The following is a 144,179-nucleotide window of genomic DNA, read 5'->3' as shown; positions in this document are numbered from 1 at the left end:
CCGTCGTCCACCTACTATTCAATAGTAGTTGCAAAACAAGCTGCCATCGGCCACATTCAAGGGGGGTGGTGGCAATAATATATCAACTTTGACCATTTTTTTTAGTTCGGTAGCAAAGCAAACTGCCATCGCCCACCTATTAGACAAAAGTAGTGGAAAATCAAGCTGTCATCGGCCCCGTTCAGGAGGGGTCGTGGCAAAAACCTATCAACTTTGACCATATTATTTTTTTTTGGCTCAGTAGTAAAGCAAACTGCCGTCGCCCACCTACTATTCAATTGAAGTGGCAAAGCAATCTGACATCGGACACGTTCAAGAGGAGGGGTGGCAAAAATATTTCAACTTTGACCATCTCTTTTGTTTGTTTCAGTATCAAAGCAAACTGCCATCGCCCACCTACTATGCAATAGTAGTGGCAAATTAAGCTGCCATCGGCCACGTCCAAGAGGTGTGGTGGCATAAACATTTCAACTTTGACCATATTTTTTTTGGTTCAGTAGCAAGGCAAACTGCCGTCGTCCACCTACTATACAACAGTAGTGCCAAATTAAGCTGCCATCAGCCACGTCCAAGAGGTGTGGTGGCAAAAACATTTCAACTTTGAACATCTTTTTTTTTTTGGTTCAGTAGAAAAGCAAACTGCCTTCTTCCACCTACTATACAACAGTAGCGGCAAATTAAGCTGCCATCGGCCACGTTTAGGAGGGGTGGTGGCAAAAACATTTCAACTTTGACCATATTTTTTTTGGTTCAGTAGCAAAGCAAACTGCCGTTGTCCACCTACTATAAAACAGTAGTGGCAAATTAAGCTGCCATCGGCCACGTTCTGGATGGTGGCAAAAACATATCAACTTTAACCATATTGTTTTTTTAGTTCGGTAGCAAAGCAAACAGCCGTCGTCCACCTACTATTCAATAGTAGTGGCAATTCAAGCTGCCATCGGCCACGTTCAGGAGGGGTGGTGGCAAAAACATTTCAACTTTGACGATATTTTTTTGGTTCAGTAGCAAAGCAAACTGCCGTCGTCCACCTACTATACAACAGTAGTGCCAAATTAAGCTGCCATCAGCCACGTCCAAGAGGTGTGGTGGCAAAAACATTTCAACTTTGAACATTTTTTTTTTGGTTCAGTAGAAAAGCAAACTGCCATCTTCCACCTACTATACAACAGTAGCGGCAAAGCAAGCTGACATCGGCCAGGTTCAAGAGGTTTGGTGGCAAAAACATTCCAAATTTAATTTTTTTTTGGCTCAGTAGCAAAGCAAACTGCCATCGCCCACCTACTATACAACAGTAGTGGAAAATCAAGCTGTCATCGGCTCCGTTCAGGAGTGATGGTGGCAAAAAACATATCAACTTTGACAATATTGTTTTTTTTTGGTTCAGTAGCAAAGCAAACTGCCGTCGCCCACCTACTATTCAATAGAAGTGGCAAAGCAAGCTGACATCGGACACGTTCAAGAGGAGGGGTGGCAAAAACATTTCAACTTTGACCTTTTTTTTCCGTTCAGTAGCAAAGCAAGCTGCCATCACCCACCTAATATACAACAGTAGTGGCAAATCAAGCTGCCATCAGCCGCTTTCAAGAGGGGTGGTGGCAAAACATTTCAAATTTGACCATATTTTTTTTGGTTCAGTAGCAAAGCAAACTGCCATCGCCCAACTATTATACAACGGTAGTAGCAAATTAAGCTGCCATCGGCCGCTTTCAAGAGGGGTGGTGGCAAAAACATTTCAACTTTGGCCATATTTATTTTGGTTCAGTAGCAAAGCAAACTGCCATCGACCGCGTACTATACAACAGTAGTGGCAAAGCAAGCTGTCATCGGCCACGTTCAATAGGAGTGGTGGCAAAAACATTTCAACTTTGACCATAATTTTTGTTTGTTTCAGTATCAAAGCAAGCTGCCGTGGTAAATCTACCATACAATAGTAGTGGCAGAGCAAGCTGTCATCGGCCACGTTCAAGAGGATTGGTGGCAAAAACATTTCAACTTTGACCATAATTTTTGTTTGTTTCAATATCAAAGCAAGCTGCCGTCGTAATTCTACTATACAATAGTACTAGCAAAGCAAGCTGCCACCGGAAACGTTCAAGAGGTGTGGTGGCAACAGCATTTCAAATTTAATCATTTTTTTGGCTCAGTAGCAATGCAAACTGTCGTCGCCCACCTAATATACAACAGTAGTGGCAATTCAAGCTGCCATCGGCCACGTTCAGGAGTGATGGTTTCAAAAATATATCAACTTTGACCATTTTTTTTTAGTTCAGTAGCAAAGCAAACTGCCGTCGTCCACCTACTATTCAATAGTAGTGGCAAAACAAGCTGCCATCGGCCACATTCAAGGGGGGTGGTGGCAAAAACATATCAACTTTGACCATTTTTTTTAGTTCGGTAGCAAAGCAAACTGCCGTCGTCCACCCACTATTCAATAGTAGTGGCATTTCAAGCTGCCATCGGCCACGTTCAAGAGGGGTGGTGGCAAAAATATATCAACTTTGACCATTTTTTTTTAGTTCGGTAGCAAAGCAAACTGCCATCGCCCACCTATTAGACAAAAGTAGTGGAAAATCAAGCTGTCATCGGCCCCGTTCAGGAAGGGTCGTGGCAAAAACCTATCAACTTTGACCATATTATTTTTTTTTTGGCTCAGTAGTAAAGCAAACTGCCGTCGCCCACCTACTATTCAATTGAAGTGGCAAAGCAATCTGATATCGGAAACGTTCAAGAGGAGGGGTGGCAAAAATATTTCAACTTTGACCATCTCTTTTGTTTGTTTCAGTATCAAAGCAAACTGCCGTCGCCCACCTACTATGCAATAGTAGTGGCAAATTAAGCTGCCATCGGCCACGTCCAAGAGGTGTGGTGGCATAAACATTTCAACTTTGACAACTTTGAAAGCAAACTGCCGTCGCCCACCTACTATACAATAGTAGTGGCAAATTAAGCTGCCATCGGCCTCGTTCAGGAGGGGTGGTGGCAAAAACATATCAACTTTGACCATATTTTTTTTTAGTTCAGTAGCAAAGCAAACTGCCGTCGTCCACCTACTATTCAATAGTAGTGGCAATTCAAGCTGCCATCGGCCACGTTCAGGAGGGGTGGTGGCAAAAACATTTCAACTTTGACCATATTTTTTTGGTTCAGTAGCAAAGCAAACTGCCGTCGTCCACCTACTATACAACAGTAGTGGCAAATTAAGCTGCCATCGGCCACGTTTAGGAGGGGTGGTGGCAAAAACATTTCAACTTTGACCATATTTTTTTTTGGTTCAGTAGCAAAGCAAACTGCCGTTGTCCACCTACTATAAAACAGTAGTGGCAAATTAAGCTGCCATCGGCCTCGTTCAGGAGGGGTGGTGGCAAAAACATATCAACTATGACCATATTTTTTTTTAGTTCAGTAGCAAAGCAAACTGCCGTCGTCCACCTACTATTCAATAGTAGTGGCAATTCAAGCTGCCATCGGCCACGTTCAGGAGGGGTGGTGGCAAAACATTTCAAATTTGACCATATTTTTTTTGGTTCAGTAGCAAAGCAAACTGCCATCGACCGCGTACTATACAACAGTAGTGGCAAAGCAAGCTGTCATCGGCCACGTTCAAGAGGAGTGGTGGCAAAAACATTTCAACTTTGACCATAATTTTTGTTTGTTTCAGTATCAAAGCAAGCTGCCGTGGTAAATCTACCATACAATAGTAGTGGCAGAGCAAGCTGTCATCGGCCACGTTCAAGAGGATTGGTGGCAAAAACATTTCAACTTTGACCATAATTTTTGTTTGTTTCAATATCAAAGCAAGCTGCCGTCGTAATTCTACTATACAATAGTACTAGCAAAGCAAGCTGCCACCGGAAACGTTCAAGAGGTGTGGTGGCAACAGCATTTCAAATTTAATCATTTCTTTGGCTCAGTAGCAATGCAAACTATCGTCGCCCACCTAATATACAACAGTAGTGGCAATTCAAGCTGCCATCGGCCACGTTCAGGAGGGATGGTTTCAAAAATATATCAACTTTGACCATTTTTTTTTAGTTCAGTAGTAAAGCAAACTGCCGTCGTCCACCTACTATTCAATAGTAGTTGCAAAACAAGCTGCCATCGGCCACATTCAAGGGGGGTGGTGGCAATAATATATCAACTTTGACCATTTTTTTTAGTTCGGTAGCAAAGCAAACTGCCATCGCCCACCTATTAGACAAAAGTAGTGGAAAATCAAGCTGTCATCGGCCCCGTTCAGGAGGGGTCGTGGCAAAAACCTATCAACTTTGACCATATTATTTTTTTTTGGCTCAGTAGTAAAGCAAACTGCCGTCGCCCACCTACTATTCAATTGAAGTGGCAAAGCAATCTGACATCGGACACGTTCAAGAGGAGGGGTGGCAAAAATATTTCAACTTTGACCATCTCTTTTGTTTGTTTCAGTATCAAAGCAAACTGCCATCGCCCACCTACTATGCAATAGTAGTGGCAAATTAAGCTGCCATCGGCCACGTCCAAGAGGTGTGGTGGCATAAACATTTCAACTTTGACCATATTTTTTTTGGTTCAGTAGCAAGGCAAACTGCCGTCGTCCACCTACTATACAACAGTAGTGCCAAATTAAGCTGCCATCAGCCACGTCCAAGAGGTGTGGTGGCAAAAACATTTCAACTTTGAACATCTTTTTTTTTTTGGTTCAGTAGAAAAGCAAACTGCCTTCTTCCACCTACTATACAACAGTAGCGGCAAATTAAGCTGCCATCGGCCACGTTTAGGAGGGGTGGTGGCAAAAACATTTCAACTTTGACCATATTTTTTTTGGTTCAGTAGCAAAGCAAACTGCCGTTGTCCACCTACTATAAAACAGTAGTGGCAAATTAAGCTGCCATCGGCCACGTTCTGGATGGTGGCAAAAACATATCAACTTTAACCATATTGTTTTTTTAGTTCGGTAGCAAAGCAAACAGCCGTCGTCCACCTACTATTCAATAGTAGTGGCAATTCAAGCTGCCATCGGCCACGTTCAGGAGGGGTGGTGGCAAAAACATTTCAAATTTGACGATATTTTTTTGGTTCAGTAGCAAAGCAAACTGCCGTCGTCCACCTACTATACAACAGTAGTGGCAAATTAAGCTGCCATCGGCCACGTTTAGGAGGGGTGGTGGCAAAAACATTTCAACTTTGACCATATTTTTTTTGGTTTAGTAGCAAAGCAAACTGCCGTTGTCCACCTATTATAAAACAGTAGTGGCAAATTAAGCTGCCATCGGCCTCGTTCAGGAGGGGTGGTGGCAAAAACATATCAACTTTGACCATATTTTTTTTTAGTTCAGTAGCAAAGCAAACTGCCGTCGTCCACCTACTATTCAATAGTAGTGGCAATTCAAGCTGCCATCGGCCACGTTCAGGAGGGGTGGTGGCAAAAACATTTCAAATTTGACCATATTTTTTTTGGTTCAGTAGCAAAGCAAACTGCCATCGACCGCGTACTATACAACAGTAGTGGCAAAGCAAGCTGTCATCGGCCAAGTTCATGAGGAGTGGTGGCAAAAACATTTCAACTTTGACCATAATTTTTGTTTGTTTCAGTATCAAAGCAAGCTGCCGTGGTAAATCTACCATACAATAGTAGTGGCAGAGCAAGCAGTCATCGGCCACGTTCAAGAGGATTGGTGGCAAAAACATTTCAACTTTGACCATAATTTTTGTTTGTTTCAATATCAAAGCAATCTGCCGTCGTAATTCTACTATACAATAGTACTAGCAAAGCAAGCTGCCACCGGAAACGTTCAAGAGGTGTGGTGGCAACAGCATTTCAAATTTAATCATTTTTTTGGCTCAGTAGCAATGCAAACTGTCGTCGCCCACCTAATATACAACAGTAGTGGCAATTCAAGCTGCCATCGGCCACGTTCAGGAGGGATGGTTTCAAAGATATATCAACTTTGACCATTTTTTTTTTAGTTCAGTAGCAAAGCAAACTGCCGTCGTCCACCTACTATTCAATAGTAGTGGCAAAACAAGCTGCCATCGGCCACATTCAAGGGGGGTGGTGGCAAAAATATATCAACTTTGACCATTTTTTTTTAGTTCGGTAGCAAAGCAAACTGCCGTCGTCCACCTACTATTCAATAGTAGTGGCATTTCAAGCTGCCATCGGCCACGTTCAGGAGGGGTGGTGGCAAAAATATATCAACTTTGACCATTTTTTTTAGTTCGGTAGCAAAGCAAACTGCCATCGCCCACCTATTAGACAAAAGTAGTGGAAAATCAAGCTGTCATCGGCCCCGTTCAGGAGGGGTCGTGGCAAAAACCTATCAACTTTGACCATATTATTTTTTTTTGGCTCAGTAGTAAAGCAAACTGCCGTCGCCCACCTACTATTAAATTGAAGTGGCAAAGCAATCTGATATCGGACACGTTCAAGAGGAGGGGTGGCAAAAATATTTCAACTTTGACCATCTCTTTTGTTTGTTTCAGTATCAAAGCAAACTGCCGTCGCCCACCTACTATGTAATAGTAGTGGCAAATTAAGCTGCCATCGGCCACGTCCAAGAGGTGTGGTGGCATAAACATTTCAACTTTGACCATATTTTTTTTGGTTCAGTAGCAAGGCAAACTGCCGTCGTCCACCTACTATACAACAGTAGCGGCAAATTAAGCTGCCATCGGCCACGTTTAGGAGGGGTGGTGGCAAAAACATTTCAACTTTGACCATATTTTTTTTGGTTCAGTAGCAAAGCAAACTGCCGTTGTCCACCTACTATAAAACAGTAGTGGCAAATTAAGCTGCCATCGGCCACGTTCTGGATGGTGGCAAAAACATATCAACTTTAACCATATTGTTTTTTTAGTTCGGTAGCAAAGCAAACAGCCGTCGTCCACCTACTATTCAATAGTAGTGGCAAAACAAGCTGCCATCTTCCACGTTCAAGGCGGGTGGTGGCAAAAGCATTTCAAGTTTGACCATATTTTTTTTGGTTCAGTAGCAAAGCAAACTGCCATCGCCCACCTATTAGACAAAAGTAGTGGAAAATCAAGCTGTCATCGGCCCCGTTCAGGAGGGGTCGTGGCAAAAACCTATCAACTTTGACCATATTATTTTTTTTGACTCAGTAGTAAAGCAAACTGCCGTCGCCCACCTACTATTCAATTGAAGTGGCAAAGCAATCTGATATCGGACACGTTCAAGAGGAGGGGTGGCAAAAATATTTCAACTTTGACCATCTCTTTTGTTTGTTTCAGTATCAAAGCAAACTGCCGTCGCCCACCTACTATACAACAGTAGTGGCAAATTAAGCTGCAATCGGCCTCGTTCAGGAGGGGTGGTGGCAAAAACATATCAACTTTGATCATATTTTTTTTTAGTTCAGTAGCAAAGCAAACTGCCGTCGTCTACCTACTATTCAATAGTAGTGGCAATTCAAGCTGCCATCGGCCACGTTCAGGAGGGGTGGTGGCAAAAACATTTCAACTTTGACCATATTTTTTTGGTTCAGTAGCAAAGCAAACTACCGTCGTCCACCTACTATACAACAGTAGTGGCAAATTAAGCTGCCATCGGCCACGTTTAGGAGGGGTGGTGGCAAAAACATATCAACTTTGACCATATTTTTTTTAGTTCAGTAGCAAAGCAAACTGCCGTCGTCCACCTACTATTCAATAGTAGTGGCAATTCAAGCTGCCATCGGCCACGTTCAGGAGGGGTGGTGGCAAAAACATTTCAAATTTGACCATATTTTTTTTGGTTCAGTAGCAAAGCAAACTGACGTCGTCCACCTACTATACAACAGTAGTGGCAAATTAAGCTGCCAAAGGCCTCGTTCAGGAGGGGTGGTGGCAAAAACATATCAACTTTGACAATATTTTTTTTTTAGTTCAGTAGTAAAGCAAACTGCCGTCGTCCGCCTATTATTCAATTGTAGTGGCAATTCATGCTGCCATCGGCCTCGTTCAAAAGGGGTAGTGGCAAAAACTTATCAACTTTGACCATATTTCTTTTTGGTTCAGTTGAAAAGCAAACTGATGTCGCCCACCTACAATTCAATAGAAGTGGCAAAGCAAGCTGACATCGGACACGTTCAAGAGGAGGGGTGGCAAAAACATTTCAACTTTGACCTTTTTTTTCCGTTCAGTATCAAAGCAAACTGCCATCACCCACCTACTAAACAACAGTAGTGGCAAATCAAGCTGCCATCGGCCGCTTTCAAGAGGGGTGGTGGCAAAAACATTTCAAATTTGACCATATTTTTTTTGGTTCATTTGCAAAGCAAACTGCCATCGCCCAACTACTATACAACGGTAGTAGCAAATTCAGCTGTCATCGGCCACGTTCAAGAGTATTGGGGGCAAAAACATTTCAACTTTGAGCATCTTTTATTTTTGGTTCAGTAGAAAAGCAAACTGCCATCTTCCACCTACTATACAACAGTAGTGGCAAATTAAGCTGCCATCGGCCTCGTTCAGGAGGGGTGCTGGCAAAAACATATCAACTTTGACAATATTTTTTTTTAGTTCAGTAGTAAAGCAAACTGCCGTCGTCCACCTACTATTCAATAGTAGTGGCAATTCATGCTGCCATCGGCCTCGTTCAAAAAGGGTAGTGGCAAAAACTTATCATCTTTGAGCATATTTCTTTTTGGTTCAGTTGAAAAGCAAACTGCCATCAGCCACCTACTATTCTATAGAAGTGGCAAAGCAAGCTGCCATCGGCCACGTTCAGGGGTGTGGTGGCAAAAACATATCAACTTTGACCATATTGTTTTTTTCTTTGGTTCAGTAGCAAAGCAAACTGCCGTCGCCCACCTACAATTCAATAAAATTTGCAAAGCAAGCTGGCATCGGACACGTTCAAGTGGAGTGGTGGCAAAAAAATTTCAACTTTGACCATCTGTTTTGTTTGTTTCAGTATCAAATCAAACTGCCGTCGCCCACCTACTATTCAATAGTAGTGTTAGAGCAAGTTGACATCGGCCTCGTTCAATATTGGTTGTGGCAAAAGCATTTCAAATTTGAGCATTTTTTTCGATTCAGAAGCAAAGCAAACTGACATGGACCACTTACTATACAACAGTAGTGACAAAGCAAGCAGTCATCGGCCACGTCCAAGGGGGGTGGTGGCAAAAACATTTCAACTTTTACCATAATTTTTTTGGTTCAGTAGCAAAGCAAACCGCCGTCGCCCAACTACTATTCAATAGTAGTGGCAAAACAAGCTGCCATCGGCCTCGTTCAAAATGGGTAGTGGCAAAATCATATCAAGTTTGACCATATTGTTTTTTCGGCTCCGTAGAAAAGCAAACTGCCATCGCCCACCTATTGTTCAATAGTAGTGGCAAAGCAAGCTGACATCGGCTACGTTCAATAGGGGTGGTGGCAAAAACATATCATGTTTGACCATATTGTTTTTTCGGCTCCGTAGAAAAGCAAACAGCCATCGCCCACCTACAAAACAATAGTAGTGGCAAATCAAGCTGCCATCGGACACGTTCTGGAGGGATGGTGGCAAAAACATATCAACTTTAACCATATTGTTTTTTAGTTCGGTAGCAAAGCAAACAGCCGTCGTCCACCTACTATTCAATAGTAGTGACAAAACAAGCTGCCATCTTTGACGTTCAAGGCGGGTGGTGGCAAAAACATTTCAACTTTGACCGTATTATTTTGTTTGACTCAGTAGTAAAGCAAACTGCCGTCGCCCACCTACTATTCAATTGAAGTGGCAAAGCAATCTGATATCGGACACGTTCAAGAGGAGGGGTGGCAAAAATATTTCAACTTTAACCATCTCTTTTGTTTATTTCAGTATCAAAGCAAACTGCCGTCGCCCACCTACTATTCAATAGTAGTGTCAGAGCAATTTGACATCGGCCTCCTTCAATAGGGGTTGTGGCAAAAGCATTTTCAATTTGAGCATTTTTTTTCGGTTCAAAGCAAACTGACATCGACCACGTACTATACAACAGTAGTGGCAAAACAAGCTGCCATCGGCCACATTCAAGGGGGGTGGTGGCAAAAACATTTCAACTTTGACCATATTTATTTTGTTCAGTAGCAAAGCAAACTGAGATCGACCACGTACTATACAACAGTAGAGGCAAAACAAGCTGCCATCGGCCACGTTCAAGGGAGGTGAAGGCAAAAACATTTCAACTTTAACCATATTTTTTTTGGTTCTGTAGCAAAGCAAACTGCCGTCGTCCACCTACAATACAACAGTAGTGGCAAATTAAGCTGCCATCGGCCTCGTTCAGGAGGGGTGGTGGAAAAAACATATCAACTTTGACCATATTTTTTTTTTTAGTTCAGTAGCAAAGCAAACTGCCGTCGTCCACCTACTATTCAATAGTAGTGGCAATTCAAGCTGCCATCGGCCACGTTCAGGAGGGCCGGTGGCAAAAACATTTCAACTTTGACCATATTTTTTTGGTTCAGTAGCAAAGCAAACTGCCGTCGTCCACCTACTATACAACAATAGTGGCAAATTAAGCTGCCATCGGCCACGTTTAGGAGGGGTGGTGGCAAAAACATTTCAACTTTGACCATATTTTTTCTGGTTCAGTAGCAAAGCAAACTGCCGTCGTCCACCTACTATAAAACAGTAGTGGCAAATTAAGCTGCCATCGGCCTCGTTCAGGAGGGGTGGTGGCAAAAACATATCAACTTTGACCATATTTTTTTTTAGTTCAGTAGCAAAGCAAACTGCCGTCGTCCACCTACTATTCAATAGTAGTGACAATTCAAGCTGCCATCGGCCACGTTCAGGAGGGGTGGTGGCAAAAACATTTCAAATTTGACCATATTTTTTTTGGTTCAGTAGCAAAGCAAACTGACGTCGTCCACCTACTATACAACAGTAGTGGCAAATTAAGCTGCCATCGGCCTCGTTCAGGAGGGGTGGTGGCAAAAACATATCAACTTTGACAATATTTTTTTTTAGTTCAGTAGTAAAGCAAACTGCCGTCGTCCACCTACTATTCAATAGTAGTGGCAACTCATGCTGCCATCGGCCTCGTTCAAAAGGGGTAGTGGCAAAATCTTATCATCTTTGACCATATTTCTTTTTGGTTCAGTTGAAAAGCAAACTGCTATCAGCCACCTACTATTCTATAGAAGTGGCAAAGCAAGCTGCCATCGGCCACGTTCAGGGGTGTGGTGGCAAAAACATATCAACTTTGACCATATTGTTTTTTTCTTTGGTTCAGTAGCAAAGCAAACTGCCGTCGCCCACCTACTATTCAATAAAATTGGCAAAGCAAACTGGCATCGGACACGTTCAAGAGGAGTGGTGGCAAAAACATTTCAACTTTGACCATCTGTTTTGTTTGTTTCAGTATCAAATCAAACTGCCGTCGCCCACCTACTATTCAATAGTAGTGTTAGAGCAAGTTGACATCGGCCTCGTTCAATATTGGTTGTGGCAAAAGCATTTCAAATTTGAGCATTTTTTTCGATTCGGAAGCAAAGCAAACTGACATGGACCACTTAATATACAACAGTAGTGACAAAGCAAGCAGTCATCGGCCACGTCCAAGGGGGGTGGTGGCAAAAACATTTCAACTTTTACCATATTTTTTTTGGTTCAGTAGCAAAGCAAACCGCCGTCGCCCAACTACTATTCAATAGTAGTGGCAAAACAAGCTGCCATCGGCCTCGTTCAAAAGGGGTAGTGGCAAAATCATATCAAGTTTGACCATATTGTTTTTTCGGCTCCGTAGAAAAGCAAACTGCCATCGCCCACCTATTGTTCAATAGTAGTGGCAAAGCAAGCTGACATCGGCTACGTTCAATAGGGGTGGTGGCAAAAACATATCATGTTTGACCATATTGTTTTTTCGGCTCCGTAGAAAAGCAAACTGCCATCGCCCACCTACAAAACAATAGTAGTGGCAAATCAAGCTGCCATCGGCCATGTTCTGGATGGTGGCAAAAACATATCAACTTTAACCATATTGTTTTTTTAGTTCGGTAGCAAAGCAAACAGCCGTCGTCCACCTACTATTCAATAGTAGTGGCAAAAAAAGCTGCCGTCTTCCACGTTCAAGGCGGGTGGTGGCAAAATCATTTCAACTTTGACCATATTTTTTTTTTTTCAGTAGCAAAGCAAACTGCCATCGCCCACCTATTAGACAAAAGTAGTGGAAAATCAAGCTGTCATCGGCCCCGTTCAGGAGGGGTCGTGGCAAAAACCTATCAACTTTGACCATATTATTTTTTTTTGGCTCAGTAGTAAAGAAAACTGCCGTCGCCCACCTACTATTCAATTGAAGTGGCAAAACAATCTGATATCGGACACGTTCAAGAGGAGGGGTGGCAAAAATATTTCAACTTTGACCATCTCTTTTGTTTGTTTCAGTATCAAAGCAAACTGCCGTCGCCCACCTACTATGCAATAGTAGTGGCAAATTAAGCTGCCATCGGCCACGTCCAAGAGGTGTGGTTTCATAAACATTTCAACTTTGACCATATTTTTTTTGGTTCAGTAGCAAGGCAAACTGCCGTCGTCCACCTACTATACAACAGTAGTGCCAAATTAAGCTGCCATCAGCCACGTCCAAGAGGTGTGGTGGCAAAAACATTTCAACTTTGAACATCTTTTTTTTTTGGTTCAGTAGAAAAGCAAACTGCCATCTTCCACCCACTATACAACAGTAGCGGCAAAGCAAGCTGACATCGGCCAGGTTCAAGAGGTTTGGTGGCAAAAACATTCCAAATTTAATATGTTTTTTTGGCTCAATAGCAAAGCAAACTGCCATCGCCCATCTACTATACAACAGTAGTGGAAAATCAAGCTGTCATCGGCCCCGTTCAGGAGTGATGGTGGCAAAAACATATCAACTTTGACTATATTGTTTTTTTTTTGGTTCAGTAGCAAAGCAAACTGCCGTCGCCCACCTACTATTCAATAGAAGTGGCAAAGCAAGCTGACATCGGACACGTTCAAGAGGTGGGGTGGCAAAAACATTTCAACTTTGACCTTTTTTTTTTCGTTCAGTAGCAAAGCAAGCTGCCATCACCCACCTACTATACAACAGTAGTGGCAAATCAAGCTGCCATCAGCCGCTTTCAAGAGGGGTGGTGGCAAAACATTTCATATTTGACCATATTTTTTTTGGTTCATTTGCAAAGCAAACTGCCATCGCCCAACTGCTATACAACGGTAGTAGCAAATTAAGCTGCCATCGGCCGCTTTCAAGAGGGGTGGTAGCAAAAACATTTCAACTTTGACCATATTTATTTTGGTTCAGTAGCAAAGCAAACTGCCATCGACCGCGTACTATACAACAGTAGTGGCAAAGCAAGCTGTCATCGGCCACGTTCAAGAGGAGTGGTGGCAAAAACATTTCAACTTTGACCATAATTTTTGTTTGTTTCAGTATCAAAGCAAGCTGCCGTGGTAAATCTACCATACAATAGTAGTGGCAGAGCAAGCTGTCATCGGCCACGTTCAGGAGGATTGGTGGCAAAAACATTTCAACTTTGACCATAATTTTTGTTTGTTTCAATATCAAAGCAAGCTGCCGTCGTAATTCTACTATACAATAGTACTAGCAAAGCAAGCTGCCACCGGAAACGTTCAAGAGGTGTGGTGGCAACAACATTTCAAATTTAATCATTTTTTTGGCTCAGTAGCAATGCAAATTGTCGTCGCCCACCTAATATACAACAGTAGTGGCAATTCAAGCTGCCATCGGCCACGTTCAGGAGGGATGGTTTCAAAAATATATTAACTTTGACCATTTTTTTTTAGTTCAGTAGCAAAGCAAACTGAGGTCGTCCACCTACTATTCAATAGTAGTGGCAAAACAAGCTGCCATCGGCCACATTCAAGGGGGGTGGTGGCAAAAATATATCAACTTTGACCATTTTTTTTTAGTTCGGTAGCAAAGCAAACTGCCGTCGTCCACCTACTATTCAATAGTAGTGGCATTTCAAGCTGCCATCGGCCACGTTCAGGAGGGGTGGTGGCAAAAATATATCAACTTTGACCATTTTTTTTAGTTCGGTAGCAAAGCAAACTGCCATCGCCCACCTACAATACAATAGTAGTGGCAAATCAAGCAGCCATCGGCCACGTTCTGGAGGGATGGTGGCAAAAACATATCAACTTTAACTATATTGTTTTTTTAGTTCGGTAGCAAAGCAAACAGCCGTCGTCCATCTACTATTCAATAGTAGTGGCAAAACAAGCTGCCATTTTCCACGTTCAAGGCGGGTGGTGGCAAAATCATTTCAACTTTGACCATATTTTCTTTTGGTTCAGTAGCAAAGCAAACTGCCGTCGCCCACCTACTAGACAAAAGTAGTGGAAAATCAAGCTGTCATCGGCCCCGTTCAGGAGGGATGGTGGCAAAAACATATCAACTTTGACCATATTATTTTTTTTTGGCTCAGTAGTAAAGCAAACTGCCGTCGCCCACCTACTATTCAATTGAAGTGGCAAAGCAATCTGATATCGGACACGTTCAAGAGGAGGGGTGGCAAAAATATTTCAACTTTGACCATCTCTTTTGTTTGTTTCAGTATCAAAGCAAACTGCCATCTTCCACCTACAATACAACAGTAGTGGCAAGGCAAGCTGACATCGCCCACGTTCAAGAGGTTTGGTGGCAAAACATTTCAAATTTAATATTTTTTTTGGCGCAGTAGCAAAGCAAACTGCCATCGCCCACCTACTATACAACAGTAATTAAAAATCAATCTGTCATCGGCCCCGTTCAGGAGGGATGGTGGCAAAAACATATCAACTTTGAACATATTGTTTTTTTTTGGTTCAGTAGCAAAGCAAACTGATGTCGCCCACCTACTATTCAATAGAAGTGGCAAAGCAAGCTGACATCGGACACGTTCAAGAGGAGGGGTGGCAAAAACATTTCAACTTTGACCTTTTTTTTTCGTTCAGTAGCAAAGCAAACTGCCATCACCCACCTACTATACAACAGTAGTGGCAAATCAAGCTGCCATCGGCCGCTTTCAAGAGGGGTGGTGGCAAAAATATTTCAAATTTGACCATATTTTTTTTGGTTCATTTGCAAAGCAAACTGCCATCGCCCAAATACTATACAACGGTAGTAGCAAATTCAGCTGTCATCGGCCACGTTCAACGGGATTAGTGGCAAAAAACATTTCAACTTTGAGCATCTTTTTTTTTTGGTTCAGTAGAAAAGCAATCTGCCATCTTCCACCTACTATACAACAGCAGTGGCAATTCAAGCTGCCATCGGCCACGTTCAGGAGGGGTGGTGGCAAAAACATTTCAACTTTGACCATATTTTTTTTTAGTTCATTAGCAAAGCAAACTGCCCTCGTCCACCTACTATACAACAGTAGTAGCAAATTAAGCTGCCATCGGCCTCGTTCAGGAGGGGTGGTGGCAAAAACATTTCAACTTTGATCATATTTTTTTTGGTTCAGTAACAAAGCAAACTGCCGTCGTACATCTACTATACAACAGTAGTGGCAAATTAAGCTGCCATCGGCCTCGTTCAGGAGGGGTGGTGGCAAAAACATATCAACTTTGACCATATTTTTTTTTAGTTCAGTAGCAAAGCAAACTGCCGTCGTCCACCTACTATTCAACAGTAGTGGCAAATTAAGCTGCCATCGCCCTCGTTCAGGAGGGGTGGTGGCAAAAACCTTTCAAATTTGACCATATTTTTTTGGTTCAGTAGCAAAGCAAACTGCCGTCATCCACCTACTATACAACAGTAGTGGCAAATTAAGCTGCCATCGGCCTCGTTCAGGAGGGGTGGTGGCAAAAACATATCAACTTTGACCATATTTTTTTTGGTTCAGTAGCAAAGCAAACTGCCGTCGTCCATCTACTATACAACAGTAGTGGCAAATTAAGCTGCCATCGGCCTCGTTCAGGAGGGGTGGTGGCAAAAACATATCAACTTTGACCATATTTTTTTTTAGTTCAGTAGAAAAGCAAACTGCCGTCGTCCACCTGCTATAAAACAGTAGTGGCAAATTAAGCTGCCATCGCCCTCGTTCAGGAGGGGTGGTGGCAAAAACCTTTCAAATTTGACCATATTTTTTTGGTTCAGTAGCAAAGCAAACTGCCGTCATCCACCTACTATACAACAGTAGTGGCAAATTAAGCTGCCATCGGCCTCGTTCAGGAGGGGTGGTGGCAAAAACATATCAACTTTGACCATATTTTTTTTGGTTCAGTAGCAAAGCAAACTGCCGTCGTCCACCTACTATACAACAGTAGTGGCAAATTAAGCTGCCATCGGCCTCGTTCAGGAGGGGTGGTGGCAAAAACATATCAACTTTGACCATATTTTTTTTAGTTCAGTAGCAAAGCAAACTGCCCTCGTCCACCTACTATACAACAGTAGTGGCAAATTAAGCTGCCATCGGCCTCGTTCAGGAGGGGTGTGGCAAAAACATTTCAACTTTGAGCATCTTTTTTTTTTGGTTCAGTAGAAAAGCAAACTGCCATCTACCACCTACTATACAACAGCAGTGGCAATTCAAGCTGCCATCGGCCACGTTCAGGAGGGGTGGTGGCAAAAACATTTCAACTTTGACCATATTTTTTTTTGGTTCATTAGCAAAGCAAACTGCCCTCGTCCACCTACTATACAACAGTAGTGGCAAATTAAGCTGCCATCGGCCTGGTTCAGGAGGGGTGGTGGCAAAAACATTTCAACTTTGACCATATTTTTTTGGTTCAGTAGCAAAGCAAACTGCCGTCGTCCACCTACTATACAACAGTAGTGGCAAATTAAGCTGCCATGGGCCTCGTTCAGGAGGGGTGGTGGCAAAAACATATCAACTTTGACCATATTTTTTTTAGTTCATTAGCAAAGCAAACTGCCGTCGTCCACATACTATTCAATAGTAGTGGCAATTCAAGCTGCCATCGCCCACGTTCAGGAGGTGTGGTGGCAAAAACATTTCAACTTTGACCATATTTTTTTTTAGTTCAGTAACAAAGCAAACTGCCGTCGTCCACCTACTATACAACAGTAGTGGCAAATTAAGCTGCCATGGGCCTCGTTCAGGAGGGGTGGTGGCAAAAACATATCAACTTTGACCATATTTTTTTTAGTTCATTAGCAAAGCAAACTGCCGTCGTCCACATACTATTCAATAGTAGTGGCAATTCAAGCTGCCATCGCCCACGTTCAGGAGGGGTGGTGGCAAAAACATTTCAACTTTGACCATATTTTTTTTTGGTTCATTAGCAAAGCAAACTGCCCTCGTCCACCTACTATACAACAGTAGTGGCAAATTAAGCTGCCATCGGCCTGGTTCAGGAGGAGTGGTGGCAAAAACATTTCAACTTTGACCATATTTTTTTTGGTTCAGTAGCAAAGCAAACTGCCGTCGTCCACCTACTATAAAACAGTAGTGGCAAATTAAGCTGCCATCGGCCTCGTTCATGAGGGGTGGTGGCAAAAACATATCAACTTTGACCATATTTTTTTTTAGTTCAGTAGCAAGGCAAACTGCCGTCGTCCACCTACTATTCAATAGCAGTGGCAATTCAAGCTGCCATCGGCCACGTTCAGGAGGGGTGGTGGCAAAATGATTTCAATTTTGCCCATATTTTTTTTGGTTCAGTAGCAAAACAAACTGCCGTCGCCCACCTACTATTCAATAGTAGTGTTAGAGCAAGTTGACTTCGGCCTCGTTCAATAGGGGTTGTGGCAAAAGCATTTCAAATTTGAGCATTTTTTTCGATTCAGAAGCAAAGCAAACTGACATGGACCACTTACTATACAACAGTAGTGACAAAGCAAGCAGTCGTCGGCCACGTCCAAGGGGGGTGGTGGCAAAAACATTTCAACTTTTACCATAATTTTTTTGGTTCAGTAGCAAAGCAAACCGCCGTCGCCCAACTACTATTCAATAGTAGTGGCAAAACAAGCTGCCATCGGCCACGTTCAGTAGGGGTATAGGCAAAAACCTATCAACTTTGACCATATTGATTTTTTTTTGGTTCAGTAGCAAAGCAAACTGCCGTCGCCCACCTACTATGCAATTGTAGTGGCAAAGCAAGCTAACATCGGCCACGTCCAAGAGGTGTGGTGGCAAAAACATTTCAACTTTGAACATCTTTTTTTTTTTGGTTCAGTAGAAAAGCAAACTGCCATCTTCCACCTACTATACAACAGTAGTGGCAAAGCAAGCTGACATCGGCCACGTTCAAGAGGCTTGGTGGCAAAAAGATTTAAACTTTGACCATAATTTTTGTTTGTTACAGTATCAAAGCAAGCTGCCGTCGTAAATCTACTATACAATAGTAGTAGCAAAGCAAGCTGCCACGGGCCACGTTCAAGAGGTATGGTGGCAAAAACATTTCAAATTTAATAATTTATTTTGGCTCAGTAGCAATTCAAACTGTCGTCGCCCACCTACTGTAAAACAGTAGTGGCAATTCAAGCTGCCATCGGCCACGTTCAGGAGGGGTGGTGGCAAAAACATTTCAACTTTGACCATATTTTTTTTGGTTCAGTAGCAAAACAAACCGCTGTCGTCCACCTACTATACAACAGTAGTGGCGAATTAAGTTGCCATCGGCCTCGTTCAGGAGGGGTGGTGGCAAAAACATATCAACTTTGACCATATTTTTTTTTTAGTTCAGTAGCAAAGGAAACTGCCGTCGTCCACCTACTATTCAATAGAAGTGGCAATTCAAGCTGCCATCGGCCACGTTCAAAAGGGGTAGTGGCAAAAACTTATCAACTTTGACATTATTTCTTTTGGTTCATTAGCAAAGCAAACTGCAATCGCCCACCTACTATACAAGGGTAGTAGTAAATTAAGCTGCCATCGACCACGTTCAAGAGAAGTGGTGGCAAAAACATTTCAACTTTGACCATAATTTTTGTTTATTTCAATATCAAAGCAAGCTGCCGTGGTAAATCTACTATACAATAGTATTGGCAAAGAAAGCTGCCATCGGCCTCGTTCAAAAGGGGTAGTGGCAAATTCATATCAAGTTTGACCATATTGTTTTTTCGGCTCCGTAGAATAGCAAACTGCAATCGCCCACCTACTATACAACAGTTGTAGCAAATTAAGCTGCCATCGGGCACGTTTAAGAGTGGTGGTGGCAAAAATATTTCAACTTTGACCACATTTATTTTGGTTCAGTAGCAAAGCAAACTGCCATCGACCGCGTTCAATAGGAGTGGTGGCAAAAACATTTCAACTTTGACCATAATTTTTGTTTATTTCAATATCAAAGCAAGCTGCCGTGGTAAATCTACTATACAATAGTAGTGGCAAAGAAAGCTACCATCGGCCTCGTTCAAAAGGGGTAGTGGCAAAATCATATCAAGTTTGACCATATTGTTTTTTCGGCTCCGTAGAAAAGCAAACTGCCATCGCCCACCTATTATTCAATAGTAGTGGCAAAGCAAGCTGACATCGGCCACGTTCATTAGGGGTGGTGGCAAAAACATATCAAGTTTGACCATATTGTTTTTTCGGCTCCGTAGAAAAGCAAACTGCCATCGCCCACCTACACTACAATAGAAGTGGCAAATCAAGCTGCCATCGGCCACGTTCTGGAGGGATGGTGGCAAAAACATATCAACTTTAACCATAATGTTTTTTAGTTCGGTAGCAAAGCAAACAGCCGTCGTCCACCTACTATTCAATAGTAGTGGCAAAGCAATCTGATATCGGACACGTTCAAGAGGAGGGGTGGCAAAAATATTTCAACTTTAACCATCTCTTTTGTTTGTTTCAGTATCAAAGCAAACTGCCGTCGCCCACCTACTATTCAATAGTAGTGTCAGAGCAAGTTGACATCGGCCTCCTTCAATAGGGGTTGTGACAAAAGCATTTTCAATTTGAGCATTTTTTTTTCGGTTCAAAGCAAACTGACATCGACCACGTACTATACAACAGTAGTGGCAAAACAAGCTGCCATCGGCCACATTCAAGGGGGGTGGTGGCAAAAACATTTCAACTTTGACCATATTTATTTTGGTTCAGTAGCAAAGCAAACTGACATCGACCACGTACTATACAACAGTAGTGGCAAAGCAAGCTGCCATCGGTCACGTTCAAGAGGAGTGGTGGCAAAAACATTTCAACTTTGACCATAATTTTTGTTTATTTCAATATCAAAGCAAGCTGCCTTGGTAAATCTACTATACAATAGTAGTGGCAAAGAAAGCTACCATCGGCCTCGTTCAAATGGGGTAGTGGCAAAATCATATCAAGTTTGACCATATTGTTTTTTCGGCTCCGTAGAAAAGCAAACTGCCATCGCCCACCTACACTACAATAGTAGTGGCAAATCAAGCTGCCATCGGCCACGTTCTGGAGGGATGGTGGCAAAAACATATCAACTTTAACCATAATGTTTTTAGTTCGGTAGCAAAGCAAACAGCCGTCGTCCACCTACTATTCAATAGTAGTGGCAAAGCAATCTGATATCGGACACGTTCAAGAGGAGGGGTGGCAAAAATATTTCAACTTTAACCATCTCTTTTGTTTGTTTCAGTATCAAAGCAAACTGCCGTCGCCCACCTACTATTCAATAGTAGTGTCAGAGCAAGTTGACATCGGCCTCCTTCAATAGGGGTTGTGACAAAAGCATTTTCAATTTGAGCAATTTTTTTTCGGTTCAAAGCAAACTGCCATCGCCCACCTATTAGACAAAAGTAGTGGAAAATCAAGCTGTCATCGGCCCCGTTCAGGAGGGGTCGTGGCAAAAACCTATCAACTTTGACCATATTATTTTTTTTTGGCTCAGTAGTAAAGCAAACTGCCGTCGCCCACCTACTATTCAATTGAAGTGGCAAAGCAATCTGATATCGGACACGTTCAAGGGAGGTGAAGGCAAAAACATTTCAACTTTAACCATATTTTTTTTGGTTCAGTAGCAAAGCAAACTGCCGTCGTCCACCTACAATACAACAGCAGTGGCAAATTAAGCTGCCATCGGCCTCGTTCAGGAGGGGTGGTGGCAAAAACATTTCAACTTTAACCATATTGTTTTTTAGTTCGGTAGCAAAGCAAACAGCCGTCGTCCACCTACTATTCAATAGTAGTGGCAAAACAAGCTGCCATCTTTGACGTTCAAGGCGGGTGGTGGCAAAAACATTTCAACTTTGACCATATTATTTTGTTTGACTCAGTAGTAAAGCAAACTGCCGTCGCCCACCTACTATTCAATTGAAGTGGCAAAGCAATCTGATATCGGACACGTTCAAGAGGAGGGGTGGCAAAAATAATTCAACTTTAACCATCTCTTTTGTTTGTTTCAGTATCAAAGCAAACTGCCGTCGCCCACCTACTATGCAATGGTAGTGGCAAATCAAGCTGCCATCGGCCACGTTCTGGAGGGATGGTGGCAAAAACATATCAACTTTAACCATATTGTTTTTTAGTTCGGTAGCAAAGCAAACAGCCGTCGTCCACCTACTATTCAATAGTAGTGGCAAAACAAGCTGCCATCTTTGACGTTCAAGGCGGGTGGTGGCAAAAACATTTCAACTTTGACCATATTATTTTGTTTGACTCAGTAGTAAAGCAAACTGCCGTCGCCCACCTACTATTCAATTGAAGTGGCAAAGCAATCTGATATCGGACACGTTCAAGAGGAGGGGTGGCAAAAATAATTCAACTTTAACCATCTCTTTTGTTTGTTTCAGTATCAAAGCAAACTGCCGTCGCCCACCTACTATTCAATAGTAGTGTCAGAGCAAGTTGACATCGGCCTCCTTCAATAGGGGTTGTGGCAAAAGCATTTTAAATTTGAGCATTATTTTTCGGTTCAAAGCAAACTGACATCGACCACGTACTATACAACAGTAGTGGCAAAACAAGCTGCCATCGGCCACATTCAAGGGGGGTGGTGGCAAAAACATTTCAACTTTGACCATATTTATTTTGTTCAGTAGCAAAGCAAACTGACATCGACCACGTACTATACAACAGTAGAGGCAAAACAAGCTGCCATCGGCCACGTTCAAGGGAGGTGAAGGCAAAAACATTTCAACTTTAACCATATTTTTTTTGGTTCAGTAGCAAAGCAAACTGCCGTCGTCCACCTACAATACAACAGTAGTGGCAAATTAAGCTGCCATCGGCCTCGTTCAGGAGGGGTGGTGGCAAAAACATTTCAACTTTAACCATATTTTTTTTGGTTCAGTAGCAAAGCAAACTGCCGTCGTCCACCTACTATACAACAATAGTGGCAAATTAAGCTGCCATCGGCCACGTTTAGGAGGGGTGGTGGCAAAAACTTATCAACTTTGACCATATTTTTTTTGGTTCAGTAGCAAAGCAAACTGCCGTCGTCCACCTACTATAAAAGAGTAGTGGCAAATTAAGCTGCCATCGGCCTCGTTCAGGAGGGGTGGTGGCAAAAACATATCAACTTTGACCATATTTTTTTTTAGTTCAGTAGCAAAGCAAACTGCCGTCGTCCACCTACTATTCAATAGTAGTGGCAATTCAAGCCGCCATCGGCCACGTTCAGGAGGGGTGGTGGCAAAAACATTTCAAATTTGACCATATATTTTTTGGTTCAGTAGCAAAGCAAACTGCCGTCGTCCACCTACAATACAACAGTAGTGGCAAATTAAGCTGCCATCGGCCTCGTTCAGGAGGGGTGGTGGCAAAAACATTTCAACTTTAACCATATTGTTTTTTAGTTCGGTAGCAAAGCAAACAGCCGTCGTCCACCTACTATTCAATAGTAGTGGCAATTCAAGCCGCCATCGGCCACGTTCAGGAGGGGTGGTGGCAAAAACATTTCAAATTTGACCATATTTTTTTTGGTTCAGTAGCAAAGCAAACTGCCGTCGTCCACCTACAATACAACAGTAGTGGCAAATTAAGCTGCCATCGGCCTCGTTCAGGAGGGGTGGTGGCAAAAACATTTCAACTTTGACCATATTTTTTTGGTTCAGTAGCAAAGCAAACTGCCGTCGTCCACCTACTATACAACAATAGTGGCAAATTAAGCTGCCATCGGCCACGTTTAGGAGGGGTGGTGGCAAAAACTTATCAACTTTGACCATATTTTTTTTGGTTCAGTAGCAAAGCAAACTGCCGTCGTCCACCTACTATAAAAGAGTAGTGGCAAATTAAGCTGCCATCGGCCTCGTTCAGGAGGGGTGGTGGCAAAAACATATCAACTTTGACCATATTTTTTTTTAGTTCAGTAGCAAAGCAAACTGCCGTCGTCCACCTACTATTCAATAGTAGTGGCAATTCAAGCCGCCATCGGCCACGTTCAGGAGGGGTGGTGGCAAAAACATTTCAAATTTGACCATATTTTTTTTGGTTCAGTAGCAAAGCAAACTGACGTCGTCCACCCACTATACAACAGTAGTGGCAAATTAAGCTGCTATCGGCCTCGTTCAGGAGGGGTGGTGGCAAAAACATATCAACTTTGACAATATTTTTTTTTAGTTCAGTAGTAAAGCAAACTGCCGTCGTCCACCTACTATTCAATAGTAGTGGCAATTCATGCTGCCATCGGCCTCGTTCAAAAGGGGTAGTGGCAAAAACTTATCATTTTTGACCATATTTCTTTTTGGTTCAGTTGAAAAGCAAACTGCCATCAGCCACCTACTATTCTATAGAAGTGGCAAAGCAAGCTGCCATCGGCCACGTTCAGGGGTGTGGTGGCAAAAACATATCAACTTTGACCATATTGTTTTTTTCTTTGGTTCAGTAGCAAAGCAAGCTGGCATCGGACACGTTCAAGAGGAGTGGTGGCAAAAACATTTCAACTTTGACCATCTGTTTTGTTTGTTTCAGTATCAAATCAAACTGCCGTCGCCCACCTACTATTCAATAGTAGTGTTAGAGCAAGTTGACATCGGCCTCGTTCAATATTGGTTGTGGCAAAAGCATTTCAAATTTGAGCATTTTTTTCGATTCAGAAGCAAAACAAACTGACATGGACCACTTAATATACAACAGTAGTGACAAAGCAAGCAGTCATCGGCCACGTCCAAGGGGGGTGGTGGCAAAAACATTTCAACTTTTACCATATTTTTTTTGGTTCAGTAGCAAAGGAAACCGCCGTCGCCCAACTACTATTCAATAGTAGTGGCAAAACAAGCTGCCATCGGCCTCGTTCAAGGCGGGTGGTGGCAAAATCATTTCAACTTTGACCATATTTTTTTTGGTTCAGTAGCAAAGCAAACTGCCATCGCCCACCTATTAGACAAAAGTAGTGGAAAATCAAGCTGTCATCGGCCCCGTTCAGGAGGGGTCGTGGCAAAAACCTATCAACTTTGACCATATTATTTTTTTTTGGCTCAGTAATAAAGCAAACTGCCGTCGCCCACCTACTATTCAATTGAAGTGGCAAAGCAATCTGATATCGGACACGTTCAAGAGGAGGGGTGGCAAAAATATTTCAACTTTGACCATCTCTTTTGATTGTTTCAGTATCAAAGCAAACTGCTGTCGTCCAAATACTATACAACAGTAGTGCCAAATTAAGCTGCCATCAGCCACGTCCAAGAGGTGTGGTGGCAAAAACATTTCAACTTTGAACATCTTTTTTTTTTTGGTTCAGTAGAAAAGCAAACTGCCATCTTCCACCTACTATACAACAGTAGCGGCAAAGCAAGCTGACATCGGCCAGGTTCAAGAGGTTTGGTGGCAAAAACATTCCAAATTTAATATTTTTTTTTGGCTCAGTAGCAAAGCAAACTGCCATCGCATACCTACTATACAACAGTAGTGGAAAATCAAGCTGTCATCGGCCCCGTTCAGGAGTGATGGTGGCACAAACATATCAACTTTGACTATATTGTTTTTTTTTTGGTTCAGTAGCAAAGCAAACTGCCGTCGCCCACCTACTATTCAATAGAAGTGGCAAAGCAAGCTGACATCGGACACGTTCAAGAGGAGGGGTGGCAAAAACATTTCAATTTTGACCTTTTTTTTTCCGTTCAGTAGCAAAGCAAGCTGCCATCACCCACCTACTATACAACAGTAGTGGCAAATCAAGCTGCCATCAGCCGCTTTCAAGAAGGGTGGTGGCAAGACATTTCAAATTTGACCATATTTTTTTTGGTTCATTTGCAAAGCAAACTGCCATCGACCGCGTACTATACAACAGTAGTGGCAAAGCAAGCTGTCATCGGCCACGTTCAAGAGGAGTGGTGGCAAAAACATTTCAACTTTGACCATAATTTTTGTTTGTTTCAGTATCAAAGCAAGCTGCCGTGGTAAATCTACCATACAATAGTAGTGGCAGAGCAAGCTGTCATCGGCCACGTTCAAGAGGATTGGTGGCAAAAACATTTCAACTTTGACCATAATTTTTGTTTGTTTCAATATCAAAGCAAGCTGCCGTCGTAATTCTACTATACAATAGTACTAGCAAAGCAAGCTGCCACCGGAAACGTTCAGGAGGTGTGGTGGCAACAACATTTCAAATTTAATCATTTTTTTGGCTCAGTAGCAATGCAAACTGTCGTCGCCCACCTAGTATACAACAGTAGTGGCAATTCAAGCTGCCATCGGCCACGTTCAGGAGGGATGGTTTCAAAAATATATCAACTTTGACCATTATTTTTTAGTTCAGTAGCAAAGCAAACTGCCGTCGTCCACCTACTATTCAATAGTAGTGGCAAAACAAGCTGCCATCGGCCACATTCAAGGGGGGTGGTGGCAAAAATATATCAACTTTGACCATTTTTTTTTAGTTCGGTAGCAAAGCAAACTGCCGTCGTCCACCTACTATTCAATAGTAGTGGCATTTCAAGCTGCCATCGGCCACGTTCAGGAGGGGTGGTGGCAAAAATATATCAACTTTGACCATTTTTTTTTAGTTCGGTAGCAAAGCAAACTGCCATCGTCCACCTACTATTCAATAGTAGTGGCATTTCAAGCTGCCATCGGGTACGTTCAAAAGGGGTAGTGGCAAAAACTTATCAACTTTGACCATATTACTTTTGGTTCATTAGCAAAGCAAACAGCAATCGCCCACCTACTATACAACGGTAGTAGCAAATTAAGCTGCCATCGGCCACGTTCAAGAGGGGTGGTGGCAAAAACATTTCAACTTTGACCATAATTTTTGTTTATTTCAGTATCAAAGCAAGCTGCCGTGATAAATCTACTATACAATAGTAGTGGCAAAGAAAGCTGCCATCGGCATCGTTCAAAAGGGGTAGTGGCAAAATCATATCAAGTTTGACCATATTGTTTTTCGGCTCCGTAGAAAACAAACTGCCATCGCCCACCTATTATTCAATAGTAGTGGCTAAGCAAGCTGACATCGGCCAAGTTCAATAGGGGTGGTGGCAAAAACATATCAAGTTTGACAATATTGTATTTTCGGCTCCGTAGAAAAGCAAACTGCCATCGCCCACCTACAATACAATAGTAGTGGCAAATCAAGCAGCCATCGGACACGTTCTGGAGGGATGGTGGCAAAAACATATCAACTTTAACCATATTGTTTTTTTAGTTCGGTAACAAAGCAAACAGCCGTCGTCCATCTACTATTCAATAGTAGTGGCAAAACAAGCTGCCATTTTCCACGTTTAAGGCGGGTGGTGGCAAAATCATTTCAACTTTGACCATATTTTTTTTTGGTTCAGTAGCAAAGCAAACTGCCGTCGCCCACCTACTAGACAAAAGTAGTGGAAAATCAAGCTGTCATCGGCCCCGTTCAGGAGGGATGGTGGCAAAAACATATCAACTTTGACCATATTATTTTTTTTGGCTCAGTAGTAAAGCAAACTGCCGTCGCCCACCTACTATTCAATTGAAGTGGCAAAGCAATCTGATATCGGACACGTTCAAGAGGAGGGGTGGCAAAAATATTTCAACTTTGACCATCTCTTTTGTTTGTTTCAGTATCAAAGCAAACTGCCATCTTCCACCTACTATACAACAGTAGTGGCAAGGCAAGCTGACATCGGCCACGTTCAAGAGGTTTGGTGGCAAAACATTTCAAATTTAATATTTTTTTTGGCTCAGTAGCAAAGCAAACTGCCATCGCCCACCTACTATACAACAGTAATGGAAAATCAATCTGTCATCGGCCCCGTTCAGGAGGGATGGTGGCAAAAACATATTAACTTTGAACATATTGTTTTTTTTTGGTTCAGTAGCAAAGCAAACTGATGTCGCCCACCTACTATTCAATAGAAGTGGCAAAGCAAGCTGCCATCACCCACCTACTATACAACAGTAGTGGCAAATCAAGCTGCCATCGGCCGCTTTCAAGAGGGGTGATGGCAAAAACATTTCAAATTTGACCATATTTTTTTTGGTTCATTTGCAAAGCAAACTGCCATCGCCCAACTACTATACAACGGTAGTAGCAAATTCAGCTGTCATCGGCCACGTTCAAGGGGATTGGTGGCAAAAAACATTTCAACTTTGACCATATTTTTTTTTAGTTCATTAGCAAAGCAAACTGCCCTCGTCCACCTACTATACAACAGCAGTGGCAATTCAAGCTGCCATCGGCCACGTTCAGAAGGGGTGGTGGCAAAAACATTTCAACATTGACCATATTTTTTTTTAGTTCATTAGCAAAGCAAACTGCCGTCGTCCACATACTATTCAATAGTAGTGGCAATTCAAGCTGCCATCGGCCACGTTCAGGAGGGGTGGTGGCAAAAACATTTCAAATTTAATAATTTTTTTTGGCTCAGTAGCAATTCAAACTGTCGTCGCCCACCTACTGTAAAACAGTAGTGGCAATTCAAGCTGCCATCGGCCACGATCAGGAGGGGTGGTGGCAAAAACATTTCAACTTTGACCATATTTTTTTTGGTTCAGTAGCAAAGCAAACTGCTGTCGTCCACCTACTATACAACAGTAGTGGCAAATTAAGATGCCATCGGCCTCGTTCAGGAGGGGTGGTGGCAAAAATATATCAACTTTGACCATTTTTTTTAGTTCAGTAGAAAAGCAAACTGCCGTCGTCCGCCTACTATTCAATAGTAGTGGCAATTCAAGCTGCCATCGGCCACGTTCAAAAGGGGTAGTGGCAAAAACTTATCAACTTTGACCATATATATTTTGGTTCAGTAGCAAAGCAAACTGCCATCGACCGCCTACTATACAACAGTGGTGGCAAAGTAAGCTGCCATGGGCCTCGTTCAGGAGGGGTGGTGGCAAAAACATATCAACTTTGACCATATTTTTTTTTAGTTCAGTAGCAAAGCAAACTGCCGTCATCCACATACTATTCAATAGTAGTGGCAATTCAAGCTGCCATCGGCCACGTTCAGGAGGGGTGGTGGCAAAAACATTTCAACTTTGACCATATTTTTTTTTAGTTCAGTAGCAAAGCAAACTGCCGTCGTCCACATACTATTCAATAGTAGTGGCAATTCAAGCTGCCATCGCCCACGTTCAGGAGGGGTGGTGGCAAAAACATTTCAACTTTGACCATATTTTTTTTTACTTCAGTAACAAAGCAAACTGCCGTCGTCCACCTACTATTCAATAGTAGTGGCAATTCAAGCTGCCATCGGCCTCGTTCAGGAGGGGTGGTGGCAAAAACATTTCAACTTTGACCATATTTTTTTTTTAGTTCAGTAGCAAGGCAAACTGCCGTCGTCCACCTACTATTCAATAGCAGTGGCAATTCAAGCTGCCATCGGCCACGTTCAGAAGGGGTGGTGGCAAAATGATTTCAACTTTGACCATATTTTTTTTTAGTTCAGTAGCAAAGCAAACTGCCGTCCCCCACCTACTATACAACAGTAGTGGCAAATTAAGCTGCCATCGGCCACGTTTAGGAGGGGTGGTGGCAAAAACATTTCAACTTTGACCATATTTTTTTTTTAGTTCAGTAGCAAGGCAAACTGCCGTCGTCCACCTACTATTCAATAGCAGTGGCAATTCAAGCTGCCATCGGCCACGTTTAGGAGGGGTGGTGGCAAAAACATTTCAACTTTGACCATATTTTTTTGGTTCAGTAGCAAAGCAAACTGCCGTCGTCCACCTACTATACAACAATAGTGGCAAATTAAGCTGCCATCGGCCACGTTTAGGAGGGGTGGTGGCAAAAACTTATCAACTTTGACCATATTTTTTTTGGTTCAGTAGCAAAGCAAACTGCCGTCGTCCACCTACTATAAAACAGTAGTGGCAAATTAAGCTGCCATCGGCCTCGTTCAGGAGGGGTGGTGGCAAAAACATATCAACTTTGACAATATTTTTTTTTAGTTCAGTAGTAAAGCAAACTGCCGTCGTCCACCTACTATTCAATAGTAGTGGCAATTCATGCTGCCATCGGCCTCGTTCAAAAGGGGTAGTGGCAAAAACTTATCATCTTTGACCATATTTCTTTTTGGTTCAGTTGAAAAGCAAACTGCCATCAGCCACCTACTATTCTATAGAAGTGGCAAAGCAAGCTGCCATCAGCCACGTTCAGGGGTGTGGTGGCAAAAACATATCAACTTTGACCATATTGTTTTTTTCTTTGGTTCAGTAGCAAAGCAAGCTGGCATCGGACACGTTCAAGAGGAGTGGTGGCAAAAACATTTCAACTTTGACCATCTGTTTTGTTTGTTTCAGTATCAAATCAAACTGCCGTCGCCCACCTACTATTCAATAGTAGTGTTAGAGCAAGTTGACATCGGCCTCGTTCAATATTGGTTGTGGCAAAAGCATTTCAAATTTGAGCATTTTTTTCGATTCAGAAGCAAAACAAACTGACATGGACCACTTAATATACAACAGTAGTGACAAAGCAAGCAGTCATCGGCCACGTCCAAGGGGGGTGGTGGCAAAAACATTTCAACTTTTACCATATTTTTTTTGGTTCAGTAGCAAAGGAAACCGCCGTCGCCCAACTACTATTCAATAGTAGTGGCAAAACAAGCTGCCATCGGCCTCGTTCAGGAGGGATGGTGGCAAAAACATATCAACTTTGACCATATTACTTTTTTTGGCTCAGTAGTAAAGCAAACTGCCGTCGACCACCTACTATTCAATTGAAATGGCAAAGCAATCTGATATCGGACACGTTCAGGAGGAGGGGTGGCAAAAATATTTCAACTTTGACCATCTCTTTTGTTTGTTTCAGTATCAAAGCAAACTGCCATCTTCCACCTACTATACAACAGTAGTGGCAAGGCAAGCTAACATCGGCCACGTTCAAGAGGTTTGGTGGCAAAACATTTCAAATTAAATATTTTTTTTGGCTCAGTAGCAAAGCAAACTGCCATCGCCCACCTACTATACAACAGTAATGGAAAATCAATCTGTCATCGGCCCCGTTCAGGAGGGATGGTGGCAAAAACATATCAACTTTGAACATATTGTTTTTTTTTTGGTTCAGTAGCAAAGCAAACTGATGTCGCCCACCTACTATTCAATAGAAGTGGCAAAGCAAGCTGACATCGGACACGTTCAAGAGGAGGGGTGGCAAAAACATTTCAACTTTGACCTTTTTTTTTCGTTCAGTAGCAAAGCAAACTGCCATCACCCACCTACTATACAACAGTAGTGGCAAATCAAGCTGCCATCGGCCGCTTTGAAGAGGGGTGATGGCAAAAACATTTCAAATTTGACCATATTTTTTTTGGTTCATTTGCAAAGCAAACTGCCATCGCCCAACTACTATACAACGGTAGTAGCAAATTCAGCTGTCATCGGCCACGTTCAAGGGGATTGGTGGCAAAAAACATTTCAACTTTGACCATATTTTTTTTTAGTTCATTAGCAAAGCAAACTGCCCTCGTCCACCTACTATAAAACAGCAGTGGCAATTCAAGCTGCCATCGGCCACGTTCAGGAGGGGTGGTGGCAAAAACATTTCAACTTTGACCATATTTTTTTTTAGTTCATTAGCAAAGCAAACTGCCGTCGTCCACATACTATTCAATAGTAGTGGCAATTCAAGCTGCCATCGGCCACGTTCAGGAGGGGTGGTGGCAAAAACATTTCAAATTTAATAATTTTTTTTGGCTCAGTAGCAATTCAAACTGTCGTCGCCCACCTACTGTAAAACAGTAGTGGCAATTCAAGCTGCCATCGGCCACGTTCAGGAGGGGTGGTGGCAAAAACATTTCAACTTTGACCATATTTTTTTTGGTTCAGTAGCAAAGCAAACTGCTGTCGTCCACCTACTATACAACAGTAGTGGCAAATTAAGATGCCATCGGCCTCGTTCAGGAGGGGTGGTGGCAAAAATATATCAACTTTGACCATTTTTTTTAGTTCAGTAGAAAAGCAAACTGCCGTCGTCCACCTACTATTCAATAGTAGTGGCAATTCAAGCTGCCATCGGCCACGTTCAAAAGGGGTAGTGGCAAAAACTTATCAACTTTGACATTATTTCTTTTGGTTCATTAGCAAAGCAAACTGCAATCGCCCACCTACTATACAAGGGTAGTAGTAAATTAAGCTGCCATCGGCCACGTTCAAGAGGGGTGGTGGCAAAAATATTTCAACTTCGACCATATATATTTTGGTTCAGTAGCAAAGCAAACTGCCATCGACCGCCTACTATACAACAGTGGTGGCAAAGTAAGCTGCCATGGGCCTCGTTCAGGAGGGGTGGTGGCAAAAACATATCAACTTTGACCATATTTTTTTTAGTTCAGTAGCAAAGCAAACTGCCGTCGTCCACATACTATTCAATAGTAGTGGCAATTCAAGCTGCCATCGGCCACGTTCAGGAGGGGTGGTGGCAAAAACATTTCAACTTTGACCATATTTTTTTTTAGTTCAGTAGCAAAGCAAACTGCCGTCGTCCACATACTATTCAATAGTAGTGGCAATTCAAGCTGCCATCGCCCACGTTCAGGAGGGGTGGTGGCAAAAACATTTCAACTTTGACCATATTTTTTTTACTTCAGTAACAAAGCAAACTGCCGTCGTCCACCTACTATTCAATAGTAGTGGCAATTCAAGCTGCCATCGGCCTCGTTCAGGAGGGGTGGTGGCAAAAACATTTCAACTTTGACCATATTTTTTTTGGTTCAGTAGCAAAGCAAACTGTCGTCGTCCACCTACTATAAAACAGTAGTGGCAAATTAAGCTGCCATCGGCCTCCTTCATGAGGGGTGGTGGCAAAAACATATCAACTTTGACCATATTTTTTTTTTAGTTCAGTAGCAAGGCAAACTGCCGTCGTCCACCTACTATTCAATAGCAGTGGCAATTCAAGCTGCCATCGGCCACGTTCAGGAGGGGTGGTGGCAAAATGATTTCAACTTTGACCATATTTTTTTTTAGTTCAGTAGCAAAGCAAACTGCCGTCGTCCACCTACTATTCAATAGTAGTGGCAATTCAAGCTGCCATCGGCCACGTTCAGGAGGGGTGGTGGCAAAAACATTTCAACTTTGACCATATTTTTTTGGTTCAGTAGCAAAGCAAACTGCCGTCCTCCACCTACTATACAACAGTAGTGGCAAATTAAGCTGCCATCGGCAACGTTTAGGAGGGGTGGTGGCAAAAACATTTCAACTTTGACCATATTTTTTTTGGTTCAGTAGCAAAGCAAACTGCCGTCGTCCACCTACTATAAAACAGTAGTGGCAAATTAAGCTGCCATCGGCCTCGTTCAGGAGGGGTGGTGGCAAAAACATATCAACTTTGACCATATTTTTTTTTAGTTCAGTAGAAAAGCAACCTGCCGTCGTCCACCTACTATTCAATAGTAGTGGCAATTCAAGCTGCCATCGGCCACGTTCAGGAGGGGTGGTGGCAAAAACATTTCAAATTTGACCATATTTTTTGGTTCAGTAGCAAAGCAAACTGACGTCGTCCACCTACTATACAACAGTGGTGGCAAATTAAGCTGCCATCGGCCTCGTTCAATAGGGGTGGTGGCAAAAACATATATACTTTGACAATATTTTTTTTTAGTTCATTAGTAAAGCAAACTGCCGTCGTCCACCTACTATTCAATAGTAGTGGCAATTCATGCTGCCATCGGCCTCGTTCAAAAGGGGTAGTGGCAAAAACTTATCAACTTTGACCATATTTCTTTTTGGTTCAGTTGAAAAGCAAACTGATGTCGCCCACCTACTATTCAATAGAAGTGGCAAAGCAAGCTGACATCGGACACGTTCAAGAGGAGGGGTGGCAAAAACATTTCAACTTTGACCTTTTTTTTTTCGTTCAGTAGCAAAGCAAACTGCCATCACCCACCTACTATACAACAGTAGTGGCAAATCAAGCTGCCATCGGCCGCTTTCAAGAGGGGTGGTGGCAAAAACATTTCAAATTTGACCATATTTTTTTTGGTTCATTTGCAAAGCAAACTGCCATCGCCCAACTACTATACAACGGTAGTAGCAAATTCAGCTGTCATCGGCCACGTTCAAGAGGATTGGTGGCAAAAACATTTCAACTTTGAGAATCTTTTTTTTTTGGTTCAGTAGAAAAGCAAACTGCCATCTTCCACCTACTATACAACAGTAGTGGCAATTCAAGCTGCCATCGGCCACGTTCAGGAGGGGTGGTAGCAACAACATTTCAACTTTGACCATATTTTTTTTTAGTTCATTAGCAAAACAAACTGCCCTCGTCCACCTACTATACAACAGTAGTGGCAAATTAAGCTGCCATCGGCCTCGTTCAGGAGGGGTGGTGGCATAAACATTTCAACTTTGACCATATTTTTTTTGGTTCAGTAGCAAAGCAAACTGCCGTCGTCCACCTACTATAAAACAGTAGTGGCAAATTAAGCTGCCATCGGCCTCGTTCATGAGGGGTGGTGGCAAAAACATATCAACTTTGACCATATTTTTTTTTAGTTCAGTAGCAAGGCAAACTGCCGTCGTCCACCTACTATTCAATAGCAGTGGCAATTCAAGCTGCCATCGGCCACGTTCAGGAGGGGTGGTGGCAAAATGATTTCAACCTTGCCCATATTTTTTTTGGTTCAGTAGCAAAGCAAACTGACGTCGTCCACCTACTATACAACAGTAGTGGCAAATTAAGCGGCCATCGGCCTCGTTCAGGAGGGGTGGTGGCAAAAACATATCAACTTTGACCATATTTTTTTTTAGTTCACTAGCAAAGCAAACTGCCGTCGTCCACCTACTATACAATAGTAGTGGCAATTCATGCTGCCATCGCCTCGTTCAAAAGGGGTAGTGGCAAAAACTTATCAACTTTGACCATATTTCTTTTTGGTTCAGTTGAAAAGCAAACTGCCATCAGCCACCTACTATTCTATAGAAGTGGCAAAGCAAGCGGCCAACGGCCACGTTCAGGGGTGTGGTGGCAAAAACATATCAACTTTGACCATATTGTTTTTTTCTTTGGTTCAGTAGCAAAGCAAACTGCCGTCGCCCACATACTATTCAATAAAAGTGGCAAAGCAAGCTGGCATCGGACACGTTCAAGAGGAGTGGTGGCAAAAACATTTCAACTTTGACCATCTTTTTTTTTGTTTCAGTATCAAATCAAACTGCCGTCGCCCACCTACTATTCAATAGTAGTGTTAGAGCAAGTTGACATCGGCCTCGTTCAATAGGGGTTGTGGCAAAAGCATTTCAAATTTGAGCATTTTTTTTCAATTCAGAAGCAAAGCAAACTGACATGGACCACTTACTATACAACAGTAGTGACAAAGCAAGCAGTCGTCGGCCACGTCCAAGGGGGGTGGTGGCAAAAACATTTCAACTTTTACCATATTTTTTTTGGTTCAGTAGCAAAGCAAACCGCCGTCGCCCAACTACTATTCAATAGTAGTGGCATAACAAGCTGCCATCGGCCACGTTCAGTAGGGGTATAGGCAAAAACCTATCAACTTTGACCATATTGATTTTTTTTTGGTTCAGTAGCAAAGCAAACTGCCGTCGCCCACCTACTATGCAATAGTAGTGGCAAAGCAAGCTGACATCGGCCACGTCCAAGAGGCGTGGTGGCAAAAACATTTCAACTTTGAACATCTTTTTTATTTGGTTCAGTAGAAAAGCAAACTGCCATCTTCCACCTACTATACAACAGTAGTGGCAAAGCAAGCTGACATCGGCCACGTTCAAGAGATATGGTGGCAACAACATTTCAAATTTAATAATTTTTTTTGGCTCAGTAGCAATTCAAACTGTCGTCGCCCACCTACTGTAAAACAGTAGTGGCAATTCAAGCTGCCATCGGCCACGTTCAGGAGGGGTGGTGGCAAAAATATTTAAACTTTGACCATAATTTTTGTTTGTTACAGTATCAAAGCAAGCTGCCGTCGTAAATCTACTATACAATAGTAGTAGCAAAGCAAGCTGCCACCGGCCACGTTTAAGAGGTATTGTGGCAACAACATTTCAAATTTAATAATTTTTTTTGGCTCAGTAGCAATTCAAACTGTCGTCGCCCACCTACTGTAAAACAGTAGTGGCAATTCAAGCTGCCATCAGCTACGTTCAGGAGGGGTGGCGGCAAAAATATTTCAACTTTGACCATATTTTTTTTGGTTCAGTAGCAAAGCAAACTGCTGTCGTCCACCTACTATACAACAGTAGTGGCAAATTAAGTTGCCATCGGCCTCGTTCACGAGGGATGGTGGCAAAAACATATCAACTTTGACCATATATTTTTTTTAGTTCAGTAGCAAAGCAAACTGCCGTCGTCCACCTACTATTCAATAGTAGTGGCAATTCAAGCTGCCATCGGCCACGTTCAAAAGGGGTAGTGGCAAAATCTTATCAACTTTGACATTATTTCTTTTGGTTCATTAGCAAAGCAAACTGCAATCGCCCACCTACTATACAAGGGTAGTAGTAAATTAAGCTGCCATCGGCCACGTTCAAGAGGGGTGGTGGCAAAAACATTTCAACTTCGACCATAATTTTTGTTTATTTCAATATCAAATCAAGCTGCCGTGGTAAATCTACTATACAATAGTAGTGGCAAAGAAAGCTACCATCGGCCTCGTTCAAAAGGGGTAGTGGCAAAATCATATCAAGTTTGACCATATTGTTTTTTCGGCTCCGTAGAAAAGCAAACTGCCATCGCCCACCTATTATTCAATAGTAGTGGCAAAGCAAGCTGACATCGGCCACGTTCAATAGGGGTGGTGGCAAAAACATATCAACTATGACCATATTGTTTTTTCGGCTCCGTAGAAAAGCAAACTGCCATTGCCCACCTACACTACAATAGTAGTGGCAAATCAAGCTGCCATCGGCCACGTTCTGGAGGGATGGTGGCAAAAACATATCAACTTTAACCATATTGTTTTTTAGTTCGGTAGCAAAGCAAACAGCCGTCGTCCACCTACTATTCAATAGTAGTGGCAAAACAAGCTGCCATCTTTGACGTTCAAGGCGGGTGGTGGCAAAAACATTTCAACTTTGACCATATTATTTTGTTTGACTCAGTAGTAAAGCAAACTGCCGTCGCCCACCTACTATTCAATTGAAGTGGCAAAGCAATCTGATATCGGACAGGTTCAAGAGGAGGGGTGGCAAAAATATTTCAACTTTAACCATAATTTTTGTTTATTTCAGTATCAAAGCAAGCTGCCGTGGTAAATCTACTATACTATAGTATTGGCAAAGATAGCTGCCATCGGCCTCGTTCAAAAGGGGTAGTGGCAAAATCATATCAAGTTTGACCATATTGTTTTTTCGGCTCCGTAGAAAAGCAAACTGCCATCGCCCACCTATTATTCAATAATAGTGGCAAAGCAAGCTGACATCGGCCACGTTCAATAGGGGTGGTGGCAAAAATATATCAAGTTTGACCATATTGTTTTTTCGGCTCCGTAGAAAAGCAAACTGCCATCGCACACCTACACTACAATAGTAGTTTCAAATCAAGCTGCCATCGGCCACGTTCTGGAGGGATGGTGGCAAAAACATATCAACTTTAACCATATTGTTTTTTTAGTTCGGTAGCAAAGCAAACAGCCGTCGTCCACCTACTATTCAATAGTAGTGGCAAAACAAGCTGCCATCTTCCACGTTCAAGAGGTGTGGTGGCAAAAACATTTCAACTTTGACCATATTTATTTTGGTCAGTAGCAAAGCAAACTGCTACCGACCGCGTACTATACAACAGTGGTGGCAAAGAAAGCTGCCATCGGCCACGTTCAAGAGGAGTGGTGGCAAAAACATTTCAACTTTGACCATAATTTTTGTTTATTTCAGTATCAAAGCAAGCTGCCGTGGTAAATCTACTATACTATAGTATTGGCAAAGATAGCTGCCATCGGCCTCGTTCAAAAGGGGTAGTGGCAAAATCATATCAAGTTTGACCATATTGTTTTTTCGGCTCCGTAGAAAAGCAAACTGCCATCGCCCACCTACAATACAATAGTAGTGGCAAATCAAGCTGCCATCGGCCACGTTCTGGATGGTGGCAAAAACATATCAACTTTAACCATATTGTTTTTTTAGTTCGGTAGCAAAGCAAACAGCCGTCGTCCACCTACTATTCAATAGTAGTGGCAAAACAAGCTGCCATCTTCCACGTCCAAGGCGGGTGGTGGCAAAAATATTTCAACTTTAACCATATTTTTTTTGGTTCAGTAGCAAAGCAAACTGCCGTCGTCCACCTAATATACAACAGTAGTGGCAAATTAAGCTGCCATCGGCCTCGTTCAGGAGGGGTGGTGGCAAAAACATATCAACTTTGACCATATTTTTTTTTAGTTCAGTAGCAAAACAAACTGCCCTCGTCCACCTACTATTCAATAGTAGTGGCAATTCAAGCTGCCATCGGCCACGTTCAGGAGGGGTGGTGGCAAAAACATTTCAACTTTGACCATATTTTTTTGGTTCAGTAGCAAAGCAAACTGCCGTCGTCCACCTACTATACAACAGTAGTGGCAAATTAAGCTGCCTTCGGCCACGTTTAGGAGGGGTGGTGGCAAAAACATTTCAACTTTGACCATATTTTTTTTGGTTCAGTAGCAAAGCAAACTGACGTCGTCCACCTACTATACAACCGTAGTGGCAAATTAAGCTGCCATCGGCCTCGTTCAGGAGGGGTGGTGGCAAAAACATATCAACTTTGACAATATTTTTTTTAGTTCAGTAGTAAAGCAAACTGCCATAGTCCACCTACTATTCAATAGTAGTGGCAATTCATGCTGCCATCGGCCTCGTTCAAAAGGGGTAGTGACAAAAACTTATCAACTTTGACCATATTTCTTTTTGGTTCAGTTGAAAAGCAAACTGCCATCAGCCACCTACTATTCTATAGATGTGGCAAAGCAAGCTGCCATCGGCCACGTTCAGGGGTGTGGTGGCAAAAACATATCAACTTTGACCATATTGTTTTTTTCTTTGGTTCAGTAGCAAAGCAAACTGCCGTCGCCTACCTACTATTCAATAAAATTGGCAAAGCAAGCTGGCATCGGACACGTTCAAGAGGAGTGGTGGCAAAAACATTTCAACTTTGACCATCTGTTTTGTTTGTTTCAGTATCAAATCAAACTGCCGTCGCCCACCTACTATTCAATAGTAGTGTTACAGCAAGTTGACATCGGCCTCGTTCAATACTGGTTGTGGCAAAAGCATTTCAAATTTGAGCATTTTTTTCGATTCAGAAGCAAAGCAAACTGACATGGACCACTTACTATACAACAGTAGTGACAAAGCAAGCAGTCATCGGCCACGTCCAAGGGGGGTGGTGGCAAAAACATTTCACCTTTAACCATATTTTTTTTGGTTCAGTAGCAAAGCAAACCGCCGTCGCCCAACTACTATTCAATAGTAGTGGCAAAACAAGCTGCCATCGGCCTCGTTCAAAAGGGGTAGTGGCAAAATCATGTCAAGTTTGACCATATTGTTTTTTCGGCTCCGTAGAAAAGCAAACTGCCATCGCCCACCTATTGTTCAATAGTTGTAACAAAGCAAGCTGACATCGGCCACGTTCAATAGGGGTGGTGGCAAAAATATATCAAGTTTGACCATATTGTTTTTTCGGCTCCGTAGAAAAGCAAACTGCCATCGCACACCTACACTACAATAGTAGTTTCAAATCAAGCTGCCATCGGCCACGTTCTGGAGGGATGGTGGCAAAAACATATCAACTTTAACCATATTGTTTTTTTAGTTCGGTAGCAAAGCAAACAGCCGTCGTCCACCTACTATTCAATAGTAGTGGCAAAACAAGCTGCCATCTTCCACGTTCAAGAGGTGTGGTGGCAAAAACATTTCAACTTTGACCATATTTATTTTGGTCAGTAGCAAAGCAAACTGCTACCGACCGCGTACTATACAACAGTGGTGGCAAAGAAAGCTGCCATCGGCCACGTTCAAGAGGAGTGGTGGCAAAAACATTTCAACTTTGACCATAATTTTTGTTTATTTCAGTATCAAAGCAAGCTGCCGTGGTAAATCTACTATACTATAGTATTGGCAAAGATAGCTGCCATCGGCCTCGTTCAAAAGGGGTAGTGGCAAAATCATATCAAGTTTGACCATATTGTTTTTTCGGCTCCGTAGAAAAGCAAACTGCCATCGCCCACCTACAATACAATAGTAGTGGCAAATCAAGCTGCCATCGGCCACGTTCTGGATGGTGGCAAAAACATATCAACTTTAACCATATTGTTTTTTTAGTTCGGTAGCAAAGCAAACAGCCGTCGTCCACCTACTATTCAATAGTAGTGGCAAAACAAGCTGCCATCTTCCACGTCCAAGGCGGGTGGTGGCAAAAATATTTCAACTTTAACCATATTTTTTTTGGTTCAGTAGCAAAGCAAACTGCCGTCGTCCACCTAATATACAACAGTAGTGGCAAATTAAGCTGCCATCGGCCTCGTTCAGGAGGGGTGGTGGCAAAAACATATCAACTTTGACCATATTTTTTTTTAGTTCAGTAGCAAAACAAACTGCCCTCGTCCACCTACTATTCAATAGTAGTGGCAATTCAAGCTGCCATCGGCCACGTTCAGGAGGGGTGGTGGCAAAAACATTTCAACTTTGACCATATTTTTTTGGTTCAGTAGCAAAGCAAACTGCCGTCGTCCACCTACTATACAACAGTAGTGGCAAATTAAGCTGCCTTCGGCCACGTTTAGGAGGGGTGGTGGCAAAAACATTTCAACTTTGACCATATTTTTTTTGGTTCAGTAGCAAAGCAAACTGACGTCGTCCACCTACTATACAACCGTAGTGGCAAATTAAGCTGCCATCGGCCTCGTTCAGGAGGGGTGGTGGCAAAAACATATCAACTTTGACAATATTTTTTTTAGTTCAGTAGTAAAGCAAACTGCCATAGTCCACCTACTATTCAATAGTAGTGGCAATTCATGCTGCCATCGGCCTCGTTCAAAAGGGGTAGTGACAAAAACTTATCAACTTTGACCATATTTCTTTTTGGTTCAGTTGAAAAGCAAACTGCCATCAGCCACCTACTATTCTATAGATGTGGCAAAGCAAGCTGCCATCGGCCACGTTCAGGGGTGTGGTGGCAAAAACATATCAACTTTGACCATATTGTTTTTTTCTTTGGTTCAGTAGCAAAGCAAACTGCCGTCGCCTACCTACTATTCAATAAAATTGGCAAAGCAAGCTGGCATCGGACACGTTCAAGAGGAGTGGTGGCAAAAACATTTCAACTTTGACCATCTGTTTTGTTTGTTTCAGTATCAAATCAAACTGCCGTCGCCCACCTACTATTCAATAGTAGTGTTACAGCAAGTTGACATCGGCCTCGTTCAATACTGGTTGTGGCAAAAGCATTTCAAATTTGAGCATTTTTTTCGATTCAGAAGCAAAGCAAACTGACATGGACCACTTACTATACAACAGTAGTGACAAAGCAAGCAGTCATCGGCCACGTCCAAGGGGGGTGGTGGCAAAAACATTTCAACTTTTACCATATTTTTTTTGGTTCAGTAGCAAAGCAAACCGCCGTCGCCCAACTACTATTCAATAGTAGTGGCAAAACAAGCTGCCATCGGCCTCGTTCAAAAGGGGTAGTGGCAAAATCATGTCAAGTTTGACCATATTGTTTTTTCGGCTCCGTAGAAAAGCAAACTGCCATCGCCCACCTATTGTTCAATAGTTGTAACAAAGCAAGCTGACATCGGCCACGTTCAATAGGGGTGGTGGCAAAAACATATCAAATTTGACCATATTGTTTTTTCGGCTCCGTAGAAAAGCAAACTGCCATCGCCCACCTACAATACAATAGTAGTGGCAAATCAAGCTGCCATCGGCCACGTTCTGGATGGTGGCAAAAACATATCAACTTTAACCATATTGTTTTTTTAGTTCGGTAGCAAAGCAAACAGCCGTCGTCCACCTACTATTCAATAGTAGTGGCAAAACAAGCTGCCATCTTCCACGTTCAAGGCGGGTGGTGGCAAAAACATTTCAACTTTAACCATATTTTTTTTGGTTCAGTAGCAAAGCAAACTGCCGTCGTCCACCTACTATACAACAGTAGTGGCAAATTAAGCTGCCATCGGCCTCGTTCAGGAGGGGTGGTGGCAAAAACATATCAACATTGACCATATTTTTTTTTAATTCAGTAGCAAAGCAAACTGCCGTCGTCCACCTACTATTCAATAGTAGTGGCAATTCAAGCTGCCATCGGCCACGTTCAGGAGGGGTAGTGGCAAAAACATTTCAACTTTGACCATATTTTTTTGGTTCAGTAGCAAAGCAAACTGCCGTCGTCCACCTACTATACAACAGTAGTGGCAAAATAAGCTGCCTTCGGCCACGTTTAGGAGGGGTGGTGGCAAAAACATTTCAACTTTGACCATATTTTTTTTGGTTCATTAGCAAAGCAAACTGCCGTCGTCCACCTACTATAAAACAGTAGTGGCAAATTAAGCTGCCATCGGCCACGTTCAGGAGGGGAGGTGGCAAAAACATTTCAAATTTGACCATATTTTTTTTGGTTCAGTAGCAAAGCAAACTGACGTCGTCCACCTACTATACAACAGTAGTGGCAAATTAAGCTGCCATCGGCCTCGTTCAGGAGGGGTGGTGGCAAAAACATATCAACTTTGACAATATTTTTTTTTAGTTCAGTAGTAAAGCAAACTGCCGTCGTCCACCTACTATTCAATAGTAGTGGCAATTCATGCTGCCATCGGCCTCGTTCAAAAGGGGTAGTGGCAAAAACTTATCAACTTTGACCATATTTCTTTTTGGTTCAGTTGAAAAGCAAACTGCCATCAGCCACCTACTATTCTATAGAAGTGGCAAAGCAAGCTGCCATCGGCCACGTTCAGGGGTGTGGTGGCAAAAACATATCAACTTTGACCATATTGTTTTTTTCTTTGGTTCAGTAGCAAAGCAAACTGCCGTCGCCTACCTACTATTCAATAAAATTGGCAAAGCAAGCTGGCATCGGACACGTTCAAGAGGAGTGGTGGCAAAAACATTTCTACTTTGACCATCTGTTTTGTTTGTTTCAGTATCAAATCAAACTGCCGTCGCCCACCTACTATTCAATAGTAGTGTTACAGCAAGTTGACATCGGCCTCGTTCAATATTGGTTGTGGCAAAAGCATTTCAAATTTGAGCATTTTTTTCGATTCAGAAGCAAAGCAAACTGACATGGACCACTTACTATACAACAGTAGTGACAAAGCAAGCAGTCATCGGCCACGTCCAAGGGGGGTGGTGGCAAAAACATTTCAACTTTTACCATATTTTTTTTGGTTCAGTAGCAAAGCAAACCGCCGTCGCCCAACTACTATTCAATAGTAGTGGCAAAACAAGCTGCCATCGGCCTCGTTCAAAAGGGGTAGTGGCAAAATCATGTCAAGTTTGACCATATTGTTTTTTCGGCTCCGTAGAAAAGCAAACTGCCATCGCCCACCTATTGTTCAACAGTAGTGGCAAAGCAAGCTGACATCGGCTACGTTCAATAGGGGTGGTGGCAAAAACATATCAAGTTTGACCATATTGTTTTTTCGGCTCCGTAGAAAAGCAAACTGCCATCGCCCACCTATAATACAATAGTAGTGGCAAATCAAGCTGCCATCGGCCACGTTCTGGATGGTGGCAAAAACATATCAACTTTAACCATATTGTTTTTTAGTTCGGTAGCAAAGCAAACAGCCGTCGTCCACCTACTATTCAATAGTAGTGGCAAAACAAGCTGCCATCTTCCACGTTCAAGGCGGGTGGTGGCAAAAACATTTCAACTTTGACCATATTTTTTTTGGTTCAGTAGCAAAGCAAACTGCCATCGCCCACCTATTAGACAAAAGTAGTGGAAAATCAAGCTGTCATCGGCCCCGTTCAGGAGGGGTCGTGGCAAAAACCTATCAACTTTGACCATATTATTATTTTTTGGCTCAGTAGTAAAGCAAACTGCCGTCGCCCACCTACTATTCAATTGAAGTGGCAAAGCAGTCTGATATCGGACACGTTCAAGAGGAGGGGTGGCAAAAATATTTCAACTTTGACCATCTCTTTTGTTTGTTTCAGTATCAAAGCAAACTGCCGTCGCCCACCTACTATGCAATAGTAGTGGCAAATTAAGCTGCCATCGGCCACGTCCAAGAGGTGTGGTGGCAAAAACATTTCAACTTTGAACATCTTTTTTTTTTGGTTCAGTAGAAAAGCAAACTGCCATCTTCCACCTACTATACAACAGTAGCGGCAAAGCAAGCTGACATCGGCCAGGTTCAAGAGGTTTGGTGGCAAAAACATTCCAAATTTAATATTTTTTTTTGGCTCAGTAGCAAAGCAAACTGCCATCGCCCACCTACTATACAACAGTAGTGGAAAATCAAGCTGTCATCGGCCCCGTTCAGGAGTGATGGTGGCAAAAACATATCAACTTTGACCATATTGTTTTTCTTTTTGGTTCAGTAGCAAAGCAAACTGCCGTCGCCCACCTACTATTCAATAGAAGTGGCAAAGCAAGCTGACATCGGACACGTTCAAGAGGAGGGGTGGCATAAACATTTCAACTTTGACCATATTTATTTTGGTTCAGTAGCAAAGCAAACTGCCATCGACCGCGTACTATACAACAGTAGTGGCAAAGCAAGCTGTCATCGGCCACGTTCAAGAGGATTGGTGGCATAAACATTTCAACTTTGACCATAATTTTTGTTTATTTCAGTATCAAAGCAAGCTGCCGTGGTAAATCTACTATACAATAGTAGTGGCAAAGAAAGCTACCATCGGCCTCGTTCAAAAGGGGTAGTGGCAAAATCATATCAAGTTTGACCATATTGTTTTTTCGGCTCCGTAGAAAAGCAAACTGCCATCGCCCACCTATTATTCAATAATAGTGGCAAAGCAAGCTGACATCGGCCACGTTCAATAGGGGTGGTGGCAAAAATATATCAAGTTTGACCATATTGTTTTTTCGGCTCCGTAGAAAAGCAAACTGCCATCGCACACCTACACTACAATAGTAGTTTCAAATCAAGCTGCCATCGGCCACGTTCTGGAGGGATGGTGGCAAAAACATATCAACTTTAACCATATTGTTTTTTTAGTTCGGTAGCAAAGCAAACAGCCGTCGTCCACCTACTATTCAATAGTAGTGGCAAAACAAGCTGCCATCTTCCACGTTCAAGAGGTGTGGTGGCAAAAACATTTCAACTTTGACCATATTTATTTTGGTCAGTAGCAAAGCAAACTGCTACCGACCGCGTACTATACAACAGTGGTGGCAAAGAAAGCTGCCATCGGCCACGTTCAAGAGGAGTGGTGGCAAAAACATTTCAACTTTGACCATAATTTTTGTTTATTTCAGTATCAAAGCAAGCTGCCGTGGTAAATCTACTATACTATAGTATTGGCAAAGATAGCTGCCATCGGCCTCGTTCAAAAGGGGTAGTGGCAAAATCATATCAAGTTTGACCATATTGTTTTTTCGGCTCCGTAGAAAAGCAAACTGCCATCGCCCACCTACAATACAATAGTAGTGGCAAATCAAGCTGCCATCGGCCACGTTCTGGATGGTGGCAAAAACATATCAACTTTAACCATATTGTTTTTTTAGTTCGGTAGCAAAGCAAACAGCCGTCGTCCACCTACTATTCAATAGTAGTGGCAAAACAAGCTGCCATCTTCCACGTCCAAGGCGGGTGGTGGCAAAAATATTTCAACTTTAACCATATTTTTTTTGGTTCAGTAGCAAAGCAAACTGCCGTCGTCCACCTAATATACAACAGTAGTGGCAAATTAAGCTGCCATCGGCCTCGTTCAGGAGGGGTGGTGGCAAAAACATATCAACTTTGACCATATTTTTTTTTAGTTCAGTAGCAAAACAAACTGCCCTCGTCCACCTACTATTCAATAGTAGTGGCAATTCAAGCTGCCATCGGCCACGTTCAGGAGGGGTGGTGGCAAAAACATTTCAACTTTGACCATATTTTTTTGGTTCAGTAGCAAAGCAAACTGCCGTCGTCCACCTACTATACAACAGTAGTGGCAAATTAAGCTGCCTTCGGCCACGTTTAGGAGGGGTGGTGGCAAAAACATTTCAACTTTGACCATATTTTTTTTGGTTCAGTAGCAAAGCAAACTGACGTCGTCCACCTACTATACAACCGTAGTGGCAAATTAAGCTGCCATCGGCCTCGTTCAGGAGGGGTGGTGGCAAAAACATATCAACTTTGACAATATTTTTTTTAGTTCAGTAGTAAAGCAAACTGCCATAGTCCACCTACTATTCAATAGTAGTGGCAATTCATGCTGCCATCGGCCTCGTTCAAAAGGGGTAGTGACAAAAACTTATCAACTTTGACCATATTTCTTTTTGGTTCAGTTGAAAAGCAAACTGCCATCAGCCACCTACTATTCTATAGATGTGGCAAAGCAAGCTGCCATCGGCCACGTTCAGGGGTGTGGTGGCAAAAACATATCAACTTTGACCATATTGTTTTTTTCTTTGGTTCAGTAGCAAAGCAAACTGCCGTCGCCTACCTACTATTCAATAAAATTGGCAAAGCAAGCTGGCATCGGACACGTTCAAGAGGAGTGGTGGCAAAAACATTTCAACTTTGACCATCTGTTTTGTTTGTTTCAGTATCAAATCAAACTGCCGTCGCCCACCTACTATTCAATAGTAGTGTTACAGCAAGTTGACATCGGCCTCGTTCAATACTGGTTGTGGCAAAAGCATTTCAAATTTGAGCATTTTTTTCGATTCAGAAGCAAAGCAAACTGACATGGACCACTTACTATACAACAGTAGTGACAAAGCAAGCAGTCATCGGCCACGTCCAAGGGGGGTGGTGGCAAAAACATTTCAACTTTTACCATATTTTTTTTGGTTCAGTAGCAAAGCAAACCGCCGTCGCCCAACTACTATTCAATAGTAGTGGCAAAACAAGCTGCCATCGGCCTCGTTCAAAAGGGGTAGTGGCAAAATCATGTCAAGTTTGACCATATTGTTTTTTCGGCTCCGTAGAAAAGCAAACTGCCATCGCCCACCTATTGTTCAATAGTTGTAACAAAGCAAGCTGACATCGGCCACGTTCAATAGGGGTGGTGGCAAAAACATATCAAATTTGACCATATTGTTTTTTCGGCTCCGTAGAAAAGCAAACTGCCATCGCCCACCTACAATACAATAGTAGTGGCAAATCAAGCTGCCATCGGCCACGTTCTGGATGGTGGCAAAAACATATCAACTTTAACCATATTGTTTTTTTAGTTCGGTAGCAAAGCAAACAGCCGTCGTCCACCTACTATTCAATAGTAGTGGCAAAACAAGCTGCCATCTTCCACGTTCAAGGCGGGTGGTGGCAAAAACATTTCAACTTTAACCATATTTTTTTTGGTTCAGTAGCAAAGCAAACTGCCGTCGTCCACCTACTATACAACAGTAGTGGCAAATTAAGCTGCCATCGGCCTCGTTCAGGAGGGGTGGTGGCAAAAACATATCAACTTTGACCATATTTTTTTTTAATTCAGTAGCAAAGCAAACTGCCGTCGTCCACCTACTATTCAATAGTAGTGGCAATTCAAGCTGCCATCGGCCACGTTCAGGAGGGGTAGTGGCAAAAACATATCAACTTTGACCATATTTTTTTGGTTCAGTAGCAAAGCAAACTGCCGTCGTCCACCTACTATACAACAGTAGTGGCAAAATAAGCTGCCTTCGGCCACGTTTAGGAGGGGTGGTGGCAAAAACATTTCAACTTTGACCATATTTTTTTTGGTTCATTAGCAAAGCAAACTGCCGTCGTCCACCTACTATAAAACAGTAGTGGCAAATTAAGCTGCCATCGGCCACGTTCAGGAGGGGAGGTGGCAAAAACATTTCAAATTTGACCATATTTTTTTTGGTTCAGTAGCAAAGCAAACTGACGTCGTCCACCTACTATACAACAGTAGTGGCAAATTAAGCTGCCATCGGCCTCGTTCAGGAGGGGTGGTGGCAAAAACATATCAACTTTGACAATATTTTTTTTTAGTTCAGTAGTAAAGCAAACTGCCGTCGTCCACCTACTATTCAATAGTAGTGGCAATTCTAGCTGCCATCGGCCTCGTTCAAAAGGGGTAGTGGCAAAAACTTATCAACATTGACCATATTTCTTTTTTGTTCAGTTGAAAAGCAAACTGCCATCAGCCACCTACTATTCTATAGAAGTGGCAAAGCAAGCTGCCATCGGCCACGTTCAGGGGTGTGGTGGCAAAAACATATCAACTTTGACCATATTGTTTTTTTCTTTGGTTCAGTAGCAAAGCAAACTGCCGTCGCCTACCTACTATTCAATAAAATTGGCAAAGCAAGCTGGCATCGGACACGTTCAAGAGGAGTGGTGGCAAAAACATTTCTACTTTGACCATCTGTTTTGTTTGTTTCAGTATCAAATCAAACTGCCGTCGCCCACCTACTATTCAATAGTAGTGTTACAGCAAGTTGACATCGGCCTCGTTCAATATTGGTTGTGGCAAAAGCATTTCAAATTTGAGCATTTTTTTCGATTCAGAAGCAAAGCAAACTGACATGGACCACTTACTATACAACAGTAGTGACAAAGCAAGCAGTCATCGGCCACGTCCAAGGGGGGTGGTGGCAAAAACATTTCAACTTTTACCATATTTTTTTTGGTTCAGTAGCAAAGCAAACCGCCGTCGCCCAACTACTATTCAATAGTAGTGGCAAAACAAGCTGCCATCGGCCTCGTTCAAAAGGGGTAGTGGCAAAATCATGTCAAGTTTGACCATATTGTTTTTTCGGCTCCGTAGAAAAGCAAACTGCCATCGCCCACCTATTGTTCAACAGTAGTGGCAAAGCAAGCTGACATCGGCTACGTTCAATAGGGGTGGTGGCAAAAACATATCAAGTTTGACCATATTGTTTTTTCGGCTCCGTAGAAAAGCAAACTGCCATCGCCCACCTATAATACAATAGTAGTGGCAAATCAAGCTGCCATCGGCCACGTTCTGGATGGTGGCAAAAACATATCAACTTTAACCATATTGTTTTTTAGTTCGGTAGCAAAGCAAACAGCCGTCGTCCACCTACTATTCAATAGTAGTGGCAAAACAAGCTGCCATCTTCCACGTTCAAGGCGGGTGGTGGCAAAAACATTTCAACTTTGACCATATTTTTTTTGGTTCAGTAGCAAAGCAAACTGCCATCGCCCACCTATTAGACAAAAGTAGTGGAAAATCAAGCTGTCATCGGCCCCGTTCAGGAGGGGTCGTGGCAAAAACCTATCAACTTTGACCATATTATTATTTTTTGGCTCAGTAGTAAAGCAAACTGCCGTCGCCCACCTACTATTCAATTGAAGTGGCAAAGCAGTCTGATATCGGACACGTTCAAGAGGAGGGGTGGCAAAAATATTTCAACTTTGACCATCTCTTTTGTTTGTTTCAGTATCAAAGCAAACTGCCGTCGCCCACCTACTATGCAATAGTAGTGGCAAATTAAGCTGCCATCGGCCACGTCCAAGAGGTGTGGTGGCAAAAACATTTCAACTTTGAACATCTTTTTTTTTTGGTTCAGTAGAAAAGCAAACTGCCATCTTCCACCTACTATACAACAGTAGCGGCAAAGCAAGCTGACATCGGCCAGGTTCAAGAGGTTTGGTGGCAAAAACATTCCAAATTTAATATTTTTTTTTGGCTCAGTAGCAAAGCAAACTGCCATCGCCCACCTACTATACAACAGTAGTGGAAAATCAAGCTGTCATCGGCCCCGTTCAGGAGTGATGGTGGCAAAAACATATCAACTTTGACCATATTGTTTTTCTTTTTGGTTCAGTAGCAAAGCAAACTGCCGTCGCCCACCTACTATTCAATAGAAGTGGCAAAGCAAGCTGACATCGGACACGTTCAAGAGGAGGGGTGGCATAAACATTTCAACTTTGACCATATTTATTTTGGTTCAGTAGCAAAGCAAACTGCCATCGACCGCGTACTATACAACAGTAGTGGCAAAGCAAGCTGTCATCGGCCACGTTCAAGAGGATTGGTGGCATAAACATTTCAACTTTGACCATAATTTTTGTTTATTTCAGTATCAAAGCAAGCTGCCGTGGTAAATCTACTATACAATAGTAGTGGCAAAGAAAGCTACCATCGGCCTCGTTCAAAAGGGGTAGTGGCAAAATCATATCAAGTTTGACCATATTGTTTTTTCGGCTCCGTAGAAAAGCAAACTGCCATCGCCCACCTATTATTCAATAATAGTGGCAAAGCAAGCTGACATCGGCCACGTTCAATAGGGGTGGTGGCAAAAATATATCAAGTTTGACCATATTGTTTTTTCGGCTCCGTAGAAAAGCAAACTGCCATCGCACACCTACACTACAATAGTAGTTTCAAATCAAGCTGCCATCGGCCACGTTCTGGAGGGATGGTGGCAAAAACATATCAACTTTAACCATATTGTTTTTTTAGTTCGGTAGCAAAGCAAACAGCCGTCGTCCACCTACTATTCAATAGTAGTGGCAAAACAAGCTGCCATCTTCCACGTTCAAGAGGTGTGGTGGCAAAAACATTTCAACTTTGACCATATTTATTTTGGTCAGTAGCAAAGCAAACTGCTACCGACCGCGTACTATACAACAGTGGTGGCAAAGAAAGCTGCCATCGGCCACGTTCAAGAGGAGTGGTGGCAAAAACATTTCAACTTTGACCATAATTTTTGTTTATTTCAGTATCAAAGCAAGCTGCCGTGGTAAATCTACTATACTATAGTATTGGCAAAGATAGCTGCCATCGGCCTCGTTCAAAAGGGGTAGTGGCAAAATCATATCAAGTTTGACCATATTGTTTTTTCGGCTCCGTAGAAAAGCAAACTGCCATCGCCCACCTACAATACAATAGTAGTGGCAAATCAAGCTGCCATCGGCCACGTTCTGGATGGTGGCAAAAACATATCAACTTTAACCATATTGTTTTTTTAGTTCGGTAGCAAAGCAAACAGCCGTCGTCCACCTACTATTCAATAGTAGTGGCAAAACAAGCTGCCATCTTCCACGTCCAAGGCGGGTGGTGGCAAAAATATTTCAACTTTAACCATATTTTTTTTGGTTCAGTAGCAAAGCAAACTGCCGTCGTCCACCTAATATACAACAGTAGTGGCAAATTAAGCTGCCATCGGCCTCGTTCAGGAGGGGTGGTGGCAAAAACATATCAACTTTGACCATATTTTTTTTTAGTTCAGTAGCAAAACAAACTGCCGTCGTCCACCTACTATTCAATAGTATTGGCAATTCAAGCTGCCATCGGCCACGTTCAGGAGGGGTGGTGGCAAAAACATTTCAACTTTGACCATATTTTTTTGGTTCAGTAGCAAAGCAAACTGCCGTCGTCCACCTACTATACAACAGTAGTGGCAAATTAAGCTGCCTTCGGCCACGTTTAGGAGGGGTGGTGGCAAAAACATTTCAACTTTGACCATATTTTTTTTGGTTCAGTAGCAAAGCAAACTGACGTCGTCCACCTACTATACAACAGTAGTGGCAAATTAAGCTGCCATCGGCCTCGTTCAGGAGGGGTGGTGGCAAAAACATATCAACTTTGACAATATTTTTTTTAGTTCAGTAGTAAAGCAAACTGCCGTCGTCCACCTACTATTCAATAGTAGTGGCAATTCATGCTGCCATCGGCCTCGTTCAAAAGGGGTAGTGGCAAAAACTTATCAACTTTGACCATATTTCTTTTTGGTTCAGTTGAAAAGCAAACTGCCATCAGCCACCTACTATTCTATAGATGTGGCAAAGCAAGCTGCCATCGGCCACGTTCAGGGGTGTGGTGGCAAAAACATATCAACTTTGACCATATTGTTTTTTTCTTTGGTTCAGTAGCAAAGCAAACTGCCGTCGCCTACCTACTATTCAATAAAATTGGCAAAGCAAGCTGGCATCGGACACGTTCAAGAGGAGTGGTGGCAAAAACATTTCAACTTTGACCATCTGTTTTGTTTGTTTCAGTATCAAATCAAACTGCCGTCGCCCACCTACTATTCAATAGTAGTGTTACAGCAAGTTGACATCGGCCTCGTTCAATATTGGTTGTGGCAAAAGCATTTCAAATTTGAGCATTTTTTTCGATTCAGAAGCAAAGCAAACTGACATGGACCACTTACTATACAACAGTAGTGACAAAGCAAGCAGTCATCGGCCACGTCCAAGGGGGGTGGTGGCAAAAACATTTCAACTTTTACCATATTTTTTTTGGTTCAGTAGCAAAGCAAACCGCCGTCGCCCAACTACTATTCAATAGTAGTGGCAAAACAAGCTGCCATCGGCCTCGTTCAAAAGGGGTAGTGGCAAAATCATGTCAAGTTTGACCATATTGTTTTTTCGGCTCCGTAGAAAAGCAAACTGCCATCGCCCACCTATTGTTCAATAGTTGTGGCAAAGCAAGCTGACATCGGCCACGTTCAATAGGGGTGGTGGCAAAAACATATCAAATTTGACCATATTGTTTTTTCGGCTCCGTAGAAAAGCAAACTGCCATCGCCCACCTACAATACAATAGTAGTGGCAAATCAAGCTGCCATCGGCCACGTTCTGGATGGTGGCAAAAACATATCAACTTTAACCATATTGTTTTTTTAGTTCGGTAGCAAAGCAAACAGCCGTCGTCCACCTACTATTCAATAGTAGTGGCAAAACAAGCTGCCATCTTCCACGTTCAAGGCGGGTGGTGGCAAAAACATTTCAACTTTAACCATATTTTTTTTGGTTCAGTAGCAAAGCAAACTGCCGTCGTCCACCTACTATACAACAGTAGTGGCAAATTAAGCTGCCATCGGCCTCGTTCAGGAGGGGTGGTGGCAAAAACATATCAACTTTGACCATATTTTTTTTTAGTTCAGTAGCAAAGCAAACTGCCGTCGTCCACCTACTATTCAATAGTAGTGGCAATTCAAGCTGCCATCGGCCACGTTCAGGAGGGGTGGTGGCAAAAACATTTCAACTTTGACCATATTTTTTTGGTTCAGTAGCAAAGCAAACTGCCGTCGTCCACCTACTATACAACAGTAGTGACAAATTAAGCTGCCTTCGGCCACGTTTAGGAGGGGTGGTGGCAAAAACATTTCAACTTTGACCATATTTTTTTTGGTTCATTAGCAAAGCAAACTGCCGTCGTCCACCTACTATAAAACAGTAGTGGCAAATTAAGCTGCCATCGGCCTCGTTCAGGAAGGGTGGTGGCAAAAACATATCAACTTTGACCATATTTTTTTTTAGTTCATTAGCAAAGCAAACTGCCGTCGTCCACCTACTATTCAATAGTAGTGGCAATTCAAGCTGCCATCGGCCACGTTCAGGAGGGGAGGTGGCAAAAACATTTCAAATTTGACCATATTTTTTTTGGTTCAGTAGCAAAGCAAACTGACGTCGTCCACCTACTATACTACAGTAGTGGCAAATTAAGCTGCCATCGGCCTCGTTCAGGAGGGGTGGTGGCAAAAACATATCAACTTTGACAATATTTTTTTTTAGTTCAGTAGTAAAGCAAACTGCCGTCGTCCACCTACTATTCAATAGTAGTGGCAATTCATGCTGCCATCGGCCTCGTTCAAAAGGGGTAGTGGCAAAAACTTATCATCTTTGACCATATTTCTTTTTGGTTCAGATGAAAAGCAAGCTGCCATCGGCCACGTTCAGGGGTGTGGTGGCAAAAACATATCAACTTTGACCATATTGTTTTTTTCTTTGGTTCAGTAGCAAAGCAAACTGCCGTCGCCCACCTACTATTCAATAAAATTGGCAAAGCAAACTGGCATCGGACACGTTCAAGAGGAGTGGTGGCAAAAACATTTCAACTTTGACCATCTGTTTTGTTTGTTTCAGTATCAAATCAAACTGCCGTCGCCCACCTACTATTCAATAGTAGTGTTAGAGCAAGTTGACATCGGCCTCGTTCAATATTGGTTGTGGCAAAAGCATTTCAAATTTGAGCATTTTTTTCGATTCAGAAGCAAAGCAAACTGACGTCGTCCACCTACTATACTACAGTAGTGGCAAATTAAGCTGCCATCGGCCTCGTTCAGGAGGGGTGGTGGCAAAAACATTTCAACTTTGACCATATTTTTTTTGGTTCAGTAGCAAAGCAAACTGCCATCGCCCACCTATTAGACAAAAGTAGTGGAAAATCAAGCTGTCATCGGCCCCGTTCAGGAGGGGTCGTGGCAAAAACCTATCAACTTTGACCATATTATTATTTTTTGGCTCAGTAGTAAAGCAAACTGCCGTCGCCCACCTACTATTCAATTGAAGTGGCAAAGCAATCTGATATCGGACACGTTCAAGAGGAGGGGTGGCAAAAATATTTCAACTTTGACCATCTCTTTTGTTTGTTTCAGTATCAAAGCAAACTGCCGTCGCCCACCTACTATGCAATAGTAGTGGCAAATTAAGCTGCCATCGGCCACGTCCAAGAGGTGTGGTGGCAAAAACATTTCAACTTTGAACATCTTTTTTTCTTGGTTCAGTAGAAAAGCAAACTGCCATCTTCCACCTACTATACAACAGTAGCGGCAAAGCAAGCTGACATCGGCCAGGTTCAAGAGGTTTGGTGGCAAAAACATTCCAAATTTAATATTTTTTTTTGGCTCAGTAGCAAAGCAAACTGCCATCGCCCACCTACTATACAACAGTAGTGGAAAATCAAGCTGTCATCGGCCCCGTTCAGGAGTGATGGTGGCAAAAACATATCAACTTTGACCATATTGTTTTTTTTTTGGTTCAGTAGCAAAGCAAACTGCCGTCGCCCACCTACTATTCAATAGAAGTGGCAAAGCAAGCTGACATCGGACACGTTCAAGAGGAGGGGTGGCAAAACATTTCAAATTTAACCCTATTTTTTTTTGGTTCATTTGCAAAGCAAACTGCCATCGCCCAACTACTATACAACGGTAGTAGCAAATTAAGCTGCCATCGGCCACGTTAAAGAGGGATGGTGGCAAAAACATTTCAACTTTGACCATATTTATTTTGGTTCAATAGCAAAGCAAACTGCCATCGATCGCGTACTATACAACAGTAGTGGCAAAGCAAGATGTCATCGGCCACGTTCAAGAGGAGTGGTGGCAAAAACATTTCAAATTTAATCATTTTTTTTGGCTCAGTAGCAATGCAAACTGCCGTCGCCCACCTAATATACAACAGTAGTGGCAATTCAAGCTGCCATCGGCCACGTTCAGGAGGGATGGTTTCAAAAATATATCAACTTTGACCATTTTTTTTAGTTCAGTAGCAAAGCAAACTGCCGTCGTCCACCTACTATTCAATAGTAGTGGCAAAAGAAGCTGCCATCGGCCACATTCAAGAGAGGTGGTGGCAAAAATATATCAACTTTGACCATTTTTTTTTAGTTCGGTAGCAAAGCAAACTGCCGTCGTCCACCTACTATTCAATAGTAGTGGCATTTCAAGCTGCCATCGGCGACGTTCAGGAGGGGTGGTGGCAAAAATATATCAACTTTGACCATTTTTTTTAGTTCTGTAGCAAAACAAACTGCCGTCGTCCACCTACTATTCAATAGTAGTGGCATTTCAAGCTGCCATCGGGTACGTTCAAAAGGGGTAGAGGCAAAAACTTATCAACTTTGACCATATTACTTTTGGTTTATTAGCAAAGCAAACAGCAATCGCCCACCTACTATACAACGGTAGTAGCAAATTAAGCTGCCATCGGCCACGTTCAAGAGGGATGGTGGCAAAAACATTTCAACTTTGACCATATTTATTTTGGTTCAGTAGCAAAGCAAACTGCCATCGACCGCGTACTATACAACAGTAGTGGCAAAGCAAGCTGTCATCGGCCACGTTCAAGAGGAGTGGTGGCAAAAACATTTCAACTTTGACCATAATTTTTGTTTGTTTCAATATCAAAGCAAGCTGCCGTCGTAATTCTACTATACAATAGTACTAGCAAAGCAAGCTGCCATCGGCCACGTTCAATAGGAGTGGTGGCAAAAACATTTCAACTTTGACCATAATTTTTGTTTATTTCAGTATCAAAGCAAGCTTCCGTGGTAACTTTGAGCATCTTTTTTTTTGGTTCAGTAGAAAAGCAAACTGCCATCTTCCACCTACTATACAACAGTAGTAGCAAGGCAAGCTGACATCGGCCACCTACTATTCTATAGAAGAGGCAAAGCAAGCGGCCATCGGCCACGTTCAGGGGTGTGGTGGCAAAAACATATCAACTTTGACCATATTGTTTTTTTCTTTGGTTCAGTAGCAAAACAAACTGCCGTCGCCCACCTACAATTCAATAAAAGTGGCAAAGCAAGCTGGCATCGGACACGTTCAAGAGGAGTGGTGGCAAAAACATTTCAACTTTTACTATATTTTTTTGGTTCAGTAGCAAAGCAAACCGCCGTCGCCCAACTACTATTCAATAAAAGTGGCAAAGCAAGCTGGCATCGGACACGTTCAAGAGGAGTGGTGGCAAAAACATTTCAACTTTGACCATCTTTTTTTTGTTTCAGTATCAAATCAAACTGCCGTCGCCCACCTACTATTCAATAGTAGTGTTAGAGCAAGTTGACATCGGCCTCGTTCAATAGGGGTTGTGGCAAAAGCATTTCAAATTTGAGCATTTTTTTTCGATTCAGGAGCAAAGCAAACTGACATGGACCACTTACTATACAACAGTAGTGACAAAGTAAGCAGTCATCGGCCACGTCCAAAGGGGGTGGTGGCAAAAACATTTCAACTTTTACTATATTATTTTGGTTCAGTAGCAAAGCAAACTGCCGTCGCCCACCTACCATGCAATAGTAGTGGCAAAGCAAGCTGACATCGGCCACGTCCAAGAGGTGTGGTGGCAAAAAAATTTCAACTTTGAACATCTTTTTTTTTTGGTTCAGTAGAAAAGCAAACTGCCATCTTCCACCTACTATACAACAGTAGTGGCAAAGCAAGCTGACATCGGCCACGTTCAAGAGGTTTGGTGGCAAAAACATTAAAACTTTGACCATAATTTTTGTTTGTTACAGTATCAAAGCAAGCTGCCGTCGTAAATCTACTAGACAGTAGTAGTAGCAAAGCAAGCTGCCACCGGCCACGTTCAAGAAGTATGGTGGCAACAACATTTCAAATTTAATAATTTTTTTTGGCTCAGTAGCAGTTCAAACTGTCGTCGCCCACCTACTGTAAAACAGTAGTGGCAATTCAAGCTGCCATCGGCCACGTTCAGGAGGGGTGGTGGCAAAAACATTTCAACTTTGACCATATTTTTTTTGGTTCAGTAGCAAAGCAAACTGCCGTCGTCCACCTACTATTCAATAGTAGTGGCAATTCAAGCTGCCATCGGCCACGTTCAAAAGGGGTAGTGGCAAAAACTTATCAACTTTAAAATTATTTCTCTTGGTTCATTAGCAAATCAAACTGCAATCGCCCACCTACTATACAAGGGTAGTAGTAAATTAAGCTGCCATCGGCCACGTTCAAGAGGGGTGGTGGCAAAAACATTTCAACTTCGACCATATATATTTTGGTTCAGTAGCAAAGCAAACTCCCATCGACCGCCTACTATACAACAGTGGTGGCAAAGTAAGCTGCCATCGGTCACGTTCAAGAGGAGTGGTGGCAAAAACATTTCAACTTTGACCATAATTTTTGTTTATTTCAATATCAAAGCAAGCTGCCGTGGTAAATCTACTATACAATAGTAGTGGCAAAGAAAGCTACCATCGGCCTCGTTCAAAAGGGGTAGTGGCAAAATCATATCAAGTTTGACCATATTGTTTTTTCGGCCCCGTAGAAAAGCAAACTGCCATCGCCCACCTATTATTCAATAGTAGTGGCAAAGCAAGCTGACATCGGCCACGTTCAATAGGGGTGGTGGCAAAAACATATCAAGTTTGACCATATTGTTTTTTCGGCTCCGTAGAAAAGCAAACTGCCATCGCCCACCTACACTACAATAGTAGTGGCAAATCAAGCTGCCATGGGCCTCGTTCAGGAGGGGTGGTGGCAAAAATATATCAACTTTAACCATATTGTTTTTTAGTTCGGTAGCAAAGCAAACAGCCGTCGCCCACCTACTATTCAATTGAAGTGGCAAAGCAATCTGATATCGGACACGTTCAAGAGGAGGGGTGGCAAAAATATTTCAACTTTAACCATCTCTTTTGTTTGTTTCAGTATCAAAGCAAACTGCCGTCGCCCACCTACTATTCAATAGTAGTGTCAGAGCAAGTTGACATCGGCCTCCTTCAATAGGGGTTGTGGCAAAAGCATTTTCAATTTGAGCATTTTTTTTTTCGGTTCAAAGCAAACTGACATCGACCACGTACTATACAACAGTAGTGGCAAAACAAGCTGCCATCGGCCACATTCAAGGGAGGTGGTGGCAAAAACATTTCAACTTTGACCATATTTATTTTGGTTCAGTAGCAAAGCAAACTGACATCGACCACGTACTATACAACAGTAGAGGCAAAACAAGCTGCCATCGGCCACGTTCAAGGGGGGTGAAGGCAAAAACTTTTCCACTTTGACCATATTTTTTTTGGCTCATTAGCAAAGCAAACTGCAATCGCCCACCTACTATACAACGGCAGTAGCAAATTAAGCTGCCATCAGTCACGTTCAAGGGGGATGGTGGCAAAAACATTTCAACTTTGACCTTATTTATTTTGGTTCAGTAGCAAAGCAAACTGCCATCGACCACGTACTATACAACTGTAGTGGCAAAATAAGCTGCCATCGGCCACGTTCAAGGGGGGTGGTGGCAAAAACATTTCAACTTTGACCATATTTATTTTGGTTCAGTAGCAAAGCAAACTGCCATCGACCGCGTACTATACAACAGTAGTGGCAAAGCAAGCTGCCATCGGCCACGTTCAAGAGGTTTGGTGGCAAAAACATTTAAACTTTGACCATAATTTTTGTTTGTTACAGTATCAAAGCAAGCTGCCGTCGTAAATCTACTATACAGTAGTAGTAGCAAAGCAAGCTGCCACCGGCCACGTTCAAGAAGTATGGTGGCAACAACATTTCAAATTTAATAATTTTTTTTGGCTCAGTAGCAATTCAAACTGTCGTCGCCCACCTACTGTAAAACAGTAGTGGCAATTCAAGCTGCCATCGGCCACGTTCAGGAGGGGTGGTGGCAAAAACATTTCAATTTTGACCATATTTTTTTTGGTTCAGTAGCAAAGCAAACTGCTGTCGTCCATCTACTATACAACAGTAGTGGCAAATTAAGTTGCCATCGGCCACGTTCAAGAGGGGTGGTGGCAAAAACATATCAACTTTGACCATATTTTTTTTTTAGTTCAGTAGCAAAGCAAACTGCCGTCGTCCACCTACTATTCAATAGTAGTGGCAATTCAAGCTGCCATCGGCCACGTTCAAAAGGGGTAGTGGCAAAAACTTATCAACTTTGACATTATTTCTTTTGGTTCATTAGCAAAGCAAACTGCCATCGCCCACCTATTGTTCAATAGTAGTGGCAAAGCAAGCTGACATCGGCTACGTTCAATAGGGGTGGTGGCAAAAACATATCATGTTTGACCATATTGTTTTTTCGGCTCCGTAGAAAAGCAAACTGCCATCGCCCACCTACAAAACAATAGTAGTGGCAAATCAAGCTGCCATCGGCCACGTTCTGGATGGTGGCAAAAACATATCAACTTTAACCATATTGTTTTTTAGTTCGGTAGCAAAGCAAACAGCCGTCGTCCACCTACTATTCAATAGTAGTGGCAAAACAAGCTGCCATCTTTGACGTTCAAGGCGGGTGGTGGCAAAAACATTTCAACTTTGACCATATTATTTTGTTTGACTCAGTAGTAAAGCAAACTGCCGTCGCCCACCTACTATTCAATTGAAGTGGCAAAGCAATCTGATATCGGACAGGTTCAAGAGGAGGGGTGGCAAAAATATTTCAACTTTAACCATCTCTTTTGTTTGTTTCAGTATCAAAGCAAACTGCCGTCGCCCACCTACTATTCAATAGTAGTGTCAGAGCAAGTTGACATCGGCCTCCTTCAATAGGGGTTGTGGCAAAAGCATTTTCAATTTGAGCATTTGTTTTTCGGTTCAAAGCAAACTGACATCGACCACGTACTATACAACGGTAGTGGCAAAACAAACTGCCATCGGCCACATTCAAGGGGGGTGGTGGCAAAAACATTTCAACTTTGACCATATTTATTTTGTTCAGTAGCAAAGCAAACTGACATCGACCACGTACTATACACCAGTAGAGGCAAAACAAGCTGCCATCGGCCACGTTCAAGGGAGGTGAAGGCAAAAACATTTCAACTTTAACCATATTTTTTTTGGTTCTGTAGCAAAGCAAACTGCCGTCGTCCACCTACAATACAACAGTAGTGGCAAATTAAGCTGCCATCGGCCTCGTTCAGGAGGGGTGGTGGCAAAAACATATCAACTTTGACCATATTTTTTTTTAGTTCAGTAGCAAAGCAAACTGCCGTCGTCCACCTACTATTCAATAGTAGTGGCAATTCAAGCTGCCATCGGCCACGTTCAGGAGGGGTGGTGGCAAAACATTTCAACTTTGACCATAACTTTTTGGTTCAGTAGCAAAGCAAACTGCCGTCGTCCACCTACTATACAACAATAGTGGCAAATTAAGCTGCCATCGGCCACGTTTAGGAGGGGTGGTGGCAAAGACATTTCAACTTTGACCATATCTTTTTGGTTCAGTAGCAAAGCAAACTGCCGTCGTCCACCTACTATAAAACAGTAGTGGCAAATTAAGCTGCCATCGGCCTCGTTCAGGAGGGGTGGTGGCAAAAACATATCAACTTTGACCATATTTTTTTTTAGTTCAGTAGCAAAGCAAACTGCCGTCGTCCACCTACTATTCAATAGTAGTGGCAGTTCAAGCTGCCATCGGCCACGTTCAGGAGGGGTGGTGGCAAAAACATTTCAAATTTGACCATATTTTTTTTGGTTCAGTAGCAAAGCAAACTGACGTCGTCCACCTACTATACAACAGTAGTGGCAAATTAAGCTGCCATCGGCCTCGTTCAGGAGGGGTGGTGGCAAAAACATATCAACTTTGACAATATTTTTTTTTAGTTCAGTAGTAAAGCAAACTGCCGTCGTCCACCTACTATACAATAGTAGTGGCAATTCATGCTGCCATCGGCCTCGTTCAAAAGGGGTAGTGGCAAAAACTTATCATCTTTGACCATATTTCTTTTTGGTTCAGATGAAAAGCAAGCTGCCATCGGCCACCTACTATTCTATAGAAGTGGCAAAGCAAGCTGCCATCGGCCACGTTCAGGGGTGTGGTGGCAAAAACATATCAACTTTGACCATATTGTTTTTTTCTTTGGTTCAGTAGCAAAGCAAACTGCCGTCGCCCACCTACTATTCAATAAAATTGGCAAAGCAAACTGGCATCGGACACGTTCAAGAGGAGTGGTGGCAAAAACATTTCAACTTTGACCATCTGTTTTGTTTGTTTCAGTATCAAATCAAACTGCCGTCGCCCACCTACTATTCAATAGTAGTGTTAGAGCAAGTTGACATCGGCCTCGTTCAATATTGGTTGTGGCAAAAGCATTTCAAATTTGAGCATTTTTTTCGATTCAGGAGCAAAGCAAACTGACATGGACCACTTAATATACAACAGTAGTGACAAAGCAAGCAGTCATCGGCCACGTCCAAGGGGGGTGGTGGTAAAAATATTTCAACTTTTACCATATTTTTTTTGGTTCAGTAGCAAAGCAAACCGCCGTCGCCCAACTACTATTCAATAGTAGTGGCAAAACAAGTTGCCATCGGCCTCGTTCAAAAGGGGTAGTGGCAAAATCATATCAAGTTTGACCATATTGTTTTTTCGGCTCCGTAGAAAAGCAAACTGCCATCGCCCACCTATTGTTCAATAGTAGTGGCAAAGCAAGCTGACATCGGCTACGTTCAATAGGGGTGGTGGCAAAAACATATCATGTTTGACCATATTGTTTCTTCGGCTCCGTAGAAAAGCAAACTGCCATCGCCCACCTACAATACAATAGTAGTGGCAAATCAAGCTGCCATCGGCCACGTTCTGGATGGTGGCAAAAACATATCAACTTTAACCATATTGTTTTTTTAGTTCGGTAGCAAAGCAAACAGCCGTCGTCCACCTACTATTCAATAGTAGTGGCAAAACAAGCTGCCGTCTTCCACGTTCAAGGCGGGTGGTGGCAAAATCATTTCAACTTTGACCATATTTTTTCTGGTTCAGTAGCAAAGCAAACTGCCATCGCCCACCTATTAGACAAAAGTAGTGGAAAATCAAGCTGTCATCGGCCCCGTTCAGGAGGGGTCGTGGCAAAAACCTATCAATTTTGACCATATTATTTTTTTTTGGCTCAGTAGTAAAACAAACTGCCGTCGCCCACCTACAATTCAATTGAAGTGGCAAAGCAATCTGATATCGGACACGTTCAAGAGGAGGGGTGGCAAAAATATTTCAACTTTGACCATCTCTTTTGTTTGTTTCAGTATCAAAGCAAACTGCCGTCGCCCACCTACTATGCAATAGTAGTGGCAAATTAAGCTGCCATCGGCCACGTCCAAGAGGTGTGGTGGCATAAACATTTCAACTTTGACCATATTTTTTTTGGTTCAGTAGCAAGGCAAACTGCCGTCGTCCACCTACTATACAACAGTAGTGCCAAATTAAGCTGCCATCAGCCACGTCCAAGAGGTGTGGTGGCAAAAACATTTCAACTTTGAACATTTTTTTTTTGGTTCAGTAGAAAAGCAAACTGCCATCTTCCACCTACTATACAACAGTAGCGGCAAAGCAAGCTGACATCGGCCAGGTTCAAGAGGTTTGGTGGCAAAAACATTTCAAATTTAATTTTTTTTTGGCTCAGTAGCAAAGCAAACTGCCATCGCCCACCTACTATACAACAGTAGTGGAAAATCAAGCTGTCATCGGCCCCGTTCAGGAGTGATGGTGGCAAAAACATATCAACTTTGACTATATTGTTCTTTTTGGTTCAGTAGCAAAGCAAACTGCCGTCGCCCACCTACTATTCAATAGAAGTGGCAAAGCATGCTGACATCGGACACGTTCAAGAGGAGGGGTGGCAAAAACATTTCAACTTTGACCTTTTTTTTTCCGTTCAGTAGCAAAGCAAGCTGCCATCACCCACCTACTATACAACAGTAGTGGCAAATCAAGCTGCCATCAGCCGCTTTCAAGAGGGGTGGTGGCAAAACATTTCAAATTTGACCATATTTTTTTTGGTTCATTTGCAAAGCAAACTGCCATCGCCCAACTACTATACAACGGTAGTAGCAAATTAAGCTGCCATCGGCCGCTTTCAAGAGGGGTGGTGGCAAAAACATTTCAACTTTGACCATATTTATTTTGGTTCAGTAGCAAAGCAAACTGCCATCGACCGCGTACTATACAACAGTAGTGGCAAAGCAAGCTGTCATCGGCCACGTTCAAGAGGAGTGGTGGCAAAAACATTTCAACTTTGACCATAATTTTTGTTTGTTTCAGTATCAAAGCAAGCTGCCGTGGTAAATCTACCATACAATAGTAGTGGCAGAGCAAGCTGTCATCGGCCACGTTCAAGAGGATTGGTGGCAAAAACATTTCAACTTTGACCATAATTTTTGTTTGTTTCAATATCAAAACAAGCTGCCGTCGTAATCTACTATACAATAGAACTAGCAAAGCAAGCTGCCACCGGAAACGTTCAAGAGGTGTGGTGGCAACAGCATTTCAAATTTAATCATTTTTTTGGCTCAGTAGCAATGCAAACTGTCGTCGCCCACCTAATATACAACAGTAGTGGCAATTCAAGCTGCCATCGGCCACGTTCAGGAGGGATGGTTTCAAAAATATATCAACTTTGACCATTTTTTTTTACTTCAGTAGCAAAGCAAACTGCCGTCGTCCACCTACTATTCAATAGTAGTGGCAAAACAAGCTGCCATCGGCCACATTCAGGGGGGGTGGTGGCAAAAATATATCAACTTTGACCATTTTTTTTTAGTTCGGTAGCAAAGCAAACTGCCGTCGCCCACCTACTATTCAATAGTAGTGGCATTTCAAGCTGCCATCGGCCACGTTCAGGAGGGGTGGTGGCAAAAATATATCAACTTTGACCATTTTTTTTTAGTTCGGTAGCAAAGCAAACTGCCATCGCCCACCTATTAGACAAAAGTAGTGGAAAATCAAGCTGTCATCGGCCCCGTTCAGGAGGGGTCGTGGCAAAAACCTATCAACTTTGACCATATTATTTTTTTTTTGGCTCAGTAGTAAAGCAAACTGCCGTCGCCCACCTACTATTCAATTGAAGTGGCAAAGCAATCTGATATCGGACACGTTCAAGAGGAGGGGTGGCAAAAATATTTCAACTTTGACCATCTCTTTTGTTTGTTTCAGTATCAAAGCAAACTGCCGTCGCCCACCTACTATGCAATAGTAGTGGCAAATTAAGCTGCCATCGGCCACGTCCAAGAGGTGTGGTGGCATAAACATTTCAACTTTGACCATATTTTTTTTGGTTCAGTAGCAAGGCAAACTGCCGTCGTCCACCTACTATACAACAGTAGTGCCAAATTAAGCTGCCATCAGCCACGTCCAAGAGGTGTGGTGGCAAAAACAGTTCAACTTTGAACATCTTTTTTTTTTTTTGGTTCAGTAGAAAAGCAAACTGCCTTCTTCCACCTACTATACAACAGTAGCGGCAAATTAAGCTGCCATCGGCCACGTTTAGGAGGGGTGGTGGCAAAAACATTTCAACTTTGACCATATTTTTTTTGGTTCAGTAGCAAAGCAAACTGCCGTTGTCCACCTACTATAAAACAGTAGTGGCAAATTAAGCTGCCATCGGCCACGTTCTGGATGGTGGCAAAAACATATCAACTTTAACCATATTGTTTTTTAGTGCGGTAGCAAAGCAAACAGCCGTCGTCCACCTACTATTCAATAGTAGTGGCAAAACAAGCTGCCATCTTCCACGTTCAAGGCGGGTGGTGGCAAAAACATTTCAAGTTTGACCATATTTTTTTTGGTTCAGTAGCAAAGCAAACTGCCATCGCCCACCTATTAGACAAAAGTAGTGGAAAATCAAGCTGTCATCGGCCCCGTTCAGGAGGGGTCGTGGCAAAAACCTATCAACTTTGACCATATTATTTTTTTTGGCTCAGTAGTAAAGCAAACTGCCGTCGCCCACCTACTATTCAATTGAAGTGGCAAAGCAATCTGATATCGGACACGTTCAAGAGGAGGGGTGGCAAACATATTTCAACTTTGACCATCTCTTTTGTATGTTTCAGTATCAAAGCAAACTGCCGTCGCCCACCTACTATACAACAGTAGTGGCAAATTAAGCTGCCATCGGCCTCGTTCAGGAGGGGTGGTGGCAAAAACATATCAACTTTGACCATATTTTTTTTTAGTTCAGTAGCAAAGCAAACTGCCGTCGTCCACCTACTATTCAATAGTAGTGGCAATTCAAGCTGCCATCGGCCACGTTCAGGAGGGGTGGTGGCAAAAACATTTCAACTTTGACCATATTTTTTTGGTTCAGTAGCAAAGCAAACTGCCGTCGTCCACCTACTATACAACAGTAGTGGCAAATTAAGCTGCCATCGGCCACGTTTAGGAGGGGTGGTGGCAAAAACATTTCAACTTTGACCATATTTTTTTTTGATTCAGTAGCAAAGCAAACTGCCGTTGTCCACCTACTATAAAACAGTAGTGGCAAATTAAGCTGCCATCGGCCTCGTTCAGGAGGGGTGGTGGCAAAAACATATCAACTTTGACCATATTTTTTTTTAGTTCAGTAGCAAAGCAAACTGCCGTCGTCCACCTACTATTCAATAGTAGTGGCAATTCAAGCTGCCATCGGCCACGTTCAGGAGGGGTGGTGGCAAAAACATTTCAAATTTGACCATATTTTTTTTGGTTCAGTAGCAAAGCAAACTGCCATCGACCGCGTACTATACAACAGTAGTGGCAAAGCAAGCTGTCATCGGCCACGTTCAAGAGGAGTGGTGGCAAAAACATTTCAACTTTGACCATAATTTTTGTTTGTTTCAGTATCAAAGCAAGCTGCCGTGGTAAATCTACCATACAATAGTAGTGGCAGAGCAAGCTGTCATCGGCCACGTTCAAGAGGATTGGTGGCAAAAACATTTCAACTTTGACCATAATTTTTGTTTGTTTCAATATCAAAGCAAGCTGCCGTCGTAATTCTACTATACAATAGTACTAGCAAAGCAAGCTGCCACCGGAAACGTTCAAGAGGTGTGGTGGCAACAGCATTTCAAATTTAATCATTTTTTTGGCTCAGTAGCAATGCAAACTGTCGTCGCCCACCTAATATACAACAGTAGTGGCAATTCAAGCTGCCATCGGCCATGTTCAGGAGGGATGGTTTCAAAAATATATCAACTTTGACCATTTTTTTTTAGTTTAGTAGCAAAGCAAACTGCCGTCGTCCACCTACTATTCAATAGTAGTGGCAAAACAAGCTGCCATCGGCCACATTCAAGGGGGGTGGTGGCAAAAATATATCAACTTTGACCATTTTTTTTTAGTTCGGTAGCAAAGCAAACTGCCGTCGTCCACCTACTATTCAATAGTAGTGGCATTTCAAGCTGCCATCGGCCACGTTCAGGAGTGGTGGTGGCAAAAATATATCAACTTTGACCATTTTTTTTTAGTTCGGTAGCAAAGCAAACTGCCATCGCCCACCTATTAGACAAAAGTAGTGGAAAAGCAAGCTGTCATCGGCCCCGTTCAGGAGTGGTCGTGGCAAAAACCTATCAACTTTGACCATATTATTTTTTTGGCTCAGTAGTAAAGCAAACTGCCGTCGCCCACCTACTATTCAATTGAAGTGGCAAAGCAATCTGATATCGGACACGTTCAAGAGGAGGGGTGGCAAAAATATTTCAACTTTGACCATCTCTTTTGTTTGTTTCAGTATCAAAGCAAACTGCCGTCGCCCACCTACTATGCAATAGTAGTGGCAAATTAAGCTGCCATCGGCCACGTCCAAGAGGTGTGGTGGCATAAACATTTCAACTTTGACCATATTTTTTTTGGTTCAGTAGCAAGGCAAACTGCCGTCGTCCACCTACTATACAACAGTAGTGATAAATTAAGCTGCCATCAGCCACGTCCAAGAGGTGTGGTGGCAAAAACATTTCAACTTTGAACATCTTTTTTTTTTTTGGTTCAGTAGAAAAGCAAACTGCCTTCTTCCACCTACTATAAAACAGTAGTGGCAAATTAAGCTGCCATCGGCCACGTTCTGGATGGTGGCAAAAACATATCAACTTTAACCATATTGTTCTTTTAGTTCGGTAGCAAAGCAAACAGCCGTCGTCCACCTACTATTCAATAGTAGTGGCAAAACAAGCTGCCATCTTCCACGTTCAAGGCGGGTGGTGGCAAAAACATTTCAAGATTGACCATATTTTTTTTGGTTCAGTAGCAAAGCAAACTGCCATCGCCCACCTATTAGACAAAAGTAGTGGAAAATCAAGCTGTCATCGGCCCCGTTCAGGAGGGGTCGTGGCATAAACCTATCAACTTTGACCATATTATTTTTTTTGGCTCAGTAGTAAAGCAAACTGCCGTCGCCCACCTACTATTCAATTGAAGTGGCAAAGCAATCTGATATCGGACACGTTCAAGAGGAGGGGTGGCAAAAATATTTCAACTTTGACCATCTCTTTTGTTTGTTTCAGTATCAAAGCAAACTGCCGTCGCCCACCTACTATACAACAGTAGTGGCAAATTAAGCTGCCATCGGCCTCGTTCCCGAGGGGTGGTGGCAAAAACATATCAACTTTGACCATATTTTTTTTTAGTTCAGTAGCAAAGCAAACTGCCGTCGTCCACCTACTATTCAATAGTAGTGGCAATTCAAGCTGCCATCGGCCACGTTCAGGAGGGGTGGTGGCAAAAACATTTCAACTTTGACCATAGTTTTTTGGTTCAGTAGCAAAGCAAACTGCCGTCGTCCACCTACTATACAACAGTAGTGGCAAATTAAGCTGCCATCGGCCACGTTTAGGAGGGGTGGTGGCAAAAACATTTCAACTTTGACCATATTTTTTTTTGATTCAGTAGCAAAGCAAACTGCCGTTGTCCACCTACTATAAAACAGTAGTGGCAAATTAAGCTGCCATCGGCCTCGTTCAGGAGGGGTGGTGGCAAAAACATATCAACTTTGACCATATTTTTTTTGGTTCAGTAGCAAAGCAAACTGCCGTTGTCCACCTACTATAAAACAGTAGTGGCAAATTAAGCTGCCATCGGCCACGTCCAAGAGGTGTGGTGGCATAAACATTTCAACTTTGACCATATTTTTTTTGGTTCAGTAGCAAGGCAAACTGCCGTCCTCCACCTACTATACAACAGTAGTGATAAATTAAGCTGCCATCAGCCACGTCCAAGAGGTGTGGTGGCAAAAACATTTCAACTTTGAACATCTTTTTTTTTTTTTGGTTCAGTAGAAAAGCAAACTGCCTTCTTCCACCTACTATACAACAGTAGCGACAAATTAAGCTGCCATCGGCCACGTTTAGGAGGGGTGGTGGCAAAAACATTTCAACTTTGACCATATTTTTTTTGGTTCAGTAGCAAAGCAAACTGCCGTTGTCCACCTACTATAAAACAGTAGTGGCAAATTAAGCTGCCATTGGCCACGTTCTGGATAGTGGCAAAAACATATCAACTTTAACCATATTGTTTTTTTAGTTCGGTAGCAAAGCAAACAGCCGTCGTCCACCTACTATTCAATAGTAGTGGCAAAACAAGCTGCCATCTTCCACGTTCAAGGCGGGTGGTGGCAAAAACATTTCAAGTTTGACCATTTTTTTTGGTTCAGTAGCAAAGCAAACTGCCATCGCCCACCTATTAGACAAAAGTAGTGGAAAATCAAGCTGTCATCGGCCCCGTTCAGGAGGGGTCGTGGCAAAAATCTATCAACTTTGACCATATTATTTTTTTTGGCTCAGTAGTAAAGCAAACTGCCGTCGCCCACCTACTATTCAATTGAAGTGGCAAAGCAATCTGATATCGGACACGTTCAAGAGGAGGGGTGGCAAAAATATTTCAACTTTGACCATCTCTTTTGTTTGTTTCAGTATCAAAGCAAACTGCCGTCGCCCACCTACTATGCAACAGTAGTGGCAAATTAAGCTGCCATCGGCCTCGTTCAGGAGGGGTGGTGGCAAAAACATATCAACTTTGACCATATTTTTTTTTAGTTCAGTAGCAAAGCAAACTGCCGTCGTCCACCTACTATTCAACAGTAGTGGCAATTCAAGCTGCCATCGGCCACGTTCAGGAGGGGTGGTGGCAAAAACATTTCAACTTTGACCATATTTTTTTGGTTCAGTAGCAAAGCAAACTGCCGTCGTCCACCTACTATACAACAGTAGTGGCAAATTAAGCTGCCATCGGCCACGTTTAGGAGGGGTGGTGGCAAAAACATTTCAACTTTGACCATATTTTTTTTGGTTCAGTAGCAAAGCAAACTGCCGTTGTCCACCTACTATAAAACAGTAGTGGCAAATTAAGCTGCCATCGGCCACGTTCTGGATGGTGGCAAAAACATATCAACTTTAACCATATTGTTTTTTAGTTCGGTAGCAAAGCAAACAGCCGTCGTCCACCTACTATTCAATAGTAGTGGCAAAACAAGCTGCCATCTTCCACGTTCAAGGCGGGTGGTGGCAAAAACATTTCAAGTTTGACCATATTTTTTTTGGTTCAGTAGCAAAGCAAACTGCCATCGCCCACCTATTAGACAAAAGTAGTGGAAAATCAAGCTGTCATCGGCCCCGTTCAGGAGGGGTCGTGGCAAAAACCTATCAACTTTGACCATATTATTTTTTTTGGCTCAGTAGTAAAGCAAACTGCCGTCGCCCACCTACTATTCAATTGAAGTGGCAAAGCAATCTGATATCGGACACGTTCAAGAGGAGGGGTGGCAAAAATATTTCAACTTTGACCATCTCTTTTGTTTGTTTCAGTATCAAAGCAAACTGCCGTCGCCCACCTACTATACAACAGTAGTGGCAAATTAAGCTGCCATCGGCCTCGTTCAGGAGGGGTGGTGGCAAAAACATATCAACTTTGACCATATTTTTTTTTAGTTCAGTAGCAAAGCAAACTGCCGTCGTCCACCTACTATTCAATAGTAGTGGCAATTCAAGCTGCCATCGGCCACGTTCAGGAGGGGTGGTGGCAAAAACATTTCAACTTTGACCATATTTTTTTGGTTCAGTAGCAAAGCAAACTGCCGTCGTCCACCTACTATACAACAGTAGTGGCAAATTAAGCTGCCATCGGCCACGTTTAGGAGGGGTGGTGGCAAAAACATTTCAACTTTGACCATATTTTTTTTTGATTCAGTAGCAAAACAAACTGCCGTTGTCCACCTACTATAAAACAGTAGTGGCAAATTAAGCTGCCATCGGCCTTGTTCAGGAGGGGTGGTGGCAAAAACATTTCAAATTTGACCATATTTTTTTTGGTTCAGTAGCAAAGCAAACTGCCATCGACCGCGTACTATACAACAGTAGTGGCAAAGCAAGCTGTCATCGGCCACGTTCAAGAGGAGTGGTGGCAAAAACATTTCAACTTTGACCATAATTTCTGTTTGTTTCAGTATCAAAGCAAGCTGCCGTGGTAAATCTACCATACAATAGTAGTGGCAGAGCAAGCTGTCATCGGCCACGTTCAAGAGGATTGGTGGCAAAAACATTTCAACTTTGACCATAATTTTTGTTTGTTTCAATATCAAAGCAAGCTGCCGTCGTAATTTACTATACAATAGTACTAGCAAAGCAAGCTGCCACCGGAAACGTTCAAGAGGTGTGGTGGCAACAGCATTTCAAATTTAATCATTTTTTTGGCTCAGTAGCAATGCAAACTGTCGTCGCCCACCTAATATACAACAGTAGTGGCAATTCAAGCTGCCATCGGCCACGTTCAGGAGGGATGGTTTCAAAAATATATCAACTTTGACCATTTTTTTTTAGTTCAGTAGCAAAGCAAACTGCCGTCGTCCACCTACTATTCAATAGTAGTGGCAAAACAAGCTGCCATCGGCCACATTCAAGGGGGGTGGTGGCAAAAATATATCAACTTTGACCATTTTTTTTTAGTTCGGTAGCAAAGCAAACTGCCGTCGTCCACCTACTATTCAATAGTAGTGGCATTTCAAGCTGCCATCGGCCACGTTCAGGAGGGGTGGTGGCAAAAATATATCAATTTTGACCATTTTTTTTCAGTTCGGTAGCAAAGCAAACTGCCATCGCCCACCTATTAGACAAAAGTAGTGGAAAATCAAGCTGTCATCGGCCCCGTTCTGGAGGGGTCGTGGCAAAAACCTATCAACTTTGACCATATTATTTTTTTTTGGCTCAGTAGTAAAGCAAACTGCCGTCGCCCACCTACTATTCAATTGAAGTGGCAAAGCAATCTGATATCGGACACGTTCAAGAGGAGGGGTGGCAAAAATATTTCAACTTTGACCATCTCTTTTGTTTGTTTCAGTATCAAAGCAAACTGCCGTCGCCCACCTACTATGCAATAGTAGTGGCAAATTAAGCTGCCATCGGCCACGTCCAAGAGGTGTGGTGGCATAAACATTTCAACTTTGACCATATTTTTTTTGGTTCAGTAGCAAGGCAAACTGCCGTCGTCCACCTACTACACAACAGTAGTGCCAAATTAAGCTGCCATCAGCCACGTCCAAGAGGTGTGGTGGCAAAAACATTTCAACTTTGAACATCTTTTTTTTTTTTTTGGTTCAGTAGAAAAGCAAACTGCCTTCTTCCACCTACTATACAACAGTAGCGGCAAATTAAGCTGCCATCGGCCACGTTTAGGAGGGGTGGTGGCAAAAACATTTCAGCTTTGACCATATTTTTTTTGGTTCAGTAGCAAAGCAAACTGCCGTTGTCCACCTACTATAAAACAGCAAATTAAGCTGCCATCGGCCACGTTCTGGATGAAGGCAAAAACATATCAACTTTAACCATATTGTTTTTTTAGTTCGGTAGCAAAGCAAACAGCCGTCGTCCACCTACTATTCAATAGTAGTGGCAAAACAAGCTGCCATCTTCCACGTTCAAGGCGGGTGGTGGCAAAAACATTTCAAGTTTGACCATATTTTTTTTGGTTCAGTAGCAAAGCAAACTGCCATCGCCCACCTATTAGACAAAAGTAGTGGAAAATCAAGCTGTCATCGGCCCCGTTCAGGAGGGGTCGTGGCAAAAACCTATCAACTTTGACCATATTATTTTTTTTGGCTCAGTAGTAAAGCAAACTGCTGTCGCCCACCTACTATTCAATTGAAGTGGCAAAGCAATCTGATATCGGACACGTTCAAGAGGAGGGGTGGCAAAAATATTTCAACTTTGACCATCTCTTTTGTTTGTTTCAGTATCAAAGCAAACTGCCGTCGCCCACCTACTATACAACAGTAGTGGCAAATTAAGCTGCCATCGGCCTCGTTCAGGAGGGGTGGTGGCAAAAACATATCAACTTTGACCATATTTTTTTTTAGTTCAGTAGCAAAGCAAACTGCCGTCGTCCACCTACTATTCAATAGTAGTGGCAATTCAAGCTGCCATCGGCCACGTTCAGGAGGGGTGGTGGCAAAAACATTTCAACTTTGACCATATTTTTTTGGTTCAGTAGCAAAGCAAACTGCCGTCGTCCACCTACTATACAACAGTAGTGGCAAATTAAGCTGCCATCGGCCACGTTTAGGAGGGGTGGTGGCAAAAACCTTTCAACTTTGACCATATTTTTTTTGGTTCAGTAGCAAAGCAAACTGCCGTTGTCCACCTACTATAAAACAGTAGTGGCAAATTAAGCTGCCATCGGCCTCGTTCAGGAGGGGTGGTGGCAAAATCATATCAACTTTGACCATATTTTTTTTTAGTTCAGTAGCAAAGCAAACTGCCGTCGTCCACCTACTATTCAATAGTAGTGGCAATTCAAGCTGCCATCGGCCACGTTCAGGAGGGGTGGTGGCAAAAACATTTCAAATTTGACCATATTTTTTTTGGTTCAGTAGCAAAGCAAACTGACGTCGTCCACCTACTATACAACAGTAGTGGCAAATTAAGCTGCCAAAGGCCTCGTTCAGGAGGGGTGGTGGCAAAAACATATCAACTTTGACAATATTTTTTTTTTAGTTCAGTAGTAAAGCAAACTGCCGTCGTCCACCTATTATTCAATTGTAGTGGCAATTCATGCTACCATCGGCCTCGTTCAAAAGGGGTAGTGGCAAAAACTTATCAACTTTGACCATATTTCTTTTTGGTTCAGTTGAAAAGCAAACTGATGTCGCCCACCTACAATTCGATAGAAGTGGCAAAGCAAGCTGACATCGGACACGTTCAAGAGGAGGGGTGGCACAAACATTTCAACTTTGACCTTTTTTTTCCGTTCAGTATCAAAGCAAACTGCCATCACCCACCTACAAAACAATAGTAGTGGCAAATCAAGCTGCCATCGGACACGTTCTGGAGGGATGGTGGCAAAAACATATCAACTTTAACCATATCGTTTTTTAGTTCGGTAGCAAAGCAAACAGCCGTCGTCCACCTACTATTCAATAGTAGTGGCAAAACAAGCTGCCATCTTTGACGTTCAAGGCGGGTGGTGGCAAAAACATTTCAACTTTGACCGTATTATTTTGTTTGACTCAGTAGTAAAGCAAACTGCCGTCGCCCACCTACTATTCAATTGAAGTGGCAAAGCAATCTGATATCGGACACGTTCAAGAGGAGGGGTGGCAAAAATATTTCAACTTTAACCATCTCTTTTGTTTGTTTCAGTATCAAAGCAAACTGCCGTCGCCCACCTACTATTCAATAGTAGTGTCAGAGCAAGTTGACATCGGCCTCTTTCAATAGGGGTTGTGGCAAAAGCATTTTCAATTTGAGAATTTTTTTTCGGTTCAAAGCAAACTGACATCGACCACGTACTATACAACAGTAGTGGCAAAACAAGCTGCCATCGGCCACATTCAACGGGGGTGGTGGCAAAAACATTTCAACTTTGACCATATTTATTTTGTTCAGTAGCAAAGCAAACTGACATCGACCACGTACTATACAACAGTAGAGGCAAAACAAGCTGCCATCGGCCACGTTCAAGGGAGGTGAAGGCAAAAACATTTCAACTTTAACCATATTTTTTTTGGTTCTGTAGCAAAGCAAACTGCCGTCGTCCACCTACAATACAACAGTAGTGGCAAATTAAGCTGCCATCGACCTCGTTCAGGAGGGGTGGTGGCAAAAACATATCAACTTTGACCATATGTTTTTTTAGTTCAGTAGCAAATCAAACTGCCGTCGTCCACCTACTATTCAATAATAGTGGCAATTCAAGTTGCCATCGGCCACGTTCAGGAGGGGTGGTGGCAAAAACATTTCAACTTTGACCATATTTTTTTGGTTCAGTAGCAAAGCAAACTGCCGTCGTCCACCTACTATACAACAATAGTGGCAAATTAAGCTGCCATCGGCCACGTTTAGGAGGGGTGGTGGCAAAAACATTTCAACTTTGACCATATTTTTTTTGGTTCAGTAGCAAAGCAAACTGACGTCGTCCACCTACTATACAACAGTAGTGGCAAATTAAGCTGCCATCGGCCTCGTTCAGGAGGGGTGGTGGCAAAAACATATCAACTTTGACAATATTTTTTTTTAGTTCAGTAGTAAAGCAAACTGCCGTCGTCCACCTACTATTCAATAGTAGTGGCAATTCATGCTGCCATCGGCCTCGTTCAAAAGGGGTAGTGGCAAAAACTTATCATCTTTGACCATATTACTTTTTGGTTCAGTTGAAAAGCAAACTGCTATCAGCCACCTACTATTCTATAGAAGTGGCAAAGCAAGCTGCCATCGGCCACGTTGAGGGGTGTGGTGGCAAAAACATATCAACTTTGACCATATTGTTTTTTTCTTTGGTTCAGTAGCAAAGCAAACTGCCGTCGCCCACCTACTATTCAATAAAATTGGCAAAGCAAACTGGCATCGGACACGTTCAAGAGGAGTGGTGGCAAAAACATTTCAACTTTGACCATCTGTTTTGTTTGTTTCAGTATCAAATCAAACTGCCGTCGCCCACCTACTATTCAATAGTAGTGTTAGAGCAAGTTGACATCGGCCTCGTACAATATTGGTTGTGGCAAAAGCATTTCAAATTTGAGCATTTTTTTCGATTCAGAAGCAAAGCAAACTGACATGGACCACTTAATATACAACAGTAGTGACAAAGCAAGCAGTCATCGGCCACGTCCAAGGGGGGTGGTGGCAAAAACATTTCAACTTTTACCATATTTTTTTTGGTTCAGTAGCAAAGCAAACCGCCGTCGCCCAACTACTATTCAAGAGTAGTGGCAAAACAAGCTGCCATCGGCCTCGTTCAAAAGGGGTAGTGGCAAAATCATATCAAGTTTGACCATATTGTTTTTTCGTCTCCGTAGAAAAGCAAACTGCCATCACCCACCTATTGTTCGATAGTAGTGGCGAAGCAAGCTGACATCGGCTACGTTCAATAGGGGTGGTGGCAAAAACATATCAACTTTGACCATATTGTTTTTTTCTTTGGTTCAGTAGCAAAGCAAACTGCCGTCGCCCACCTACTATTCAATAAAATTGGCAAAGCAAACTGGCATCGGACACGTTCAAGAGGAGTGGTGGCAAAAACATTTCAACTTTGACCATCTGTTTTGTTTGTTTCAGTATCAAATCAAACTGCCGTCGCCCACCTACTATTCAATAGTAGTGTTAGAGCAAGTTGACATCGGCCTCGTTCAATATTGGTTGTGGCAAAAGCATTTCAAATTTGAGCATTTTTTTCGATTCAGAAGCAAAGCAAACTGACATGGACCACTTAATATACAACAGTAGTGACAAAGCAAGCAGTCATCGGCCACGTCCAAGGGGGGTGGTGGCAAAAACATTTCAACTTTTACCATATATTTTTTGGTTCAGTAGCAAAGCAAACCGCCGTCGCCCAACTACTATTCAAGAGTAGTGGCAAAACAAGCTGCCATCGGCCTCGTTCAAAAGGGGTAGTGGCAAAATCATATCAAGTTTGACCATATTGTTTTTTCGTCTCCGTAGAAAAGCAAACTGCCATCACCCACCTATTGTTCGATAGTAGTGGCGAAGCAAGCTGCCATCGGCCACGTTCAGGGGTGTGGTGGCAAAAACATATCAACTTTGACCATATTGTTTTTTTCTTTGGTTCAGTAGCAAAGCAAACTGCAGTCGCCCACCTACTATTCAATAAAATTGGCAAAGCAAACTGGCATCGGACACGTTCAAGAGGAGTGGTGGCAAAAACATTTCAACTTTGACCATCTGTTTTGTTTGTTTCATAATCAAATCAAACTGCCGTCGCCCACCTACTATTCAATAGTAGTGTTAGAGCAAGTTGACATCGGCCTCGTTCAATATTGGTTGTGGCAAAAGCATTTCAAATTTGAGCATTTTTTTCGATTCAGAAGCAAAGCAAACTGACATGGACCACTTAATATACAACAGTAGTGACAAAGCAAGCAGTCATCGGCCACGTCCAAGGGGGGTGGTGGCAAAAACATTTCAACTTTTACCATATTTTTTTTGGTTCAGTAGCAAAGCAAACCGCCGTCGCCCAACTACTATTCAAGAGTAGTGGCAAAACAAGCTGCCATCGGCCTCGTTCAAAAGGGGTAGTGGCAAAATCATATCAAGTTTGACCATATTGTTTTTTCGTCTCCGTAGAAAAGCAAACTGCCATCACCCACCTATTGTTCGATAGTAGTGGCGAAGCAAGCTGACATCGGCTACGTTCAATAGGGGTGGTGGCAAAAACATATCATGTTTGACCATATTGTTTTTTCGGCTCCGTAGAAAAGCAAACTGCCATCGCCCACCTACAAAACAATAGTAGTGGCAAATCAAGCTGCCATCGGCCACGTTCTGGATGGTGGCAAAAACATATCAACTTTAACCATATTGTTTTTTTAGTTCGGTAGCAAAGCAAACAGCCGTCGTCCACCTACTATTCAATAGTAGTGGCAAAACAAGCTGCCGTCTTCCACGTTCAAGGCGGGTGGTGGCAAAATCATTTCAACTTTGACCATATTTTTTTTGGTTCAGTAGCAAAGCAAACTGCCATCGCCCACCTATTAGACAAAAGTAGTGGAAAATCAAGCTGTCATCGGCCCCGTTCAGGAGGGGTCGTGGCAAAAACCTATCAACTTTGACCATATTATTTTTTTTTGGCTCAGTAGTAAAGCAAACTGCCGTCGCCCACCTACTATTCAATTGAAGTGGCAAAGCAATCTGATATCGGACACGTTCAAGAGGAGGGGTGGCAAAAATATTTCAACTTTGACCATCTCTTTTGTTTGTTTCAGTATCAAAGCAAACTGCCGTCGCCCACCTACTATGCAATAGTAGTGGCAAATCAAGCTGCCATCGGCCACGTTCTGGAGGGATGGTGGCAAAAACATATCAACTTTAACCATATTGTTTTTTAGTTCGGTAGCAAAGCAAACAGCCGTCGTCCACCTACTATTCAATAGTAGTGGCAAAACAAGCTGCCATCTTTGACGTTCAAGGCGGGTGGTGGCAAAAACATTTCAACTTTGACCATATTATTTTGTTTGACTCAGTAGTAAAGCAAACTGCCGTCGCCCACCTACTATTCAATTGAAGTGGCAAAGCAATCTGATATCGGACACGTTCAAGAGGAGGGGTGGCAAAAATATTTCAACTTTAACCATCTCCTTTGTTTGTTTCAGTATCAAAGCAAGCTGCCGTCGCCCACCTACTATTCAATAGTAGTGTCAGAGCAAGTTGACATCGGCCTCCTTCAATAGGGGTTGTGGTAAAAGCATTTTCAATTTGAGCATTATTTTTCGGTTCAAAGCAAACTGACATCGACCACGTACTATACAACAGTAGTGGCAAAACAAGCTGCCATCGGCCACATTCAAGGGGGGTGGTGGCAAAAACATTTCAACTTTGACCATATTTATTTTGTTCAGTAGCAAAGCAAACTGACATCGACCACGTACTATACAATAGTAGAGGCAAAACAGGCTGCCATCGGCCACGTTCAAGGGAGGTGAAGGCAAAAACATTTCAACTTTAACCATATTTTTTTTGGTTCAGTAGCAAAGCAAACTGCCGTCGTCCACCTACAATACAACAGTAGTGGCAAATTAAGCTGCCATCGGCCTCGTTCAGGAGGGGTGGTGGCAAAAACATATCAACTTTGACCATATTTTTTTTTAGTTCAGTAGCAAAGCATACTGCCGTCGTCCAATTACTATTCAATAGTAGTGGCAATTCAAGCTGCCATCGGCCACGTTCAGGAGGGGTGGTGGCAAAAACATTTCCACCTTGACCATATTTTTTTGGTTCAGTAGCAAAGCAAACTGCCGTCGTCCACCTACTATACAACAATAGTGGCAAATTAAGCTGCCATCGGCCACGTTTAGGAGGGGTGGTGGCAAAAACTTATCAACTTTGACCATATTTTTTTTGGTTCAGTAGCAAAGCAAACTGCCGTCGTCCACCTACTATAAAACAGTAGTGGCAAATTAAGCTGCCATCGGCCTCGTTCAGGAGGGGTGGTGGCAAAAACATATCAACTTTGACCATATTTTTTTTTAGTTCGGTAGCAAAGCAAACTGCCGTCGTCCACCTACTATTCAATAGTAGTGGCAATTCAAGCTGCCATCGGCCACGTTCAGGAGGGGTGGTGGCAAAAAAAATTTCAAATTTGACCATATTTTTTTTGGTTCAGTAGCAAAGCAAACTGACGTCGTCCACCAACTATACAACAGTAGTGACAAATTAAGCTGCCATCGGCCTCGTTCAGGAGGGGTGGTGGCAAAAACATATCAACTTTGACAATATTTTTTTTTAGTTCAGTAGTAAAGCAAACTGCCGTCGTCCACCTACTATTCAATAGTAGTGGCAATTCATGCTGCCATCGGCCTCGTTCAAAAGGGGTAGTGGCAAAAACTTATCATCTTTGACCATATTTCTTTTTGGTTCAGTTGAAAAGCAAACTGCCATCAGCCACCTACTATTCTATAGAAGTGGCAAAGCAAGCTGCCATCGGCCACGTTCAGGGGTGTGGTGGCAAAAACATATCAACTTTGACCATATTGTTTTTTTCTTTGGTTCAGTAGCAAAGCAAACTGCCGTCGCCCACCTACTATTCAATAAAATTGGCAAAGCAAGCTGGCATCGGACACGTTCAAGAGGAGTGGTGGCAAAAACATTTCAACTTTGACCATCTGTTTTGTTTGTTTCAGTATCAAATCAAACTGCCGTCGCCCACCTACTATTCAATAGTAGTGTTAGAGCAAGTTGACATCGGCCTCGTTCAATATTGGTTGTGGCAAAAGCATTTCAAATTTGAGCATTTTTTTCGATTCAGAAGCAAAACAAACTGACACGGACCACTTAATATACAACAGTAGTGACAAAGCAAGCAGTCATCGGCCACGTCCAAGGGGGGTGGTGGCAAAAACATTTCAACTTTTACCATATTTTTTTTGGTTCAGTAGCAAAGCAAACCGTCGTCGCCCAACTACTATTCAATAGTAGTGGCAAAACAAGCTGCCATCGGCCTCGTTCAAGGCGGGTGGTGGCAAAATCATTTCAACTTTAACCATATTTTTTTTGGTTCAGTAGCAAAGCAAACTGCCATCGCCCACCTATTAGACAAAAGTAGTGGAAAATCAAGCTGTCATCGGCCCCGTTCAGGAGGGGTCGTGGCAAAAACCTATCAACTTTGACCATATTATTTTTTTTTGTCTCAGTAATAAAGCAAACTGCCGTCGCCCACCTACTATTCAATTGAAGTGGCAAAGCAATCTGATATCGGACACGTTCAAGAGGAGGGGTGGCAAAAATATTTCAACTTTGACCATCTCTTTTATTTGTTTCAGTATCAAAGCAAACTGCCGTCGCCCACCTACTATGCAATAGTACTGGCAAATTAAGCTGCCATCGGCCACGTCCAAGAGGTGTGGTGGCATAAACATTTCAACTTTGACCATATTTTTTTTGGTTCAGTAGCAAGGCAAACTGCCGTCGTCCACCTACAATACAACAGTAGTGGCAAATTAAGCTGCCATCAGCCTCGTTCAGGAGGGGTGGTGGCAAAAACATATCAACTTTGACCATATTTTTTTTTAGTTCAGTAGCAAAGCATACTGCCGTCGTCCAATTACTATTCAATAGTAGTGGCAATTCAAGCTGCCATCGGCCACGTTCAGGAGGGGTGGTGGCAAAAACATTTCCACCTTGACCATATTTTTTTGGTTCAGTAGCAAAGCAAACTGCCGTCGTCCACCTACTATACAACAATAGTGGCAAATTAAGCTGCCATCGGCCACGTTTAGGAGGGGTGGTGGCAAAAACTTATCAACTTTGACCATATTTTTTTTGGTTCAGTAGCAAAGCAAACTGCCGTCGTCCACCTACTATAAAACAGTAGTGGCAAATTAAGCTGCCATCGGCCTCGTTCAGGAGGGGTGGTGGCAAAAACATATCAACTTTGACCATATTTTTTTTTAGTTCGGTAGCAAAGCAAACTGCCGTCGTCCACCTACTATTCAATAGTAGTGGCAATTCAAGCTGCCATCGGCCACGTTCAGGAGGGGTGGTGGCAAAAAAAATTTCAAATTTGACCATATTTTTTTTGGTTCAGTAGCAAAGCAAACTGACGTCGTCCACCAACTATACAACAGTAGTGACAAATTAAGCTGCCATCGGCCTCGTTCAGGAGGGGTGGTGGCAAAAACATATCAACTTTGACAATATTTTTTTTTAGTTCAGTAGTAAAGCAAACTGCCGTCGTCCACCTACTATTCAATAGTAGTGGCAATTCATGCTGCCATCGGCCTCGTTCAAAAGGGGTAGTGGCAAAAACTTATCATCTTTGACCATATTTCTTTTTGGTTCAGTTGAAAAGCAAACTGCCATCAGCCACCTACTATTCTATAGAAGTGGCAAAGCAAGCTGCCATCGGCCACGTTCAGGGGTGTGGTGGCAAAAACATATCAACTTTGACCATATTGTTTTTTTCTTTGGTTCAGTAGCAAAGCAAACTGCCGTCGCCCACCTACTATTCAATAAAATTGGCAAAGCAAGCTGGCATCGGACACGTTCAAGAGGAGTGGTGGCAAAAACATTTCAACTTTGACCATCTGTTTTGTTTGTTTCAGTATCAAATCAAACTGCCGTCGCCCACCTACTATTCAATAGTAGTGTTAGAGCAAGTTGACATCGGCCTCGTTCAATATTGGTTGTGGCAAAAGCATTTCAAATTTGAGCATTTTTTTCGATTCAGAAGCAAAACAAACTGACACGGACCACTTAATATACAACAGTAGTGACAAAGCAAGCAGTCATCGGCCACGTCCAAGGGGGGTGGTGGCAAAAACATTTCAACTTTTACCATATTTTTTTTGGTTCAGTAGCAAAGCAAACCGTCGTCGCCCAACTACTATTCAATAGTAGTGGCAAAACAAGCTGCCATCGGCCTCGTTCAAGGCGGGTGGTGGCAAAATCATTTCAACTTTAACCATATTTTTTTTGGTTCAGTAGCAAAGCAAACTGCCATCGCCCACCTATTAGACAAAAGTAGTGGAAAATCAAGCTGTCATCGGCCCCGTTCAGGAGGGGTCGTGGCAAAAACCTATCAACTTTGACCATATTATTTTTTTTTGTCTCAGTAATAAAGCAAACTGCCGTCGCCCACCTACTATTCAATTGAAGTGGCAAAGCAATCTGATATCGGACACGTTCAAGAGGAGGGGTGGCAAAAATATTTCAACTTTGACCATCTCTTTTATTTGTTTCAGTATCAAAGCAAACTGCCGTCGCCCACCTACTATGCAATAGTACTGGCAAATTAAGCTGCCATCGGCCACGTCCAAGAGGTGTGGTGGCATAAACATTTCAACTTTGACCATATTTTTTTTGGTTCAGTAGCAAGGCAAACTGCCGTCGTCCACCTACTATACAACAGTAGTGCCAAATTAAGCTGCCATCAGCCACGTCCAAGAGGTGCGGTGGCAAAAACATTTCAACTTTGAACATCTTTTTTTTTTTTGGTTCAGTAGAAAAGCAAACTGCCATCTTCCACCTACTATACAACAGTAGCGGCAAAGCAAGCTGACATCGGCCAGGTTCAAGAGGTTTGGTGGCAAAAACATTCCAAATTTAATATTTTTTTTTGGCTCAGTAGCAAAGCAAACCGCCATCGCCCACCTACTATACAACAGTAGTGGAAAATCAAGCTGTCATCGGCCCCGTTCAGGAGTGATGGTGGCAAAAACATATCAACTTTGACTATATTGTTTTTTTTTGGTTCAGTAGCAAAGCAAACTGCCGTCGCCCACCTACTATTCAATAGAAGTGGCAAAGCAAGCTGACATAGGACACGTTCAAGAGGAGGGGTGGCAAAAACATTTCAACTTTGACCTTTTTTTTCCGTTCAGTAGCAAAGCAAGCTGTCGTCACCCACCTACTATACAACAGTAGTGGCAAATCAAGCTGCCATCAGCCGCTTTCAAGAGGGGTGGTGGCAAGACATTTCAAATTTGACCATATTTTTTTTGGTTCATTTGCAAAGCAAACTGCCATCGCCCAACTACTATACAACGGTAGTAGCAAATTAAGCTGCCATCGGCCGCTTTCAAGAGGGGTGGTGGCAAAAACATTTCAACTTTGACCATATTTATTTTGGTTCAGTAGCAAAGCAAACTGCCATCGACCGCGTACTATACAACAGTAGTGGCAAAGCAAGCTGTCATCGGCCACGTTCAAGAGGAGTGGTGGCAAAAACATTTCAACTTTGACCATAATTTTTGTTTGTTTCAGTATCAAAGCAAGCTGCCGTGGTAAATCTACCATACAATAGTAGTGGCAGAGCAAGCTGTCATCGGCCACGTTCAAGAGGATTGGTGGCAAAAACATTTCAACTTTGACCATAATTTTTGTTTGTTTCAATATCAAAGCAAGCTGCCGTCGTAATTCTACTATACAATAGTACTAGCAAAGCAAGCTGCCACCGGAAACGTTCAGGAGGTGTGGTGGCAACAACATTTCAAATTTAATCATTTTTTTGGCTCAGTAGCAATGCAAACTGTCGTCGCCCACCTAGTATACAACAGTAGTGGCAATTCAAGCTGCCATCGGCCACGTTCAGGAGGGATGGTTTCAAAAATATATCAACTTTGACCATTTTTTTTTAGTTCAGTAGCAAAGCAAACTGCCGTCGTCCACCTACTATTCAATAGTAGTGGCAAAACAAGCTGCCATCGGCCACATTCAAGGGGGGTGGTGGCAAAAATATATCAACTTTGACCATTTTTTTTTAGTTCGGTAGCAAAGCAAACTGCCGTCGTCCACCTACTATTCAATAGTAGTGGCATTTCAAGCTGCCATCGGCCACGTTCAGGAGGGGTGGTGGCAAAAATATATCAACTTTGACCATTTTTTTTTAGTTCGGTAGCAAAGCAAACTGCCATCGTCCTCCTACTATTCAATAGTAGTGGCATTTCAAGCTGTCATCGGGTACGTTCAAAAGGGGTAGTGGCAAAAACTTATCAACTTTGACCATATTACTTTTGGTTCATTAGCAAAGCAAACAGCAATCGCCCACCTACTATACAACGGTAGAAGCAAACTAAGCTGCCATCGGCCACGTTCAAGAGGGGTGGTGGCAAAAACATTTCAACTTTGACCATAATTTTTGTTTATTTCAGTATCAAAGCAAGCTGCCGTGATAAATCTACTATACAATAGTAGTGGCAAAGAAAGCTGCCATCGGCATCGTTCAAAAGGGGTAGTGGCAAAATCATATCAAGTTTGACCATATTGTTTTTTCGGCTCCGTAGAAAACAAACTGCCATCGCCCACCTATTATTCAATAGTAGTGGCAAAGCAAGCTGACATCGGCCAAGTTCAATAGGGGTGGTGGCAAAAACATATCAAGTTTGACAATATTGTATTTTAGCCTCCGTAGAAAAGCAAACTGCCATCGCCCACCTACAATAAAATAGTAGTGGCAAATCAAGCAGCCATCGGCCACGTTCTGGAGGGATGGTGGCAAAAACATATCAACTTTAACCATATTGTTTTTTTAGTTCGGTAGCAAAGCAAACAGCCGTCGTCCATCTTCTATTCAATAGTAGTGGCAAAACAAGCTGCCATTTTCCACGTTCAAGGCGGGTGGTGGCAAAATCATTTCAACTTTGACCATATTTTTTTTTGGTTCAGTAGCAAAGCAAACTGCCGTCGCCCACATACTAGACAAAAGTAGTGGAAAATCAAGCTGTCATCGGCCCCGTTCAGGAGGGATGGTGGCAAAAACATATCAACTTTGACCATATTATTTTTTTTGGCTCAGTAGTAAAGCAAACTGCCGTCGCCCACCTACTATTCAATTGAAGTGGCAAAGCAATCTGATATCGGACACGTTCAAGAGGAGGGGTGGCAAAAATATTTCAACTTTGACCATCTCTTTTGTTTGTTTCAGTATCAAAGCAAACTGCCATCTTCCACCTACTATACAACAGTAGTGGCAAGGCAAGCTGACATCGGCCACGTTCAAGAGGTTTGGTGGCAAAACATTTCAAATTTAATATTTTTTTTGGCTCAGTAGCAAAGCAAACTGCCATCGCCCACCTACTATACAACAGTAATGGAAAATCAATCTGTCATCGGCCCCGTTCAGGAGGGATGGTGGCAAAAACATATCAACTTTGAACATATTGTTTTTTTTTGGTTCAGTAGCAAAGCAAACTGATGTCGCCCACCTACTATTCAATAGAAGTGGTAAAGCAAGCTGACATCGGACACGTTCAAGAGGAGGGGTGGCAAAAACATTTCAACTTTGACCTTTTTTTTTTCGTTCAGTAGCAAAGCAAACTGCCATCACCCACCTACTATACAACAGTAGTGGCAAATCAAGCTGCCATCGGCCGCTTTCAAGAGGGGTGGTGGCAAAAACATTTCAAATTTGAACATATTTTTTTTGGTTCATTTGCAAAGCAAACTGCCATCGCCCAACTACTATACAACGGTAGTAGCAAATTCAGCTGTCATCGGCCACGTTCAAGGGGATTGGTGGCAAAAAACATTTCAACTTTGAGCATCTTTTTTTTTTGGTTCAGTAGAAAAGCAAACTGCCATCTTCCACCTACTATACAACAGCAGTGGCAATTCAAGCTGCCATCGGCCACGTTCAGGAGGGGTGGTGGCAAAAACATTTCAACTTTGACCATATTTTTTTTAGTTCATTAGCAAAGCAAACTGCCCTCGTCCACCTACTATACAACAGTAGTGGCAAATTAAGCTGCCATCGGCCTCGTTCAGGAGGGGTGGTGGCAAAAACCTTTCAACTTTGACCATATTTTTTTGGTTCAGTAGCAAAGCAAACTGCCGTCGTCCACCTACTATACAACAGTAGTGGCAAATTAAGATGCCATCGGCCTCGTTCAGGAGGGGTGGTGGCAAAAATATATCAACTTTGACCATTTTTTTTAGTTCAGTAGAGAAGCAAACTGCCATCGCCCACATACTATTCAATAGTAGTGGCAATTCAAGCTGCCATCGGCCACGTTCAGGAGGGGTGGTGGCAAAGCATTTCAACTTTGACCATATTTTTTTTTAGTTCAGTAGCAAAGCAAACTGCCGTCGTCCACCTACTATTCAATAGTAGTGGCAATTCAAGCTGCCATCGGCCACGTTCAAAAGGGGTAGTGGCAAAAACTTATCAACTGACATTATTTCTTTTGGTTCATTAGCAAAGCAAACTGCAATCGCCCACCTACTATACAAGGTTAGTAGTAAATTAAGCTGCCATCGGCCACGTTCAAGAGGGGTGGTGGCAAAAATATTTCAACTTCGACCATATATATTTTGGTTCAGTAGCAAAGCAAACTGCCATCGACCGCCTACTATACAACAGTGGTGGCAAAGTAAGCTGCCATGGGCCTCGTTCAGGAGGGGTGGTGGCAAAAACATATCAACTTTGACCATATTATTTTTTTTGGCTCAGTAGTAAAGCAAACTGCCGTCGCCCACCTACTATTCAATTGAAGTGGCAAAGCAATCTGATATCGGACACGTTCAAGAGGAGGGGTGGCAAAAATATTTCAACTTTGACCATCTCTTTTGTTTGTTTCAGTATCAAAGCAAACTGCCATCTTCCACCTACTATACAACAGTAGTGGCAAGGCAAGCTGACATCGGCCACGTTCAAGAGGTTTGGTGGCAAAACATTTCAAATTTAATATTTTTTTTGGCTCAGTAGCAAATCAAACTGCCATCGCCCACCTACTATACAACAGTAATGGAAAATCAATCTGTCATCGGCCCCGTTCAGGATTGATGGTGGCAAAAACATATCAACTTTGAACATATTGTTTTTTTTTGGTTCAGTAGCAAAGCAAGATGATGTCGCCCACCTACTATTCAATAGAAGTGGCAAAGCAAGCTGACATCGGACACGTTCAAGAGGAGGGGTGGCAAAAACATTTCAACTTTGACCTTTTTTTTTTCGTTCAGTAGCAAAGCAAACTGCCATCACCCACCTACTATACAACAGTAGTGGCAAATCAAGCTGCCATCGGCCGCTTTCAAGAGGGGTGGTGGCAAAAACAATTCAAATTTGACCATATTTTTTTTTGGTTCATTTGCAAAGCAAACTGCCATCGCCCAACTACTATACAACGGTAGTAGCAAATTCAGCTGTCATCGGCCACGTTCAAGGGGATTGGTGGCAAAAAACATTTCAACTTTGAGCATCTTTTTTTTTTTTGGTTCAGTAGAAAAGCAAACTGCCATCTTCCACCTACTATACAACAGCAGTGGCAATTCAAGCTGCCATCGGCCACGTTCAGGAGGGGTGGTGGCAAAAACCTTTCAACTTTGACCATATTTTTTTGGTTCAGTAGCAAAGCAAACTGCCGTCGTCCACCTACTATACAACAGTAGTGGCAAATTAAGCTGCCATGGGCCTCGTTCAGGAGGGGTGGTGGCAAAAACATATCAACTTTGACCATATTTTTTTTTAGTTCAGTAGCAAAGCAAACTGCCGTCGTCCACATACTATTCAATAGTAGTGGCAATTCAAGCTGCCATCGGCCACGTTCAGGAGGGGTGGTGGCAAAAACATTTCAAATTTAATAATTTTTTTTGGCTCAGTAGCAATTCAAACTGTCGTCGCCCACCTACTGTAAAACAGTAGTGGCAATTCAAGCTGCCATCGGCCACGTTCAGGAGGGGTGGTGGCAAAAACATTTCAACTTTGACCATATTTTTTTTGGTTCAGTAGCAAAGCAAACTGCTGTCGTCCACCTACTATACAACAGTAGTGGAAAATTAAGATGCCATCGGCCTCGTTCAGGAGGGGTGGTGGCAAAAATATATCAACTTTGACCATTTTTTTTAGTTCAGTAGAATAGCAAACTGCCGTCGTCCACATACTATTCAATAGTAGTGGCAATTCAAGCTGCCATCGGCCACGTTCAGGAGGGGTGGTGGCAAAAACATTTCAACTTTGACCATATTTTTATTTAGTTCAGTAGCAAAGCAAACTGCCGTCGTCCACCTACTATTCAATAGTAGTGGCAATTCAAGCTGCCATCGGCCACGTTCAAAAGGGGTAGTGGCAAAAACTTATCAACTTTGACATTATTTCTTTTGGTTCATTAGCAAAGCAAACTGCAATCGCCCACCTACTATACAAGGTTAGTAGTAAATTAAGCTGACATCGGCCACGTTCAAGAGGGGTGGTGGCAAAAATATTTCAACTTAGACCATATATATTTTGGTTCAGTAGCAAAGCAAACTGCCATCGACCGCCTACTATACAACAGTGGTGGCAAAGTAAGCTGCCATGGGCCACGTTCAGGAGGGGTGGTGGCAAAAACATATCAACTTTGACCATATTTTTTTTTAGTTCAGTAGCAAAGCAAACTGCCGTCGTCCACATACTATTCAATAGTAGTGGCAATTCAAGCGGCCATCGGCCACGTTCAGGAGGGGTGGTGGCAAAAACATTTCAACTTTGACCATATTTTTTTTTAGTTCAGTAGCAAAGCAAACTGCCGTCGTCCACATACTATTCAATAGTAGTGGCAATTCAAGCTGCCATCGCCCACGTTCAGGAGGTGTGGTGGCAAAAACATTTCAACTTTGACCATATTTTTTTTTACTTCAGTAACAAAGCAAACTGCCGTCGTCCACCTACTATTCAATAGTAGTGGCAATTCAAGCTGCCATCGGCCTCGTTCAGGAGGGGTGGTGGCAAAAACATTTCAACTTTGACCATATTTTTTTTGGTTCAGTAGCAAAGCAAACTGTCGTCGTCCACCTACTATAAAACAGTAGTGGCAAATTAAGCTGCCATCGGCCTCCTTCATGAGGGGTGGTGGCAAAAACATATCAACTTTGACCATATTTTTTTTTAGTTCAGTAGCAAGGCAAACTGCCGTCGTCCACCTACTATTCAATAGCAGTGGCAATTCAAGCTGCCATCGGCCACGTTCAGGAGGGGTGGTGGCAAAATGATTTCAACTTTGACCATATTTTTTTTTAGTTCAGTAGCAAAGCAAACTGCCGTCGTCCACCTACTATTCAATAGTAGTGGCAATTCAAGCTGCCATCGGCCACGTTCAGGAGGGGTGGTGGCAAAAACATTTCAACTTTGACCATATTTTTTTGGTTCAGTAGCAAAGCAAACTGCCGTCGTCCACCTACTATACAACAGTAGTGGCAAATTAAGCTGCCATCGGCCACATTTGGGAGGGGTGGTGGCAAAAACATTTCAACTTTGACCATATTTTTTTTGGTTCAGTAGCAAAGCAAACTGCCGTCGTCCACCTACTATAAAACAGTAGTGGCAAATTAAGCTGCCATCGGCCTCGTTCAGGAGGGGTGGTGGCAAAAACATATCAACTTTGACCATATTTCTTTTTAGTTCAGTAGCAAAGCAAACTGCCGTCGTCCACCTACTATTCAATAGTAGTGGCAATTCAAGCTGCCATCGGCCACGTTCAGGAGGGGTGGTGGCAAAAACATTTCAAATTTGAACATATTTTTTTGGTTCAGTAGCAAAGCAAACTGACGTCGTCCACCTACTATACAACAGTAGTGGCAAATTAAGCTGCCATCGGCCTCGTTCAATAGGGGTGGTGGCAAAAACATATATACTTTGACAATATTTTTTTTTAGTTCATTAGTAAAGCAAACTGCCGTCGTCCACCTACTATTCAATAGTAGTGGCAATTCATGCTGCCATCGGTCTCGATCAAAAGGGGTAGTGGCAAAAACTTATCAACTTTGACCATATTTCTTTTTGGTTCAGTTGAAAAGCAAACTGATGTCGCCCACCTACTATTCAATAGAAGTGGCAAAGCAAGCTTACATCGGACACGTTCAAGAGGAGGGGTGGCAAAAACATTTCAACTTTGACCTTTTTTTTTCGTTCAGTAGCAAAGCAAACTGCCATCACCCACCTACTATACAACAGTAGTGGCAAATCAAGCTGCCGTCGGCCGCTTTCAGGAGGGGTGGTGGCAAAAACATATCAACTTTGACCATATTTTTTTTTTAGTTCAGAAGCAAAGCAAACTGCCGTCGTCCACCTACTATACAATAGTAGTGGCAATTCATGCTGCCATCGCCTCGTTCAAAAGGGGTAGTGGCAAAAACTTATCAACTTTGACCATATTTCTTTTTGGTTCAGTTGAAAAGCAAACTGCCATCAGCCACCTACTATTCTATAGAAGTGGCAAAGCAAGCGGCCAACGGCCACGTTCAGGGGTGTGGTGGCAAAAACATATCAACTTTGACCATATTGTTTTTTTCTTTGGTTCAGTAGCAAAGCAAACTGCCGTCGCCCACCTACTATTCAATAAAAGTGGCAAAGCAAGCTGGCATCGGACACGTTCAAGAGGAGTGGTGGCAAAAACATTTCAACTTTGACCATCTTTTTTGGTTGTTTCAGTATCAAATCAAACTGCCGTCGCCCACCTACTATTCAATAGTAGTGTTAGAGCAAGTTGACATCGGCCTCGTTCAATAGGGGTTGTGGCAAAAGCATTTCAAATTTGAGCATTTTTTTTCAATTCAGAAGCAAAGCAAACTGACATGGACCACTTACTATACAACAGTAGTGACAAAGCAAGCAGTCGTCGGCCACGTCCAAGGGGGGTGGTGGCAAAAACATTTCAACTTTTACCATATTTTTTTTGGTTCAGTAGCAAAGCAAACTGCCATCGACCGCGTACTATACAACAGTAGTGGCAAAGCAAGCTGACATCGGCCACGTTCAAGAAGTTTGGTGGCAAAAACATTTAAACTTTGACCATAATTTTTGTTTGTTACAGTATCAAAGCAAGCTGCCGTCGTAAATCTACTATACAGTAGTAGTAGCAAAGCAAGCTGCCACCGGCCACGTTCAAGAAGTATGGTGGCAACAACATTTCAAATTTAATAATTTTTTTGGCTCAGTAGCAATTCAAACTGTCGTCGCCCACCTACTGTAAAACAGTAGTGGCAATTTAAGCTGCCATCGGCCACGTTCAGGAGGGGTGGTGGCAAAAATATTTCAACTTTGACCATATTTTTTTTGGTTCAGTAGCAAAGCAAACTGCTGTCGTCCATCTACTATACAACAGTAGTGGCAAATTAAGTTGCCATCGGCCTCGTTCAGGAGGGGTGGTGGCAAAAACATATCAACTTTGACCATATTTTTTTTTTAGTTCAATAGCAAAGCAAACTGCCGTCGTCCACCTACTATTCAATAGTAGTGGCAATTCAAGCTGCCATCGGCCACGTTCATAAGGGGTAGTGGCAAAAACTTATCAACTTTGACATTATTTCTTTTGGTTCATTAGCAAAGCAAACTGCCATCGCCCACCTATTGTTCAATAGTAGTGGCAAAGCAAGCTGACATCGGCTACGTTCAATAGGGGTGGTGGCAAAAACATATCATGTTTGACCATATTGTTTTTTCGGCTCCGTAGAAAAGCAAACTGCCATCGCCCACCTACAAAACAATAGTAGTGGCAAATCAAGCTGCCATCGGCCACGTTCTGGATGGTGGCAAAAACATATCAACTTTAACCATATTGTTTTTTTAGTTCGGTAGCAAAACAAACAGCCGTCGTCCACCTACTATTCAATAGTAGTGGCAAAACAAGCTGCCATCTTCCACGTTCAAGGCGGGTGGTGGCAAAAACATTTCAACTTTGACCATATTTTTTTTGGTTCAGTAGCAAAGCAAACTGCCATCGCCCACCTATTAGACAAAAGTAGTGGAAAATCAAGCTGTCATCGGCCCCGTTCAGGAGGGGTCGTGGCAAAAACCTATCAACTTTGACCATATTATTTTTTTTTGGCTCAGTAGTAAAGCAAACTGCCGTCGCCCACCTACTATTCAATTGAAGTGGCAAAGCAATCTGATATCGGACACGTTCAAAAGGAGGGGTGGCAAAAATATTTCAACTTTGACCATCTCTTTTGTTTGTTTCAGTATCAAAACAAATTGCCATCGCCCACCTACTATGCAATAGTAGTGGCAAATCAAGCTGCCATCGGCCACGTTCTGGAGGGATGGTGGCAAAAACATATCAACTTTAACCAAATTGTTTTTTAGTTCGGTAGCAAAGCAAACAGCCGTCGTCCACCTACTATTCAATAGTAGTGGCAAAACAAGCTGCCATCTTTGACGTTCAAGGCGGGTGGTGGCAAAAACATTTCAACTTTGACCATATTATTTTGTTTGACTCAGTAGTAAAGCAAACTGCCGTCGCCCACCTACTATTCAATTGAAGTGGCAAAGCAATCTGATATCGGACACGTTCAAGAGGAGGGGTTTCAAAAATATTTCAACTTTAACCATCTCTTTTGTTTGTTTCAGTATCAAAGCAAACTGCCGTCGCCCACCTACTATTCAATAGTAGTATCAGAGCAAGTTGACATCGGCCTCCTTCAATAGGGGTTGTGGCAAAAGCATTTTCAATTTGAGCATTTTTTTTTCGGTTCAAAGCAAACTGACATCGACCACGTACTATACAACGGTAGTGGCAAAACAAGCTGCCATCGGCCACATTCAAGGGGGGTGGTGGCAAAAACATTTCAACTTTGACCATATTTATTTTGTTCAGTAGCAAAGCAAACTGACATCGACCACGTACTATACACCAGTAGAGGCAAAACAAGCTGCCATCGGCCACGTTCAAGGGAGGTGAAGGCAAAAACATTTCAACTTTAACCATATTTTTTTTGGTTCTGTAGCAAAGCAAACTGCCGTCGTCCAACTACAATACAACAGTAGTGGCAAATTAAGCTGCCATCGGCCTCGTTCAGGAGGGGTGGTGGCAAAAATATATCAACTTTGACCATATTTTTTTTTAGTTCAGTAGCAAAGCAAACTGCCGTCGTCCACCTACTATTCAATAGTAGTGGCAATTCAAGCTGCCATCGGCCACGTTCAGGAGGGGTGGTGGCAAAACATTTCAACTTTGACCATATTTTTTTGGTTCAGTAGCAAAGCAAACTGCCGTCGTCCACCAACTATACAACAATAGTGGCAAATTAAGCTGCCATCGGCCACGTTTAGGAGGGGTGGTGGCAAAAACATTTCAACTTTGACCATATTTTTTTGGTTCAGTAGCAAAGCAAACTGCCGTCGTCCACCTACTATAAAACAGTAGTGGCAAATTAAGCTGCCATCGGCCTCGTTCAGGAGGGGTGGTGGCAAAAACATATCAACTTTGACCATATTTTTTTTTAGTTCAGTAGCAAAGCAAACTGCCGTCGTCCACCTATAATTCAATAGTAGTGGCAGTTCAAGCTGCCATCGGCCACGTTCAGGAGGGGTGGTGGCAAAAACATTTCAAATTTGACCATATTTTTTTTGGTTCAGTAGCAAAGCAAACTGACGTCGTCCACCTACTATACAACAGTAGTGGCAAATTAAGCTGCCATCGGCCTCGTTCAGGAGGGGTGGTGGCAAAAACATATCAACTTTGACAATATTTTTTTTTAGTTCAGTAGTAAAGCAAACTGCCGTCGTCCACCTACTATTCAAAAGTAGTGGCAATTCATGCTGCCATCGGCCTCGTTCAAAAGGGGTAGTGGCAAAAACTTATCATCTTTGACCATATTTCTTTTTGGTTCAGATGAAAAGCAAACTGCCATCAGCCACCTACTATTCTATTGAAGTGGCAAAGCAAGCTGCCATCGGCCACGTTCAGGGGTGTGGTGGCAAAAACATATCAACTTTGACCATATTGTTTTTTTCTTTGGTTCAGTAGCAAAGCAAACTGCCGTCGCCCACCTACTATTCAATAAAATTGGCAAAGCAAACTGGCATCGGACACGTTCAAGAGGAGTGGTGGCAAAAACATTTCAACTTTGACCATCTGTTTTGTTTGTTTCAGTATCAAATCAAACTGCCGTCGCCCACCTACTATTCAATAGTAGTGGCAGTTCAAGCTGCCATCGGCCACGTTCAGGAGGGGTGGTGGCAAAAACATTTCAAATTTGACCATATTTTTTTTGGTTCAGTAGCAAAGCAAACTGACGTCGTCCACCTACTATACAACAGTAGTGGCAAATTAAGCTGCCATCGGCCTCGTTCAGGATTGGTGGTGGCAAAAACATATCAACTTTGACAATATTTTTTTTTAGTTCAGTAGTAAAGCAAACTGCCGTCGTCCACCTACTATTCAATAGTAGTGGCAATTCATGCTGCCATCGGCCTCGTTCAAAAGGGGTAGTGGCAAAATCTTATCATCTTTGACCATATTTCTTTTTGGTTCAGATGAAAAGCAAACTGCCATCAGCCACCTACTATTCTATAGAAGTGGCAAAGCAAGCTGCCATCGGCCACGTTCAGGGGTGTGGTGGCAAAAACATATCAACTTTGACCATATTGTTTTTTTTTTTGGTTCAGTAGCAAAGCAAACTGCCGTCGCCCACCTACTATTCAATAAAATTTGCAAAGCAAACTGGCATCGGACACGTTCAAGAGGAGTGGTGGCAAAAACATTTCAACTTTGACCATCTGTTTTGTTTGTTTCAGTATCAAATCAAACTGCCGTCGCCCACCTACTATTCAATAGTAGTGTTAGAGCAAGTTGACATCGGCCTCGTTCAATATTGGTTGTGGCAAAAGCATTTCAAATTTGAGCATTTTTTTCGATTCAGAAGCAAAGCAAACTGACATGGACCACTTAATATACAACAGTAGAGACAAAGCAAGCAGTCATCGGCCACGTCCAAGGGGGGTGGTGGTAAAAATATTTCAACTTTTACCATATTTTTTTTGGTTCAGTAGCAAAGCAAACCGCCGTCGCCCAACTACTATTCAATAGTAGTGGCAAAACAAGCTGCCATCGGCCTCGTTCAAAAGGGGTAGTGGCAAAATCATATCAAGTTTGACCATATTGTTTTTTCGGCTCCGTAGAAAAGCAAACTGCCATCGCCCACCTATTGTTCAATAGTAGTGGCAAAGCAAGCTGACATCGGCTACGTTCAATATGGGTGGTGGCAAAAACATATCATGTTTGACCATATTGTTTTTTCGGCTCCGTAGAAAAGCAAACTGCCATCGCCCACCTACAAAACAATAGTAGTGGCAAATCAAGCTGCCATCGGCCACGTTCTGGATGGTGGCAAAAACATATCAACTTTAACCATATTGTTTTTTTAGTTCGGTAGCAAAGCAAACAGCCGTCGTCCACCTACTATTCAATAGTAGTGGCAAAACAAGCTGCCGTCTTCCACGTTCAAGGCGGGTGGTGGCAAAATCATTTCAACTTTGACCATATTTTTTCTGGTTCAGTAGCAAAGCAAACTGCCATCGCCCACCTATTAGACAAAAGTAGTGGAAAATCAAGCTGTCATCGGCCCCGTTCAGGAGGGGTCGTGGCATAAACCTATCAACTTTGACCATATTTTTTTTTTTTGGCTCAGTAGTAAAACAAACTGCCGTCGCCCACCTACTATTCAATTGAAGTGGCAAAGCAATCTGATATCGGACACGTTCAAGAGGAGGGGTGGCAAAAATATTTCAACTTTGACCATCTCTTTTGTTTGTTTCAGTATCACCGTCGCCCACCTACTATGCAATAGTAGTGGCAAATTAAGCTGCCATCGGCCACGTCCAAGAGGAGGGGTGGCAAAAACATTTCAACTTTGACCTTTTTTTTTTCGTTCAGTAGCAAAGCAAGCTGCCATCACCCACCTACTATACAACAGTAGTGGCAAATCAAGCTGCCATCAGCCGCTTTCAAGAGGGGTGGTGGCAAAACATTTCAAATTTGACCATATTTTTTTTGGTTCATTTGCAAAGCAAACTGCCATGCCCAACTACTATACAACGGTAGTAGCAAATTAAGCTGCCATCGGCCGCTTTCAAGAGGGGTGGTGGCAAAAACATTTCAACTTTGACCATATTATTTTTTTTTGGCTCAGTAGTAAAACAAACTGCCGTCGCCCACCTACTATTCAATTGAAGTGGCAAAGCAATCTGATATCGGACACGTTCAAGAGGAGGGGTGGCAAAAATATTTCAACTTTGACCATCTCTTTTGTTTGTTTCAGTATCAAAGCAAACTGCCGTCGCCCACCTACTATGCAATAGTAGTGGCAAATTAAGCTGCCATCGGCCACGTCCAAAAGGTGTGGTGGCATAAACATTTCAACTTTGACCATATTTTTTTTGGTTCAGTAGCAAGGCAAACTGCCGTCGTCCACCTACTATACAACAGTAGTGCCAAATTAAGCTGCCATCAGCCACGTCCAAGAGGTGTGGTGGCAAAAACATTTCAACTTTGAACATTTTTTTTTTTGGTTCAGTAGAAAAGCAAACTGCCATCTTCCACCTACTATACAACAGTAGCGGCAAAGCAAGCTGACATCGGCCAGGTTCAAGAGGTTTGGTGGCAAAAACATTCCAAATTAAATTTTTTTTTTTGGCTCAGTAGCAAAGCAAACTGCCATCGCCCACCTACTATACAACAGTAGTGGAAAATCAAGCTGCCATCAGCCGCTTTCAAGAGGGGTGGTGGCAAAAACATATCAACTTTGACTATATTGTTTTTTTTTGGTTCAGTAGCAAAGCAAACTGCCGTCGCCCACCTACTATTCAATAGAAGTGGCAAAGCAAGCTGACATCGGACACGTTCAAGAGGAGGGGTGGCAAAAACATTTCAACTTTGACCTTTTTTTTTCCGTTCAGTAGCAAAGCAAGCTGCCATCACCCACCTACTATACAACAGTAGTGGCAAATCAAGCTGCCATCAGCCGCTTTCAAGAGGGGTGGTGGCAAAACATTTCAAATTTGACCATATTTTTTTTGGTTCATTTGCAAAGCAAACTGCCATGCCCAACTACTATACAACGGTAGTAGCAAATTAAGCTGCCATCGGCCGCTTTCAAGAGGGGTGGTGGCAAAAACATTTCAACTTTGACCATATTTATTTTGGTTCAGTAGCAAAGCAAACTGCCATCGACCGCGTACTATACAACAGTAGAGGCAAAGCAAGCTGCCATCGGCCACGTTCAAGAGGAGTGGTGGCAAAAACATTTCAACTTTGACCATAATTTTTGTTTGTTTCAGTATCAAAGCAAGCTGCCGTGGTAAATCTACCATACAATAGTAGTGGCAGAGCAAGCTGTCATCGGCCACGTTCAAGAGGATTGGTGGCAAAAACATTTCAACTTTGACCATAACTTTTGTTTGTTTCAATATCAAAGCAAGCTGCCGACGTAATTCTACTATACAATAGTACTAGCAAAGCAAGCTGCCACCGGAAACGTTCAAGAGGTGTGGTGGCAACAGCATTTCAAATTTAATCATTTTTTTGGCTCAGTAGCAATGCAAACTGTCGTCGCCCACCTAATATACAACAGTAGTGGCAATTCAAGCTGCCATCGGCCACGTTCAGGAGGGATGGTTTCAAAAATATATCAACTTTGACCATTTTTTTTTAGTTCAGTAGCAAAGCAAACTGCCGTCGTCCACCTACTATTCAATAGTAGTGGCAAAACAAGCTGCCATCGGCCACATTCAAGGGGGGTGGTGGCAAAAATATATCAACTTTGACCATTTTTTTTTAGTTCGGTAGCAAAGCAAACTGCCGTCGTCCACCTACTATTCAATAGTAGTGGCATTTCAAGCTGCCATCGGCCACGTTCAGGAGGGGTGGTGGCAAAAATATATCAACTTTGACCATTTTTTTTAGTTCGGTAGCAAAGCAAACTGCCATCGCCCACCTATTAGACAAAAGTAGTGGAAAATCAAGCTGTCATCGGCCCCGTTCAGGAGGGGTCGTGGCAAAAACCTATCAACTTTGACCATATTATTTTTTTTTGGCTCAGTAGTAAAGCAAACTGCCGTCGCCCACCTACTATTCAATTGAAGTGGCAAAGCAATCTGATATCGGACACGTTCAAGAGGAGGGGTGGCAAAAATATTTCAACTTTGATCATCTCTTTTGTTTGTTTCAGTATCAAAGCAAACTGCCGTCGCCCAACTACTATGCAATAGTAGTGGCAAATTAAGCTGCCATCGGCCACGTCCAAGAGGTGTGGTGGCATAAACATTTCAACTTTGACCATATTTTTTTTGGTTCAGTAGCAAGGCAAACTGCTGTCGTCCACCTACTATACAACAGTAGTGCCAAATTAAGCTGCCATCAGCCACGTCCAAGAGGTGTGGTGGCAAAAACATTTCAACTTTGAACATCTTTTTTTTTTGGTTCAGTAGAAAAGCAAACTGCCTTCTTCCACCTACTATACAACAGTAGCGGCAAATTAAGCTGCCATCGGTCACGTTTAGGAGGGGTGGTGGCAAAAATATTTCAACTTTGACCATATTTTTTTTGGTTCAGTAGCAAAGCAAACTGCCGTTGTCCACCTACTATAAAACAGTAGTGGCAAATTAAGCTGCCATCGGCCACATTCTGGATGGTGGCAAAAACATATCAACTTTAACCATATTGTTTTTTTAGTTCGGTGGCAAAGCAAACAGCCGTCGTCCACCTACTATTCAATAGTAGTGGCAAAACAAGCTGCCATCTTCCACGTTCAAGGCGGGTGGTGGCAAAAACATTTCAAGTTTGACCATATTTTTTTTGGTTCAGTAGCAAAGCAAACTGCCATCGCCCACCTATTAGACAAAAGTAGTGGAAAATCAAGCTGTCATCGGCCCCGTTCAGGAGGGGTCGTGGCAAAAACCTATCAACTTTGACCATATTATTTTTTTTTTCTCAGTAGTAAAGCAAACTGCCGTCGCCCACCTACTATTCAATTGAAGTGGCAAAGCAATCTGATATCGGACACGTTCAAGAGGAGGGGTGGCAAAAATATTTCAACTTTGACCATCTCTTTTGTTTGTTTCAGTATCAAAGCAATCTGCCGTCGCCCACCTACTATACAACAGTAGTGGCAAATTAAGCTGCCATCGGCCTCGTTCAGGAGGGGTGGTGGCAAAAACATATCAACTTTGACCATATTTTTTTTAGTTCAGTAGCAAAGCAAACTGCCGTCGTCCACCTACTATTCAATAGTAGTGGCAATTCAAGCTGCCATCGGCCACGTTCAGGAGGGGTGGTGGCAAAAACATTTCAACTTTGACCATATTTTTTTGGTTCAGTAGCAAAGCAAACTGCCGTCGTCCACCTACTATACAACAGTAGTGGCAAATTAAGCTGCCATCGGCCACGTTTAGGAGGGGTGGTGGCAAAAACATTTCAACTTTGACCATATTTCTTTTTGGTTCAGTAGCAAAGCAAACTGCCGTTGTCCACCTACTATAAAACAGTAGTGGCAAATTAAGCTGCCATCGGCCTCGTTCAGGAGGGGTGGTGGCAAAAACATATCAACTTTGACCATATTTTTTTTTAGTTCAGTAGCAAAGCAAACTGCCGTCGTCCACCTACTATTCAATAGTAGTGGCAATTCAAGCTGCCATCGGCCACGTTCAGGAGGGGTGGTGGCAAAAACATTTCAAATTTGACCATATTTTTTTTGGTTCAGTAGCAAAGCAAACTGCCATCGACCGCGTACTATACAACAGTAGTGGCAAAGCAAGCTGTCATCGGCCAGGTTCAAGAGGAGTGGTGGCAAAACATTTCAACTTTGACCATAATTTTTGTTTGTTTCAATATCAAAGCAAGCTGCCGTCGTAATTCTACTATACAATAGTACTAGCAAAGCAAGCTGCCACCGGAAAGGTTCAAGAGGTGTGGTGGCAACAGCATTTCAAATTTAATCATTTTTTTGGCTCAGTAGCAATGCAAACTGTCGTCGCCCACCTAATATACAACAGTAGTGGCAATTCAAGCTGCCATCGGCCACGTTCAGGAGGGATGGTTTCAAAAATATATCAACTTTGACCATTTTTTTTAGTTCAGTAGCAAAGCAAACTGCCGTCGTCCACCTACTATTCAATAGTAGTGGCAAAACAAGCTGCCATCGGCCACATTCAAGGGGGGTGGTGGCAAAAATATATCAACTTTGACCATTTTTTTTAGTTCGGTAGCAAAGCAAACTGCCGTCGTCCACCTACTATACAATAGTAGTGGCATTTCAAGCTGCCATCGGCCACGTTCAGGAGGGGTGGTGGCAAAAATATATCAACTTTGACCATTTTTTTTTAGTTCGGTAGCAAAGCAAACTGCCATCGCCCACATATTAGACAAAAGTAGTGGAAAATCAAGCTGTCATCGGCCCCGTTCAGGAGGGGTCGTGGCAAAAACCTATCAACTTTGACCATATTATTTTTTTTTGGCTCAGTAGTAAAGCAAACTGCCGTCGCCCACCTACTATTCAATTGAAGTGGCAAAGCAATCTGATATCGGACACGTTCAAGAGGAGGGGTGGCAAAAATATTTCAACTTTGACCATCTCTTTTGTTTGTTTCAGTATCAAAGCAAACTGCCGTCGCCCACCTACTATGCAATAGTAGTGGCAAATTAAGCTGCCATCGGCCACGTCCAAGAGGTGTGGCGGCATAAACATTTCAACTTTGACCATATTTTTTTTGGTTCAGTAGCAAAGCAAACTGCCGTCGTCCACCTACTATTCAATAGTAGTGGCAATTCAAGCTGCCATCGGCCACGTCCAAGAGGTGTGGTGGCAAAAACATTTCAACTTTGAACATCTTTTTTTTTTTGGTTCAGTAGAAAAGCAAACTGCCTTCTTCCACCTACTATACAACAGTAGCGGCAAATTAAGCTGCCATCGGTCACGTTTAGGAGGGGTGGTGGCAAAAATATTTCAACTTTGACCATATTTTTTTTGGTTCAGTAGCAAAGCAAACTGCCGTTGTCCACCTACTATAAAACAGTAGTGGCAAATTAAGCTGCCATCGGCCACATTCTGGATGGTGGCAAAAACATATCAACTTTAACCATATTGTTTTTTTAGTTCGGTGGCAAAGCAAACAGCCGTCGTCCACCTACTATTCAATAGTAGTGGCAAAACAAGCTGCCATCTTCCACGTTCAAGGCGGGTGGTGGCAAAAACATTTCAAGTTTGACCATATTTTTTTTGGTTCAGTAGCAAAGCAAACTGCCATCGCCCACCTATTAGACAAAAGTAGTGGAAAATCAAGCTGTCATCGGCCCCGTTCAGGAGGGGTCGTGGCAAAAACCTATCAACTTTGACCATATTATTTTTTTTTTCTCAGTAGTAAAGCAAACTGCCGTCGCCCACCTACTATTCAATTGAAGTGGCAAAGCAATCTGATATCGGACACGTTCAAGAGGAGGGGTGGCAAAAATATTTCAACTTTGACCATCTCTTTTGTTTGTTTCAGTATCAAAGCAATCTGCCGTCGCCCACCTACTATACAACAGTAGTGGCAAATTAAGCTGCCATCGGCCTCGTTCAGGAGGGGTGGTGGCAAAAACATATCAACTTTGACCATATTTTTTTTAGTTCAGTAGCAAAGCAAACTGCCGTCGTCCACCTACTATTCAATAGTAGTGGCAATTCAAGCTGCCATCGGCCACGTTCAGGAGGGGTGGTGGCAAAAACATTTCAACTTTGACCATATTTTTTTGGTTCAGTAGCAAAGCAAACTGCCGTCGTCCACCTACTATACAACAGTAGTGGCAAATTAAGCTGCCATCGGCCACGTTTAGGAGGGGTGGTGGCAAAAACATTTCAACTTTGACCATATTTCTTTTTGGTTCAGTAGCAAAGCAAACTGCCGTTGTCCACCTACTATAAAACAGTAGTGGCAAATTAAGCTGCCATCGGCCTCGTTCAGGAGGGGTGGTGGCAAAAACATATCAACTTTGACCATATTTTTTTTTAGTTCAGTAGCAAAGCAAACTGCCGTCGTCCACCTACTATTCAATAGTAGTGGCAATTCAAGCTGCCATCGGCCACGTTCAGGAGGGGTGGTGGCAAAAACATTTCAAATTTGACCATATTTTTTTTGGTTCAGTAGCAAAGCAAACTGCCATCGACCGCGTACTATACAACAGTAGTGGCAAAGCAAGCTGTCATCGGCCAGGTTCAAGAGGAGTGGTGGCAAAACATTTCAACTTTGACCATAATTTTTGTTTGTTTCAATATCAAAGCAAGCTGCCGTCGTAATTCTACTATACAATAGTACTAGCAAAGCAAGCTGCCACCGGAAAGGTTCAAGAGGTGTGGTGGCAACAGCATTTCAAATTTAATCATTTTTTTGGCTCAGTAGCAATGCAAACTGTCGTCGCCCACCTAATATACAACAGTAGTGGCAATTCAAGCTGCCATCGGCCACGTTCAGGAGGGATGGTTTCAAAAATATATCAACTTTGACCATTTTTTTTAGTTCAGTAGCAAAGCAAACTGCCGTCGTCCACCTACTATTCAATAGTAGTGGCAAAACAAGCTGCCATCGGCCACATTCAAGGGGGGTGGTGGCAAAAATATATCAACTTTGACCATTTTTTTTAGTTCGGTAGCAAAGCAAACTGCCGTCGTCCACCTACTATACAATAGTAGTGGCATTTCAAGCTGCCATCGGCCACGTTCAGGAGGGGTGGTGGCAAAAATATATCAACTTTGACCATTTTTTTTTAGTTCGGTAGCAAAGCAAACTGCCATCGCCCACATATTAGACAAAAGTAGTGGAAAATCAAGCTGTCATCGGCCCCGTTCAGGAGGGGTCGTGGCAAAAACCTATCAACTTTGACCATATTATTTTTTTTTGGCTCAGTAGTAAAGCAAACTGCCGTCGCCCACCTACTATTCAATTGAAGTGGCAAAGCAATCTGATATCGGACACGTTCAAGAGGAGGGGTGGCAAAAATATTTCAACTTTGACCATCTCTTTTGTTTGTTTCAGTATCAAAGCAAACTGCCGTCGCCCACCTACTATGCAATAGTAGTGGCAAATTAAGCTGCCATCGGCCACGTCCAAGAGGTGTGGCGGCATAAACATTTCAACTTTGACCATATTTTTTTTGGTTCAGTAGCAAAGCAAACTGCCGTCGTCCACCTACTATTCAATAGTAGTGGCAATTCAAGCTGCCATCGGCCACGTTCAAAAGGGGTAGTGGCAAAAACTTATCAACTTTGACATTATTTCTTTTGGTTCATTAGCAAAGCAAACTGCCATCGCCCACCTATTGTTCAATAGTAGTGGCAAAGCAAGCTGACATCGGCTACGTTCAATAGGGGTGGTGGCAAAAACATATCATGTTTGACCATATTGTTTTTTCGGCTCCGTAGAAAAGCAAACTGCCATCGCCCACCTACAAAACAATAGTAGTGGCAAATCAAGCTGCCATCGGCCACGTTCTGGATGGTGGCAAAAACATATCAACTTTAACCATATTGTTTTTTTAGTTCGGTAGCAAAACAAACAGCCGTCGTCCACCTACTATTCAATAGTAGTGGCAAAACAAGCTGCCATCTTCCACGTTCAAGGCGGGTGGTGGCAAAATCATTTCAACTTTGACCATATTTTTTTTGGTTCAGTAGCAAAGCAAACTGCCATCGCCCACCTATTAGACAAAAGTAGTGGAAAATCAAGCTGTCATCGGCCCCGTTCAGGAGGGGTCGTGGCAAAAACCTATCAACTTTGACCATATTATTTTTTTTTGGCTCAGTAGTAAAGCAAACTGCCGTCGCCCACCTACTATTCAATTGAAGTGGCAAAGCAATCTGATATCGGACACGTTCAAAAGGAGGGGTGGCAAAAATATTTCAACTTTGACCATCTCTTTTGTTTGTTTCAGTATCAAAACAAATTGCCATCGCCCACCTACTATGCAATAGTAGTGGCAAATCAAGCTGCCATCGGCCACGTTCTGGAGGGATGGTGGCAAAAACATATCAACTTTAACCAAATTGTTTTTTAGTTCGGTAGCAAAGCAAACAGCCGTCGTCCACCTACTATTCAATAGTAGTGGCAAAACAAGCTGCCATCTTTGACGTTCAAGGCGGGTGGTGGCAAAAACATTTCAACTTTGACCATATTATTTTGTTTGACTCAGTAGTAAAGCAAACTGCCGTCGCCCACCTACTATTCAATTGAAGTGGCAAAGCAATCTGATATCGGACACGTTCAAGAGGAGGGGTTTCAAAAATATTTCAACTTTAACCATCTCTTTTGTTTGTTTCAGTATCAAAGCAAACTGCCGTCGCCCACCTACTATTCAATAGTAGTATCAGAGCAAGTTGACATCGGCCTCCTTCAATAGGGGTTGTGGCAAAAGCATTTTCAATTTGAGCATTTTTTTTTCGGTTCAAAGCAAACTGACATCGACCACGTACTATACAACGGTAGTGGCAAAACAAGCTGCCATCGGCCACATTCAAGGGGGGTGGTGGCAAAAACATTTCAACTTTGACCATATTTATTTTGTTCAGTAGCAAAGCAAACTGACATCGACCACGTACTATACACCAGTAGAGGCAAAACAAGCTGCCATCGGCCACGTTCAAGGGAGGTGAAGGCAAAAACATTTCAACTTTAACCATATTTTTTTTGGTTCTGTAGCAAAGCAAACTGCCGTCGTCCAACTACAATACAACAGTAGTGGCAAATTAAGCTGCCATCGGCCTCGTTCAGGAGGGGTGGTGGCAAAAACATATCAACTTTGACCATATTTTTTTTTAGTTCAGTAGCAAAGCAAACTGCCGTCGTCCACCTACTATTCAATAGTAGTGGCAAAACAAGCTGCCATCTTCCACGTTCAAGGCGGGTGGTGGCAAAAACATTTCAAGTTTGACCATATTTTTTTGGTTCAGTAGCAAAGCAAACTGCCATCGCCCACCTATTAGACAAAAGTAGTGGAAAATCAAGCTGTCATCGGCCCCGTTCAGGAGGGGTCGTGGCATAAACCTATCAACTTTGACCATATTTTTTTTTTTTGGCTCAGTAGTAAAACAAACTGCCGTCGCCCACCTACTATTCAATTGAAGTGGCAAAGCAATCTGATATCGGACACGCTCAAGAGGAGGGGTGGCAAAAGTATTTCAACTTTGACCATCTCTTTTGTTTGTTTCAGTATCAAAGCAAACTGCCGTCGCCCACCTACTATACAACAGTAGTGGCAAATTAAGCTGCCATCGGCCTCGTTCAGGAGGGGTGGTGGCAAAAACATATCAACTTTGACAATATTTTTTTTTAGTTCAGTAGTAAAGCAAACTGCCGTCGTCCACCTACTATTCAAAAGTAGTGGCAATTCATGCTGCCATCGGCCTCGTTCAAAAGGGGTAGTGGCAAAAACTTATCATCTTTGACCATATTTCTTTTTGGTTCAGATGAAAAGCAAACTGCCATCAGCCACCTACTATTCTATAGAAGTGGCAAAGCAAGCTGCCATCGGCCACGTTCAGGGGTGTGGTGGCAAAAACATATCAACTTTGACCATATTGTTTTTTTCTTTGGTTCAGTAGCAAAGCAAACTGCCGTCGCCCACCTACTATTCAATAAAATTGGCAAAGCAAACTGGCATCGGACACGTTCAAGAGGAGTGGTGGCAAAAACAATTCAACTTTGACCATCTGTTTTGTTTGTTTCAGTATCAAATCAAACTGCCGTCGCCCACCTACTATTCAATAGTAGTGGCAGTTCAAGCTGCCATCGGCCACGTTCAGGAGGGGTGGTGGCAAAAACATTTCAAATTTGACCATATTTTTTTTGGTTCAGTAGCAAAGCAAACTGACGTCGTCCACCTACTATACAACAGTAGTGGCAAATTAAGCTGCCATCGGCCTCGTTCAGGATTGGTGGTGGCAAAAACATATCAACTTTGACAATATTTTTTTTTAGTTCAGTAGTAAAGCAAACTGCCGTCGTCCACCTACTATTCAATAGTAGTGGCAATTCATGCTGCCATCGGCCTCGTTCAAAAGGGGTAGTGGCAAAATCTTATCATCTTTGACCATATTTCTTTTTGGTTCAGATGAAAAGCAAACTGCCATCAGCCACCTACTATTCTATAGAAGTGGCAAAGCAAGCTGCCATCGGCCACGTTCAGGGGTGTGGTGGCAAAAACATATCAACTTTGACCATATTGTTTTTTTCTTTGGTTCAGTAGCAAAGCAAACTGCCGTCGCCCACCTACTATTCAATAAAATTTGCAAAGCAAACTGGCATCGGACACGTTCAAGAGGAGTGGTGGCAAAAACATTTCAACTTTGACCATCTGTTTTGTTTGTTTCAGTATCAAATCAAACTGCCGTCGCCCACCTACTATTCAATAGTAGTGTTAGAGCAAGTTGACATCGGCCTCGTTCAATATTGGTTGTGGCAAAAGCATTTCAAATTTGAGCATTTTTTTCGATTCAGAAGCAAAGCAAACTGACATGGACCACTTAATATACAACAGTAGAGACAAAGCAAGCAGTCATCGGCCACGTCCAAGGGGGGTGGTGGTAAAAATATTTCAACTTTTACCATATTTTTTTTGGTTCAGTAGCAAAGCAAACCGCCGTCGCCCAACTACTATTCAATAGTAGTGGCAAAACAAGCTGCCATCGGCCTCGTTCAAAAGGGGTAGTGGCAAAATCATATCAAGTTTGACCATATTGTTTTTTCGGCTCCGTAGAAAAGCAAACTGCCATCGCCCACCTATTGTTCAATAGTAGTGGCAAAGCAAGCTGACATCGGCTACGTTCAATATGGGTGGTGGCAAAAACATATCATGTTTGACCATATTGTTTTTTCGGCTCCGTAGAAAAGCAAACTGCCATCGCCCACCTACAAAACAATAGTAGTGGCAAATCAAGCTGCCATCGGCCACGTTCTGGATGGTGGCAAAAACATATCAACTTTAACCATATTGTTTTTTTAGTTCGGTAGCAAAGCAAACAGCCGTCGTCCACCTACTATTCAATAGTAGTGGCAAAACAAGCTGCCGTCTTCCACGTTCAAGGCGGGTGGTGGCAAAATCATTTCAACTTTGACCATATTTTTTCTGGTTCAGTAGCAAAGCAAACTGCCATCGCCCACCTATTAGACAAAAGTAGTGGAAAATCAAGCTGTCATCGGCCCCGTTCAGGAGGGGTCGTGGCATAAACCTATCAACTTTGACCATTTTTTTTTTTTTTGGCTCAGTAGTAAAACAAACTGCCGTCGCCCACCTACTATTCAATTGAAGTGGCAAAGCAATCTGATATCGGACACGTTCAAGAGGAGGGGTGGCAAAAATATTTCAACTTTGACCATCTCTTTTGTTTGTTTCAGTATCACCGTCGCCCACCTACTATGCAATAGTAGTGGCAAATTAAGCTGCCATCGGCCACGTCCAAGAGGAGGGGTGGCAAAAACATTTCAACTTTGACCTTTTTTTTTTCGTTCAGTAGCAAAGCAAGCTGCCATCACCCACCTACTATACAACAGTAGTGGCAAATCAAGCTGCCATCAGCCGCTTTCAAGAGGGGTGGTGGCAAAACATTTCAAATTTGACCATATTTTTTTTGGTTCATTTGCAAAGCAAACTGCCATGCCCAACTACTATACAACGGTAGTAGCAAATTAAGCTGCCATCGGCCGCTTTCAAGAGGGGTGGTGGCAAAAACATTTCAACTTTGACCATATTATTTTTTTTTGGCTCAGTAGTAAAACAAACTGCCGTCGCCCACCTACTATTCAATTGAAGTGGCAAAGCAATCTGATATCGGACACGTTCAAGAGGAGGGGTGGCAAAAATATTTCAACTTTGACCATCTCTTTTGTTTGTTTCAGTATCAAAGCAAACTGCCGTCGCCCACCTACTATGCAATAGTAGTGGCAAATTAAGCTGCCATCGGCCACGTCCAAAAGGTGTGGTGGCATAAACATTTCAACTTTGACCATATTTTTTTTGGTTCAGTAGCAAGGCAAACTGCCGTCGTCCACCTACTATACAACAGTAGTGCCAAATTAAGCTGCCATCAGCCACGTCCAAGAGGTGTGGTGGCAAAAACATTTCAACTTTGAACATTTTTTTTTTTGGTTCAGTAGAAAAGCAAACTGCCATCTTCCACCTACTATACAACAGTAGCGGCAAAGCAAGCTGACATCGGCCAGGTTCAAGAGGTTTGGTGGCAAAAACATTCCAAATTAAATTTTTTTTTTTGGCTCAGTAGCAAAGCAAACTGCCATCGCCCACCTACTATACAACAGTAGTGGAAAATCAAGCTGTCATCGGCCCCGTTCAGGAGTGATGGTGGCAAAAACATATCAACTTTGACTATATTGTTTTTTTTTGGTTCAGTAGCAAAGCAAACTGCCGTCGCCCACCTACTATTCAATAGAAGTGGCAAAGCAAGCTGACATCGGACACGTTCAAGAGAAGGGGTGGCAAAAACATTTCAACTTTGACCTTTTTTTTTCCGTTCAGTAGCAAAGCAAGCTGCCATCACCCACCTACTATACAACAGTAGTGGCAAATCAAGCTGCCATCAGCCGCTTTCAAGAGGGGTGGTGGCAAAACATTTCAAATTTGACCATATTTTTTTTGGTTCATTTGCAAAGCAAACTGCCATGCCCAACTACTATACAACGGTAGTAGCAAATTAAGCTGCCATCGGCCGCTTTCAAGAGGGGTGGTGGCAAAAACATTTCAACTTTGACCATATTTATTTTGGTTCAGTAGCAAAGCAAACTGCCATCGACCGCGTACTATACAACAGTAGTGGCAAAGCAAGCTGCCATCGGCCACGTTCAAGAGGAGTGGTGGCAAAAACATTTCAACTTTGACCATAGTTTTTGTTTGTTTCAGTATCAAAGCAAGCTGCCGTGGTAAATCTACCATACAATAGTAGTGGCAGAGCAAGCTGTCATCGGCCACGTTCAAGAGGATTGGTGGCAAAAACATTTCAACTTTGACCATAATTTTTGTTTGTTTCAATATCAAAGCAAGCTGCCGACGTAATTCTACTATACAATAGTACTAGCAAAGCAAGCTGCCACCGGAAACGTTCAAGAGGTGTGGTGGCAACAGCATTTCAAATTTAATCATTTTTTTGGCTCAGTAGCAATGCAAACTGTCGTCGCCCACCTAATATACAACAGTAGTGGCAATTCAAGCTGCCATCGGCCACGTTCAGGAGGGATGGTTTCAAAAATATATCAACTTTGACCATTTTTTTTTAGTTCAGTAGCAAAGCAAACTGCCGTCGTCCACCTACTATTCAATAGTAGTGGCAAAACAAGCTGCCATCGGCCACATTCAAGGGGGGTGGTGGCAAAAATATATCAACTTTGACCATTTTTTTTTAGTTCGGTAGCAAAGCAAACTGCCGTCGTCCACCTACTATTCAATAGTAGTGGCATTTCAAGCTGCCATCGGCCACGTTCAGGAGGGGTGGTGGCAAAAATATATCAACTTTGACCATTTTTTTTAGTTCGGTAGCAAAGCAAACTGCCATCGCCCACCTATTAGACAAAAGTAGTGGAAAATCAAGCTGTCATCGGCCCCGTTCAGGAGGGGTCGTGGCAAAAACCTATCAACTTTGACCATATTATTTTTTTTTGGCTCAGTAGTAAAGCAAACTGCCGTCGCCCACCTACTATTCAATTGAAGTGGCAAAGCAATCTGATATCGGACACGTTCAAGAGGAGGGGTGGCAAAAATATTTCAACTTTGATCATCTCTTTTGTTTGTTTCATTAGCAAAGCAAACTGCCGTCGCCCACCTATTATGCAATAGTAGTGGCAAATTAAGCTGCCATCGGCCACGTCCAAGAGGTGTGGTGGCATAAACATTTCAACTTTGACCATATTTTTTTTGGTTCAGTAGCAAGGCAAACTGCTGTCGTCCACCTACTATACAACAGTAGTGCCAAATTAAGCTGCCATCAGCCACGTCCAAGAGGTGTGGTGGCAAAAACATTTCAACTTTGAACATCTTTTTTTTTTTGGTTCAGTAGAAAAGCAAACTGCCTTCTTCCACCTACTATACAACAGTAGCGGCAAATTAAGCTGCCATCGGCCACGTTTAGGAGGGGTGGTGGCAAAAATATTTCAACTTTGACCATATTTTTTTTGGTTCAGTAGCAAAGCAAACTGCCGTTGTCCACCTACTATAAAACAGTAGTGGCAAATTAAGCTGCCATCGGCCACATTCTGGATGGTGGCAAAAACATATCAACTTTAACCATATTGTTTTTTTAGTTCGGTAGCAAAGCAAACAGCCGTCGTCCACCTACTATTCAATAGTAGTGGCAAAACAAGCTGCCATCTTCCACGTTCAAGGCGGGTGGTGGCAAAAACATTTCAAGTTTGACCATATTTTTTTTGGTTCAGTAGCAAAGCAAACTGCCATCGCCCACCTATTAGACAAAAGTAGTGGAAAATCAAGCTGTCATCGGCCCCGTTCAGGAGGGGTCGTGGCAAAAACCTATCAACTTTGACCATATTATTTTTTTTTCTCAGTAGTAAAGCAAACTGCCGTCGCCCACCTACTATTCAATTGAAGTGGCAAAGAAATCTGATATCGGACACGTTCAAGAGGAGGGGTGGCAAAAATATTTCAACTTTGACCATCTCTTTTGTTTGTTTCAGTATCAAAGCAATCTGCCGTCGCCCACCTACTATACAACAGTAGTGGCAAATTAAGCTGCCATCGGCCTCGTTCAGGAGGGGTGGTGGCAAAAACATATCAACTTTGACCATATTTTTTTTAGTTCAGTAGCAAAGCAAACTGCCGTCGTCCACCTACTATTCAATAGTAGTGGCAATTCAAGCTGCCATCGGCCACGTTCAGGAGGGGTGGTGGCAAAAACATTTCAACTTTGACCATATTTTTTTGGTTCAGTAGCAAAGCAAACTGCCGTCGTCCACCTACTATACAACAGTAGTGGCAAATTAAGCTGCCATCGGCCACGTTTAGGAGGGGTGGTGGCAAAAACATTTCAACTTTGACCATATTTCTTTTTGGTTCAGTAGCAAAGCAAACTGCCGTTGTCCACCTACTATAAAACAGTAGTGGCAAATTAAGCTGCCATCGGCCTCGTTCAGGAGGGGTGGTGGCAAAAACATATCAACTTTGACCATATTTTTTTTTAGTTCAGTAGCAAAGCAAACTGCCGTCGTCCACCTACTATTCAATAGTAGTGGCAATTCAAGCTGCCATCGGCCACGTTCAGGAGGGGTGGTGGCAAAAACATTTCAAATTTGACCATATTTTTTTTGGTTCAGTAGCAAAGCAAACTGCCATCGACCGCGTACTATACAACAGTAGTGGCAAAGCAAGCTGTCATCGGCCAGGTTCAAGAGGAGTGGTGGCAAAACATTTCAACTTTGACCATAATTTTTGTTTGTTTCAATATCAAAGCAAGCTGCCGTCGTAATTCTACTATACAATAGTACTAGCAAAGCAAGCTGCCACCGGAAAGGTTCAAGAGGTGTGGTGGCAACAGCATTTCAAATTTAATCATTTTTTTGGCTCAGTAGCAATGCAAACTGTCGTCGCCCACCTAATATACAACAGTAGTGGCAATTCAAGCTGCCATCGGCCACGTTCAGGAGGGATGGTTTCAAAAATATATCAACTTTGACCATTTTTTTTAGTTCAGTAGCAAAGCAAACTGCCGTCGTCCACCTACTATTCAATAGTAGTGGCAAAACAAGCTGCCATCGGCCACATTCAAGGGGGGTGGTGGCAAAAATATATCAACTTTGACCATTTTTTTTAGTTCGGTAGCAAAGCAAACTGCCGTCGTCCACCTACTATACAATAGTAGTGGCATTTCAAGCTGCCATCGGCCACGTTCAGGAGGGGTGGTGGCAAAAATATATCAACTTTGACCATTTTTTTTTAGTTCGGTAGCAAAGCAAACTGCCATCGCCCACATATTAGACAAAAGTAGTGGAAAATCAAGCTGTCATCGGCCCCGTTCAGGAGGGGTCGTGGCAAAAACCTATCAACTTTGACCATATTATTTTTTTTTGGCTCAGTAGTAAAGCAAACTGCCGTCGCCCACCTACTATTCAATTGAAGTGGCAAAGCAATCTGATATCGGACACGTTCAAGAGGAGGGGTGGCAAAAATATTTCAACTTTGACCATCTCTTTTGTTTGTTTCAGTATCAAAGCAAACTGCCGTCGCCCACCTACTATGCAATAGTAGTGGCAAATTAAGCTGCCATCGGCCACGTCCAAGAGGTGTGGCGGCATAAACATTTCAACTTTGACCATATTTTTTTTGGTTCAGTAGCAAGGCAAACTGCCGTCGTCCACCTACTATACAACAGTAGTGATAAATTAAGCTGCCATCAGCCACGTCCAAGAGGTGTGGTGGCAAAAACATTTCAACTTTGAACATCTTTTTTTTTTTTGGTTCAGTAGAAAAGCAAACTGCCTTCTTCCACCTACTATACAACAGTAGCGGCAAATTAAGCTGCCATCGGCCACGTTTAGGAGGGGTGGTGGCAAAAACATTTCAACTTTGACCATATTTTTTTTGGTTCAGTAGCAAAGCAAACTGCCGTTGTCCACCTACTATAAAACAGTAGTGGCAAATTAAGCTGCTATCGGCCACGTTCTGGATGGTGGCAAAAACATATCAACTTTAACCATATTGTTTTTTTAGTTCGGTAGCAAAGCACACAGCCGTCGTCCACCTACTATTCAATAGTAGTGGCAAAACAAGCTGCCATCTTCCACGTTCAAGGCGGGTGGTGGCAAAAACATTTCAAGTTTGACCATATTTTTTTGGTTCAGTAGCAAAGCAAACTGCCATCGCCCACCTATTAGACAAAAGTAGTGGAAAATCAAGCTGTCATCGGCCCCGTTCAGGAGGGGTCGTGGCAAAAACCGATCAACTTTGACCATATTATTTTTTTTGGCTCAGTAGTAAAGCAAACTGCCGTCGCCCACCTACTATTCAATTGAAGTGGCAAAGCAATCTGATATCGGACACGCTCAAGAGGAGGGGTGGCAAAAGTATTTCAACTTTGACCATCTCTTTTGTTTGTTTCAGTATCAAAGCAAACTGCCGTCGCCCACCTACTATACAACAGTAGTGGCAAATTAAGCTGCCATCGGCCACGTTCAGGAGGGGTGGTGGCAAAAACATATCAACTTTGACCATATTTTTTTTTAGTTCAGTAGCAAAGCAAACTGCCGTCGTCCACCTACTATTCAACAGTAGTGGCAATTCAAGCTGCCATCGGCCACGTTCAGGAGGGGTGGTGGCAAAAATATTTCAACTTTGACCATATATTTTTGGTTCAGTAGCAAAGCAAACTGCCGTCGTCCACCTACTATACAACAGTAGTGGCAAATTAAGCTGCCATCGGCCACGTTTAGGAGGGGTGGTGGCAAAAACATTTCAACTTTGACCATATTTTTTTTGGTTCAGTAGCAAAGCAAACTGCCGTTGTCCACCTACTATAAAACAGTAGTGGCAAATTAAGCTGCCATCGGCCTCGTTCAGGAGGGGTGGTGGCAAAAACATATCAACTTTGACCATATTTTTTTTTAGTTCAGTAGCAAAGCAAACTGCCGTCGTCCACCTACTATTCAATAGTAGTGGCAATTCAAGCTGCCATCGGCCACGTTCAGGAGGGGTGGTGGCAAAAACATTTCAAATTTGACCATATTTTTTTGGTTCAGTAGCAAAGCAAACTGCCATCGACCGCGTACTATACAACAGTAGTGGCAAAGCAATCTGTCATCGGCCACGTTCAAGAGGAGTGGTGGCAAAAACATTTCAACTATGACCATAGTTTTTGTTTGTTTCAGTATCAAAGCAAGCTGCCGCGGTAAATCTACCATACAATAGTAGTGGCAGAGCAAGCTGTCATCGGCCACGTTCAAGAGGATTGGTGGCAAAAACATTTCAACTTTGACCATAATTTTTGTTTGTTTCAATATCAAAGCAAGCTGCCGTCGTAATTCTACTATACAATAGTACTAGCAAAGCAAGCTGCCACCGGAAACGTTCAAGAGGTGTGGTGGCAACAGCATTTCAAATTTAATCATTTTTTTGGCTCAGTAGCAATGCAAACTGTCGTCGCCCACCTAATATACAACAGTAGTGGCAATTCAAGCTGCCATCGGCCACGTTCAGGAGGGATGGTTTCAAAAATATATCAACTTTGACCATTTTTTTTTAGTTCAGTAGCAAAGCAAACTGCCGTCGTCCACCTACTATTCAATAGTAGTAGCAAAACAAGCTGCCATCGGCCACATTCAAGGGGGGTGGTGGCAAAAATATATCAACTTTGCCCATTTTTTTTTAGTTCGGTAGCAAAGCAAACTGCCGTCGTCCACCTACTATTCAATAGTAGTGGCATTTCAAGCTGCCATCGGCCACGTTCAGGAGGGGTGGTGGCAAAAATATATCAACTTTGACCATTTTTTTTTAGTTCGGAAGCAAAGCAAACTGCCATCGCCCACCTATTAGACAAAAGTAGTGGAAAATCAAGCTGTCATCGGCCCCATTCTGGAGGGGTCGTGGCAAAAACCTATCAACTTTGACCATATTATTTTTTTTTGGCTCAGTAGTAAAGCAAACTGCCGTCGCCCACCTACTATTCAATTGATGTGGCAAAGCAATCTGATATCGGACACGTTCAAGAGGAGGGGTGGCAAAAATATTTCAACTTTGACCATCCCTTTTGTTTGTTTCAGTATCAAAGCAAACTGCCGTCGCCCACCTACTATGCAATAGTAGTGGCAAATTAAGCTGCCATCGGCCACGTCCAAGAGGTGTGGTGGCATAAACATTTCAACTTTGTCCATATTTTTTTTGGTTCAGTAGCAAGGCAAACTGCCGTCGTCCACCTACTATACAACAGTAGTGCCAAATTAAGCTGCCATCAGCCACGTCCAAGAGGTGTGGTGGCAAAAACATTTCAACTTTGAACATCTTTTTTTTTTTGGTTCAGTAGAAAAGCAAACTGCCTTCTTCCACCTACTATACAACAGTAGCGGCAAATTAAGCTGCCATCGGCCACGTTTAGGAGGGGTGGTGGCAAAAACATTTCAACTTTGACCATATTTTTTTGGTTCAGTAGCAAAGCAAACTGCCGTTGTCCACCTACTATTAAACAGTAGTGGCATATTAAGCTGCCATCGGCCACGTTCTGGATGGTGGCAAAAACATATCAACTTTAACCATATTGTTTTTTTAGTTCGGTAGCAAAGCAAACAGCCGTCGTCCACCTACTATTCAATAGTAGTGGCAAAACAAGCTGCCATCTTCCACGTTTAAGGCGGGTGGTGGCAAAAACATTTCAAGTTTGACCATATTTTTTTTGGTTCAGTAGCAAAGCAAACTGCCATCGCCCACCTATTAGACAAAAGTAGTGGAAAATCAAGCTGTCATCGGCCCCGTTCAGGAGGGGTGGTGGCAAAAACCTATCAACTTTGACCATATTATTTTTTTTTGGCTCAGTAGTAAAGCAAACTGCCGTCGCCCACCTAATATACAACAGTAGTGGCAAATTAAGCTGCCATCGGCCTCGTTCAGGAGGGGTGGTGGCAAAAACATATCAACTTTGACCATATTTTTTTTTAGTTCAGTAGCAAAGCAAACTGCCGTCGTCCACCTACTATTCAATAGTAGTGGCAATTCAAGCTGCCATCGGCCACGTTCAGGAGGGGTGGTGGCAAAAACATTTCAACTTTGACCATATTTTTTTGGTTCAGTAGCAAAGCAAACTGCCGTCGTCCACCTACTATACAACAGTAGTGGCAAATTAAGCTGCCATCGGCCACGTTTAGGAGGGGTGGTGGCAAAGACATTTCAACTTTGACCATATTTTTTTTGGTTCAGTAGCAAAGCAAACTGCCGTTGTCCACCTACTATAAAACTGTAGTGGCAAATTAAGCTGCCATCGGCCTCGTTCAGGAGGGGTGGTGGCAAAAACATATCAACTTTGACCATATTTTTTTTTAGTTCAGTAGCAGAGCAAACTGCCGTCGTCCACCTACTATTCAATAGTAGTGGCAATTCAAGCTGCCATCGGCCACGTTCAGGAGGGGAGGTGGCAAAAACATTTCAAATTTGACCATATTTTTTTTGGTTCAGTTGCAAAGCAAACTGACGTCGTCCACCTACTATACAACAGTAGTGGCAAATTAAGCTGCCAAAGGCCTCGTTCAGGAGGGGTGGTGGCAAAAACATATCAACTTTGACAATATTTTTTTTTTAGTTCAGTAGTAAAGCAAACTGCCGTCGTCCACCTATTATTCAATTGTAGGGGCAATTCATGCTGCCATCGGCCTCGTTCAAAAGGGGTAGTTGCAAAAACTTATCAACTTTGACCATATTTCTTTTTGGTTCAGTTGAAAAGCAAACTGATGTCGCCCACCTACAATTCAATAGAAGTGGCAAAGCAAGCTGACATCGGACACGTTCAAGAGGAGGGGTGGCAAAAACATTTCAACTTTGACCTTTTTTTTCCGTTCAGTATCAAAGCAAACTGCCATCACCCACCTACTATACAACAGTAGTGGCAAATCAAGCTGCCATCGGCCGCTTTCAAGAGGGATGGTGGCAAAAACATTTCAAATTTGACCATATTTTTTTTGGTTCATTTGCAAAGCAAACTGCCATCGCCCAACTACTATACAACGGTAGTAGCAAATTCAGCTGTCATCGGCCACGTTCAAGAGTATTGGTGGCAAAAACATTTCAACTTTGAGCATCTTTTATTTTTGGTTCAGTAGAAAAGCAAACTGCCATCTTCCACCTACTATACAACAGTAGTGGCAAATTAAGCTGCCATCGGCCTCGTTCAGGAGGGGTGCTGGCAAAAACATATCAACTTTGACAATATTTTTTTTTAGTTCAGTAGTAAAGCAAACTGCCGTCGTCCACCTACTATTCAATAGTAGTGGCAATTCATGCTGCCATCGGCCTCGTTCAAAAGGGGTAGTGGCAAAAACTTATCATCTTTGACCATATTTCTTTTTGGTTCAGTTGAAAAGCAAACTGCCCTCAGCCACCTACTATTCTATAGAAGTGGCAAAGCAAGCTGCCATCGGCCACGTTCAGGGGTGTGGTGGCAAAAACATATCAACTTTGACCATATTGTTTTTTTCTTTGGTTCAGTAGCAAAGCAAACTGCCGTCGCCCACCTACTATTCAATAAAATTGGCAAAGCAAGCTGGCATCGGACACGTTCAAGAGGAGTGGTGGCAAAAAAATTTCAACTTTGACCATCTGTTTTGTTTGTTTCAGTATCAAATCAAACTGCCGTCGGCCACCTACTATTCAATAGTAGTGTCAGAGCAAGGTGACATCGGCCTCCTTCAATATTGGTTGTGGCAAAAGCATTTCAAATTTGAGCATTTTTTTCGATTCAGAAGCAAAGCAAACTGACATGGACCACTTGCTATACAACAGTAGTGACAAAGCAAGCAGTCATCGGCCACGTCCAAGGGGGGTGGTGGCAAAAACATTTCAACTTTTACCATATTTTTTTTGGTTCAGTAGCAAAGCAAACCGCCGTCGCCCAACTACTATTCAATAGTAGTGGCAAAACAAGCTGCCATCGGCCTCGTTCAAAAGGGGTAGTGGCAAAATCATATCAAGTTTGACCATATTGTTTTTTCGGCTCCGTAGAAAAGCAAACTGCCATCGCCCACCTATTGTTCAATAGTAGTGGCAAAGCAAGCTGACATCGGCTACGTTCAATAGGGGTGGTGGCAAAAACATATCATGTTTGACCATATTGTTTTTTCGGCTCCGTAGAAAAGCAAACAGCCATCGCCCACCTACAAAACAATAGTAGTGGCAAATCAAGCTGCCATCGGACACGTTCTGGAGGGATGGTGGCAAAAACATATCAACTTTAACCATATTGTTTTTTAGTTCGGTAGCAAAGCAAACAGCCGTCGTCCACCTACTATTCAATAGTAGTGGCAAAACAAGCTGCCATCTTTGACGTTCAAGGCGGGTGGTGGCAAAAACATTTCAACTTTGACCGTATTATTTTGTTTGACTCAGTAGTAAAGCAAACTGCCGTCGCCCACCTACTATTCAATTGAAGTGGCAAAGCAATCTGATATCGGACACGTTCAAGAGGAGGGGTGGCAAAAATATTTCAACTTTAACCATCTCTTTTGTTTGTTTCAGTATCAAAGCAAACTGCCGTCGCCCACCTACTATTCAATAGTAGTGTCAGAGCAAGTTGACATCGGCCTCCTTCAATAGGGGTTGTGGCAAAAGCATTTTCAATTTGAGCATTTTTTTTCGGTTCAAAGCAAACTGACATCGACCACGTACTATACAACAGTAGTGGCAAAACAAGCTGCCATCGGCCACGTTCAAGGGAGGTGAAGGCAAAAACATATCAACTTTGACCATATTTTTTTTTAGTTCAGTAGCAAAGCAAACTGCCGTCGTCCACCTACAATACAACAGTAGTGGCAAATTAAGTTGCCATCGGACTCGTTCAGGAGGGGTGGTGGCAAAAACATATCAACTTTGACCATATTTTTTTTTAGTTCAGTAGCAAAGCAAACTGCCGTCGTCCACCTACTATTCAATAGTAGTGGCAATTCAAGCTGCCATCGGCCACGTTCAGGAGGGGTGGTGGCAAAAACATTTCAACTTTGACCATATTTTTTTGGTTCAGTAGCAAAGCAAACTGCCGTCGTCCACCTACTATACAACAATAGTGGCAAATTAAGCTGCCATCGGCCATGTTTAGGAGGGGTGGTGGCAAAAATATTTCAACTTTGACCATATTTTTTTTGGTTCAGTAGCAAAGCAAACTGCCGTCGTCCACCTACTATAAAACATTAGTGGCAAATTAAGCTGCCATCGGCCTCGTTCAGAAGGGGTGGTGGCAAAAACATATCAACTTTGACAATATTTTTTTTAGTTCAGTAGTAAAGCAAACTGCCGTCGTCCACCTACTATAAAACATTAGTGGCAAATTAAGCTGCCATCGGCCTCGTTCAGGAGGGGTGGTGGCAAAAACATATCAACTTTGACCATATTTTTTTTTAGTTCAGTAGCAAAGCAAACCGCCGTCGTCCACCTACTATACAACATTAGTGGCAAATTAAGCTGCCATCGGCCTCGTTCAGAAGGGGTGGTGGCAAAAACATATCAACTTTGACAATATTTTTTTTAGTTCAGTAGTAAAGCAAACTGCCGTCGTCTACCTACTATTCAATAGTAGTGGCAATTCATGCTGCCATCGGCCTCGTTCAAAAGGGGTAGTGGCAAAAACTTATCATCTTTGACCATATTTCTTTTTGGTTCAGTTGAAAAGCAAACTGCTATCAGCCACCTACTATTCTATAGAAGTGGCAAAGCAAGCTGCCATCGGCCACGTTCAGGGGTGTGGTGGCAAAAACATATCAACTTTGACCATATTGTTTTTTTCTTTGGTTCAGTAGCAAAGCAAACTGCCGTCGCCCACCTACTATTCAATAAAATTGGCAAAGCAAACTGGCATCGGACACGTTCAAGAGGAGTGGTGGCAAAAACATTTCAACTTTGACCATCTGTTTTGTTTGTTTCAGTATCAAATCAAACTGCCGTCGCCCACCTACTATTCAATAGTAGTGTTAGAGCAAGTTGACATCGGCCTCGTTCAATATTGCTTGTGGCAAAAGCATTTCAAATTTGAGCATTTTTTTCGATTCAGAAGCAAAGCAAACTGACACGGACCACTTAATATACAACAGTAGTGACAAAGCAAGCAGTCATCGGCCACGTCCAAGGGGGGTGGTGGCAAAAACATTTCAACTTTTACCATATTTTTTTTGGTTCAGTAGAAAAGCAAACCGCCGTCGCCCAACTACTATTCAATAGTAGTGGCGAAACAAGCTGCCATCGGCCTCGTTCAAAAGGGGTAGTGGCAAAATCATATCAAGTTTGACCATATTGTTTTATCGGCTCCGTAGAAAAGCAAACTGCCATCGCCCACCTATTGTTCAATAGTAGTGGCAAAGCAAGCTGACATCGGCTACGTTCAATAGGGGTGGTGGCAAAAACATATCATGTTTGACCATATTGTTTTTTCGGCTCCGTAGAAAAGCAAACTGCCATCGCCCACCTACAAAACAATAGTAGTGGCAAATCAAGCTGCCATCGGCCACGTTCTGGATGGTGGCAAAAACATATCAACTTTAACCATATTGTTTTTTTAGTTCGGTAGCAAAGCAAACAGCCGTCGTCCACCTACTATTCAATAGTAGTTGCAAAACAAGCTGCCGTCTTCCACGTTCAAGGCGGGTGGTGGCAAAATCATTTCAACTTTGACCATATTTTTTTTGGTTCAGTAGCAAAGCAAACTGCCATCGCCCACCTATTAGACAAAAGTAGTGGAAAATCAAGCTGTCATCGGCCCCGTTCAGGAGGGGTCGTGGCAAAAACCTATCAACTTTGACCATATTATTTTTTTTGGCTCAGTAGTAAAGAAAACTGCCGTCGCCCACCTACTATTCAATTGAAGTGGCAAAGCAATCTGATATCGGACACGTTCAAGAGGAGGGGTGGCAAAAATATTTCAACTTTGACCATCTCTTTTGTTTGTTTCAGTATCAAAGCAAACTGCCGTCGCCCACCTACTATGCAATAGTAGTGGCAAATTAAGCTGCCATCGGCCACGTCCAAGAGGTGTGGTGGCATAAACATTTCAACTTTGACCATATTTTTTTTGGTTCAGTAGCAAGGCAAACTGCCGTCGTCCACCTACTATACAACAGTAGTGCCAAATTAAGCTGCCATCAGCCACGTCCAAGAGGTGTGGTGGCAAAAACATTTCAACTTTGAACATCTTTTTTTTTGGTTCAGTAGAATAGCAAACTGCCATCTTCCACCCACTATACAACAGTAGCGGCAAAGCAAGCTGACATCGGCCAGGTTCAAGAGGTTTGGTGGCAAAAACATTCCAAATTTAATATTTTTTTTTGGCTCAATAGCAAAGCAAACTGCCATCGCCCACCTACTATACAACAGTAGTGGAAAATCAAGCTGTCATCGGCCCCGTTCAGGAGTGATGGTGGCAAAAACATATCAACTTTGACTATATTGTTTTTTTTTTGGTTCAGTAGCAAAGCAAACTGCCGTCGCCCACCTACTATTCAATAGAAGTGGCAAAGCAAGCTGACATCGGACACGTTCAAGAGGTGGGGTGGCAAAAACATTTCAACTTTGACCTTTTTTTTTTCGTTCAGTAGCAAAGCAAGCTGCCATCACCCACCTACTATACAACAGTAGTGGCAAATCAAGCTGCCATCAGCCGCTTTCAAGAGGGGTGGTGGCAAAACATTTCAAATTTGACCATATTTTTTTTGGTTCATTTGCAAAGCAAACTGCCATCGCCCAACTACTATACAACGGTAGTAGCAAATTAAGCTGCCATCGGCCGCTTTCAAGAGGGGTGGTGGCAAAAACATTTCAACTTTGACCATATTTATTTTGGTTCAGTAGCAAAGCAAACTGCCATCGACCGCGTACTATACAACAGTAGTGGCAAAGCAAGCTGTCATCGGCCACGTTCAAGAGGAGTGGTGGCAAAAACATTTCAACTTTGACCATAATGTTTGTTTGTTTCAGTATCAAAGCAAGCTGCCGTGGTAAATCTACCATACAATAGTAGTGGCAGAGCAAGCTGTCATCGGCCACGTTCAGGAGGATTGGTGGCAAAAACATTTCAACTTTGACCATAATTTTTGTTTGTTTCAATATCAAAGCAAGCTGCCGTCGTAATTCTACTATACAATAGTACTAGCAAATCAAACTGCCACCGGAAACGTTCAAGAGGTGTGGTGGCAACAACATTTGAAATTTAATCATTTTTTTGGCTCAGTAGCAATGCAAACTGTCGTCGCCCACCTAATATACAACAGTAGTGGCAATTCAAGCTGCCATCGGCCACGTTCAGAAGGGATGGTTTCAAAAATATATCAACTTTGACCATTTTTTTTTAGTTCAGTAGCAAAGCAAACTGCCGTCGTCCACCTACTATTCAATAGTAGTGGCAAAACAAGCTGCCATCGGCCACATTCAAGGGGGGTGGTGGCAAAAATATATCAACTTTGACCATTTTTTTTAGTTCGGTAGCAAAGCAAACTGCCATCGCCCACCTACAATACAATAGTAGTGGCAAATCAAGCAGCCATCGGCCACGTTCTGGAGGGATGGTGGCAAAAACATATCAACTTTAACCATATTGTTTTTTTAGTTCGGTAGCAAAGCAAACAGCCGTCGTCCATCTACTAATCAATAGTAGTGGCAAAACAAGCTGCCATTTTCCACGTTCAAGGCGGGTGGTGGCAAAATCATTTCAACTTTGACCATATTTTTTTTTGGTTCAGTAGCAAAGCAAACTGCCGTCGTCCACCTACTATACAACAGTAGTGCCAAATTAAGCTGCCATCAGCCACGTCCAAGAGGTGTGGTGGCAAAAACATTTCAACTTTGAACATCTTTTTTTTTGGTTCAGTAGAATAGCAAACTGCCATCTTCCACCCACTATACAACAGTAGCGGCAAAGCAAGCTGACATCGGCCAGGTTCAAGAGGTTTGGTGGCAAAAACATTCCAAATTTAATATTTTTTTTTGGCTCAATAGCAAAGCAAACTGCCATCGCCCACCTACTATACAACAGTAGTGGAAAATCAAGCTGTCATCGGCCCCGTTCAGGAGTGATGGTGGCAAAAACATATCAACTTTGACTATATTGTTTTTTTTTTGGTTCAGTAGCAAAGCAAACTGCCGTCGCCCACCTACTATTCAATAGAAGTGGCAAAGCAAGCTGACATCGGACACGTTCAAGAGGTGGGGTGGCAAAAACATTTCAACTTTGACCTTTTTTTTTTCGTTCAGTAGCAAAGCAAGCTGCCATCACCCACCTACTATACAACAGTAGTGGCAAATCAAGCCGCCATCAGCCGCTTTCAAGAGGGGTGGTGGCAAAACATTTCAAATTTGACCATATTTTTTTTGGTTCATTTGCAAAGCAAACTGCCATCGCCCAACTACTATACAACGGTAGTAGCAAATTAAGCTGCCATCGGCCGCTTTCAAGAGGGGTGGTGGCAAAAACATTTCAACTTTGACCATATTTATTTTGGTTCAGTAGCAAAGCAAACTGCCATCGACCGCGTACTATACAACAGTAGTGGCAAAGCAAGCTGTCATCGGCCACGTTCAAGAGGAGTGGTGGCAAAAACATTTCAACTTTGACCATAATTTTTGTTTGTTTCAGTATCAAAGCAAGCTGCCGTGGTAAATCTATCATACAATAGTAGTGGCAGAGCAAGCTGTCATCGGCCACGTTCAGGAGGATTGGTGGCAAAAACATTTCAACTTTGACCATAATTTTTGTTTGTTTCAATATCAAAGCAAGCTGCCGTCGTAATTCTACTATACAATAGTACTAGCAAAGCAAGCTGCCACCGGAAACGTTCAAGAGGTGTGGTGGCAACAACATTTGAAATTTAATCATTTTTTTGGCTCAGTAGCAATGCAAACTGTCGTCGCCCACCTAATATACAACAGTAGTGGCAATTCAAGCTGCCATCGGCCACGTTCAGGAGGGATGGTTTCAAAAATATATCAACTTTGACCATTTTTTTTTAGTTCAGTAGCAAAGCAAACTGCCGTCGTCCACCTACTATTCAATAGTAGTGGCAAAACAAGCTGCCATCGGCCACATTCAAGGGGGGTGGTGGCAAAAATATATCAACTTTGACCATTTTTTTTAGTTCGGTAGCAAAGCAAACTGCCATCGCCCACCTACAATACAATAGTAGTGGCAAATCAAGCAGCCATCGGCCACGTTCTGGAGGGATGGTGGCAAAAACATATCAACTTTAACCATATTGTTTTTTTAGTTCGGTAGCAAAGCAAACAGCCGTCGTCCATCTACTAATCAATAGTAGTGGCAAAACAAGCTGCCATTTTCCACGTTCAAGGCGGGTGGTGGCAAAATCATTTCAACTTTGACCATATTTTTTTTTGGTTCAGTAGCAAAGCAAACTGCCGTCGCCCATCTACTAGACAAAAATAGTGGAAAATCAAGCTGTCATCGGCCCCGTTCAGGAGGGATGGTGGCAAAAACATATCAACTTTGACCATATTATTTTTTTTTGGCTCAGTAGTAAAGCAAACTGCCGTCGCCCACCTACTATTCAATTGAAGTGGCAAAGCAATCTGATATCGGACACGTTCAAGAGGAAGGGTGGCAAAAATATTTCAACCTTGACCATCTCTTTTGTTTGTTTCAGTATCAAAGCAAACTGCCATCTTCCACCTACAATACAACAGTAGTGGCAAGGCAAGCTGACATCGCCCACGTTCAAGGGGTTTGGTGGCAAAACATTTCAAATTTAATATTTTTTTTGGCTCAGTAGCAAAGCAAACTGCCATCGCCCACCTACTATACAACAGTAATGGAAAATCAATCTGTCATCGGCCCCGTTCAGGAGGTATGGTGGCAAAAACATATCAACTTTGAACATATTGTTTTTTTTTTGGTTCAGTAGCAAAGCAAACTGATGTCGCCCACCTACTATTCAATAGAAGTGGCAAAGCAAGCTGACATCGGACACGTTCAAGAGGAGGGGTGGCAAAAACATTTCAACTTTGACCTTTTTTTTTCGTTCAGTAGCAAAGCAAACTGCCATCACCCACCTACTATACAACAGTAGTGGCAAATCAAGCTGCCATCGGCCGCTTTCAAGAGGGGTGGTGGCAAAAACATTTCAAATTTGACCATATTTTTTTTTGTTCATTTGCAAAGCAAACTGCCATCGCCCAACTACTATACAACGGTAGTAGTAAATTCAGCTGTCATCGGCCACGTTCAAGGGGATTGGTGGCAAAAAACATTTCAACTTTGAGCATCTTTTTTTTTTGGTTCAGTAGAATAGCAAACTGCCATCTTCCACCTACTATACAACAGCAGTGGCAATTCAAGCTGCCATCGGCCACGTTCAGGAGGGGTGGTGGCAAAAACATTTCAACTTTGACCATATTTTTTTTTAGTTCATTAGCAAAGCAAACTGCCCTCATCCACCTACTATACAACAGTAGTGGCAAATTAAGCCGCCATCGGCCTCGTTCAGGAGGGGTGGTGGCAAAAACATTTCAACTTTGACCATATTTTTTTTGGTTCAGTAACAAAGCAAACTGCCGTCGTACATCTACTATACAACAGTAGTGGCAAATTAAGCTGCCATCGGCCTCGTTCAGGAGGGGTGGTGGCAAAAACATATCAACTTTGACCATATTTTTTTTTAGTTCAGTAGCAAAGCAAACTACCGTCGTCCACCTACTATTCAACAGTAGTGGCAAATTAAGCTGCCATCGCCCTCGTTCAGGAGGGGTGGTGGCAAAAACCTTTCAAATTTGACCATATTTTTTTGGTTCAGTAGCAAAGCAAACTGCCGTCATCCACCTACTATACAACAGTAGTGGCAAATTAAGCTGCCATCGGCCTCGTTCAGGAGGGGTGGTGGCAAAAACATATCAATTTTGACCATTTTTTTTTTGTTCAGTAGCAAAGCAAACTGCCGTCGTCCACCTACTATTCAATAGTAATGGCAAAACAAGGTGCCATCGGCCACATTCAAGGGGGGTGGTGGCAAAAACATTTCAACTTTGACCATGTTTTTTTTGGTTCAGTAGCAAAGCAAACTGCCGTCGTCCATCTACTATACAACAGTAGTGGCAAATTAAGCTGCCATCGGCCTCGTTCAGGAGGGGTGGTGGCAAAAACATATCAACTTTGACCATATTTTTTTTTAGTTCAGTAGAAAAGCAAACTGCCGTCGTCCACCTGCTATAAAACAGTAGTGGCAAATTAAGCTGCCATCGGCCTCGTTCAGGAGGGGTGGTGGCAAAAAAATTTCAACTTTGACCACATTTTTTTTGGTTCAGTAGCAAAGCAAACTGCCGTCGTCCACCTACTATAAAACAGTAGTGGCAAATTAAGCTGCCATCGGCCTCGTTCAGGAGGGGTGGTGGCAAAAACATATCAACTTTGACCATATTTTTTTTTAGTTCAGTAGCGAAGCAAACTGCCGTCGTCCACCTACTATTCAATAGTAATGGCAATTCAAGCTGCCATCGGCCACGTTCAGGAGGGGTGGTGGCAAAAACATATCAACTTTGACCATATTTTTTTTTAGTTCAGTAGCAAAGCAAACTGCCCTCGTCCACCTACTATACAACAGTAGTGGCAAATTAAGCTGCCATCGGCCTCGTTCAGGAGGGGTGTGGCAAAAACATTTCAACTTTGAGCATGTTTTTTTTTGGTTCAGTAGAAAAGCAAACTGCCATCTTCCACCTACTATACGACAGCAGTGGCAATTCAAGCTGCCATCGGCCACGTTCAGGAGGGGTGGTGGCAAAAATATTTCAACTTTGACCATATTTTTTTTGGTTCATTAGCAAAGCAAACTGCCCTCGTCCACCTACTATACAACAGTAGTGGCAAATTAAGCTGCCATCGGCCTCGTTCAGGAGGGGTGGTGGCAAAAACATTTCAACTTTGAGCATATTTTTTTGGTTCAGTAGCAAAGCAAACTGCCGTAGTCCACATACTATTCAATAGTAGTGGCAATTCAAGCTGCCATCGCCCACGTTCAGGAGGGGTTGTGGCAAAAACATTTCAACTTTGACCATATTTTTTTTTAGTTCAGTAACAAAGCAAACTGCCGTCGTCCACCTACTATTCAATAGTAGTGGCAATTCAAGCTGCCATCGGCCTCGTTCAGGAGGGGTGGTGGCAAAAACATTTCAACTTTGACCATATTTTTTTTGGTTCAGTAGCAAAGCAAACTGCCGTCGTCCACCTACTATAAAACAGTAGTGGCAAATTAAGCTGCCATCGGCCTCGTTCAGGAGGGGTGGTGGCAAAAACATATCAACTTTGACCATATTTTTTTTTAGTTCATTAGCAAAGCAAACTGCCCTCATCCACCTACTATACAACAGTAGTGGCAAATTAAGCCGCCATCGGCCTCGTTCAGGAGGGGTGGTGGCAAAAACATTTCAACTTTGACCATATTTTTTTTGGTTCAGTAACAAAGCAAACTGCCGTCGTACATCTACTATACAACAGTAGTGGCAAATTAAGCTGCCATCGGCCTCGTTCAGGAGGGGTGGTGGCAAAAACATATCAACTTTGACCATATTTTTTTTTAGTTCAGTAGCAAAGCAAACTGCCGTCGTCCACCTACTATTCAATAGTAGTGGCAAATTAAGCTGCCATCGCCCTCGTTCAGGAGGGGTGGTGGCAAAAACCTTTCAAATTTGACCATATTTTTTTGGTTCAGTAGCAAAGCAAACTGCCGTCATCCACCTACTATACAACAGTAGTGGCAAATTAAGCTGCCATCGGCCTCGTTCAGGAGGGGTGGTGGCAAAAACATATCAATTTTGACCATTTTTTTTTGTTCAGTAGCAAAGCAAACTGCCGTCGTCCACCTACTATTCAATAGTAATGGCAAAACAAGGTGCCATCGGCCACATTCAAGGGGGGTGGTGGCAAAAACATTTCAACTTTGACCATGTTTTTTTTGGTTCAGTAGCAAAGCAAACTGCCGTCGTCCATCTACTATACAACAGTAGTGGCAAATTAAGCTGCCATCGGCCTCGTTCAGGAGGGGTGGTGGCAAAAACATATCAACTTTGACCATATTTTTTTTTAGTTCAGTAGAAAAGCAAACTGCCGTCGTCCACCTGCTATAAAACAGTAGTGGCAAATTAAGCTGCCATCGGCCTCGTTCAGGAGGGGTGGTGGCAAAAAAATTTCAACTTTGACCATATTTTTTTTGGTTCAGTAGCAAAGCAAACTGCCGTCGTCCACCTACTATAAAACAGTAGTGGCAAATTAAGCTGCCATCGGCCTCGTTCAGGAGGGGTGGTGGCAAAAACATATCAACTTTGACCATATTTTTTTTTAGTTCAGTAGCGAAGCAAACTGCCGTCGTCCACCTACTATTCAATAGTAATGGCAATTCAAGCTGCCATCGGCCACGTTCAGGAGGGGTGGTGGCAAAAACATATCAACTTTGACCATATTTTTTTTTAGTTCAGTAGCAAAGCAAACTGCCCTCGTCCACCTACTATACAACAGTAGTGGCAAATTAAGCTGCCATCGGCCTCGTTCAGGAGGGGTGTGGCAAAAACATTTCAACTTTGAGCATGTTTTTTTTTGGTTCAGTAGAAAAGCAAACTGCCATCTTCCACCTACTATACGACAGCAGTGGCAATTCAAGCTGCCATCGGCCACGTTCAGGAGGGGTGGTGGCAAAAATATTTCAACTTTGACCATATTTTTTTTGGTTCATTAGCAAAGCAAACTGCCCTCGTCCACCTACTATACAACAGTAGTGGCAAATTAAGCTGCCATCGGCCTCGTTCAGGAGGGGTGGTGGCAAAAACATTTCAACTTTGAGCATATTTTTTTGGTTCAGTAGCAAAGCAAACTGCCGTAGTCCACATACTATTCAATAGTAGTGGCAATTCAAGCTGCCATCGCCCACGTTCAGGAGGGGTTGTGGCAAAAACATTTCAACTTTGACCATATTTTTTTTTAGTTCAGTAACAAAGCAAACTGCCGTCGTCCACCTACTATTCAATAGTAGTGGCAATTCAAGCTGCCATCGGCCTCGTTCAGGAGGGGTGGTGGCAAAAACATTTCAACTTTGACCATATTTTTTTTGGTTCAGTAGCAAAGCAAACTGCCGTCGTCCACCTACTATAAAACAGTAGTGGCAAATTAAGCTGCCATCGGCCTCGTTCAGGAGGGGTGGTGGCAAAAACATATCAACTTTGACCATATTTTTTTTTAGTTCAGTAGCAAGGCAAACTGCCATCGTCCACCTACTATTCAATAGCAGTGGCAATTCAAGCTGCCATCGGCCACGTTCAGGAGGGGTGGTGGCAAAATGATTTCAATTTTGCCCATATTTTTTTTGGTTCAGTAGCAAAACAAACTGCCGTCGCCCACCTACTATTCAATAGTAGTGTTAGAGCAAGTTGACATCGGCCTCGTTCAATAGGGGTTGTGGCAAAAGCATTTCAAATTTGAGCATTTTTTTCGATTCAGAAGCAAAGCAAACTGACATGGACCACTTACTATACAACAGTAGTGACAAAGCAAGCAGTCGTCGGCCACGTCCAAGGGGGGTGGTGGCAAAAACATTTCAACTTTTACCATATTTTTTTTGGTTCAGTAGCAAAGCAAACCGCCGTCACCCAACTACTATTCAATAGTAGTGGCAAAACAAGCTGCCATCGGCCACGTTCAGTAGGGGTATAGGCAAAAACCTATCAACTTTGACCATATTGATTTTTTTTTGGTTCAGTAGCAAAGCAAACTGCCGTCGCCCACCTACTATGCAATTGTAGTGGCAAAGCAAGCTGACATCGGCCACGTCCAAGAGGTGTGGTGGCAAAAACATTTCAACTTTGAACATCTTTTTTTTTGGTTCAGTAGAAAAGCAAACTGCCATCTTCCACCTACTATACAACAGTAGTGGCAAAGCAAGCTGACATCGGCCACGTTCAAGAGGCTTGGTGGCAAAAAGATTTAAACTTTGACCATAATTTTTGTTTGTTACAGTATCAAAGCAAGCTGCCGTCGTAAATCTACTATACAATAGTAGTAGCAAAGCAAGCTGCCACGGGCCACGTTCAAGAGGTATGGTGGCAACAACATTTCAAATTTAATAATTTATTTTGGCTCAGTAGCAATTCAAACTGTCGTCGCCCACCTACTGTAAAACAGTAGTGGCAATTCAAGCTGCCATCGGCCACGTTCAGGAGGGGTGGTGGCAAAAACATTTCAACTTTGACCATATTTTTTTTGGTTCAGTAGCAAAACAAACTGCTGTCGTCCACCTACTATACAACAGTAGTGGCGAATTAAGTTGCCATCGGCCTCGTTCAGGAGGGGTAGTGGCAAAAACATATCAACTTTGACCATATTTTTTTTTTAGTTCAGTAGCAAAGCAAACTGCCGTCGTCCACCTACTATAAAACAGTAGTGGCAAATTAAGCTGCCATCGGCCTCGTTCAGGAGGGGTGGTGGCAAAAACATATCAACTTTGACCATATTTTTTTTTAGTTCATTAGCAAAGCAAACTGCCCTCATCCACCTACTATACAACAGTAGTGGCAAATTAAGCCGCCATCGGCCTCGTTCAGGAGGGGTGGTGGCAAAAACATTTCAACTTTGACCATATATTTTTTGGTTCAGTAACAAAGCAAACTGCCGTCGTACATCTACTATACAACAGTAGTGGCAAATTAAGCTGCCATCGGCCTCGTTCAGGAGGGGTGGTGGCAAAAACATATCAACTTTGACCATATTTTTTTTTAGTTCAGTAGCAAAGCAAACTGCCGTCGTCCACCTACTATTCAACAGTAGTGGCAAATTAAGCTGCCATCGCCCTCGTTCAGGAGGGGTGGTGGCAAAAACCTTTCAAATTTGACCATATTTTTTTGGTTCAGTAGCAAAGCAAACTGCCGTCATCCACCTACTATACAACAGTAGTGGCAAATTAAGCTGCCATCGGCCTCGTTCAGGAGGGGTGGTGGCAAAAACATATCAATTTTGACCATTTTTTTTTTGTTCAGTAGCAAAGCAAACTGCCGTCGTCCACCTACTATTCAATAGTAATGGCAAAACAAGGTGCCATCGGCCACATTCAAGGGGGGTGGTGGCAAAAACATTTCAACTTTGACCATGTTTTTTTTGGTTCAGTAGCAAAGCAAACTGCCGTCGTCCATCTACTATACAACAGTAGTGGCAAATTAAGCTGCCATCGGCCTCGTTCAGGAGGGGTGGTGGCAAAAACATATCAACTTTGACCATATTTTTTTTTAGTTCAGTAGAAAAGCAAACTGCCGTCGTCCACCTGCTATAAAACAGTAGTGGCAAATTAAGCTGCCATCGGCCTCGTTCAGGAGGGGTGGTGGCAAAAAAATTTCAACTTTGACCATATTTTTTTTGGTTCAGTAGCAAAGCAAACTGCCGTCGTCCACCTACTATAAAACAATAGTGGCAAATTAAGCTGCCATCGGCCTCGTTCAGGAGGGGTGGTGGCAAAAACATATCAACTTTGACCATATTTTTTTTTAGTTCAGTAGCGAAGCAAACTGCCGTCGTCCACCTACTATTCAATAGTAATGGCAATTCAAGCTGCCATCGGCCACGTTCAGGAGGGGTGGTGGCAAAAACATATCAACTTTGACCATATTTTTTTTTAGTTCAGTAGCAAAGCAAACTGCCCTCGTCCACCTACTATACAACAGTAGTGGCAAATTAAGCTGCCATCGGCCTCGTTCAGGAGGGGTGTGGCAAAAACATTTCAACTTTGAGCATGTTTTTTTTTGGTTCAGTAGAAAAGCAAACTGCCATCTTCCACCTACTATACGACAGCAGTGGCAATTCAAGCTGCCATCGGCCACGTTCAGGAGGGGTGGTGGCAAAAATATTTCAACTTTGACCATATTTTTTTTGGTTCATTAGCAAAGCAAACTGCCCTCGTCCACCTACTATACAACAGTAGTGGCAAATTAAGCTGCCATCGGCCTCGTTCAGGAGGGGTGGTGGCAAAAACATATCAACTTTGACCATATTTTTTTTTAGTTCAGTAGCAAGGCAAACTGCCGTAGTCCACATACTATTCAATAGTAGTGGCAATTCAAGCTGCCATCGCCCACGTTCAGGAGGGGTTGTGGCAAAAACATTTCAACTTTGACCATATTTTTTTTTAGTTCAGTAACAAAGCAAACTGCCGTCGTCCACCTACTATTCAATAGTAGTGGCAATTCAAGCTGCCATCGGCCTCGTTCAGGAGGGGTGGTGGCAAAAACATTTCAACTTTGACCATATTTTTTTTGGTTCAGTAGCAAAGCAAACTGCCGTCGTCCACCTACTATAAAACAGTAGTGGCAAATTAAGCTGCCATCGGCCTCGTTCAGGAGGGGTGGTGGCAAAAACATATCAACTTTGACCATATTTTTTTTTAGTTCAGTAGCAAGGCAAACTGCCGTCGTCCACCTACTATTCAATAGCAGTGGCAATTCAAGCTGCCATCGGCCACGTTCAGGAGGGGTGGTGGCAAAATGATTTCAATTTTGCCCATATTTTTTTTGGTTCAGTAGCAAAACAAACTGCCGTCGCCCACCTACTATTCAATAGTAGTGTTAGAGCAAGTTGACATCGGCCTCGTTCAATAGGGGTTGTGGCAAAAGCATTTCAAATTTGAGCATTTTTTTCGATTCAGAAGCAAAGCAAACTGACATGGACCACTTACTATACAACAGTAGTGACAAAGCAAGCAGTCGTCGGCCACGTCCAAGGGGGGTGGTGGCAAAAACATTTCAACTTTTACCATATTTTTTTTGGTTCAGTAGCAAAGCAAACCGCCGTCACCCACCTACTATTCAATAGTAGTGGCAAAACAAGCTGCCATCGGCCACGTTCAGTAGGGGTATAGGCAAAAACCTATCAACTTTGACCATATTGATTTTTTTTTGGTTCAGTAGCAAAGCAAACTGCCGTCGCCCACCTACTATGCAATTGTAGTGGCAAAGCAAGCTGACATCGGCCACGTCCAAGAGGTGTGGTGGCAAAAACATTTCAACTTTGAACATCTTTTTTTTTTGGTTCAGTAGAAAAGCAAACTGCCATCTTCCACCTACTATACAACAGTAGTGGCAAAGCAAGCTGACATCGGCCACGTTCAAGAGGCTTGGTGGCAAAAAGATTTAAACTTTGACCATAATTTTTGTTTGTTACAGTATCAAAGCAAGCTGCCGTCGTAAATCTACTATACAATAGTAGTAGCAAAGCAAGCTGCCACGGGCCACGTTCAAGAGGTATGGTGGCAACAACATTTCAAATTTAATAATTTATTTTGGCTCAGTAGCAATTCAAACTGTCGTCGCCCACCTACTGTAAAACAGTAGTGGCAATTCAAGCTGCCATCGGCCACGTTCAGGAGGGGTGGTGGCAAAAACATTTCAACTTTGACCATATTTTTTTTGGTTCAGTAGCAAAACAAACTGCTGTCGTCCACCTACTATACAACAGTAGTGGCGAATTAAGTTGCCATCGGCCTCGTTCAGGAGGGGTAGTGGCAAAAACATATCAACTTTGACCATATTTTTTTTTTAGTTCAGTAGCAAAGCAAACTGCCGTCGTCCACCTACTATTCAATAGTAGTGGCAATTCAAGCTGCCATCGGCCACGTTCAAAAGGCTAGTGGCAAAAACTTATCAACTTTGACATTATTTCTTTTGGTTCATTAGCAAAGCAAACTGCAATCGCCCACCTACTATACAAGGGTAGTAGTAAATTAAGCTGCCATCGACCACGTTCAAGAGAAGTGGTGGCAAAAACATTTCAACTTTGACCATAATTTTGGTTTATTTCAATATCAAAGCAAGCTGCCGTGGTAAATCTACTATACAATAGTATTGGCAAAGAAAGCTGCCATCGGCCTCGTTCAAAAGGGGTAGTGGCAAATTCATATCAAGTTTGACCATATTGTTTTTTCGGCTCCGTAGAAAAGCAAACTGCAATCGCCCACCTACTATACAACGGTTGTAGCAAATTAAGCTGCCATCGGGCACGTTTAAGAGTGGTGGTGGCAAAAATATTTCAACTTTGACCACATTTATTTTGGTTCAGTAGCAAAGCAAACTGCCATCGACCGCGTACTATACAACAGTAGTGGCAAAGCAAGCTGCCATCGGTCACGTTCAAGAGGAGTGGTGGCAAAAACATTTCAACTTTGACCATAATTTTTCTTTATTTCAATATCAAAGCAAGCTGCCGTGGTAAATCTACTATACAATAGTAGTGGCAAAGAAAGCTACCATCGGCCTCGTTCAAAAGGGGTAGTGGCAAAATCATATCAAGTTTGACCATATTGTTTTTTCGGCTCCGTAGAAAAGCAAACTGCCATCGCCCACCTATTATTCAATAGTAGTGGCAAAGCAAGCTGACATCGGCCACGTTCAATAGGGGTGGTGGCAAAAACATATCAAGTTTGACCATATTGTTTTTTCGGGTCCGTAGAAAAGCAAACTGCCATCGCCCACCTACACTACAATAGTAGTGGCAAATCAAGCTGCCATCGGCCACGTTCTGGAGGGATGGTGGCAAAAACATATCAACTTTAACCATAATGTTTTTTAGTTCGGTAGCAAAGCAAACAGCCGTCGTCCACCTACTATTCAATAGTAGTGGCAAAGCAATCTGATATCGGACACGTTCAAGAGGAGGGGTGGCAAAAATATTTCAACTTTAACCATCTCTTTTGTTTGTTTCAGTATCAAAGCAAACTGCCGTCGCCCACCTACTATTCAATAGTAGTGTCAGAGCAAGTTGACATCGGCCTCCTTCAATAGGGGTTGTGACAAAAGCATTTTCAATTTGAGCATTTTTTTTTCGGTTCAAAGCAAACTGACATCGACCACGTACTATACAACAGTAGTGGCAAAACAAGCTGCCATCGGCCACATTCAAGGGGGGAGGTGGCAAAAACATTTCAACTTTGACCATATTTATTTTAGTTCAGTAGCAAAGCAAACTGACATCGACCACGTACTATACAACAGTAGAGGCAAAACAAGCTGCCATCGGCCACGTTCAAGGGGGGTGAAGGCAAAAACATTTCAACTTTAACCATATTTTTTTTGGTTCAGTAGCAAAGCAAACTGCCGTCGTCCACCTACTATACAACAGTAGTGGCAAATTAAGCTGCCATCGGCCTCGTTCAGGAGGGGTGGTGGCAAAAACATATCAACTTTGACCATATTTTTTTTAGTTCAGTAGCAAAGCAAACTGCCGTCGTCCACCTACTATTCAATAGTAGTGGCAATTCAAGCTGCCATCGGCCACGTTCAGGAGGGGTGGTGGCAAAAACATTTCAACTTTGACCATATTTTTTTGGTTCAGTAGCAAAGCAAACTGCCGTCGTCCACCTACTATACAACAGTAGTGGCAAATTAAGCTGCCATCGGCCAAGTTTAGGAGGGGTGGTGGCAAAAACATATCAACTTTGACAATATTTTTTTTTAGTTCAGTAGTAAAGCAAACTGCCATCGTCCACCTACTATTCAATAGTAGTGGCAATTCATGCTGCCATCGGCCTCGTTCAAAAGGGGTAGTGGCAAAAACTTATCAACTTTGACCATATTTCTTTTTGGTTCAGTTGAAAAGCAAACTGATGTCGCCCACCTACAATTCAATAGAAGTGGCAAAGCAAGCTGACATCGGACACGTTCAAGAGGAGGGGTGGCAAAAACATTTCAACTTTGACCTTTTTTTTCCGTTCAGTAGCAAAGCAAACTGCCATCACCCACCTACTATACAACAGTAGTGGCAAATCAAGCTGCCATCGGCCGCTTTCAAGAGGGGTGGTGGCAAAAACATTTCAAATTTGACCATATTTTTTTTGGTTCATTTGCAAAGCAAACTGCCATCGCCCAACTACTATACAACGGTAGTAGCAAATTCAGCTGTCATCGGCCACGTTCAAGAGTATTGGTGGCAAAAACATTTCAACTTTGAGCATCTTTTATTTTTGGTTCAGTAGAAAACAAACTGCCATCTTCCACCTACTATACAACAGTAGTGGCAAATCAAGCTGCCATCGGCCGCTTTCAAGAGGGGTGGTGGCAAAAACATTTCAACTTTTACCATATTTTTTTTGGTTCAGTAGCAAAGCAAACCGCCGTCGCCCAACTACTATTCAATAGTAGTGGCAAAACAAGCTGCCATCGGCCTCGTTCAAAAGGGGTAGTGGCAAAATCATATCAAGTTTGACCATATTGTTTTTTCGGCTCCATAGAAAAGCAAACTGCCATCGCCCACCTATTGTTCAATAATAGTGGCAAAGCAAGCTGACATCGGCTACGTTCAATAGGGGTGGTGGCAAAAACATATCATGTTTGACCATATTGTTTTTTCGGCTCCGTAGAAAAGCAAACTGCCATCGCCCACCTACAAAACAATAGTAGTGGCAAATCAAGCTGCCATCGGCCACGTTCTGGATGGTGGCAAAAACATATCAACTTTAACCATATTGTTTTTTTAGTTCGGTAGCAAAGCAAACAGCCGTCGTCCACCTACTATTCAATAGTAGTGGCAAAACAAGCTGCCATCTTCCATGTTCAAGGCGGGTGGTGGCAAAATCATTTCAACTTTGACCATATTTTTTTTGGTTCAGTAGCAAAGCAAACTGCCATCGCCCACCTATTAAACAAAAGTAGTGGAAAATCAAGCTGTCATCGGCCCCGTTCAGGAGGGGTCGTGGCAAAAACCTATCAACTTTGACCATATTTTTTTTTTTTGGCTCAGTAGTAAAGCAAACTGCCGTCGCCCACCTACTATTCAATTGAAGTGGCAAAGCAATCTGATATCGGAGACGTTCAAAAGGAGGGGTGGCAAAAATATTTCAACTTTGACCATCTCTTTTGTTTGTTTCAGTATCAAAGCAAACTGCCGTCGCCCACCTACTATGCAATAGTAGTGGCAAATCAAGCTGCCATCGGCCACGTTCTGGATGGTGGCAAAAACATATCAACTTTAACCATATTGTTTTTTTAGTTCGGTAGCAAAGCAAACAGCCGTCGTCCACCTACTATACAATAGTAGTGGCAAAACAAGCTGCCATCTTCCACGTTCAAGGCGGGTGGTGGCAAAATCATTTCAACTTTGACCATATTTTTTTTGGTTCAGTAGCAAAGCAAACTGCCATCGCCCACCTATTAGACAAAAGTAGTGGAAAATCAAGCTGTCATCGGCCCCGTTCAGGAGGGGTCGTGGCAAAAACCTATCAACTTTGACCATATTATTTTTTTTTGGCTCAGTAGTAAAGCAAACTGCCGTCGCCCACCTACTATTCAATTGAAGTGGCAAAGCAATCTGATATCGGACACGTTCAAGAGGAGGGGTGGCAAAAATATTTCAACTTTAACCATCTCTTTTGTTTGTTTCAGTATCAAAGCAAACTGCCGTCGCCCACCTACTATTCAATAGTAGTGTCAGAGCAAGTTGACATCGGCCTCCTTCAATAGGGGTTGTGGCAAAAGCATTTTCAATTTGAGCATTATTTTTCGGTTCAAAGCAAACTGACATCGACCACGTACTATACAACAGTAGAGGCAAAACAAGCTGCCATCGGCCACGTTCAAGGGAGGTGAAGGCAAAAACATTTCAACTTTAACCATATTTTTTTTGGTTCAGTAGCAAAGCAAACTGCCGTCGTCCACCTACAATACAACAGTAGTGGCAAATTAAGCTGCCATCGGCCTCGTTCAGGAGGGGTGGTGGCAAAAACATATCAACTTTGACCATATTTTCTTTTAGTTCAGTAGCAAAGCAAACTGCCGTCGTCCAATTACTATTCAATAGTAGTGTCAATTCAAGCTGCCATCGGCCACGTTCAGGAGGGGTGGTGGCAAAAACATTTCAACTTTGACCATATTTTTTTGGTTCAGTAGCAAAGCAAACTGCCGTCGTCCACCTACTATACAACAATAGTGGCAAATTAAGCTGCCATCGGCCACGTTTAGGAGGGGTGGTGGCAAAAACATTTCAACTTTGACCATATTTTTTTGGTTCAGTAGCAAAGCAAACTGCCGTCGTCCACCTACTATAAAACAGTAGTGGCAAATTAAGCTGCCATCGGCCTCGTTCAGGAGGGGTGGTGGCAAAAACATATCAACTTTGACCATATTTTTTTTTAGTTCAGTAGCAAAGCAAACTGCCGTCGTCCACCTACTATTCAATAGTAGTGGCAATTCAAGCTGCCATCGGCCACGTTCAGGAGGGATGGTGGCAAAAACATTTCAAATTTGACCATATTTTTTTTGGTTCAGTAGCAAAGCAAACTGACGTCGTCCACCTACTATACAACAGTAGTGGCAAATTAAGCTGCCATCGGCCTCGTTCAGGAGGGGTGGTGGCAAAAACATATCAACTTTGACAATATTTTTTTTTAGTTCAGTAGTAAAGCAAACTGCCGTCGTCCACCTACTATTCAATAGTAGTGGCAATTCATGCTGCCATCGGCCTCGTTCAAAAGGGGTAGTGGCAAAAACTTATCATCTCTGACCATATTTCTTTTTGGTTCAGTTGAAATGCAAACTGCCATCAGCCACCTACTATTCTATAGAAGTGGCAAAGCAAGCTGCCATCGGCCACGTTCAGGGGTGTGGTGGCAAAAACATATCAACTTTGACCATATTGTTTTTTTCTTTGGTTCAGTAGCAAAGCAAACTGCCGTCGCCCACCTACTATTCAATAAAATTGGCAAAGCAAGCTGGCATCGGACACGTTCAAGAGGAGTGGTGGCAAAAACATTTCAACTTTGACCATCTGTTTTGTTTGTTTCAGTATCAAATCAAACTGCCGTCGCCCACCTACTATTCAATAGTAGTGTTAGAGCAAGTTGACATCGGCCTCGTTCAATATTGGTTGTGGCAAAATCATTTCAAATTTGAGCATTTTTTTCGATTCAGAAGCAAAACAAACTGACATGGACCACTTAATATACAACAGTAGTGACAAAGCAAGCAGTCATCGGCCTCGTCCAAGGGGGGTGGTGGCAAAAACATTTCAACTTTTACCATATTTTTTTTGGTTCAGTAGCAAAGCAAACCGCCGTCGCCCAACTACTATTCAATAGTAGTGGCAAAACAAGCTGCCATCGGCCTCGTTCAAGGCGGGTGGTGGCAAAATCATTTCAACTTTGACCATATTTTTTTTGGTTCAGTAGCAAAGCAAACTGCCATCGCCCACCTATTAGACAAAAGTAGTGGAAAATCAAGCTGTCATCGGCCCCGTTCAGGAGGTTTCGTGGCAAAAACCTATCAACTTTGACCATATTATTTTTTTTTGGCTCAGTAATAAAGCAAACTGCCGTCGCCCACCTACTATTCAATTGAAGTAGCAAAGCAATCTGATATCGGACACGTTCAAGAGGAGGGGTGGCAAAAATATTTCAACTTTGACCATCTCTTTTGTTTGTTTCAGTATCAAAGCAAACTGCCGTCGCCCACCTACTATGCAATAGTAGTGGCAAATTAAGCTGCCATCGGCCACGTCCAAGAGGTGTGGTGGCATAAACATTTCAACTATGACCATATTTTTTTTGGTTCAGTAGCAAGGCAAACTGCCGTCGTCCACCTACTATACAACAGTAGTGCCAAATTAAGCTGCCATCAGCCACGTCCAAGAGGTGTGGTGGCAAAAACATTTCAACTTTGAACATCTTTTTTTTTTTTGGTTCAGTAGAAAAGCAAACTGCCATCTTCCACCTACTATACAACAGTAGCGGCAAAGCAAGCTGACATCGGCCAGGTTCAAGAGGTTTGGTGGCAAAAACATTCCAAATTTAATATTTTTTTTTGGCTCAGTAGCAAAGCAAACTGCTATCGCCCACCTACTAAACAACAGTAGTGGAAAATCAAGCTGTCATCGGCCCCGTTCAGGAGTGATGGTGGCAAAAACATATCAACTTTGACTATATTGTTTTTTTTTGGTTCAGTAGCAAAGCAAACTGCCGTCGCCCACCTACTATTCAATAGAAGTAGCAAAGCAAGCTGACATCGGACACGTTCAAGAGGAGGGGTGGCAAAAACATTTCAACTTTGACCTTTTTTTTTACGTTCAGTAGCAAAGCAAACTGCCATCACCCACCTACTATACAACAGTAGTGGCAAATCAAGCTGCCATCAGCCGCTTTCAAGAAGGGTGGTGGCAAGACATTTCAAATTTGACCATATTTTTTTTGGTTCATTTGCAAAGCAAACTGCCATCGACCGCGTACTATACAACAGTAGTGGCAAAGCAAGCTGTCATCGGCCACGTTCAAGAGGAGTGGTGGCAAAAACATTTCAACTTTGACCATAATTTTTGTATGTTTCAGTATCAAAGCAAGCTGCCGTGGTAAATCTACCATACAATAGTAGTGGCAGAGCAAGCTGTCATCGGCCACGTTCAAGAGGATTGGTGGCAAAAACATTTCAACTTTGACCTTTTTTTTTCCGTTCAGTAGCAAAGCAAGCTGCCATCACCCAACTACTATACAACGGTAGTAGCAAATTAAGCTGCCATCGGCCGCTTTCAAGAGGGGTGGTGGCAAAAACATTTCAACTTTGACTATATTTATTTTGGTTCAGTAGCAAAGCAAACTGCCATCGACCGCGTACTATACAACAGTAGTGGCAAAGCAAGCTGTCATCGGCCACGTTCAAGAGGAGTGGTGGCAAAAACATTTCAACTTTGACCATAATTTTTGTTTGTTTCAGTATCAAAGCAAGCTGCCGTGGTAAATCTACCATACAATAGTAGTGGCAGAGCAAGCTGTCATCGGCCACGTTCAAGAGGATTGGTGGCAAAAACATTTCAACTTTGACCATAATTTTTGTTTGTTTCAATATCAAAGCAAGCTGCCGTCGTAATTCTACTATACAATAGTACTAGCAAAGCAAGCTGCCACCGGAAACGTTCAGGAGGTGTGGTGGCAACAACATTTCAAATTTAATCATTTTTTTGGCTCAGTAGCAATGCAAACTGTCGTCGCCCACCTAGTATACAACAGTAGTGGCAATTCAAGCTGCCATCGGCCACGTTCAGGGGGGATGGTTTCAAAAATATATCAACTTTGACCATTTTTTTTAGTTCAGTAGCAAAGCAAACTGCCGTCGTCCACCCACTATTCAATAGTAGTGGCAAAACAAGCTGCCATCGGCCACATTCAAGGGGGGTGGTGGCAAAAATATATCAACTTTGACCATTTTTTTTTAGTTCGGGTGCAAAGCAAACTGCCGTCGTCCACCTACTATTCAATAGTAGTGGCATTTCAAGCTGCCATCGGCCACGTTCAGGAGGGGTGGTGGCAAAAATATATCAACTTTGACCATTTTTTTTTAGTTCGGTAGCAAAGCAAACTGCCATCGTCCACCTACTATTCAATAGTAGTGGCATTTCAAGCTGCCATCGGGTACGTTCAAAAGGGGTAGTGGCAAAAACTTATCAACTTTGACCATATTACTTTTGGTTCATGAGCAAAGCAAACAGCAATCGCCCACCTACTATACAACGGTAGTAGCAAATTAAGCTGCCATCGGCCACGTTCAAGAGGGGTGGTGGCAAAAACATTTCAACTTTGCCCATAATTTTTGTTTATTTCAGTATCAAAGCAAGCTGCCGTGATAAATCTACTATACAATAGTAGTGGCAAAGAAAGCTGCCATCGGCATCGATCAAAAGGGGTAGTGGCAAAATCATATCAAGTTTGACCATATTGTTTTTTCGGCTCCGTAGAAAACAAACTGCCATCGCCCACCTATTATTCAATAGTAGTGGCAAAGCAAGCTGACATCGGCCAAGTTCAATAGGGGTGGTGGCAAAAACATATCAAGTTTGACAATATTGTATTTTCGGCTCCGTAGAAAAGCAAACTGCCATCGCCCACCTACAATACAATAGTAGTGGCAAATCAAGCAGCCATCGGCCACGTTCTGGAGGGATGGTGGCAAAAACATATCAACTTTAACCATATTGTCTTTTTAGTTCGGTAGCAAAGCAAACAGCCGTCGTCCATCTACTATTCAATAGTATTGGCAAAACAAGCTGCCATTTTCCACGTTCAAGGCGGGTAGTGGCAAAATCATTTCAACTTTGACCATATTTTTTTTTGGTTCAGTAGCAAAGCAAACTTCCGTCGCCCACCTACTAGACAAAAGTAGTGGAAAATCAAGCTGTCATCGGCCCCGTTCAGGAGGGATGGTGGCAAAAACATATCAACTTTGACCATATTATTTTTTTTGGCTCAGTAGTAAAGCAAACTGCCGTCGCCCACCTACTATTCAATTGAAGTGGCAAAGCAATCTGATATCGGACACGTTCAAGAGGAGGGGTGGCAAAAATATTTCAACTTTGACCATCTCTTTTGTTTGTTTCAGTATCAAAGCAAACTGCCATCTTCCACCTACTATACAACAGTAGTGGCAAGGCAAGCTGACATCGGCCACGTTCAAGAGGTTTGGTGGCAAAACATTTCAAATTTAATATTTTTTTTGGCTCAGTAGCAAAGCAAACTGCCATCGCCCACCTACTATACAACAGTAATGGAAAATCAATCTGTCATCGGCCCCGTTCAGGAGGGATGGTGGCAAAGACATATCAACTTTGAACATATTGTTTTTTTTTTGGTTCAGTAGCAAAGCAAACTGATGTCGCCCACCTACTATTCAATAGAAGTGGCAAAGCAAGCTGACATCGGACACGTTCAAGAGGAGGGGTGGCAAAAACATTTCAACTTTGACCTTTTTTTTTCCGTTCAGTAGCAAAGCGAACTTCCATCACCCACCTACTATACAACAGTAGTGGCAAATCAAGCTACCATCGGCCGCTTTCAAGAGGGGTGGTGGCAAAAACATTTCAAATTTGACCATATATATTTTGGTTCAGTAGCAAAGCAAACTGCCATCGACCGCCTACTATACAACAGTGGTGGCAAAGTAAGCTGCCATGGGCCTCGTTCAGGACGGGTGGTGGCAAAAACATATCAACATTGACCATATTTTTTTTTAGTTCAATAGCAAAGCAAACTGCCGTCGTCCACATACTATTCAATAGTAGTGGCAATTCAAGCTGCCATCGGCCACGTTCAGGAGGGGTGGTGGCAAAAACATTTCAACTTTGACCACATTTTTTTTTAGTTCAGTAGCAAAGCAAACTGCCGTCGTCCACATACTATTCAATAGTAGTGGCAATTCAAGCTGCCATCGGCCACGTTCAGGAGGGGTGGTGGCAAAAACATTTCAACTTTGACCACATTTTTTTTTAGTTCAGTAGCAAAGCAAACTGCCGTCGTCCACATACTATTCAATAGTAGTGGCAATTCAAGCTGCCATCGCCCACGTTCAGGAGGGGTGGTGGCAAAAACATTTCAACTTTGACCATATTTTTTTTTACTTCAGTAACAAAGCAAACTGCCGTCGTCCACCTACTATTCAATAGTAGTGGCAATTCAAGCTGCCATCGGCCTCGTTCAGGAGGTGTGGTGGCAAAAACATTTCAACTTTGACCATATTTTTTTTGGTTCAGTAGCAAAGCAAACTGTCGTCGTCCACCTACTATAAAACAGTAGTGGCAAATTAAGCTGCCATCGGCCTCCTTCATGAGGGGTGGTGGCAAAAACATATCAACTTTGACCATATTTTTTTTAGTTCAGTAGCAAGGCAAACTGCCGTCGTCCACCTACTATTCAATAGCAGTGGCAATTCAAGCTGCCATCGGCCACGTTCAGGAGGGGTGGTGGCAAAATGATTTCAACTTTGACCATATTTTTTTGGTTCAGTAGCAAAGCAAACTGCCGTCGTCCACCTACTATTCAATAGTAGTGGCAATTCAAGCTGCCATCGGCCACGTTCAGGAGGGGTGGTGGCAAAAACATTTCAACTTTGACCATATTTTTTTGGTTCAGTAGCAAAGCAAACTGCCGTCGTCCACCTACTATACAACAGTAGTGGCAAATTAAGCTGCCATCGGCCACGTTTAGGAGGGGTGGTGGCAAAAACATTTCAACTTTGATCATATTTTTTTTGGTTCAGTAGCAAAGCAAACTGCCGTCGTCCACCTACTATAAAACAGTAGTGGCAAATTAAGCTGCCATCGGCCTCGTTCAGGAGGGGTGGTGGCAAAAACATATCAACTTTGACCATATTTTTTTTTAGTTCAGTAGCAAAGCAAACTGCCGTCGTCCACCTACTATTCAATAGTAGTGGCAATTCAAGCTGCCATCGGCCACGTTCAGGAGGGGTGGTGGCAAAAACATTTCAAATTTGGCCATAATTTTTTGGTTCAGTAGCAAAGCAAACTGACGTCGTCCACCTACTATACAACAGTAGTGGCAAATTAAGCTGCCATCGGCCTCGTTCAATAGGGGTGGTGGCAAAAACATATATACTTTGACAATATTTTTTTTTAGTTCATTAGTAAAGCAAACTGCCGTCGTCCACCTACTATTCAATAGTAGTGGCAATTCATGCTGCCATCGGCCTCGTTCAAAAGGGGTAGTGGCAAAAACTTATCAACTTTGACCATATTTCTTTTTGGATCAGTTGAAAAGCAAACTGATGTCGCCCACCTACTATTCAATAGAAGTGGCAAAGCAAGCTGACATCGGACACGTTCAAGAGGAGGGGTGGCAAAAACATTTCAACTTTGACCTTTTTTTTTTTCGTTCAGTAGCAAAGCAAACTGCCATCACCCACCTACTATACAACAGTAGTGGCAAATCAAGCTGCCATCGGCCGCTTTCAAGAGGGGTGGTGGCAAAAACATTTCAAATTTGACCATATTTTTTTTGGTTCATTTGCAAAGCAAACTGCCATCGCCCAACTACTATACAACGGTAGTAGCAAATTCAGCTGTCATCGGCCACGTTCAAGAGGATTGGTGGCAAAAACATTTCAACTTTGAGCATCATTTTTTTTTGGTTCAGTAGAAAAGCAAACTGCCATCTTCCACCTACTATACAACAGTAGTGGCAATTCAAGCTGCCATCGGCCACGTTCAGGAGGGGTGGTAGCAACAACATTTCAACTTTGACCATATTTTTTTTTAGTTCATTAGCAAAACAAACTGCCCTCGTCCACCTACTATACAACAGTAGTGGCAAATTAAGCTGCCATCGGCCTCGTTCAGGAGGGGTTGTGGCAAAAACATTTCAACTTTGACCATATTTTTTTGGTTCAGTAGCAAAGCAAAACTGCCGTCGTCCACCTACTATTCAATATTAGTGGCAATTCAAGCTGCCATCGGCCTCGTTCAGGAGGGGTGTTGGCATAAACATTTCAACTTTGACCATATTTTTTTTGGTTCAGTAGCAAAGCAAACTGCCGTCGTCCACCTACTATAAAACAGTAGTGGCAAATTAAGCTGCCATCGGCCTCGTTCATGAGGGGTGGTGGCAAAAACATATCAACTTTGACCATATTTTTTTTTAGTTCAGTAGCAAGGCAAACTGCCGTCGTCCACCTACTATTCAATAGCAGTGGCAATTCAAGCTGCCATCGGCCACGTTCAGGAGGGGTGGTGGCAAAATGATTTCAAAGTTGCCCATATTTTTTTTGGTTCAGTAGCAAAGCAAACTGACGTCGTCCACCTACTATACAACAGTAGTGGCAAATTAAGCGGCCATCGGCCTCGTTCAGGAGAGGTGGTGGCAAAAACATATCAACTTTGACCATATTTTTTTTTTAGTTCAGTAGCAAAGCAAACTGCCGTCGTCCACCTACTATACAATAGTAGTGGCAATTCATGCTGCCATCGCCTCGTTCAAAAGGGGTAGTGGCAAAAACTTATCAACTTTGACCATATTTCTTTTTGGTTCAGTTGAAAAGCAAACTGCCATCAGCCACCTACTATTCTATAGAAGTGGCAAAGCAAGCGGCCAACGGCCACGTTCAGGGGTGTGGTGGCAAAAACATATCAACTTTGA

This window comes from Rhynchophorus ferrugineus, unplaced genomic scaffold, assembly GCF_030347505.1.
Source record: "Rhynchophorus ferrugineus isolate W39M unplaced genomic scaffold, kcgeb_rfMv2 rfM12, whole genome shotgun sequence".
NCBI lineage: Eukaryota > Metazoa > Arthropoda > Insecta > Coleoptera > Curculionidae > Rhynchophorus > Rhynchophorus ferrugineus.
Note: the sequence above shows the minus strand (reverse complement) of the source record.